The 141,207-nt window shown below is 39.6% G+C and overlaps 1 protein-coding gene across 14 annotated transcripts; it reads left to right on the top strand.

Annotated features, from left to right (window-relative positions):
- Positions 1 to 1,009: 1,009 nt before the first annotated feature.
- Positions 1,010 to 115,822, top strand: EPB41L5 (erythrocyte membrane protein band 4.1 like 5). Of its 14 annotated transcripts, none has more exons than XM_081143398.1 (25): positions 1,016 to 1,181; positions 7,148 to 7,335; positions 14,290 to 14,394; positions 25,474 to 25,516; positions 26,763 to 26,841; positions 27,940 to 27,984; positions 28,146 to 28,198; positions 31,148 to 31,268; positions 32,075 to 32,162; positions 33,229 to 33,317; positions 37,245 to 37,314; positions 42,045 to 42,214; positions 43,468 to 43,574; positions 45,112 to 45,139; positions 52,204 to 52,243; positions 52,604 to 52,770; positions 92,288 to 92,451; positions 95,604 to 95,701; positions 101,489 to 101,617; positions 103,889 to 103,953; positions 109,620 to 109,704; positions 111,700 to 111,774; positions 113,171 to 113,212; positions 113,575 to 113,705; positions 115,545 to 115,822. In XM_081143398.1, exons 2-25 carry the CDS (start codon positions 7,156 to 7,158, stop codon positions 115,609 to 115,611), a joined length of 2,241 nt encoding a protein of 746 aa, XP_080999524.1. In that variant the 5' UTR covers positions 1,016 to 1,181; positions 7,148 to 7,155; the 3' UTR covers positions 115,612 to 115,822. The 14 variants fall into 14 exon arrangements, with proteins under 14 accessions (XP_080999527.1, XP_080999524.1, XP_080999532.1 ...); XM_081143406.1 differs by having other exon boundaries at positions 113,578 to 113,705; XM_081143409.1 differs by having other exon boundaries at positions 52,655 to 52,770.
- Positions 115,823 to 141,207: the final 25,385 nt, after the last annotated feature.

Here is a 141,207-nt window from a genome sequence, read left to right on the forward strand (position 1 = left end):
CTTGACCGTTAGGACTGGGTGGCGGGGACGCGGTGCCACTCCCCGCGGAGGGCTGAGTACTTCTCTCTCCTCACTTCAGCCGCCCGCTGTCCACCTGACTCGGCTCCGCTCGGGCCCAGGCCGCGCCCACGCACCTCTCCCCCGACTTGTCACCTCGGGGCGTCTTCCTCTGCCCCTCGGCTCCGGCCACACTGGAGGCCGAGCACGTCCCGGCCTCCGCCGGCCCCTCCGCGCTGGCCCCAGATGTCCCCAGGGGCCACCCCTTCCCTCTGGCCCCAGATGTCCCCAGGGCCACCCCCTTCCCTCCGTCAGGTCTTCCTTCAAATGCCGTCTTCTGATGGCGACCTTCGGTCGGCCCAGCGAACATGGCCAGCCTCTCATCGCCTATCCCCATTCTCTGATTTAAATGTCCTCTCTTATTATTCAGTAATACCGAACACAGTGTTTAACGAATTTATCTCATTTATTTTGTCTCTCCGGCTGGCGCTTCAGCCGCAGGAGGGTTTCGCGTGTCGCCTTGCGCTCTCCGCCTGGCCGCTGCCGCGGGCCGAGAGCGGTTGCAAGGCCCCGGTCAGGCCCTCGGCCGCCGCCCTGAAGCGGGTCTCCCCGGCCCGCTCTCGGCTTTACTTTTCCTCATGATGCTTATTAGCACGGCAAGTGCACATATTTGCAGCCTTTCCCTACTGGAACGAAGGTTCCTGTAACAGCCCGGCTGTGAGTATTTATTTGCTAAATGAATGAATTTCTTGAACGAACGGACGAGTCTAGCAGCAGCGCGAAGCCGCCCGGAGCCGGGACTGCTCCGGTCAGAAGCCCGCCGGGGGCGGGGAGCTTGTGGCCCGCGCGGGGCTCCGGCAGCGCCTCTTTAAAGCAGCCGCGGCCCCGGCGGCGGTGCTGCGTCCACCCCGGAGCCGGGCATCGCCCCTTTAACCCGAGTCTCGCCCAGCCCGGGCGATTTCCGGGGCGGTGTCATTGCCCATTGAAGAGCCGCGCGCCCCGCCCCGCCCCCGGGGGCGGAGCTTAGGGGGGACTTTAAGGGGCGGGTCGGCGGGCAGCCGGGGTCCTCCGAGGGATTACGGCGGAGTGGGCTTCTGCCTCAGGCCGCCATTTCCCCGCAGCTCCCGAGGGGCGCCCCCACCTTACCCTCGCTCGCCAGCCGCTGCGCCGCCGCCCCCGCCCAGGTAAGCGCCAGGGCCAGGGGCCCCAGCCGCGCCGTCCGCGCCGGCTCGCTGCACGCTCCGCTCCCCTCGGCGCGGGGGACCCGGCCCTGCTCGCGCGGGGGCTCTGCGCTCGCGGCGGCTGCAGCGGCCTCGGCCCGGGACCCCCTGGCCGCCCGGGGCTTCCCCGCCCAGCCGGCTGCACACGAAACCCGCCGAGAGGGGAGGGGCGGCGGCGGCCAATGGGGCAGGGCCGCGGAGTTTCGGGCGACCCGGCGCCGCGCCGCGCGGCGGGAGCGGGAGCGGGGCGCCCGGGGCGAAGCGGGTTACCGTGCGGGGGCCGCCCGGCCGTGACCGCCTGGCCGGCCCGCGGAGCCTCCCGGAGCGGCCGGGCGGGGGGCAGGGGCGCGGGCGGGGAGGGAGGGAGAGAAGGAGGGCCGCCCGCGGGCGCCCTGCACCTGCGGGTCCGCCTCCTGGCCGTCGCGCTGGCGAGGTGGACGGAGCGGGTCAGGGAAAAAACCCACCTGGAGTTCTCACGGTCTCGTGACAAAAGCCCGAGCACACTTTTGAAGCTGATTTGCGTCTGACTGAAACTTCAGCTACTTGGAAGTTGCGACAGGCAGGTGTGTCCCCAGGAATGACGGGCCTGAGGACCTCCCCGCCCCCCACCGTGGCATTGGGCGTGTTAACCGTGGGTTCTTCGGCGTGCAAACACGAATTGTATTTGTCAGTGTCTTTATGGTTACCAGGGCGCATGAATTCTGCTTAAGAGCAAGAGACCCAAGTCTTAAACCATTCGACAACATTTTACATTAATATCAAAAGTATTTTTTTAAGAATTAGGGAAAAAATGACCCGTAACTCGATTTCTAACATAACGAACAGGTTGTTGAACCCTACCTAACACAGTGGGTTATTTGTACATATAAACTAGTTTGCAGGATCTTACCTCTTTTCTATAGGTAAACTTCATTGGAAAACGGTATGTATAACTCCTGTTGAATTACTCTCTTACCAATAAAAATTCTCTTACAGGGAAATATTTTGGGATTACTGGGGACAGAAGATATTAGTATCTTTATGGCTATATATTGGTATATTGTTTTATTAAAAAGCAATTGCTTACCAAAGGTTGTGGCCACCATGTATGAGAGTATACACATTTCATGACAGACTTTTCAGTTTTAGATATGTATTTTTTTAAAAGCCCTTAATTTAGTTAGTAAAGGCAATCTGCATTTTTATGATGGTAAAGAATCCCTTTTTGTTAGTTTACTGCCGAAAAATTAGAAGCATAACGTTAAAAACTAGTATTTTTAGAAAAACAACAACCTACCATCCAAAAATTCCACTATCATTCGTCAGACAAGTTTTTTATTAAGTGCCCAATATGCATATTGTTGTGCTAGCTAGGTCATGGTGTGACTGCGTCAGAGTAGGTCCCTGTCCTTGTGGGGGAAATGCCTAGTAGAGCAAGTAATTAAACAATTGGATGTTTAGTTATAGTTTCTTTAAGGGTTATAAAGAAAGGGCTAAGGGCACTAAAAGAGTGCCTAATTTTAGACTCAGGAGTCAAGAATGCTTCTCTGAGGAAAAGACATTTCAGCCAGAAATCTGAAACTAGCCATGTGAAGTGGGAGACGGTGGGGGAGTGTGAGAGGTGGGAAAAGAGCGATCCCGAAAGATGGAACAGGTGACTTGGACTGAGCAGAAGGTGCATATTAGATCCGAACGCAGCTGGCAGTGGGCTGCCAAGGTCAGGCCAGGTGTAGGAGCTGGGCCAGGGAGCAAGGACATTAAACGTTTTTAAGCAGGGATCAGATTTGTGGTTGCAGATCACTGCTGCAGCATGAAGAATGTAAGTGAATGGTGGGGGGTGGGAAAGAGTGAACATGGGATTACTTTTTTTGACCATAAAATTTTAAAAACTCTTGACATGTTCATATATTCTTACAGAAGATTTAACTACCACCACGTGACCCTCTCCAGGGATAACCTGGTTTAACAGTTTGCAAGTTCGTCTAGTCCTTTCGTGTATATAAGCTATAAGTAAATATATATGTATGTATTCCAATCCAGAGTGGGATAAAACTATATTCATCTTTCTTTTGATTTAATTTTTCATTTATAAAGTTTGTTTGTGTCTAAAATCAATTGTATCTTAACAGCTGTGTTATATGCCATTATGTACCATACTTTAACTACTTGCATGTTGATGGACATATTTAAAGTTTTCTGAAGTTAATTATGCCCTGAAAAATTCTTGTTTCTACAATTTGAAGCATGTGTGGGACTATTTCTTTAGGATATCATACCAGAAATAGAATTGCTGAGTGAAAGGTATGCACATTAAAATTATGTTAGTGTTATCAAATCATCCTCCAAAGAGGACAGTGTATTTTTCCCATATCCTTTCAACACTGGCTATCTTTAGTCTCTTAAATGACAGACAATATCTTATTTTTTAAATTTGGATTTTCTTGGTTAATGTTGAGGTTGAACATGTTTTTATTGAATATTTTCATTGCCTATCACCTTTTAGAGCTTGTTTCGTCATATCTTGCCCATTTGTTTTTTCTGTTGCGTTGTTTATCCTAATGATTTGTGGTAGTTCTTAATTGAACTGCATGTTAATCCTTCAAAATTTTTTTTCTGCAGAAAAATTTGAAAAAGCCCTTCACCTTAAAATATATACTATTTGCTTCCTTCTAGTATTCATTTCTTTCACTTTTAATCTTTAGTTCATCTGAAATTTATTTTCATGTAACTTGCTTTCATATTTTTGTAAAAAGAGCTTGTTATTTGTAGAATTGGGTTTTATAGTTCAAAATACATAGTTATTAAAATTCTAAATCTGGAAGAAGCTGGGTTTTTCCTTAGCAGGTTAATTCTCTATGGTGAGTTTTTATTTTCAAGGTATAGGATAAATGAAAGTCAGAAAACTTGTCTTATTCTAGGAATGTCAAAGTTGTAAGTGCATTTTGAACATTTTTTTTCCTTAAAAACTTTTTTGTTATGGAAAAGTTCAACATATACAGAAGTAGTCAGTAGAGTGTAATAACCCCATGTACCTATCATCCAGCTTCAACAGTTATCTGGCCAATTTGTTTCATCTCTTCCCACTTAACCCCCTTCCTTGTATTATTTTAATGCAAATACTAGACATCACATCATTTCTTCTATAAATATATCAGTATGTATCTTGAAGAGATAAAGACTCTTTAATCATTCAGGTTATTCTAAAAAATTTTATAAAATTATATTTTTATCCAGTGGGAAAATGGAACAAGATATGTCAGTACAGTTGTTTCATATTAAATGATCTACTTAAACGGTGATGTTTGTGGCATAAAATCACAGAAAATGTATCCGTATCTTTTTCCTGATGAGAGTATAACTTTGAAATAACATTTTCAGTTATTAAAAATTTAATATGTCAACCTAAATCAAAGCAATGTGTTTAAGTTATGTCTCTACTGTGTATAGTATTCTCATTAACAGTAAAGAGGACACATTTTTGGAAGTTAAAAAAAGATAAGGACATTTTTTAAACATATCTTTAATACTACCATTTTATCTAAAATAAAAATGGCAATAATTCCTTGGTTATCATAAACAATCCAGTCAATGTTCAAATGTGTGTGTGTGTAGTTTATATCCTTGGGAAGTTCCAGGGACAGCTGTCACGGCTTTGCCAGTTTACATAATTACGTAGGAGTGTGCATACTTGTAAAAGGAGAGTACAGCCCTCAACTTGTAGCTGTTGAATTATTTTTAATATGTTGGTGTTTATGTTACTATTTCAGCTTTTATATTTATCATGTTTACAAATGCATCTAGTGTAAAGCATCAACTGGTTATGCAAGATTTGTTAATTTTATATATATAAAACAACAAATGTGCGTCTTAAATTTTTTTAATTTTGAAATAATTTTAGACTTATGTAGAAGTTAAAACAGTAGTACAGAGTTCCCATATACCTTTCACCTAGCTTTTCCCAGTGATAACATCGAACAGCTTTAAGAAAAAAAAGTTTATTTGAATTAGGATCTAAAATAGATCCACCCATTGTGATTGTTAAAAAAGAAAGTTTATTTGAATTAGGATCTAAAATAGATCCACACATTGTGATTGTTTGATATGTATTTTAAGTCTCTCTTAATCTGTTCTTTCCTTTGCATCTCTTTGCTTCCTCCCTTGCTATTTGTTGAATAAGCTGAATTAATTTTTTTTGAAAAATAAATTCATCATGTATGTTTTGTTTGCATTTTCATTCAGCTTCTTTTTAACTGTGATCTTTGATGATTTCTTATATCTAAAATGAGAGTTTTACATGAATGGCACTATGATGTGGTATACAGAGAAAGACCAAGATTTGGAGTCAGAAAATCAAGAGTTTGAGCCCCTGTTTCATTATTTATTAAATAATGGACTTGGCTAATGGTTTAAGTCTCTGACCCTTAGGTTACTCATGGAAATAAGGCATTACTTTGGGGAGTTTTTCTGAGGACCAAGTAAGATTATTTACTAAACATATGTTTTACTTGATGAAATGTGCTGGGTGGTGGCTAGCTATTCAAAGTAGGAATTACTTCATCAGGGAGCTTACTGTAAAGACAGACATGCAAATGAATAATTAAAATCTGATTAGTGAGGCAGTAAAATATTTTGAGGGTTCAGAACTGTTTCTCGGAGGAGATATAGGTAGAGTTGTTGAATTAATAGGAGTAAGGAGCGATTCTCTGACAGCAGTCTGGGATAACAAGTACGACCTTTCACAGGCAGCGGAAATGAGACTGGATAGCAAGGTGCAAAGGGAACTGCCTGAAAAAACACCCGGAGATAGAGACTGGAGCCAGGTGTTATGTATGAATGCTTTGTAAACTTAAAAGCTATTTAAAATTTTAGTTATTTCCTTGGGATCTAAGAAGATGAACGTACAAATGACAAGTACCATGGCTTTTCCAGTTTACCTAATTATGTAGGAATATCCATACATGTATGCATGTATGATAACCTTTAATTTATAGACACTTATTTTTTAATGTAATAGTATTTATTTAAAGTTAGCTTTTATTTTTATAAAGTTTATAAATGTAGCTAGTTGAAAAAGTCATCTAATGGGAAGGCTTCTTTTGAAAATTCGCACTTTCCTGTATTCGCTCCCTCTTCAAGGTAACCACCGGCACCTTTTAAATAACATACTCTTATTGCTGCTTCTTGATTTTTGGTTTTAGAATTACCTGTTGAATTCCTACTCGGGAAGATGAGGAATTAGCTCTCTGTCCACACCTACCTCTATTATATCCTTCATTCAGTTATGGTTAGGTCAATACTTAGTGTTTATGTATTATACTAAACTATTAGCTGAGGTGTGTAGTATACTGTGATTACTTTCCCTTTTCTGCACAACTTCTTGTTTTCTCTGGAATGAATAGTTGTCAAGTAACATTAATTTGATACAAATAATTGTTTATATTAAGTAGCAGTTTAAAATCTGTAAGTAATAGAATATTTGACAAAACCTTATACTTGAAATATACTTGTATTTTAGTTGAAATAGGTGATTTTTTAAAATTTTTATTGTGAAAGCTCAGAAGATAAATGGAACTTCTTAGGATTATTATCATCAAAGGATATCTTAGTGTATGGCATTGTCTCCTAATGTTTGTGGGGATATGGCTATTAGACATGTAATTTATTGACCCAAAATACCTGATGAACTTTAAAAATGTTTGCCCTTTCCTACAAAATCAGCTTCTTATAAAGTAGTCCACAGTGCTTAGAAATGCTGTAAGCCATAGTTCTATTTTATATAAAATCTTTAAAAACTTTGAAGTGGCCAGCTCTGTTTTTTTCAAATTTACTCGACCAGGAGCCCTTTTAAATAACATATTTACTAATGTCCACAAGACTTTACTAAATAACATCATTTTTCTAACTGCAAATTCTTGAGTCTTCTGATAATCTTTTTCTCTCCTGTTTTATAGTGACAAAAATGCTGAGATTCTTCCGGAGAACGCTTGGGCGGCGGTCAATGCGTAAACATGCTGAGAAAGAAAGACTCCGAGAAGCTCAACGAGCTGCCACACACATTCCTGCAGCTGGAGATTCTAAGTCTATCATCACATGTCGAGTGTCCCTTCTGGATGGTACTGATGTTAGTGTGGACTTGCCGGTATGTAAGTCTCGCTGACCTGCAAATTCTGTGTGAGATCACTTTCTTCATTTGAGCTTTCTACTTATTAACTTCCTGGGGGAATAGGTACTAAGGGTTAGTGTGGATCAGGCACTGTAACAGACAGGTACTGTACATGTATCAGGTAACCTTAGGAACCTGGCCTGATAGTATTTTTGTGGAATTAGTGGCCGTTACCTAAACATTTAAATGATAGGGCAGTTATTGGTGGGAGTCATTTGTGTGTGTGTTCTTTACAATGACAGTACATAGTGTACTCCAGTGGATTTCTCACAATACTTGTTGAGCAATTATTAAAGCAATGAGAATCTTTGGGAATCAGAACAATACTTATATGTATATTGTAAGACTTTCATTTCTCTATATGTATATGCAGTTTTCAGGACATTCCTAACCTTCCTCAAAACAAATACTTCATCCATAGTTTGGAATGCTTGCAGAAATTTTAATGAAATGAAGTGAGAAAAAGGACTTTCTTTATATTTCTCAGCTCTGACTGCCTATCTCTCATACACTGTGATCGTTATTTCAAGACAAGGTCTTGTTATTATGTTCAAATTTTGGGTAGATTTTTTTTTTACCGTTTGAATAATCCTAACTCACAGTGTGAAATAGTCCAATATATTTGAAAAGGGTTAACTTATTCCTTACAGGCAGTTTTTTACTAAAGCCAAATCTCTTCTGTCTTTGTTCTGTATTAAAAGATTTACATAATTAAGCTGTAAAATGTGTGATTTGATGAGAGCATCATTGGATGTTCTGCAGTGTCTTCCCTCCCCACAAACTTTTTAGTACACACTCATTTACCCAAAATAGAATTTTTTTTAAAAAGTCTTTTTGTGAGACATGATAGTTGGTTGCTGCAGTGATACATTAGTTGAATAAGCTCTGGAAGTCCATAAGCTCACAGACTGAGAGAGTAAGGAATTGGATGGTTGGTTTAAATGAATATTGTGATTATTGAATAATTTAGAATGTACTTAGTATATACCTTATACATTTTAAAAATAATGGAATATAAAATTAAAGACACAGGATTTCTTAAAGTGTTTTCAGGTCATTGTAATAAATAATATCTTTTTACATTAGAGTGGACATTTTTAGGGTTTTTGATTTTAGACTTTAAGGCATTTAAATTTTCTTTCTGTAAGCGCTTCTTGAAGATTTGCCAGACATTCCAATATGTGATACTTCATGAGGATAGTTTTCATAGTCATTTCTTATTTGATAAGTATCTTGAGATTTTTGTGTATTCTATTAAAATATCATTAGGTATGTGGTGAAAAGCCTGAGATTGCTGTGTAAGAGACTGGAAAGAAGTTTCTTATTACGTAATGTTTGAAGTATGAAGTCTCAGGGTTGTTAATGGAGAGGCTGATACTAGGAAAGTAGAATTTGTAGGAGCTTTTTAAAAAGGCAGTGTATTGTGGAGGAGAAAGAGCACTAGGTTTTAAAGTAGTGGAACAAATGGCTAGTGACTGGTATAGAATGGTTTCCTATGCTTGGTATGCTCAGGAGGGTGTATGTGATGTTTGACCAAGCCCAGAAATGCAAGCTGGCCTCTCATGCAGACAATTGCAGTGAAAAAGCCAAGAGTTTTAGATTTGCCTCTTCGCGGAACTAGAACAATTGCCTTTTCAGCTCTGCAGGTGAAATCCTAGAGTTAGTAAACTAACTCTCAATGCTTGCATGGGTATAAAATGGGCGTTGGATTGCCAGCTAAACTGCTTTACTAAAGAAAAAAATAGGTGAAAGGAATATTAATTTCTGAGAAGAAAAGTCTTCCCTTTTTCTGATTTAGCTTCTCAATCAGTGTAGTATGATTCTGAAAGATGATTTAGAATTGATTTTGGAAATTGAAGGAAGCACATACTCACTTCCTATTAGGATTAGGGTCACTAGTGATTGTTGAAAGCCAGCATGGAACTATGATGATTGACCAGGCAATATGTAAGGGATTATATGTGATTAAATACAGTAATTTAAGTCTGTAGACTTCAAATTAGTATGTACAAGTAGTAATGGTCATTTTCTTCTTTCTGCTCTCCTATTGTCTCAGAATTGGAGTTGGGGGATTTAAATACCTTCTACTTTTTTTTTTTCCTTCTTTTTTTTTTCAAGGAACTAATACAGTGTTAATGCCTTTCAGTGAATGAAAAAGGCATCAGGTAGAAATTTCTATCTTATTTTAACATTTTATCTTCGGAAATGCCACAGTAACTCCTTTGACTTATGAGTTTAATATTGTTTAGTAAATAGGCTGTCTTTTAAAACACTGTATCTCCTAAGTTTTAAATTAATAGGAAATATTTGATTAACCAGTAGATAATTTTATATACTGCTTTGCTGATATAGATACTCAAGTCTTTAAATTATATAGACCATGTATTATTATTCCTTTAAATAAAAGAGAAAACATCTCATGCACAAATTGGAAGACTTAACATTAAGATGGAAGTATACCCAAAACTGATCTACAGATTCTACATAATTTCTATAAGAATATCAGCTGACTTATTGGTAGAAATTATGATTATTTGATATTTGATGGGTGCAAGAACCAATCAGTGGGGACAAGAATAGCTTTTTCAACAAGTGGTGCTGCTGGGAGAACTGGATAGCCGGATGCAAAATAATGAAGTTGGAACTTTACCTCACACCACATATAAAAAATAACTCAAAATGGGTCAAAGACTTAAACATAAGAGTTAAAACTATAAAACTCTTAGAAGAAAATATAGGGATAAATCTTCATGTCCTTGGATTTGACACCAGTTCCTTAGATATGTCACCAAAAACATGAACAACAAAAGGAAAAATAAATTGGGCTTTGTCAAAATTAAAATCTTTTGCACCTCAAAGGATACCATCAAGAAAGTAAAGAGAATCACAAAATGGGAGAAAGTATTTGCATAATTTTAGATCTGACAAGCACTTGTATCCAGAATTGTAAAGAATTGTTGCCTGGCCAGGCATGGCTCAGCGGTTGAGCATCAGCCTAGGATCCAGGAGATCACGGTTCAATTCCCCAGTAGGGCACATGCCTGCATGCTGGAGGCAGCCAGTCAATGATGACTCCCTCATCATTGATGTTTCCATCTCTCTCTCCCTTCCTCTCTCTGAAATCAATAAAGACACATTTAAAAAAAATAAAATAAAGAATTGTTAACAACACAATAATAAAAAGATAAATTACCCAGTTTAAAATGGGGAAAGGAATTGAATGGACATTTCTCCAAATATACAAATGACCAATAAGCACATGAAAAGATGCTTGACATCATTAGTCATCAGGAAAATTAAAACCACAATGATATACTACACACCAACTAGGAAGGCTAAAATTAAAATGTCAGATAATAGTAAGTGTTGGTGAGGGTGTGGAGAAACCTGAACCCTATTCCCATTTTTTGGCAGGAATGTAAAGTAGCGCAGCTGCTTTGGAAAAGTCTGGCAGTTCCTTAAGATGTTTTGACATCTTTTGAGATGTCAGATTTCTTTTAGATTGAGTATTAATATTATTGTTTTTAAAATATGTTTGTTTTTATTTAAGGGAGAGGGAGAGAGAGAGAAACATTATTGTGGAAGAGAAACATCCAGCAGCTGCCTCTTGCTCGCCCCCTACTGGGGATTGAGCCTGCAACTTGGGCATGTGCCCTGACCTGAAATTGAATCAGAGACCTCTTGGTGCATGGGACAGACACCCAACCAGCTGGTCCACAATGGCCAGGGCAGATTGAGCATTATTAACATTAGGAATTTGCAGATGCCTTGTGTTCACTATTGGTTGGCCTTCAATTAGTCTCTATTAGGGGTCAATGCATACCCTTGAGAAGTTTTTATTCTGAGGAGGCAGCTATCCAGTTGACAGAAGTCCATTCTTTGTTTTCTCAGAACACAACTGTCATGTTTCAAGAGGCAGGCAAATGATGCTCTGGCAGAATAAGGATGAGAGTATTTTTCTTAGTTGTGTTTCCTTTTAGTCTTTGAAGCAAGTAAAGAATGTTGATGGAATATGAAATTGATTCTAGCAATGTACCTTGGAATTAAGGTAATGGAAGCATGTAAGTTTGGTACCAGATAAATGAATCCTGCAGATGATTTCTGTGGCTTTCTGCTATAGTTTAGAAATACTCTGTGTTCCTTTTAGGGTCATTGCCATTTGCAGAGTTGTGCATAATTGGTATTTGCTGTTTAAGTTAACAGTGCTTTGTGACTTAGTTATTATGTATGATTTAAAATCAAAAGTTTTCTTTGTCATTTCCAGTAACGATGATCTGTCTCTTCCCTTCCTTAGCCAATAGTTCTCTTTTTCATCATGTTAATAGAACAAATATGCTCAGATATTGAATTAGTTTGTCTTATTTGCCTATGTTGGTTTAAAATTTCATGGTCTTCTGTTGATTTCTGTCACATTGTTGACCATTTTTTCTCTTGTTCACTTTGTTTTAGCCACTGAACTTGATGCTCTTGTAATAAGCCAGCTGCTGGCTTTCTCTCCCAAGAGTTACCCTCAAAGGAAAGGTCATAAAATCTAAGAAATCAAAAGAATAATTAGCCCAGCCAGTGCGTGGCTCAGCAGTTGAGCATCCACCTAGGATCCAGGAGATCGCGGTTCGATTCCTGGTCAGGGCCTATTCCCAGGTTGCAGGCTCGATCCCCAGTAGGGAGTGTGCAGGAGGCAGCCGGTCAATGACACTCTCATCATTGATGTTTCTATCTCTCTCTCCTTCTCCCTTCCTCTCTCTGAAATCAATAAAGATATATTTATAAAAAACACCAAAAAACAAACAGAACAAACACACTAGAAGTGCCAGCACTTAAGTAGGAAACTTAAAATGACAAAAATAGAGGCGAAATATTTGAGGAAATAATAGAGATTGATTTCCCAGAATTAAAAAGAGATGAAAGATCTCAGATTTATATATATATATATGTTTTTTTTAAATATGTCTTTATTTCAGAGAGAGGAAGGGAGGGAGGAGAGAGAGATAGAAACATCAATGATGAGAGAGTCATTGATCAGCTGCCTCCTGCATACCCCCTGCTGGGGATCGAGCCTACAACCCGGGCATAGGCCCTGACTAGGAATCGAACCTTGATCTCCTGGCTCCTAGGTTGATACTGAACCGCTGAACCACACTAGCCGGGCAGAAAGATCTCAGATTTAAAAGGCCCAATAGAATACCAAGTAAAGAAAAAAACCTGCACCTAGACACATTATAGTGGATTCCAAGACTATTAGAGATAGAAAAAGTCTAAAGCTTACCCAAGAGAGTAAGTAATGTTATTAGGGAACAAAATTCAAATTGATATCACACTTTTCAACAGCAACATAGATTATAAGAAATGATAGAGTAATATATTTTGAGTATTGAAGAGATAATTGAAAGAAAATAACTTTGAACCTTGAATCCAGCCAACTGTCATTCAGATAGAAGAGCATGATTAAAATACTCTCAAACATAGAAGACTATTGAAGATCAGGAATACAGAATCCAACATGGGGAACATTTCTGAGGAAGAACTCAGATGAATAGAGAAATGAATCTGGCAGATGCTACTCTATGTGTAATGTACACATGTCAGATGTGTAAAGAATGATCAAGTAACAAAGTAAAGATTATTGTCTTTAAGAAATTAGCCGTGACCAAAGGAAAGATACAGAGGAAGTATATCCATAAAACATGAAGATTGGGTGGAAGGGAAATCAGGGACATGAGGGCATGGTAAAGTTCTTGGCTTAATAAAGGGATAACATTTTTTTATCAAAAAGAAAGAATGTAAAAAGAAGTGCAGAAAAAGCAATGGACAAATTGAAATAACAAAGTCAGTTAAAAGGCAGAGATTGATGACTCAATAAAAAAATTCCAACTATATGTTTGTTTACAAGAAATACCCTAAGTCGTAATTTAAAATTATATAGGGGGAGGAGCATGGATCAGATGTACATGAAAATATTTGAGAATTGAGGATCCTAACAAAGCATTTGCTTACGAGGGTTGTATCTACCAATAGTATTACCATATTAGAAATTAAAACTGAAAATAAATTGGTTAATTAAAAAAAGTAATAATATACCCCTTCTATGTTAACATAAGTAACATTTTAATGAAAAATAACTATTGTACTAAACAACAAAGAAATTTAGTGAGGAAAGTGGCATTATTTTATGCATTTTTATAAATTTCTTTAAACATCTGATTTAATAAAACATAGCATCTGTTATCTGCTTCTGCATTGATTGAGATACATGAGGAGAATCCTAGGGCCTTGTGGATCTTTTGAAGCAATCTGGGGAACCCTCGGAGGGGTCACACTTTGAGAACTACTTTTTCTATACAATTTTCTCATTTTCCCATATTCCCTCCCACCTTCCAGTTTTGCTTTTTGTTATTTCCTACCTTATTTGTTGTTATTCTCCAGTTTCAGATTGATCTTCTCGAAGTTTTCACTGATAATTCTCGTCTCTGTGACTATCTCTTCTCCAAAATTTATTGGCAAATATAGTTGGTTCCTCATGATATATATTTAAGTGTTCTCAGTTTTCTTATGTGTTTTCTCTTTCCAGTTATATTACAAAGCTCCTTTTAAAAGTAGGGACTCTTAAGAATTGACAAGACAAAACAAGAATTTCTCCTTACACACAGTGTAGGTACAAAATAATATTTCTTGGTTGATAGAAAGTGACCTTCAGGAGAGCACATAGAGATCACAAATTCTCTTTTGGCTTTAAATGGTTTATTGGAAAATTATAGTATCTTACCCTTTATCTGCTACATGGTAATACTTTTGGTATTGTAAGTGGTGACTTTGTTTTTTATTGTTGACATTATTACAGATGTCCCTCATTTCTCTCCCCCTTTGCCCCCTTCCACTCAAAGTCCTCCTTGCAAGCCACTTATTGATTCATTTATTTTCTTGCCATTTCAGAAAAAAGCCAAAGGTCAAGAACTGTTTGATCAGATTACATACCACTTGGACCTTATTGAAAGCGACTATTTTGGACTGAGATTTATGGATTCGGCACAAGTAGCAGTGAGTAGCTGTTTTTTGGAGGTTCCAATATGGCGGGCAGAAATGGAAAATTTCAGATAACATGCTAAGTGCTACAAGGCTACATATTCTTTTTTTTTCTTTTTTAAGGCTACATAGTCTTAATGTGTTCTTTTTCCCTTTGATTTTTATTATTATGATGCTCTTGTTTAAAAAAAAGTGAGTTCTAGCCCTAACCCAAATTATTAAAGGATGATCTTTGTGGATGAGGCTTGAAAATCTGTGGGGTTTTTAATAACAGTAGGGTTTGTTCTTGGGCATATTAGAATTGGAGAAGCACTGCGTAATGGAAAGAATGTCAGAGTTTTGTAGGTAAGTGACAGAAGTTTCCACCTTGTAAATTAAGGTGAGCTGACTAGGATATTTCTAAGATCCCTTCCAGATCTGTGATTATGGATCTATAGTTATAGATGTTCTTTGTGCATTTCAGATAAGAAAACAGTATATGTAATAGGGTAGGAAGTTGGAGGCTTTTCAAACAACTGTGTATTATACTAGGATTTAACTGGAGGATATTTGAAAGAAAGTGTTAGATAAGATTGGGAGATGAAATAGTGGTGGTATCACCCAAACTGAATACCAAAAATGTTAAATGTAGTCGTGTGCCACATAATGACATGTCAGTCAATGATGGACCACATATACGACACTGGTTCCATAAGATTATAATGGAGCTGAAAAATTTTTATTGCCTAGTGATGTAGTAGTGCAGTGCTATGCTATTTTAAATAAATTTAGTGTAGCTTAAGTGTACAGTGTTTATACAGCAGTGTACAGTAATATCCTAGGCCTTCCTGTTCAGTCACCACTCATTCCTTCACTGACTCACCTAGAGCAGCTTCCAGTCCTCCAGGCTCCATTCATAGTAATTGCCTGTACAGGTGTACCATTTTTAACCTTTTATGCTGTGCTTTTACTGTACCTTTTCTATATTTGGATATGGTCAGGCACACAAAACATTTATTGAATTCAATTCTAGTCTGCTACTTAGCCTGATAAAGGCTTAGTTGACTGTTTAGTTTATATCATTCAACTCTCATCTCTAGAATAAGGGATTAAAGTCTTGAAGTCAGATGAAAAAATAAATGATTTTAGGGGTAGACAGTTCATAGTTCACTGTTTTTTGAGGGGTTGAGGGAAAGAGGTAGAAGTATGCCAGTGTTAGGTTTCAGGTACTTAAAATATTTAAGTAATTGTGGAAAGAAATAGACATACAATCATTGCTAAGTTGTATTATTCACTCTTTGCGAATATCAGCAATTACTGAATTATTAAATCCCCAAATGATTATTTTTCCTTTTACTTGATACATATAGTACCTTTCTTGCTTTAATCTCTATTCTTTTTATTTCTAGTTTATCCCTTCCAATACCCAGAAATCTAGGCATTAAGATTAAATTTATATAGGCTTACTTTTTTTCTGTTTTTGCTGTCACTAAAATACTCTAAACCAGCAATTTTCAACCTTTTTCATCTCATGCCACATGTAAACTAATTACTAAAATCCTGGGACACACCAAAAAATATATTTTTTGCCATTCAGACAAAAAATAAAAAAGGTATACAGTAATTTTGATTCATTCACACTGGATGGCTATTGTTGTGTTGGCTGTTGTCATTTTTTTATATGACAGTCTGAGGGAAAAAGAAGTCAGTGCTCCTGACTTAAATAGTCAAGTATTGCATGTTTTAAAAATTCTTGTGGCACAATGGTTGAAAGTCACTGCTCTAAACTATGTGAATTGAGCCAAAAGAACAACAATTAGTAGATGAAAACTATTAAAAATAAACTCTAGATAGCACTTTAAGTATTCTTAAAGTGCTAACTCACTTGATTCCGTAACAGTCTTATGACATTAAGTAAACATAGAGAAGACTTTCAGTTATTTGTTGTGTGGCCAGATTTAAGGCCAGAATGAAACAAAATTAATATTTACAAAACACTTCAATTTATTGGTGAAGATAGTGAACATGAAAGATTAATGGATTATTTGGCCAGGATCACCTATGTAAACTATGTTAACCCAATTATTTGCATATTTCTTTGTTATATTTACTGTGTTGACAAAACTGTAGAATCTAAAGGGGTTAGGCATGATAAAGAAATGACCAAGGCATTAACATGCTACTGTTTAACCTTGAATATATGGCATGTCCCTATATGTAAAATTAGTTTGTTAAACTTCCATTTATTGGTCTTTTTAGATCAGTCTAACATATGTATGACTAGAATTATGCATCCATCATAAGGTAACCAAAAATCAGTAAGTTGATGAAGCCATAGTTTACTGTTCTTCCTTTGAATAACATAATCTAGGTTTGCTCTGATTAATATGTGTATAATCTTATACATGATTTTTCTTTGCTGTTTTTTAAAGTTATTTACCTTTGCTAATACTGGCCTATTTTATGTGAAAATGTGAATATGCGTTCATATTTAACTTTATAGTTTAAACAATCTCATGTTTACAGCAAAGTTACATGACACTATAAATATTTTTCTGGAATCATCTAAGAGAGTTGGAGATGTTCCATCACCCCTGAATTCTTCAGCGTATGTTTCCCAAACAAGCATATTCTATTGGATAACTAAATACAACCAACAAAACCGGGAAGCTAATTTAACATTCTGACATTACTACCATCCGTTGAAGTTAGGCTGATTGCCCCTTGAGTGTTCTTTAGAGCCACAGGATCTAGTTCAGAATCAGACTTTACATTCAGTTGTCATGTCTTTTTAGTGGTCTTCAGTCTTTTCTTGACTTTCATGACTTTTACACTTTCAAAGATATAGGGCAGTTATTTTGTAGGTTGTCTCTTGATTTGGGTTTGTCTGATGTTTCCTCATGAAGTAGGTTAATCTTAGACTCCTTTGTCAGGAAATAACAGAAGTGATCCTGTGTTCTCATTCTGTCCTATCAGGTGACATTTAATTTCATTGTATCCCATTACTGTTAATATTAACTTTGATCCCCTGATCAAAGGTGGTGTCTGCCACGTCCTTTCCTAGTTATTTTACTCTTCGTAATTAATAATTTTTTTTGTGGACAGTTACTTTGAGACTTTCTCATCAAACTTTGTATTTATTTATTTATGAGCTAATGGATTCTTGTTTTATTCAGTGGATCATAATCTGTCACTATCATTTATTTTGATGCTCCAATTTTCCCAGATTTGGCCAGTGGGAGCTGCTTCAAGATGGCTTCTATATCCACGTAAGATGCACACATCATTCTTGGAGCACTTCCTGACTTTCTGGCCCAAGAAGATGTTCATCTTGTATTTCCCTTTTCCGGCCCTAGAATTTGCCAGTTCTCTGATGAGCTTGGCTTTGTGGCTAAATTTAGGGACTGTATACATTTCTCTCTATTCTCTCTCTCTCTCATTATGTATATCTCTCTCTCACCACGACTTCACACCCATAACTCCGATTTTAGCCCAGTACCACAGGACTACTTCTCTTCTACAGAAACTAGTTCTCTTCTATGGAAACTAGACTTTATCATCAGTATATTTACTTGACTTATTGCTTACTCGGTGTGGGATTCATCTCCAGCCTTTCCTTGCACAGATGCTGGCCTTGCTCAGACCACCTTATTACTTCTGGACTGAATTATTTGGGAAGAGGAAGGGCTTATGAAACTCCTGATTTTCCAGTTGCCTTATTAATACAGATATGTACTTCTTTGCTGATAGTGTTGTGGAGTTGTCTCCTCTAGAGATTTGTAGGATTAGAGGATATACAGATGGCAAATAAACACATGAAAAGATGTTAAACATCACTAGACGAAAGGGAAAGGCAAATTAAGACCTAGATGAAACATCACTACACATCTATTAGATCAGCTGAAATAAAAAATAGTGACAATTCAATGCTGGTGAGGATGTGGAGAAACTGGATCTCATATAGGTTTTGGGAATATGAAAATGGTACAGCCACTATGGAAAATAGTCAAGCAGTTTCTTTAAAAACTTACCATATGACAGCAATTATATGCCTGGCCATTTATCCTAGAGAAGTAAAGACTTATTTTCTCACAAAAACCTGTGCATGATTGTTCATAGCAACTTTATTTGTAATAGCAAAAAACTTGAAAAAACCAATATATCTTACAGTAGGTTAATAATTAAACCAATTGACACATTTATAACATGGGACACTATTCATCAATAGAAAAGAAAAATCTAATGATACACAACTTGGATGGATTTCAAGGGCGTTGTGCTGAGTGAAAACAGCCAATCTCAAAAGTTCACATACTGTATGATTCCATTTATATTACATTCTTGAAATGACAAAATTATAGCAACAGATCAAATTAATGGTTACCAAGGTTTAAGGATGTTAGAGATAGGAGGGGTGAGTATGGCTCTAAAGGAGTAGTGTGGGAGAACTCTTTGTGTTAATGGGATATTTCTTTATCTTGATGGTGGCATTGGTTATAGGAATCTAAATGTGTGATAAAATGATGTGGAACTATATACAGTAGGTCCTTGAATAATGTCATTTTGTTCATTGTTGTTTTGTTCTAACATTGATGAGAAAAGAAAAAAACACCACCAACAATTACTGGCCAGGGCCACTGTCTGTGTAGAGTTTGCATGTTGTCCCCATGTCTGCATGGGTTTTCTCCGGGGACTCTCGTTACCTCCCACAGCCCACAGATGTGCAAGTTGGGTGAATTGGTGTTGGGTGAATTGGTGTGTTTACATTGTCCCAGTCTGAGTGAGTGTGGGGGTGTGTATGAGCACCTTCTGTCCAGGTGGGGTCCCACCTTGAGCAGCCAGGCCAGCTCCAGTCACCCATGACCCTGAACTGAAATAAGCATGTTGAAAAATAATTATGTGTTTTATTTATCTTTCTTAAATGTATATATAGCTCACATTTACTTCAGTGTTTAATATTAGAAGTGTTTCGGGTTTTTATTTACAAGTTTGGTGTTGCTTTTATGACCAGAAATATGCGTGGAAACTTTTATTTATATGTCAGCCTGGGGTAAAATTGGTTTCATTATACGTCATTTTGCTTAAAGTCACAGTTTCCAAGAACCTGTTGACAGTGTTAAATGGGGACTTACTGTATGTATACACATTGTACCAATGTCAGTTTCTTGATTTTAATACTGTACTATAGTTATGTAAGATGTAAGCATTGGGGGAAGGTGGAAGAAGGGTACACAGGACCTCTTGTTATTGCAACTTTCTGTGAATATTTCATAATAAAATTATTTTTAAAGAAATAAGAAAAATATAGTGTGGGCCAAGTAAAACATGTCTCTGGGCCAAGATTCAACACTCTGACCTATACGTTTGTGACCTGTGCTTGGTGAAGTTTTTCAAACTTCACATTTAGAGATTAGAATTTTAACTGCTCCAATCAGGTTTTTAAATTAGCATTTTTCCTAATACTTGGAAAAGAAGGAAAAAGAACTTAACATGTCAGTAGTAATTATATTTTGCCTTTTTCTCAGTCTGACTTGATAGCTTGTATTGGTTTGTATATGTGTATTTTAAACTTCCCTTGTTTTCTATGTAAAAATCCTAAATGTCAACAGCCTATTGAAAGTATAAATAATACATTATAATCGGGTGAAGTTTATTCTCAGAAATGCAAAGATGATTGAGTATCATCTTTTGATGTAATTTATTTTACATGATAGGTATATCATGGGATTGGATTGTTTCTTGCCTTTGCTGATAAGGGGATTATAGTTTCTTGTTCAGTTGATAGCAGGTTTGGCCATGTGACTTGCTTTTGGCCATGGAATGTGAGTTGATGTGCTATGTGCTAGTTCTGAACAGGTTAACTAACCCTTTATTTATGCTGTTATTTTATTTTTCAATCCTCACCCAAGGATATTTTTTCCATTGCTTTTTAGAGAGTGTGTAAGCAGGGGAGAGGGAGGATGAGAGAGAAAGAAACATCGATGTGGAGAGACGCATCGATTGGTTGCCTCCTGCACTGGCCCTGACTAGGGCCAGGGATCGAACCTGCAACCCAGGTACGTGTCCTTGGCTGAGAATCAAACCCGAGACCCTTCAGTGCACTGCTCAATGCTCTAGCCACTTAGCCACATTGGCCAGGGCTATGCTGTTATTGCTTTATTGATACTTAAGTGAAACTACATTCAACAAGATTGAAACTAAAATCTTTAGAAAGTAAGATGAATAACTTGATTAGTTGAAGTTTATGGCATTTAGTTTAAAGACAAAATTCAACACAAATAGAAATGGAGATGTCTGATCCAAAGCTGAGGGCTAGAAAACACTTAATCGTCTAGTGGAACACTGGGTAAATGTTTTGTAAGTGCACACCTGGAGGCTACAACAGTGGATCCCCTCCATAGCAAAACCAAGACCATTTTCTTGTAACAATTTAGAATTCAGCTATTTCAGGCACTGTAGCCATGATGTGGTGAGCTGCAGGTTTGGCTTGCTGACCTTGCTCATCTAAGGTTGGGTAGATAGTAAAACCCTATTCTAGAATTCTGATCATGTGTTTTTTTGGTGGCCCTTTCTTCTAGCCCCGTAACACCTTGTATAAACCTAATGGACTTTGGCCTGTATGGAATCAATATTTCTGTCTGTGTACGTCTAGCCAACCTTTGGAAGGTGTGCCCATATTCAGGGGTGGTGTAGGTGCGGGCCAAACCTGCTGGTTGCTCAGTGGTTCTGCTCTCTTTCTATACTCATTTTTTTTTAATCCTCACCTGAGGATATTTTTTCCATTGCTTTTCAGGAAGAGTGGAAGGGAGACAGAGAGAGAAACATCGATGTGAGAGAGACATCGATTTGTTGCCTCCTGCATGTGCCCCGGTTGGGGTGCCTGGGTTCGAGCCTGCAACCAAGGTACATGCCCTTGGGCAGAATAGAACCTGGGACCTTTCAGTCCTTGGGCTGACGCTCTAACAACTGAGCCAAACCGGCTAGGGCTCTGTACTCATTTTTAATTATTAAAAAACACACACATAATTGTAGATTAATAGAGAAATAATAAAAGCATTCATACTAAAAACAGAAATGTGACAGAGATGCCCATTATTACCACTGTTGTTTAATTTCATAATAGTAGTACCAGCAAATGCAGTTATTGAAGTTATAAAGGTTAGAAAGGAGGAGGTAAAATTATCACTGTTAGGAGGTAATAGGATTGGATTGTAACTGAGAACTTAATAGAATTCAGTAAAGTAGTGGGAAGGGAAAATATACAGAAATAAATATGTATTATGTTAAATATGTATGTATAAATTGTAACACACACATTTGTTAAATAAGGAGGAGCTGTAAAAAAAAGGTATTTCCAAAGTAGATTATGTGCTCTATTTCTGGAGAGTGACTATATGTCCTATGTAACTTGCCTACGTTTCCACAAGAATCTGAAGAGAGTATACTAGTAATACACAGAAAGGCACAGTGGAAAATATATTTTAATGGCTCATCTAAGTCTTCATTTGGAATGTCTTACAACACAGACTGTTAATGCCAAAAAAGTAATTACCCAGAAAGAATTTATAATGGAATTTAGACTAAATTGAAGTGCGTTCAGTTAGATTACAGTAATGCAGTGTATTGGTCCGCTATTTTCATAGCATCGATTTTTAAAAACATTTTTTAATTGTTTAAAATGTTAAAATTTGCTTTAAGCTAATCCTTTAATTCAAAACATAAGCCTCTACTCACAGGAGAAAATATTTTTTGCGGAGGCAATTGTTTTGAAAGGTAACTAACATTTTTCTGCCTTAAGGTCTTGGCTCTTTGAGCAAAAATGGCCCTTGTCTTTAGCAGAGTAATGTAGGCAGTTAGAAGTCAGATGTTCATTTGAAGAGCTGTTTACAGACTATTTGGCAATAGAGCCTGGGATGAAGGTGTGTGTATGTTAGTGTTTTGGAAGCTCCCTAGGTGATTCTTTGTTTGGTTTAGTTATGTCTGTTGTGTATGTGATTATATGTTGTTTATCTTTTAAGACATACAAGAAATAATTGTTCTTTCGTGCCCAGCTTACTAGCATTGAAAGAAATGTGGCTTTCCACATCCTTTGGTGTAGAAGAAAGTTACCAACCAAACTTTAAAAGATGGAAATAAGGAAGTTTGTTTCCTTTTTAACGTACCATAAGGAAAGAGAACCATATTGGTTTCACACGAAACATCCAAGGCTCCATATGTCTATGCTCTCACCTTTATCTTCTAATGTAATTTAAACTCAACTCCTAAAGATCCTGAATCAAGGGAAAAGTCTACCAGTGCCTGTCTCTGAGCTCTGAATTTTCCAGCCCCTGGGCTTGGAATGTGGAGGAGATGAAAGAAAACAGACTTGAGAATATACAAACATGAGCTCAGACCTTCCCCAGAAGAGCGTCACCCAGAACTCCCCCAGTTCCTAAATTTCACTTTAAAATGTGCTTGGTGCTTTATCTGAATTTTGGGTTGCCTTAAGGATGTGCCAGATATTAGAAAGTTATTACATACAGGTAGAAAAGAGACTAAAATGCCTGCTTGGGGAAAAGAACTCTCATCCTTTATCTCACTGAGGTGATTTTATGTTAAATGTGCTGCTTAGAATAGTCAGGAACAAAGTAGAGATTTAAGGAGTACTTATGAGATTGGCCCTAAATTTCTTAAACTGGATGAAATTTAAGTTGTAACTGTCTAAGAAGACTAGGTTGTTCTTGACATTCCTCAAAGTTTATTTTGTCAAAATTTGTATTTAGCCTATTGATTTTCAATCTGTTGTTAATGTTCTTTACTCTTTACCAGCACAAATACACAGAGTTTTTTTCTTTCTTCCCTGTTTGAAGAAACTCTGGAAGGAATCAGAAACCAGTAACACCTTGGGGGTTATGTTTGTGAGTGTGATGATAGAAATTAGGAATATGGAGGGATGGCCTATTGTAGAGGTTGGAGGGACTGTTGACCGTATACCTTTAATATTACCAAAAAATTAAACTATATGAATATATTGGTTATATAAAATATTAAAACAAAGGAGTCCATGATTATTGTTTCAAGTAATATGTACTCTTGGCACAATAAGTTGAAAATATAGGCAACAACAAAGAAAAAATATTATCACCAGTAATCTCAACCACGTAGGTAACATCTGTTACTGTTTTGTTATAGATTGTCTCAGCCCAAAAGAAAAATGTCTATATATACAAATTGCAGTTTACTATTGTTGGATGTATAGATTGTCTTAATTTTCTCTGATGTAATTCCTTGTAGGGAAATCAGCACACATCCATAATAATTAAAAAAAAAAAGTTTTTATTGATTTTTAGAGAGAGAGGACGGGGGAGGGATAGAGAGATAGAAATATCGATGAGAGAGAAACATCATTGATCACTGCCTCCTGCACTCCCCCTACTGGGGATCGAGCTCGCAACCTGGGCATGCGCCCTCACCAGGAATCAAACTGTGATCTCCCAGTTCATAGGTCGACGCTGAGCCACACCACTGAGCAACACTGGCTGGGTAACAATGATTTTTTTTTTTATGGCATTGTCAGATTACCTCCTAGAAGGGTTGTGCTAATTGGCACTCATTAGGGTGTGTGATAGTCTCCCTACAAAAGCACGGCTACAGAAGACTGCCCAGGTGACTAGCTATAAAATTGTTAATTCATTGTAGTATAATAGGTAAAACCTGAAGATAGGACAATTCCTAGAGCTATGGTGGTGGGGAGAAAACAATCTGGGGCATGGAAACTAATTTTATTTCACACTTTAATTGACAGACTCTAGTAGATATTTTGCACAGTTAAATCTGGATTTTTTGGATATTGGATTGTTTGGCTTGGCCATGATGAATGGAATTTTTGCAGTCCTAGACTGAAATCTTTTCTGCTTACTGGCTGGCCTAGCATTTTATTAATGGAGGTCTATATAAACTGAACATTTGTTAGATTGAAATATGCTTAAATGTGGATGTCTAACTGAATTTATTAAAAAATGAGAAACCGCTACTAAGTAGCCTACACACTTGGAATCCAGAGGAAATATTGCACAGTATTTAATTGCCTTTGAAAATATTTACTGACCATCTTATTACAGAGGTACTTTGCTGGCATGCGGGCAGTTCTGTAGATCTTACTTCTGGATCTTGGGAGAGATTGAGAAGAGGCTAGAGCAATAATTGGCAAGAAAAGCAAATGGTTACAAGTCTATTTACAATGCAGCCTTGTTTACCCACGCGTTGTCTATCTGGATTTCTGAAACTGGATTCCTTAGCTCTGTGAACCAGTTAGCACAAGAGCAGCAGTCTTTTCCTTTAGGGGGTTGGAATTGTAAGCATGCTGGAGAGAACACTATTATGTATATCTGAGTTGGATGAGTGCATCTTGTCACTGTTAGGGCTTGGTGGTGTAAAAGGATTAATAAAAAAAAGTACACTGGGAATGGTCTATCAGTGGAATTCTCTGGAATTGGTTCTTAGGTCTGTTTGTATTATGGACATTTCGGAGTGAGGAGGTTACAGAAATCAAAAGGCTGTTACTCATGACACCAGAAGTATGCTAGTCACAATGTTAACATTTTTTTATTTGTTAAACAAAGGTCAAAGGCTGCTTTGTTTAATAGATATGGCCTCAGTTATGAGAAAAATCTAATTTTCTTGTGCGGGCTCTTCTGAGTAGTATCTATTTTGTAAAATATAAGTGGCATTGTTATTTCACCTAATTTGGGGTTGTGATCTTTTAATCAATCTTACATTTTTATTATAAGAATATGGAATATGAACTTTTATTCTGTCTAATTTTAACAGTTGTGAGTCTTTTTTTTTTTTTTTTGAGAAAAAAGCAAAATTTGGAATATCCTTGTTTCTGAGAGAGTAAAGGTAATGTTTTAAGAAGTCATAGATTTGGTTTTCAGTGTGTTTTTGCTCGTCTCTATTCATGAGCTTGCTGTGGATATTGGGTAGATAACCCTCCTTCTCATTTTCCCTCTTTTTTCTTTTGTGAAATATTTCCTTGTGGTTATCAGTGAAAGCATGATGAAAATGAACTTTTAGTAATTAAAATCTTAAGTTCTGTCATCTGCTTAACAACTGAATTTTTCTTTTTGTTTTCAGCATTGGTTGGATGGTACAAAGAGTATCAAAAAGCAAGTAAAAAGTAAGTGTGGAACAAATTGTGAAAAAATAGAAATTGAATTATATGATTTTATATTAGTAACTGATTTTTAATAGTAAGGACCTAAGAAATCATGTTTCGGATGAATTTCTTAGTATCTCTACTTTCTAAAAATAATTTCAATCTGACATAATGGTCCTAAATTATATAGGGCTGATGGTTAATTAGATCCTTGTGCTTTACAGTTTGTTTCCAGGAGAAAGCCTTGCAGCTTGCAAATGAGATTGAGTTGCCACAAGATGCTTAACTTTTATTTAGTAATTTCTTACATTAGAATTTTCTTGTTTGGCATCTGCCCAGCTCTGGAAAATATTTTGAGACTTTAAGGCTGTAACTTAAAAAAAAATTAAGAACAGCGAAAAGAAGCAATTCACAATGTCAGTATTATTTCTATCAGTAGTCAGGAAAATACCAGTGTTCAATCCATAGTGCACCTTATCCTGGGTAGTAACAGATTTCAGAGCCTTCAGCTCTTGTCTATATAAAATAATGGAATCACTGAGAATATAGAGGTTAACAAAGTAGGCAGAGTGAATTGGAAAGTGTGTAGGAGGACTTGCCATGAACAATTTATAAGATAGGTGTTCCTCTGTGCTCTCAAGAAATAATAGCTCCGCAGATTGTTAGGGCTGTTAGATTGCAAAGTCAGAAATCTTTTTGTTTTGTTAATCCTCACCTGAGGTTATTTTTTCCATCGATTTTTAGAGAGAGTAGGAGGGAGAGAAGAATCGGAAGAGAGAGGAAGAGAAAGAAAAATATTAATGTGAGAGAGCGACATCGATTGGTTGCCTCCCGCATGCACCCTACTGGGGCTGGGGATCGAACCTGCAACCCAGATATGTGCCCTTGATTGGGATCGAACCTGAGCCCCTTTGATGTGCAGGCCGACACTGACCACGTAGCCACACTGGCTGAGGCTCAGTCAGAACTTTTTAATTTGATATATTGGCCCTGAACTGTTAGAACTTACTTAGAGCTTTCTATTCCTAGGAGAACAGATGAAAATGATAGTACTATATGGTGGTTGGTATAGTTAAAAAACCGTGTTGATTGATCTTTTTGTGTTAGGTTTAATCAAGCAAGCCTACAGTGTAAACTGAAGTATTGCCACAATAGCCTGTTATCTTTTGTCCCCAGTTCAGTGGATTTTTGCCTATTTACTGACTATAAATTTTTACTATTTAAATAGTTATAAAAAAATTAAAGCTTTTTTTTCTTTTAATGGCAGTTGGTTCACCCTATTGTCTGCATTTTCGAGTTAAGTTTTATTCTTCAGAACCAAATAATCTTCGTGAAGAGCTAACCCGGTAAGACCACTATCCATAGTTGTACATGGGTGAAGTTTGGTCAGGCTTGCTAAAACGTTGGAAGATTGTCCGTAATGCCTTCCAGTTTATAGACACCTAATGAAATGGATTCCTTGCCCCTCGTATCAGGACCTCAGACAATAGAATTTCATTTTGAGACAGTGCTTTTTAAGTGTAGGATTCTTTTCCTTTATCAGTTTTCAAAATAAAGAGTTGATTCTCTGGCATCCTACATCAACGCATGGATTTTAAATGGGGTTGATGTGTTTAAATACATTTCTTTACCTATTGAAATGCCATTGATTAATTTAAAAAGTTAGATTTTGATTTGGTTTGAATAGTTTTGAATAAACTTTAAGTGGGTTATATATACCTCTTTTTACTTTTTCCTGCCCTCCTGGTATTTATTAATGGATAATATTGCAAATCTATAACTCATTCCACATACTATGTAAAATATGGGGTTTTTTTATTGCTTTCAAAGAGAGGAAGGGAGAGGGAGAGAGAGATTGAAACATCAGTGATGAGAGTCACTGATCCGTTGCCTCCCATGCCCCCCACCCCCCCACTGGGGATTGAGCCTAAAACCTGAGCATGTGCCCTGACCCAAAGTTGAACTGTGACCTCCTAGTTCATAGGTTGACGGTCAACCACTGAGCCACACCGGCTGGCCTCCACATACTATTTATTAAGTAAAAGATTGAGTTGCTGAGTCCCTTCAGAAGGGCTTTGCTCTTGACTACTCTGCCAGTGAGACTGTAGCTATTATCCACAGTTATATGTTTGTGTCCCTTCACCTATGAGGTGGCTGCGTTGTCAGAGTAAAGTTAAATCAGCTCACAGAGCTCATTCTCAGTAATTCGCCTTGAACCTTTTCTCTCTACTGTATGTGCTCTGTGCCTGTTATTTCTTGTTGTTATCTTGCAGACATGCTACCGCCCTCCTGATGATTATTGCCCCTTTCCTTATTTTTTTCTTTTATAGACTTTATTGTGGGTAAAGTTCTATAATTAAGAATGGTTCTTCTCAGATGGGTAAGATTATTTTTTACAGTAGATTGTTCTCTTTAGTTCAATTTGTGCCTTTTATTTTTCTTAGGTATTTATTTGTTCTTCAGCTAAAACAAGATATTCTCAGTGGAAAGTGAGTATTAGTTGCTTAAGGTAAATCACATTTTCTTGAGTAGTTGAAAAATATTTTTGAAAAATAAGTTCATAGTTAATTATGAAAAAGAAATGGTCAACCTAAAGTATATATTTCCATTTATCTTAAACTGAAGGTTGGGAAATTGTGTTTGGTTTCAGGTTGGAGTGTCCCTTTGATACAGCAGTTCAGTTGGCAGCTTATAATCTGCAAGGTAAGCAATTCTCATGTTGATTATTGGGAGTAAAGCGTAATTCTTTCAGTGTGTGTTTAAAGAATTTCAAAAGATTCAAAGTGATAGGCAAAAAGAGAAAGAGCATTGTTTTTGTGTAAATTTGTATCAGTATCCAACTCTGACTTCACTTTCACTTGTTTCAGAACATTGCCTTCTTTTCTGTTCTGTTCATTTCATTTGCTCTTTTTCTGTCTATAGTGTTTTCAAACAAATATTGCAGTCTGTTTGATAATTAAGTATATGTTATAATTGACCCTCAGCTAACTTTTTCCTTAAAAAGAATACAGTTATATATTAGTAAGTTGCTATAGCTGCATGGTTTACTTTTAGTAGTATTCTTAAAAACAAATCCCTGAAAGAAACACTTAGGGTGTATTTAAAAGTTCCTGATGGTATTTTAAAGATAAAAAAGTGTTTTCTCAGTAAATGAGAGTAATGAAAACCTCAGATCTTGTACCTTATTACATTGATCACATACTGTTAAACATAGGAATTTTCTTCTAAAAAATCAAAATTTTAATAAAACATTCATTTCAGTCCTTGTTCACAAAATGGAAAGAAATGTATATATTCTTTGTTAATCCACACCCAAGGCTATTTTTTCCATTGATTTTTAGAGAGTGGAAGTGTGGAGAGAGAGAGAGAGGAGAGAGAGAGAGAAACATCCATGTGAGAGAGAGACAGTGATTGGTTGCCTCCTGCACGAGTCCCGACTAGGGCCAGGAATTGAACCTGCAACCCAGGTACATGCCCTTGACAAGGAATAGAACCCGCAACCCTCAGGTGCTCAAGCCAATGCTCTATGTTCTAACCACTGAGCATTGCCAGCCAGGGCGGAAAGAAATATTTTTACTATAATTTTATGCTTTTGGAAGGGGGGCTGATTCCATATTTATCCCCAATTCCTCTAAGATCAATAGTATTTAATTTGCCACTGTATAGATAATAAGACTAAAATTTTAACATTTTATGGTAAATGTAATATTTTGCTTATTTTGTGCTTCTACTATTTTTTGTTGTTGTTGTTAATCCTCACTGGAGGATATTTTTTTCCATTGATTCTAGAGAGAATAGAAGGGAGGAGGGAGGGGAGAGGAGAGAGACATCGATGTGAGAGAGCCACATCAATTGGTTGCCTCCCACAGGCACCCCGACTTGTGGTGGGGAACATGCAACCCAGGTTTGTGCCCTTGACAGAGAATCGAACCTGTGACTCTTTGGTGCACAGGCCGGTGCTCTAACCACTGGACTATGCTGGCCAGGACATGTGCTTCCACTATTTAAGAAAGCATATTTTCCTGTTGATAGAGGGATTGGTGAATGGATGAAATTTTTGTACTTCAGGAATTTGCCACTAGTATAAATTGTTTTCTATCTGTCTCCATCTACTATCCTAGTCTGTCTACAAATTAAAACTTCTCTCATCTGCAAAATATGGACTTAATACTAGTTTGGAAATGCTATACCTCTAGCACTGTAAGGATCAGAAGTATATAACTGCATGCATCTTTCTTGAAAGCACATTTTTTACGTTTTATGAATTCCTATATGAAGTTGTTAATTCTAAAGTTTTTTGATCTACTGAAAAGCTGTCATTTTCAATATCTGTTATACCATATATTGTGTCATTTAGTCTCTGTCTCATTATGTAATTTTCATGACAGGCAAAGTATATGCTTCTTGAAAATATGTTTTTTATACATTTTTGTGTATTTAGCAAAACAGAGTAGTGCTCACTAAATACTTAATAAATAAAATTTCTTTATTTCTTGATCTTTTCATCCATGGCACCATTATGTTAGATGCCTCCAAGTTTCATGTTTTGTCCTATGCTTTTCTTTGTCCGCTAATAGTTTACCAAATCCTATTAATTCTTAAGAATAAATTTGCTGAAGTATTACATCGATCTTCATAAAAAGAGCTTCTTGTTTCTCATTCATGATTTTATATTTATTAGAATAGTTTTTATTAACTTTTTCTCATACTCTCAAGTTCACTTTTCTGAACCATTTTAGTACATATCCTGAACAACATTATGTAGCAGATTTGGTTTGGAGCTTCTTAAGGTCACTGTGGTCCAGACAAAAGAGCAGTTTCTTCCTCATTATAGGGTGTGATAACATTCTTCAAGGTTGTTGTGAAGTTAATTGACAATATATCTGTCATATGTCCAGTGTGTACAGCAGGTGTTCAATAAATGTTATCATTTTTATGATTATTTCAGTGTAGTTCTCATGTATTTTTTCTCTCCATAGCTAAATTTTTTTAAGTAAAAATAGAAATATTTTAATTTTTTAATGAGTAAAATATTCTTTTAAAGGAAAACATTTTTAAGTATAGAAAATTAGAATGTTTCCCTTCTTCCCCAGACCCACAATTCAGATCTTAGCACAGATGAGTACATAAATGTGCATTGTTCAGTTCTTCTCCCACTGTCTTCCTTCCTGAAATACTTTTTAGCATTTTTTCTGTGTTATTTCTTTAGGATTAATAATTTAAAATTCCAGGACATCTTATAGTGTTATATGATGTCACATTCTTTGCATATTAGATTCTTAACAGGTGCCAGCTAAGTGTTAAGGATTGCAAAATATTCTTGTTTATTCATTATAAGATCAAAGGTATTTCTCTGTGGAAGTCTAGAGAGAGGTTTTTAAAAGCTAAGCATTATAAGGTATGAATAAATGAAAGACATTTAATTGGAAATATACCGCCAGCCACAAATAGGTGATTTGTGTGTATAGACAGATAAGTCATAAGTGTAAGCTACATTTACTTTTGGGAGTGGTTTGATTGTTATGAATTCCTGGTAGTTTAAGAAAGATTCTAATTCTAGCAGTATTTATTAATAAAATTATTTTTGAAGAAAGATTCATCAGGAAATAAACTTATTAACAATATATAACTTTGTGAAACTTACGTTTGTAGCTGAACTTGGTGACTATGATCTTGCTGAGCATAGCCCTGAACTTGTATCTGAGTTCAGGTTCATGCCCATTCAAACTGAAGAGATGGAGCTGGCTATATTTGAGAAGTGGAAGGAATACAGGTACTTGATTGACATTTGATCATACTTTCTTTAACATCACCATAATAGTAATATTATTTTTCTTAAATGTTAAGGACTTTTATTATTATTGGCCAACCAGAGGAGAGAGCGGGACCATCAGGGAACATTGTCTGGACTGGGCCTTAAGTAGTGAGAAGAGAGGTGTGGTAGAAAGAGGGAATGCCTTCACCAAACCGCGGTGTGACCCCGTATGGTGTGTGCTGCGAACTGTGCCGCTTAATGGCTAATAAGAGTGCGGAATCCCAAGTCAGGTGGCTCCATCGGCATGTGTCTCCGCTTCTGAGGCTCAGTTCCAGCGCTTGCTGAAATCCCTTTTTACTGCAGTTTCGTGCAAGGGGATCGCTTGGAACTCAGTAAATGCCCATTTCCCTTAGGCATCTTCATTTCACCTCAGAACCTCGCTCAGTGCCAGACAGGCAGGAGTAAAGGAGGGGGAGGTAACAATAACAATAATAATAGCAAACACACAGAGGGCTTTCTAAGTGTTCCAGACGGCGATCTGATCCTCAATCCTCACAACAGTCTTAAGGGCCAGTCTTAATGTACCTTTTTCAGATGGGAAGATGAGGAACAGAGTGGCTAAGTAATTTATGAAGCGCTAATCACGTTTCTTGTAAACGAAGAGAAACTCATTAACCCTAAGCAGGGAGCTGGCAGCCGAAACTCCGCAACCTTGACGGCCATGTTTGCCGGACTCTTATATTTGTTTTCTTCTATTTCTATGCTTGGTATAGAATTCATTTAAAATTTATTACTATTATTTAAAAAATTATTTTTAATTTCAGAGGTCAGACACCAGCACAAGCTGAAACCAATTACCTGAATAAAGCCAAATGGTTAGAAATGTATGGGGTTGATATGCATGTGGTCAAGGTAAGCACTGTGTTGTGGTGCTATTTATTTTTTATTTGTTAATTTTCACCTGAGGATATTTTTTGCATTGAATTTTTTAGAGGGTGGAAGGGAGTTGGGGGAGGGGGAGAGAGAGAGAGAGAGTGAGAGAGAGAGAGAGAAAGAAACATTGATGTGAGAGAGAGACTTGATTGGTTGCCTCCCACATGTGCCTGCTAGGGTGGGGATCCTGCAACCGAGGTACATGCCCTTGACTGGGAATCGAACCCTTGACCCTCTGGTGCATGGGCCAATGCTCTAACCATTGAACCACACCAGCCAGGGCTATGATGCTCTTTAAAAAATTTATTTCTTCAAAATACAGGGTGACTATGAAATTTTTCAGTGTGAGAGAGAGGCCATGGAGTTTGCATGGGCTAACAGTGGGAACTTTAGATGTGTGGTTATGAAGGCTGAGATTAAATACTGAATGATAAGAATCTCACAGAAAGGTTAATATAAGAAAGAAGAGAAACCATCAAAATTTCCCAAAAGTATGTCTGTTCTTTGAAGGTGTTACTTTTTAAAGATTTTAAACCACTTTTTATTCTTTTACTTCATTTCATACCATCTTATATCATGTAAGCTAAGCAGGCTCTATAAAAATTGAAGTAATTTAGGAAGCAAAGTTAATAATCTGTAACTTGAGAGGTCTTTGATAGGCTGTAGGATAGCTTGTGTAGTGATTTAAGTTGTTTATAGTTTAAGTAGCTAAATTTTCCCAGAAAGGTAGTTTCAAAATTTGTGACTGAAGTGGTGAATAGAATATGGGAAGAATCTGGAAAGAGCTTTTGTTTTAGTGGGAGTGTAAATATTTTTAATGAAGACATACTTTAAAACTACAGTGTTTCAGTGAACTAAATGTACTCATTAATTTTCCTGAGAATGTTGTTTTGGATACTCTAATTGTTGAAAACACCTTGCGTATTAATATTACTTGTATATAATTAATACAATTCTATGTGAAAATAAAATTAAACAGTTGTGTGAAAATGTGAAACCTGTTTTATGCAAATAAAGCTAACACATTTTGATTTCCTTAAATTAGGCTAGAGATGGGAATGACTATAGCTTGGGACTAACCCCAACAGGAGTTCTTGTTTTTGAAGGCGAGACCAAAATTGGCTTATTTTTTTGGTAAGTAGAGTTAATGTCAAAGATATTTATTGTTGTTTTTTATTTTAATGTGTAAAAACATTTAATTGAAATTAATACACAAAACAGAGTTTGGAAATCATATGAAAAGGTTATAAATCAATTGAAACTGTCTCCCATAATAGTCCTACCCATCTTTAGTCCCACGCCCCAGAGGCAATTTTTAAAATACTTTTATCTGTATTTTCCATTAGTTTCAAGGTATGTCAAAGTACATGTTTTAATATAAATGTTAATATATTTCTATATATATTAAATGTTCACATGTAGTTACGTTCTTACTGGAAAGGGCCTTATCAGGTCTGCTACTGGCCACCTGCAGTGTGTGGGTTCTTGACTTCATGCAGGAAAGATTTTATGAGTCCAGGTGATCTTGAAAATATGTTTATTAAAGCTGAGGACAGTGAAACAAGAAAGGGCTTAGGACAGACGAAGCAACAGGAGAGAGCCTAGGCAGGGCTGCTGTAGCTTTTTAAAAATGTTACAGGAAAGAAATGAGCCAAGGTGGGGCTACTTTGGCTCACTGAGAAATCAGAGAAAGGGGGGCTTTGGAGACAGGTTCAGGGGGTAAGCCCAGGATGAGCTACCGCTGCCCATTGGTCCCCTGATTGCAAGTCTCATGGGGAACAGAGTTTGGGAGATACATGCCTGTGAGGGAAGAAGAGGGAAGGGAAAGGCCCAGGCATGCTTCAGGGCGGGAGAGCGCATGCTGGGAACTTTGTTTTGAGGATATTTATTTATTTATTTATTAACTTATCTTTATTGTTGAAAGACAGATGTCCCCTTTTTCCCCCCATTGATCCCCTCCACCCCGCCCCAGGCCTTCACCACACTACTGCCTCTGTTCTTGGGTTATGTATGTAAGTTCTTGGGTTAACCCATGCCCCCCCCCCCCCCAAGCCGTCCTTCTGAGATTCATCAGTCTGTTCTCTGCTTCTATGTCTCTGGATCTATTTTGTTCATTAATTTATTTTGTTCTTTAGATTCCACATATGAGTGTTTTGAAGATTATTTTAAAATCTGGGAGTTTAGGGGAGGCCTTAGGGGAGATTTTCCATAGAATAGTCATCAGCTTTTTTAGGTGTGCCCTTTAAGGGTCTCCACTGATTGGTCAGTGCCAGGGCAGGGGACCGGACTGTTGGTCTTTGCAGCTGGTCCTGGCAAGCCCTCTTGGTTTTGGTGCTTTTCTGGGCCTGGAGCTGAAATACAGCTGAGGCCTAGATGTTATCTGTAGGGAGGTGACCTGTATCTGTCTGTAAATTGCTCGGGCAGTTTGTTCAGCTACCTCTCTCAGTTTCCCCATTCTATTTGCCAAGGAATTTTCCTAGCTGCTTACTATTCTGCCTCAGTGTCACTGTTTTTAGTATTTCTTGTTCTACAGACAGTCTTTTTACTCCCTACTCCTTATTGTGTGAGAGGAAGATATTAATACTTTTGTGTCTTCTTTTAAGCTATGCTCTTTCTGTATCCTAACTTCTATCATCCAGACTTTTAAATTATATTTGTGTTTTACATCACAGATAGATATAACTTTGATTTCATAATCATAATTAAGTTCTTCAGGTTTTGATTGGTTCTAAAAGCTGAAAATCAGGAAATAGTGTTTACATTACTACGTCTGTATCAAAAGTGTCAGACTTCAGCAGTGTGCTGGTGGTGTGAGCGGGGGCTGACAGTGGCCCTGCGCTGGCCCTTATGTTGTTTACTTTTTCACAGCATGTGAGGACTGTTAGCTCAAAGCCTACCCGCACCAAATTCAAATTCTTACACATCCATTTGCTTTACATATAGCCAATAATTACATTTTTAGCCATTTAGAGCCCATCTTGTTTGCATATCCCACTAAAAACTGCTAGCCATAGATGAGACAAATGTCTCTATCTTGTAGCTATAAATGCCCCCAAACCCATACTACCCTTCAGAACTCTCTGACCCAGAGATTCCTCCCTTGCTGCTGAGTACCATTGCCTTGATACATAAACCCCCTCTCTGATTCCTCTCTCTTCCAGCAGTTCCCATGTCCTTTTCCCCTTCTTGGTGGAGCTTCTGTGCCATTTGTCTCTGGTTATTCTCCTGCTGTGAGGGACTTCATCTCATGAAACCCTGTTCAAACACCTCTCAATACAGCTCATTGTGCAATACTTCTCTCTGTCTTTTTCCTGATCAACCCCAAAATCTGAAATCCTTGAACTCACAACTGGGGTTACATTTCCTTTCCATATCGTCTTTTGTTTTTCCTAGAGCTCTTGGCTCCCCCTCCTCCAGTGTCTTGCACAGCACCACACACATCCCTTTAAATTACCTGCCTTTGTGTTCTCCTTAAGTTCTTTCAAATTCTCAAGGGTTATATGAAATGATTCTTCTATTTCAATGGGAACTGTTTGCTCTCCAAGCTGCTGTACAGCTTTTATTTTGGGACTTCCATTATTCTGTTGCTTGCCAGGATTCTGTGTCTTCTTCCCATATTTTCCTTTCTTTGCTTTTGTTTTTTTCTGATATATACTCAAGTAACTGCCTGAAAAAAGGGTATGGGAGGTAAATTACTTGAATCCTTGGATGCCTTAAAATGGTATACTCTTCTCTTATGTTTTCTTGATAATTGAGCCGAGAATAGAATTTTAGGTTGAAAATTACTTCCCCTTAAGTTGAAGATAGTAATTCATTTGTTTTTGCATCCAGGTGTCCCTGCTAGGGACTCTCTGAGAGACGAGTGGAACACTTTTATATTTGCCCATTGCTGGATGAGGGAGCTCTGGGGTATTTATTTACTCAGTCCTTCAGTTTTAATTCTCTGACACTTCCAGCTTGCCCTGTGGGCTAATGGGATAGCTTCATAGCCAGAAAATGCTCTAGGTGGAGAGATAAAGAAAGCATCTTTTGTACCACCTCATAGATTGCTGTGAGAATGAATTGCATTAATACATGTAAAACATTTAGAAGAGTGCCTGATACTTAGTAGGCATTATGTAAGTATTGGTTACACTTAAATAAGTGCCAGATCCTCCCCTTCCTTGGCCTAGTACAATTACTTAACAGGTCTTATAAACAAGCTATGTTTTACAATTATATTTTACTTAAGTTATATTTAAAAATTAGTGAGAGTTGCATTGTTTTGACATTTACAGTTCATAGAGGTAGCATTCAAATGTGGTAGGTTGTTTAGGATTTTAGTACAAATGGGAGAGTTGGAAAGTGGGTCATAAAATGAGGTTTAAAAAACTTTTTTTTTAAATTGAAGATGTATTTTCTCAAACCAAAATTGCTATAGAAAATAGAGTTGAAGACCCTAATCAATAATTTGTTTTTCTTTATGCCTTTTAAAAGTATAGTCTTTCCTCTATCCAGTTCCTGTGTTGCTGCCTTGACACTAGGCCTAGAGAATCATTTACACCATAGTTGGGGGCCTATGAAATATTTAAATGGATTTTTTCAATTTTTTTCCTTAATATTTTAAAAAAATCTTCACCTGAGGATATGTTTTTATTGATTTTAGAGAGAGGAAGTGAAAGAGTGAGTGAAAGAGAGAAAGATGGATGAGAGAGAAACATCGATCAGTTGTCTCCCGTCGCACCCAGACTGGGGGTTGAACCCCCAACCTTTTGGTGGACGGGATGACACTCCAACCATCTTAACCACCCAGCCAGGGCTCCTTAACATTTGTAATGCCTGATAAATGTGCAGCATCAATTTTGCTAGAGGTGATTGCTTTTGAAATTTTTTTCCTGTTATCTTAACTATTTTTTAAATTGGAGGCCTTTTTGATGGGCAGTGCAGGTTGTGTTTATTTTACCCTTACCAGTTTTCAGTTCACAAGTTAGATGATTAATGTGCTTGAAGTAACAACATTTTTTTTTTTTAATTTAGAGGACATTTTTTTGAAATCTGGCTGCTGTTCTCATATTGTTACAGGCCCAAGATAACCAGACTGGATTTTAAGAAGACCAAATTAACCCTGGTGGTGGTGGAAGATGATGACCAGGTGGGAGCTGAACTGCGGTACTTACTTAACAGTGGCTGCTATGCAGTAACTCAAATCTCTGAACGGGAGAAATGCGCCTTGTTGTTTTATAGAGCCACAGAACTTAGTGTAACTGATAATTTAATTAAATAATTTTTCACTTCAGGTTGTACCATTCTCAAAATATGGTTGTTCTGCCCTTAAGATTAAAGACAAAATAAAAGACTATTCTTGTTCATTGATGCTATGTCTCATGTGCACTCATATTACATTTAAATGACTTTATCCCTTTAGTACCTGATCAAAAAGATTAATCAAAAAGCTCTACCTAGTAATATTTTAAAATAAAGCCTTCTAAATTGACAATTACCTTTTTTCCCCTCCCAGTTAAATCTGGTTCCTAATTGATACACACAGTAACTTGGGTACAACTCAAATGCTGAGTGAAAGAGGCCAGGCTCAAAAGATCATGACTATATGAGTATGTTTATTTTTAAATGTATCTTTATTGTTGAAAGTATTACAGAGGTCCCCTGTTTTCCCCCCTTGATCCCCTCCACCTCGAATCCACCTCCCCCCCTCCCCAGGCCTTCTCCACACTATTGTCTGTGTCCATGGGTTATGCATATATGCAGATATTAGTTTATTTTATATGGCAACCTGATTGTTTGAGACTAGGTATAGTGAGGAGGCTTTACTACAAAGGAATAGCATAGGGGATTTTGTGGAATGAGAAATCTATTCTGTATCCTGATTTTGGTGGTGATTGCTATACCTGTGCCAGTCGTTTTCAACCTTTTCCATCTCACGGCACATAAGCTAATTACTAAAATTCTGCGGCACACCAGAAAATACATCCTTTGCCAATCTGACCCAGAAAAATAGGTGTAATTCTGATTCATTCTCACTGGATAGCTATTGTTGTATTGGCTGTTGTCATTTTTTTTTTTTTTTTATAGTCTAAGGAAAAAGAGATCAGTGCCCCTGACTGACTAAATAGTCGGGTATTGAATGTTTTAAAAATTCTGTGGCACACCAGTTGAAAATTGCTGCTCTATGCATTTGTCAAAACTTACAGAATTGTGAATAAGTAAAAGTAATTTTAATGCATACAAAGAAATTTGAAAAACACATATACATATAGGTAGGTATAGATAAAAACAAATTGGACAGAATGTTAAAAGGATTTGTATATACAATGAAGTGTGAGAAGGACTACTTAGTAGGACCTAAAAAGAGAAGATTCTGAAAATTAGATGAAAGAGTGCTAAATTTTGAAAGTTTTATTACTGAAATACATGCAAAGGATTGCCCTGTCACACAACCTGGAAGAAAATCATAGAGACAATAATAATAGATCATTTAAAAAAGAAATCTCTTGATGGCACAGAGGGTGATTCTTTTATCATCAACAAATGTGCTGAAAATGATTCAGAAGAGGCGGATATTGCATTTAAAAAGAATGTTTTACCAGTATTTTCCTTTTTATGGAAGCATATGTGTGATTAAATGATATTTGAATGTAAATCTAAAGGTAGTCCTTCAAAAATTAAATACAATTCTATGTGATAAGAAAATATGGTCATAATTTAATTGGTGACACACTTGTCACACATCTTACAGTTGATGGCATTTTAGATTTGATCTGATACGTAATACAGCATTAGCTTCTTGGATATCTTTTTTAAGGTATTTTGTACATATATGCAAGCAAACGTGTGTATCAGTTGTTCTTTTTTTTTTTTTTTTTTTTAAAAGGGCATGTGCCCTGACTGGGAATTGAACCAGTGACCTCTTGGTGCATGGGACAACTCTCAATCCACTTAGCCACACTGGCCAGGCTCAGTTCTTTTTCATATAAGTCTGCATGCTTATATACTATTCTTTACTTATCCTTTTTAAACTGTACATTATAACTTGGAATCTTTTTCATGTCAGTAGATTAAGTGCTTCTTCGTTCTTATTAAGAAACACAAACTAAAACTGCATAGTATTCTAGGACGTACCCTAATTATTTAATCAGTTCTTAATTAGTGGACATTTATTCACTCTGTAGACATTAATTTGTACAGTGGCATGCATCTGTAGGGTAATTTTCTGGAGGTGGACTTGCTGGTCCAAACAGTTAGGTGCATTTGTCATGGATATGGAGAGAGCCTATTAAGTTGAGCTATTTATCTGTGTACAGACTTTTTTTCTGGGAGTTATCACATTTTTATCTAAAAGGTAAAAAACAATTTCATTGTAGGTTTAATTTTTATTTTTTATGAGTGATAGTGAACATCTTTTCATACGTCTGAGTTATTTGTATTTCCTTTTCTCCGAATGTCTATTTATATCATTTGCCCATTTTTCTTTTGGGTTTTTGGCCTTTTGGCCTTTTTTCTTACAGGTTTTGCCCTTTGTCATAGAAATTGTAAATACTTTATCTAATTGTTGTTTGTCTTTTAGCACTGCTTATTGTGATTTTTGCCATTTATTTAAAAAAATTTAAATAGGTGAATTTGTCAGTCATTTATGGCTTATGGGTTTTGTGTCATAGAAAGGTTCTCCTACTCTGAGTTTATACATTTTCCCTTTTTTTTTTCCTGTGTGTAGTTTTTGTTGGTAAATTTCATTGACATATAACATACATTCAGATAAGTGCAAATATAAATGTACAGTTTTTTGAATTTTCACATATAACTGTATGACCAGCATCCAGATGAGGAAATAGAATAGTACCAGAATAGAATCTTCTTTGTGCCCCATACCAGGTACAGTCCCTCAAGGATAACCACTCTCCTGACTCTAACCCCACAGATTAGTTTTTGCTTATATTTTCAGTTTATGAAACGTGACTCAATGTTTTCTTTGTGACTGGCTTCTTTATTTCAACATTGTATTTGTGAGCCTTAGCCCTGTTGCAGTGAGTAGTTTTAGCTGGCTTATTGTTATATTGTATATAATATATATTGTTATATAGTATGTAGTATTCCATTTTATGAGTAGACCACACTTATTTATCCACCATAGACATTTGAATTGTTTTTCATTTTCGGCTGTTAAGGAGAGTGCTGCTCTGAACACCAGGCTCTGTGTGTGTTCGGTTTTGGTGGATACTGCCAAACCGTTTTCCAAAGTGTTGATTGATATGTTTACACTCCCACCTGCAGTGTTACAAGAGCTTTGTTTCATTTTGCTGATGTTTGTTATTTTTTTTTCATTTTAGCCATTCTGATAGTAGAATCATTTTTAATTTGCATTTTCCTGATGACTGTATATATAGAACTTATTTACATATTTATTGGATATTCTCTTTCATGAAGTGCCTGTTCAAGTGTTTTGTTCATTTTCTGTTAGGTCATTGAAGAAGCTCTTTATATATATTCTAGATGTTAGTTCTTTGTCATACGTATGTTGCAAGTATCTTCTGCTCCCTGGCTTGCCTTTTCTCTCCGTAGTACTATCTTTTGGATTAATAGAGGGTTTCAATTTTAATGTGATACAATTTCTAAATTTTTTCCTTTGTGGTCAGTACTTTTTGTGTCTTAAAATTTAAGAATCTTTGCCTGTACCAAGGTCATGAAGAACCTACATATAGAGTTTATAAAATATTTTAAATGACAAAATAGTTTAAGTTACAAAATATTTGAATATACTGAAAAGTACAAAGAAATTATAAAATTGATATCCAGTTCACTCATTTAGATTTAACATTTTTGGCATTTTTTCTTCAGAATTATCATTTAGAAATAGATAAATTAAAAAGTATATTTGATACAGCTAAGGCCTAACCCCCCAGCATGCCCTTTCCTTTCCCGTAGCTGGTCACCATTCTTGGAGGGCATCATCCTCTTCTAACTTTTTCCAAACATAAACACATGGTAGAATTGTTTTTAAAATTTACATAAATCATACATATCTATGTTTTTTTTTGGCAGCTTGCTTATTTTACCCAAACAGGTGTAGCCATGTAGATCTAGTTCATTTTAATCTCTATATAGTATTCTGTAATATGAATAAGCAATAGTACATTCATCATTTATTCATAAATATTTCTTTTGTTTTGGACAGTTAGGGGTTTTTTTTTTTGGCCAGTTTTTACTCTTATAAATGAGACTGAAGAAAATATTTGGGTACGAATTTTGTTGTTTAGAAAATCTGGAGAGACAGTATAGCTTAGATACTACAAACGGGCTGTGGAACCTGAATGGCTAGGTTCAAATTCTAATTTCCTCTCTTACTAGCGTTGTGACCTTGGACTTAATTTTTTGAGTCTCAGTTTTCTTATCTGTGAAATAGGGCTAATGGTAATATCTGCTCATTGAAGTAATTCACATAAAATTCATAGGAAAGTGCCTATGAATGTTAACTATTATAATTACATTCCTGCAAGTATGGTTACTATAACAAAGAATGTGGACATTTTTAAGTCTGTTGATAAATATTGCCAGGTTTTGTCTGATCCTTTAAATTATATTACACATTTATCCCAAAGTATGGCAGATAAACCCTCATTTTATATACCTGTGAGAAATGAGATCACATAGTAGAGAGGACCCTCTTAGGAATAATTTTATATTGGCTGAGAAAATGGACAGCTTGATTTCAGCTCTTCCTTTTTATATAGGTAGCTATAAAGAGTTTCTGAGCTTCAGGGAGCAAACTGGATCCTTTATTTGATTCTTGGTATTGCTGGGGTTGTATTCATAGCTGACAGGAATGTTTGACCTAATAATTAACTCTCTTTGCATCCTTTTGTTTTTCAGGGCAAAGAGCAGGAACATACATTTGTCTTTAGACTGGAACATCCAAAAGCATGCAAACATTTATGGAAGTGTGCTGTGGAGCACCACGCCTTCTTCCGCCTCCGTGGCCCTGTCCAGAAGGGTTCTCAGCGATCAGGATTTATTCGACTAGGATCACGATTTAGATATAGGTCGGTGTTAATAGCTGCCTGCTATAGCTTTCATAGAGGCCAAAAAATTTAGGCCAACCCCTTATTTTACAGATGTGGTAATTAGGGCACAGAGAAATAAAGTGGCTTGCCAGTGTTTTCCATTAGTTACAATAAAAGTGGTATTGTTATTGATTGTAATTTCCAGAATAGACAGGGAACATAATGGTGTAATGGATTTTTATATTCCTGTTGACATTTACTTTATATCTTTTTTGTTGTAGTAGTTTTGTTAACCCTCACCCGAGGATATTTTTTTCCATTGCTTTTCAGAGAGAGTGGAAGGGAGGGAGAGGGAGGGGGAGAGAGAGACACATCAACTGGCTGCCTCCCACACTCACCCCAAGTGGAGGTGGGGAGCAAACCACAACCCAGGTACCTCCCCTTTACCGGGAATCGAACCCATGACCCTTTGGTGCACAGGCTGATGCTCCAGTCACTGAGCCACACAGCCAGAGCTACTTTATATCTTAATTAGCCCCCGATGTAAATCCGTATAACAAGAGCTTTAAGGCATCTTCATCTAGCAGCTGAATACCATATAGAGAAAAGAAATTAATTTGGATAACATTTCTTGTCCTTTATAAACTGGAAGTTTCCTTATTCTTAGAGATTGCTTGCTTGTTGCTTGTAGGTAGGAATGTTTTGGTTTACCTGAGAGTAGATTATTGATTGTGAGTTTTCAACATGCCATGAAAATCAGTCATTGTGATTTGGAGAAGGAATGTAAATTGTGGCAAGATAATTTTGTGAGATTCATTAAGAGAGCTTCTATCTATATTAAAAGTGGGGAGGCATTTTCTTAATTTAAATGGAAATCTAGAGTGGGATAATAGTTTTAAATATTTCTGGAAAATTATTCTGAAAACTATATCACAATTAGAAAAAGTAACTGAAAATCTCGAGTTAATTGCACATTTTTCATTGAGTATGAATGGGGAGGGGAAGGGAGTTCTGTAAAAGCACAGGTATCTCTAACTTACTATGTTCTTAGGGATGTGCCCGCTTAAGAAAAGAGAGTATAATTTGTGTATTGCATATTTTACACAAGCGTCAGAGAAAAAGAATGACGTGGTAAAGAGACATCAAGGCTGTTACCAGAAGCAGTTTCCTCAGGATGAAATTGAGGGTGGCTAAAGAAGAACCCCAGTGTAGACTTTCTCTCCTTCATGTGTATCTGATTCCTGCAGGTCTTTCATTCTCTTATTCCTGTTAATGTGTCTTACTTATTTTAGTGGGAAAACTGAGTATCAGACCACAAAAACCAATAAGGCAAGAAGATCGACATCCTTTGAAAGAAGGCCCAGCAAACGGTATTCTCGACGAACTCTCCAGATGAAAGGTGAAATGCAGCCCTGTTTCAAAGGACTGTTGTTTTTTTCCCTAATGCTCACCCTGGGATATTTTTCCATTGCTTTTCAGAGAGAGTGGAAGAGAGAGAGAAACATTACTGAGAGAGAGACACATGTCGATTGGTTGCCTCCCACACGCACCCCAACTGGGACCAGGGGTCGAGCCCACAACTCAGGTACGTGCCCTTGACCAGAATCGAACCTGAGACCCTTCAGTTCATGGTCGACGCTCTACCCACTGGGCCACACTGCTAGGGCAGAGCTGTTCATTCTTGACGGTTCACCATTTTGCTGCACTCGCTCAAAAGGGTCAAGTCTGACTCCTAGGTTTGTTGGGTCAGCTGAAGTACTCTTATTTGTTGAATTTGGTGCAGGCACAGTTGGTTAATAAAATTACAAAGGGAAAAGCGCACATGTGATTGCTGAGGTTAAACTTTATGTTAATCCCAACTTAAACACCATGCTGAGTTTGTGTTCAGTTTTTGTTCATATTAACTATTTTAGTTATTCTGCAGAGCAACATTTTCCCTTCCCTTTTTGACTTTTAGATCTCACTCATAATAATCTTTAAAATCCCCTTAGGAACTTTTAAAAGCATTGATAAATGATGAATAATTTTTAAGTAAAAATTACTTAATGTGGTATTATAATATTATTAAGGATTCTGTGAAATAACAGTTTTTAAATTTAATCATCAGTGTATATACATAGACATTTGCAAATTCATAAATGTTACTTCCTGTAAGTTACTTTAATTATATAATAAAAAGCATGGTTTACTTTGACAAATCAACTAAAACTCATGTTTGGTTTCAAATCTAAGTTTGTATTAAAGTACAGATTGAGCCCTGGCTGGTGTGGCTCAGTTGGTTGAGTGTTGCCCTGTGCACCAAGAGGTGACCAGTTTGATTCCCCATCGGCACATACCCAGGTTGCAGGCTCGATCCCCAGTGGGAGATGTGCAAGGGGCAGCTGATCAATGTTTCTCTCTCAAATCGATAAAAACATACTTAAAAAATAAAATAAAATACAGATTGAATTTTACTTATGTTCAGTATCAGGGGCATCACCAATTGTCCAGAAACAACCACCATGACTTAATGTTTGGCAGTGTCAGTTTTTTAAAAATTGACTTATATTCTTAATGTTTGGAATGGCTATACATTAATATATAGTTATTAATGAAGGCATTTCAACTTGTGATGGTGTAAAACTCTAAGTTACCTTTTATTTTGAACTGACAACACTCCATTGTCACTCAGCTCACTCTAGGAGGCTTGCTGATGGTATTGTTTTAAAAGAAGAGATGTATGCTTATTTTATTACTTTATTTTTAAAAATGGAAGTAATTGTCATGTTGACTTTAATGATGTGAACCCTAGACCACTTTTATGAAATGAAGGTTTTTAAATCTATGGTTGGAAACATGGCTTACAGAGCAATTAGTCTAGTTTTACTTTTATGAGTAGTGTTGCAGTTTATCGTGTAAGAGGAAACTCATGGGACTTTTTTTTTTTTTCCTGTCAGCAGCTACAGCAAAACCTGAAGAACTCAGGTGGGTAATATCTTGCAACTAAGGAATTGACATAGAATTTTTAAGAATTTATGTAGTTGCTGTCATTAACTGAACAAGTTATTTGTTGACGACCTGTCAGTGTTGTCTCTAAGCATTTGGGAACAAACACACACACAATGCCAGATAAAATTGACACAAAAAATAAATCAGTTCAAAGAAATGAAGAGTGGGATGGGTATGGATATGCTGTCTTTGAGAATGACATATGTTTGTTATTGGCTTGTGACTGAGGATTTAAAGATGAATAAATTGTGGTCCTTGCAATAGACTCAAAGAAGAAAGGTTGATTTGCAGATAATCATTTTATTCGTGGACTAAATTCCACTTTGTCAGGGTGTATAATTCTTTATATTACATGTTGCTGAATCTGATCCACTCATATTTTGTTGTGGGTGTGTGTGTCTCTATATTCATCCAAGATACTGGTCTGTGGTTTTCTTGTAATGTCTTCATCTGGTTTTGGTATCAGGGTAATACTGGCTTCACAGAATGAGTTGGGAAATGTTTCCTCCTCTCTTCTTTTAGGGAAGAGTTTGTAAAGAGTTGGTATTCTTTAAAATGAGGTAGAATCACCATTAAAGCCACCTTGCCTGGACTTTCTCTTTGTGTGAAGTTTTAAGATTTCTAATTCAATCTCTTGTTATTGGTCTGTTCAGATTTCATTTTGAGGCAGTTTGGAAGTTTTTCTAGAATTTGTCCATTTCATTTAAGTTAAGTAATTTGTGGCATACAGTTGTTCATATTATTCCTTTTTCCTTTTTATTACTATAAGGGTGGTAGTGTTAACCCCCTTCATTCATTTTTTTAAATCGTCACCTGAGGATATGTTTTTATTGATTCTTAGAGAGAAGAAGGAGGGGGAGGGAGAGAGAAATATCGTTGTGAGAGGGAAACATCAATTGCTTGCCTCCCATACACGCCCCAACTGGGGATTGAATCCATAACCTAGGAGTGTGCTCTGATTGGGAGTTGAACCCGAAACCTTTTGGTGTGCGGGACGATGTTCCAACCATCGGAGCCACCCAGCCAGGGTGCTCTTACTCATTTTTAATTTTAGTAATTTGAGTTTCTCTTTTTTTAAATTCATTAGCATTTGTAAAGTTTGCCAATTTTGTTGGCCTTTTCGAAGAACAGCTTTTGGTTTCATCAATTTGTCTCATAAATTTTCACTCTGATACATTATTTCATTTCCTCTGCTTGCTTTAGGTTTAATTGGCTCCTCTTTTTCTGATATCTTTAAGGCAGAAGATTAGATTTTTGATAGGGAATATTATCCTTTTTTGTTGTTGTTAATCCTCACCCAAGGATATTTTTCCATTGATTTTTAGAAAGAGTGGAAGAGAGAGAGGGTGGGGGGAAAATGTCGACACGAGAGAAACACAGTGATTGGTTACTTCCCAAAGGAGCCCCAACCAGGGCCTGCATCCTAGATACATGCCCTTGACCAGGAATCGAACCTGCAAACTTCCAGTGTGTGGGCTGATGCTCAGACCACTGACGCAACCAGCCAGGGCAAGATCTTTATTCTTTTTTTTAATTTTTATAATTTTTATTTTTGTTTAAAGTATTACAGATGTCCCTTTTTCTCCCCAGTGACCCATTCCCCCCCGTTCCTTCCCCCTCCCCAGTCACTCTCCCCACCATTGACCATGTCCTTGGGTTGTGCATATATGCATATAAATTCTTTGGTTACTCTCTCCCCCTCCACCCCCTCTCCCCCTTCCCTCTGACATTTCGTCAATCTCAACTGTGCTTCCATGTCATTGAATCTATTCTGCTCGTTAGTTTATTAAGTTCTTTAGATTCCACGTATAAGCGAGATCATGTGATATTTTTCTTTCGCTGCCTGCCTTATTTCACTTAGCATAATATTCTCCAGGACCATCCATACTGTCCCAAAGGGCATGAGATTCTTCTTCTTTACAGCTACATAGTATTCCATGGTGTAAATGTCCCACAGCTTTTTATTCCACTCATCTACTGATGGGCACTTGGGCTGTTTCCAGATCTTAGCTATTGTAAACTGTGCTGCTATGAACATCGGGGTGCATATATCCTTTCTGATGAATGCTTCAGGATTCTTAGGATACATTCCTAGGAGTGGGATCACTGGGTCAAATCGGCAGCTCCATTTTTAATTTTTTGAGGAACCTCCATACTGTTTTCCATAGTGGCTGCACCAGTCTGCATTCCCACCAGCAGTGTACTAGGGTTCCCCTTTCTCCACACCCTCGCCATATTCTTTTTTTAATATAACATTTATAGCTGTAAATTTTCCTACAGGCACTGCTTTAATCACATTCCATAAGTTTTTGTATGTTATAGTTTCATTTTTATTTGTCCCAAATTATTTTCTAATTTCGGTTGTGATTTCTTCTTTGATACATTGGTTATTTGAGAGGTGTTACTTGATTTCTACATATTTGTGAATATCTTAATTTTTTTTTTTTTGGTAATTTTATTCCATTCTGGTTAGAGAATATGATTTATATATATGATTTTGATCCCTTTAAATTTATTGGGACTTGTTTTATGGCCTAGCATATGATTTTTTTTAGAAAATGGTCCATCTGAACTTGAGAAGAATATAGATTTTGCTGTTGTTGAGTATATAATGTTCTCTGATGTCTGTTAGGTCTAGTGGGTTTATACTGTTGATCAAGATTTCTACTTCATTGTTGATCTTTTGCCTAGTTCTATTCAGTATTAAGACTAGGGTATTGAAGTATTTATTATTGTTTTCAATTCTCTATTCCTCTCTCCAGTTCTTTCAGTTTTTGCTTCATGTATTTTGGGGCTTTTTGTTAGGTGCATATATATTTATAATTGTTTGATTCTTTTATGATGATAAAATGCCCCTCTTTTTCTTGAGTAACTTTTTTGTTTTAAAGTCTATTTTGTCTGATATAAGTATTCCCAGTCCAGTTCTCTTCTGGTTGCTTTCTATGATATATTGTTTTCATCAAATTTGGGAAGTTTTCAGTCATTATTTCTTCAAATTATTATTTTGCTCTTTCCTCCTGAGTCTCCCATTATACATATGTTGCTACACTTGACGGTGTTCTACAGGTCTTCAAGTCTTTGTTCATTTTCCTTCATTCTTTTTCTTTCTGTAGCTCAGACTAGATAATCTTACTTGACCTATATTCAAGTTACTTATTCTTCCACCTGCTCAAATCTGTTGTTGTTTTCCTAGTGAATTTTCTTTTTAGTTATTGTGCATTTCAACTCCAGAATTCGTTTGGTTCTTTTTCTAATTTTTCCTTTTAATGATATTCTCTTATTTGTGGAGACATTGTTCTCATACTTTCCTTTATTTTTTTAGTTCTTGAACGTATTTGAAATAACTGATTTAAAGTCTGCATTGCTGGGAGAGAGTTCATTTTCTTGGCTGCACCAACCTGGAGTAGAGCCTCCACAACACTGAACTTGGGAGAATAGGGAAGGGGAGCAAATTGTGGCTCAAATGCCAGACTTGGCTCTTGAGAAATGGAAGATTTTCGTGAATAAATGTTTCTCCACTTGATGTATGCCTTTTGATGATTAAAAAAAAAAAAATAACTGTCACCAGCTAAATCTTTGTTTTCCTGGGGAGAGGGTCCTCAGACCACCATTCCGGAAGTCCTACATCTGATGAAGCAATAAATTTTAATAGTATATATTACATTGTATAGTTTCATAACAATGCTTCTCAACCTTGGTATGTATCAAAGTTTCTTGGAATGCCTGTTACGTATCAGATTTTGGACATTAAAATTTCTTCCTTTTTAAAATTTGTCTATACTGAGTATGTTCAGACTCACCTTGAGATGTCCTATTTAAGTTTTGTTTTGTTTTTTTACCTAGAAAGCCATTAAAGCCAGGCTATGATTAGTGGTTCACCACAAAAGCATCTGCTTTTTGAAAGGTACCCCTGAAGTTTCTTTAGCTGTTGGTTATTTTATTTTTCTTGGAGTTATATATAACCTCTGTTGTTGAGATAATGGTGGAGAAATGTTAGAGGTGTTCTGTATTTTTTTAACTGTTTTGTTTGTTTGATGGATCATGTCTTGCTTTCCTGAAAGGGACACTAGGACAGGATATTAGATCTTAACACAATCTGGTGAAGTTAGCAGAAATATAAACAAAGTATTTAAGCAGTGATATGTAGCTGAAAAATTAAGACTTTTATTATGTAAGAATTTGTCATCCTTTAAAAAACGTTTGAAATACACATTTCTGACTGAAAAGTAAGTGACTATATAGTCTCTTTCCTAAAGTTAAAATTAATTTAACGTTAATTAATTTTTTTTCTCTTCTTGAGTAATGCTTTGGCTTTGGAAAATACATTAGAAATGGGATATTTAAGTGATGATACTTTATTATTTTTTTATTAGAATAAACTTTTAGAAATAAAATGAAATTGGATGAGAGGGACGAAAACCCAGCTCTCCTCACTGAAGGTTATTGAGCATTACTCATAATGGTGCTTGAGAGCCTGAGCTGGGATTGGCATGAATGCCCTTTCAGTCTTGCCCTTTCGTTCTGTTTGCATGAACAGTTTTGCTCCATTGAACCATGGAAAACAGTACTGTTTGAAAAAGCACAACTATTTGATCTGAAAAGCTTCTTGACCTTGTACTGTGCCAGTTTGAATAACAAGTTTTTAAATTGGCTGATGTCAGTCATTTTCCTTGTACTATTTTGTCTCCTCCTAACTATTTTCTTGTGAGTCTTGACTGATAATATAAAGTATCTTAAGAAGAGGTGACATTTCAAAGGATAGTTCACATTTTTGTACAGGCTAAGCAGATAGAATTTTGCAGACGGAAAAGACAGGAAAAGAAGAAATGGAGGAAATGATGAGTAGAAGTGGAATAAAAGCAAAAGAGGTCAGTTATTGCAGGTAACCCCTTAAAAGGGGAAGTGTCCCTTCCTACTTTCATATTAGTGGAGGTGAAAGAATATGTGTAATTATGAGGAAATAGTACTTTGTACATTTCAGATTGTTTGAAAACAAGGAGCTCTGATCCAGTTAACATCATTTAAGTACTTTTTTTCTCATGTCATTATTCGTCTTTTATCCATCACTTTCTGGGGTCATTCCCAGTGTAAGGAGAAGCTCCAGTAACCTAGGGGATCATAGAGTAGTGAGTCTAATTTCTATACCAAGAAGGTTGAATCAGATTTCATTAATATTTGGGATTATGAGTTACTTAAACCAGCATGTAATGTACTCTGAGAAGAGCAACATTATTAGTAAAAAGAACTCGTGTTTGACAGGTATATTTTTTACATTTGCCTTGGCAATAAATCTACACTAAACTATATATATATACAAATATATATATATATATACATACATATATTTGTGTATATACACACAGACACACACATACATACATATTTTGGGGGGGTCATTTTTATTTATCATTGTTCTTTGTACTTTGTTAGGAATATTAATTAATATTAGCAGTCTCATGCAAACGAGGAACCTAAGGTTCTGTGAGCAGAGCCAGTGCCACAGCTTGGATTTGAACCCAGGCAATGGTAGTGCAAGTTCTGGTGACTTGTAATAGAGATGTAGTTAATTTAAAAATAGCATGAAATAGCCCTGGCTGAGTGGCTCAGCTGGTCAAAGCATTGTTCCATACACCAGAAGGTTGCGGGTTCAGTTCCAGGTCAGGGCATATGCCTAGGTTGTGGGTTCAATCCCCGGTCAGGATGCATACGGGAGCAACCAATGGATGCTTTTTTCTCTCTCTCCCTCCCCTTTCCTCTCTCTAAAATTAATAAAAACGTATCCTCAGGTGATGATTTTTAAAAAAATAACATAAAATGGTTTCCCTCACTGCCCAGCCTTTTAGCAAAACTTCATCATTTGTGAGTCCTTTTTTAATTGGTTGTCTTTCATCATCATACAGTTTTTGTTTTGCTCTTACTCTTCTAAGAAAGTCTCCTGGATATTGCATTCAGAGTTTGTTTGTTTTTGAGAAGCTTTGCCTATTTCCTTTTATTAGAATGATGTCTTGGTTGGGTATAATATTCTTTAGTATTGCTATGGAAAAATCTGTGCCCACTTGATACTAACAATAATTGACTTTTAACTCTCCTTGGAGTACCTGAAATATTCTTTACTTGTCCTTGGAGGTCAATAATTTAACAATAAGGGGCTGAATGTATTTAATTCTATATCTCATTTTTCTGGAACACAGTGCTCTCATTAAATCTTTACATTAGTTTCTCACTTTCAAGAAACTGTTAAAATAACTTAGAATAAATTTTTTAGTTGAATTCTTTATTTCCGAATACTAATTATGCTTATGTTAGAAGATCTGAAGTCAGTATACTCTTTTCCGCTCATTTTATTGTGGTATTATTTCCTCTTTGAGTTCTTATTTCATTGAATATTTATTGGTGTTCTTTTTTTTTTTTTAGCCATCCTGAGGTTTTTTTAATATTTATTTTGTTGTACTACAGATTCCAGGTTTTTTTAAGTGCTTTGTGAGAGGCAGGGAAGAAAATGAGTGACATTAAAAATTTAAAAACACAGTCATTTGGAGGGGAAGGAATACAGAGAAGTTTCTAACTTTAAGTTTATACTAAGGCCTTTTGAGTTATAAAATGCTGAGCTGTTGCTGACACTGGAAAATCTTGAGAGGGTAGGAATATACAAAAAAAGTGACAGACAGTAAGTTTATATAGGTGTTTGTGGAATGCCTTGAGTTTAAGGCATCATTTGTGCTGCTATCATTATCTTGTCATCTTTGACAAATATTGTCCAATGAATAAACAAGATTGGTAGTACATCTAAAACACATCTAGTACATCTAAAGCACAATTAAAATATATGGAAATAGAAAATAAGCAGACTATGGAAGAGCCAGGTGTGTGTCTATAAAAGCAAATGTTCTCTGCGCGTTTTACGTTCTTAGTTTTAAGCAACAGTAATTTTTTTATTTGAAAGAAAATTAATGTTTTTAAAAATAAAGCTACTTTCATTGTCATCTGGCAATATGAAGCTGTATATATGGTTTTTAATAGATTTTTTTCCCCCCTTACAGTGTTCGCACTGTTTCAACTCAGAGTAATGGCTCCCAACAGGTAAGACTTCTTAATATTAAGCTTCTAAAGCACTAGAACACTGTAGATAATTATGACAAAAACTAGTAGTATTAATTAAATTTTCATAGTGATGTAACTGGGAGAGTTTTGTGCGTTTTCCATAAAGTGGCTCAGTCATGTGAAACCCTGTGTTATTTTATTCTGTAAGATGTAGTGACTATGCAGGCACTCTATAAAACTTTCTGTTCTTGTAAATCCTGTAAAATGAATAAAACATTAATATTCAGTTAGATTATTATCTATCTTTAAGGTGATATATAGCATTCAAGCATTTGTTTACATTATATTTGTTAACTATGTAGATAGTATTCCATTTTAATGTTCTTTTTATTGGTGAAGAGATTTTTTTATCTAGGCAAAACAGATGATTTTTATAACTTGCGTCCAAAGGCTTGGGGTGTGAGATCTACTCTGCTTGTGACGCCACCCATTCCCTCTGGTCCCATGCTGGTGGAGATAGAGAATCTTCCAAGGAGTCCTGGAACAGACCAGCATGACAGGAAATGGTTCGTTAACTCCTTAAACCAAGATAAAATATTGCTTGCTTAATGGTATTCTAAATTCCCAGCAATAATTGTAGAGTACTTTAAATATGATTGAAAGCAAATTATTCATATTTGTAAGCTGAAAAGAGGCATATTATTAAGCAGCTATTGGGGTGGAGAAAATAAGAGAGATGGTTGCAGAAGCTCTGGAGTGCAGGTGTCTGATTGAAGAACATCAGACAGCTCTCCTTATTTTGGTTAGCGTGACCTGGGAGTGTGGCAGGGGCAGTTCTCTGTTAAAAAAGATTTCACTGATAGTCAATAGAACCTTTTCCCAGGTCCATAAGGAAAATATGTTTGTTACATGTTTTTCCATACAACATGGTGCTACATCTTTGGATGTGTTTTCTTCATTAAAGACTGAAGATAAAGCCAAAAGGGAAACATCATTATAGTCCAATAAATCAAATAATGCAATACTCCTGATGACAGGGAAGAGATTGCTTTTGTGTAGATTTCCAGAGTGGTGGGTTTTTTTTAGATTGATAGTAAGTATACAAATATGGATACTTTGTGGCTTACTGGGGTTAATCAGTGGGGTTCATTTTCCCAATTAATTGTGTGTGGCTTGGGGGCACTTCTTGGGAATTATGTGATTGGTCATGTCAATTGCATCATCTGTTCAAGTTTTGTGTCTATTTATGAAATGAACTTTGATAATTCATAGGATTTTTCTTTTTTTCTTGCTCTTAGTTTGTTTACTACCTGAAATCTATTGAGTTTCTGTGGTGATCTCAAGGTTTTGGTCAGCTTTCTGTGCAACCAGTTCTTCCTTCATGGTGGTGGGTCAACAGTGGTTGGTGATCATTTTCAGTCTTTCCTATGTAATTGTGTTTCATTGTTATTGGCTTAACTAACTGCAAGGTGCTTTGCTCTGAATGGTTGGGCATATTTTTACTTCAGTTCCAAATAACTTGATTAGTTTCTGAAATTGAGGGGATCTGCCTTGTTTTTTTGTTTTCTCCTTGAGAGTGTGATGGGGATTGTGTGCATGTGCATGTTGGCACAGCACACTTAAAGTATGAATAGTGAAGCTTCTGAATGCCAAATTTTAGTCTTTATTTTTTTAAGCCATTAAAAAGAGTTTCTTCAATTTCTTACCAAAAACACAGCTCCAATAAGCAGCTATGTTTTATCTCCTTGATGTTACCACCAAGTCCTCTTGGCAAGGAAATGTGGTACTTCTGGGACTTCAACTATACAAGAACTTTTTTTTTTTTTTTAATATATCTTTATTGATTTCAGAGAGAGGAAGGTAAAGGGAGAGAGTTGAAACATCAGTGATGAGAGAGTTGTCATTGATTGGCTGCCTCCTACACGCCCTACCAGGGATCAAGCCTGCAACCCGGGCCTGTGCCTGGACTGGGAATTGAACTGCGATCTCCTGGATCCTAGGTCAATGCTCGGCTGCTGAGCCATGCCTGTCCGGGCACAAGAACTTTCTTAATACATGCTTTCCTTTTATATTAATATGGAACGAGAGTCTGATTTGTTTGCATCCTGTATTATGACACTAAATCTTTATTGAGGTTTTCAACTTTTATGGGTATATATTTAAATCTGTTTAATTTGATTTGTTAGGCACTGCTTATTTCCTTTGGTGCAACCTTTATAAAGAGAGAAAATTGAATCTGAGCATATTGACTTAGAAGAAAAATGAAAAATTTGGAGCTGTGTGTCCTTCCTTTATGTAATTGTGCTGAGACCTCCCTTGCTGAAATGGAGTAAAGTGGTGATGTTTAACACTTATTGAGCCTCAGTGTATGTCAACAGTGGCATGGAACTGAACACAGAACTTACATGTCTTAGAGTTAATGGATTCCCCAGCCTCAATTTAAAATGCTTTCTGCATTTCGTTCTTTGTTTCTGCATGCTTTGATTCTTACTAATACCTTTAAGTGAATAGAAAAGTCCTCCTTTAGAAAGAGATACATTAACAAAATTTGGAAATGCTCCCTAGGTTTGAACAGTTGGGCAAAATAATGGACTATTCTGTTTCTGGCAGATAACTTTTAACTAATTTAATCTAAACCTACTCCCTGTTCAAGCTCTTTAGCTTTTTCTCTCTAGTGTCTTCTAAATGACACCATTATTGCAGTGAATGATTTGGTATATCAGTAACTTAGAATTATACAGTAAGTATCACCTTTTGAGAAACAAGTTATTTAAAATCTTTAAACCATTTATAAAAACAACAAAATTGAATAATATTTGGAAAACCTTACATATACAGGGGAGAACATAAACCTAATTTAATGTCCTAAATTTTCAGAGACCCTATATTGAGGGTCATGAATTTTATAGGTTAGATCTGATGAACAAATTGTATTTCAGTTGAAGGAAAGATGGTTTTATTGTAAAAAAAACTTTCAAGTTCTGAGAAAATCTTTTAGCCATTTTTTTTCAGTTTTCCTAAGGAAAAATGGTGAATATTCATGTTTTGGTTGAGTTAGAAAAATACTGTATTTCATTATTCTTAGATATCTTTCATAATTGGAGTGATTTTTTTTCCCTTTGTAGTTATCCTAAATATATGCTGCCATTTTTACTGTCATAAAACCTTGATTTTCTGAACCTTGGCATATGTTTTCTTTCTACTGGAGGACTCTGATAATGTCTAACCGGGAACTGCTTGTATGCATGTTTTACTCATAGATTTGTAGGCCTGTTCTATAGTGCTGTGTGTAAAAGGCATCTAATATGCTTATTAAACTATTTCTAGGAGGGGTCTTACAATCTCATTACATTATCTGTACCTGTTGAATTTCATTCTGCGCTCCTGTGAACTTTGATTATAGAAGGAGTAATGGTTCTCTATTGTTAATTGGGGAGCATGGGTGTAAAATTACATGGCCTCTGGGCATAGATTAAAAAAAAAAAAAAAGCTCTTTCTGAATTTTGTTTCCTGGATTTCAGCTTTGTGAAATCACTTAATTTGGGGAATAATTTCCACAATTGCCCTTTTTTATATGTGTCTTTGTCCTTATGTAGAATTGTCCTATTAATTGTCCCATTAAGTTGATTATAAATATTTTTTCTTCTCATTAGAACCTCAAACAGCATTTCTGCCTTGATTTTGGTAGCAACATCAAGGACAGATGCAGCATTTCTTGCTCTCTTTGAAATTTCCTCTTTATTTAATTTACTTAACAGACTGATTACTGATACATATTTTCATATTGACATTTTCCATTATGTGTAACTTTGTGGGATTTCCTCACCTTTGTTATTCTTGAATGTGCTTGCATGGAGATGTCGGTAACTGCTGTACAGTGGTGCATGCCAGTCATTCTGCTTTATTACCTCTTACACATCAGTTTTCTCCTATTCTGTTGACTAACTGTGCTCCCCTCCCACTCCCCAACCATCCAGGCTCTCTGCTGCCAGTGACTGCTGTCAATGTGGTGGAAACCAGTGGAACACAAGGGCCTTGTCCCCGCCCCAGCCTGTACATAGAAACTACACTGAGTTTGTCCATGAGCACAATGTGAAGAGTGCAGGAGTCCATCATGATGTTCATTTTCCTGGCCATGCAGCCGTGACTGATATATGAGTGTTAAGCCTCTTAGACATTGGGACTCTCTGTCCTGCAGGATGATGGTGTCTGTTCTCTAGTGTTTATAGAGGATTGGTCACATTAGGAGAATTTGGGAGAAGTTATTTTATATTGAGTCACTAGTCATGTGGTGGTGTTTGTAATGGAATTCTGTGAAAGGGGAAAGGATCTGAAGAAGTTAATGCCATCAGTGATAATGACAAATGTTTTTGTGTTGAAAGGGTATGTATATCACTGTAATTTGGGGAAGGTGTTTCATGATTTTAACATGTTAACATATTACTCATAAGATGTCCAGGATGTTTGTGTTTATGAACATGCTACCCATTTCTACTCCACCCCATGCCATCCAAATAGATTAAGGTTAAAAGAATTGGACACATTAAAAACACACAGAAGGAAGCTTGTCCTGGCACAATATATCAGTCTTTAGTGATATTTTTTCTAAAGTGACTGTGACCCATGTCTTAATTTCAGTTAAGTGCCCAAGATTTTATACTTTTAATTAATATAATGTTTTTATTAAAAACATTTATTTTCAAATAAATACAAGTATTTTAATTTACCAAAAGTTCTAGAAATCACAATAATGTGACGCGTGTAGAGAGATAAATCTGAATGGTTACTTTTGCATGATTAGTTAACCAGTGGTTAACTGAATGGTTCCATTACTACTGAATGGTTGTACAAAATGAAAAATGTATTTACTTTTGTCTTTTCAGTTCTCTCTTTTATCTCATGCATCTGAGAGGTTTCCCAGGTTTGCAACAGCTTCATAATCTGGCCCTCTGCAACCTTTAAAATAAAATCCTGAAGCCAAAATTATATCACTTTTAAGTGGATTGGATATATTACTATTTTTGGCCCTTATGAACTTCAAAATGTAATTATTCAAGCTCTTTGGTATAATTCATAGAGGCATATTAGCAGAAAAAAGTACATTTCTAATGTAATGGAAACTGATGTAAGGGAAACATTTTTGGTTTTTTACAGTTTTTAAAAAATTTAACAAAATTTTCAAACTTTTAAACTATGTATATAGTAATTTGAAGATATATTATAATTTGAGAATTTATAATGCCTCAAGACAATAAAGCTTCATTATAAACAGTTTACCATCCTGCTCACCTCAGAGGTCAGTCTTACTCCTCTCTGCTAGATAAAAATAAAGGTGTCAGAGGCTTTATTAGTGGACTGTTAGTTGCAAATATATCTTATTAATAGAAGACATAAGTTAGCAGAACTAAATAATATTTAGGTAATGAAAGTTTTAGGCAGGTTTCAATCTGTGAGTTTATCATGATTATATATATCGCTTGGATGCTCAAAGTATTCTTTTTTAAAAAAATATGTCTTTATTGATTTCAGAGAGAGGAAGGGAGATGGAGAGAGAGATAGAAACATCAATGATGGGAGAGTCATTGATCAGCTGCCTCCTGCCAGGGGTCAAGCCCGTAACCCAGGCATGTGCCCTGACTAGGAATTGAACCTTGATCTCCTGGATCATAGGTAGATGCTCAACCGCTGAGCCATGCTGGCTGGGCTGTTCTTTTTTAAAAAAAAATGTTTTTATTGATTTCAGAGAGAGGAAGGGAGAGGGAGAGAGAGATAGAAACATCCATGATGAGAGAGAATCATTGATCAGTTGCCTCCTGCGTTGCCCCCTGCTGGGGATCGAGCCCACATTTTGGGCATGTGCTCTGACCAGAGTCAAATGGTGACCTCCTGCTTATTAGGTCAACACTCAACCACTGAGCCACCCTGGCCGGGCAAAGTATTCTTTAGAGCATCCTGTAAATATGAATAGACATATGTCTTAAATAGCCCAGCTCCCTGCTGCATAGTCCTGTTGTCATTGGGTGTACTTAAAAATAGCCAGTAATGTATGTCCCTCCTATTTTAGACTTTACATAGCTCAGATTATAATTGTCAAGTATTGATGATGGTAATTTCTTCCTTAAAAGAAAGGAATCTGAATCATAACATTTTAAGCACAGAAACCTTGGTTTATACCATTCAAGAAAAGACTTCATGGGTATGAATATGATTAAGAACCTACCATTTCTATAATAGAAACCAAAGAGATATGATAACAAAGATTTTCTGGTCTTTTAGAAAGTCCCAAGGCTTGACTTCTCTCACGTTAAAATTAATCTTGAAATCTGAAGGTCAGCCTTGTAGGATTCTTAGCAGAATCCTAACTTTGGGAAATATAAGAGGATTGTGATTGAAGAGTAAGATCTTCAGTTTAAATTAAAAGTGGTCACTTCTATACTTACAATTTGAGTTAATATTGTTATATTTAAGTGATTGAAAAAATCACATCATTTTTTTCTTTCTTTGAAAACCATATTATATAATAATTCATTTGTAAATTCCTGATAATAGAAACTGGGTTGGAGGGATGTTGGGGAGAGAAGGCAGCAAAGGGGAGTGGGAGGAAGTAAAGGGCTAAGACAGGGCAGTAGGAGAATCGAGTTTATGTTACGGAAGTTCCCATATGCTCCAGGACTTCATAGCAAATACTGTAAATTCTTTTTTGCTACTGATAGTTTCAAGATGGATATTTGTGTTTCTAGAGCTATGAAGAATTACAGATAGCTCAACCTAGATTAAATATTCATAAAACTATTTATACTCTGCATTTCATCGTGCTTCAGAGGTCAGTGAGTCGTGCATCCTAGATTAGGGAACTGATATTGCCAGAAGCGCCTCACTAGGTCATTATCCGTTTGATCAGAGGGAGCCATCGCTGCAGAATTTCAGGATCATGTGATTCAACTTCCGGGCCTTAGCTAATTTTATCTAATATAATTAATTTTCACGTCTTAAATTAGGTTGGTTATGTTTCAGCCTAATGGTTATAGAGAGGAAAACTTATAGAAACACAGCAAAACTAGTGACTTTCACACATGAAAATAAGCTTTTCAAAAAAGATTATTTTTTTTGCTAGTAAAAACACTTCAAAAGAGTTTATTTCTGATTATAATCTAACCTTTCTGACCTTGATAAGGTAATCATAGATATATTTTTAAATTAATTTACAGAGAAGAACAGACTGTTTGCCCTACTATGTATATAATATGTCTATATTTTAGAAAGCAGCTATTATACAAACATTCTTTTTTTAATTGAATTTATTGGGGTGACATTAGTTGATAAAATTATACAGGTTTCAGGTATACAATTCTATACTACATCATCTGTATATTGTACTGTGTTGACCACCCCAAGTCAAGTCTCTTTCTGTCACCATTTATTCCCCCTTTACCCTCTTCTACCTCCCCACCCCCTTCTCCTTCCCTCTGACAGTCACCACACTGTTGTCTGTGTCCATGAGTCTTTCTTTTTTTTCTCTTTGCTTAATCTCTTCCCCTCTCCCCCAGCCCCCAACCCCCTTCCCTCTGTTAAACATTATAATATTGTAATATCAGTTTAATGCAAATCATCTTTTCGGAGGGGGGCTTTTTAATTTTTTAAAATACTGACCCAGAAAAGTGTTATACACTTGAGTGAATCTTTTTTTTAAAAAGGTGTCTTTATTGTTGAGGGAGAGAGAGAGAGAGAAACATCAATGATGAGTCATTGATCGGCTGCCTCCTGCACACTCCCTCCTGGGGATCGAGCCCGCAACCTGGGCATGTGCCCTGACCGGGAATTGAACTTCGATCTCCAGGATCCTAGGTCGACGCTCAAATGTCCATGATGTAACAGGTACCATGTAAATATGTCAAGATATAAAACTGAAGTGTCTCCTGAGTGGAGGATGGGGAGGCAGCTTGTTTCATAGGATAAAACAATGAGCTGAGCCTTAATTATGGTAGTTTCTCTTATTTACTAGACTTTTGCATATTTACTTGGCTGGGACTCTAACAGTTTTTTTGATTATCAGCATTGGTTTGTCACTTTTATGTGTCCTTATGTCATGCATTTCATCTTTCCATATTGCCAAAACAGGAAAATAGATGAAGGGAGTAAGAAGTGGAGGAGTATGGTGTCCTTGGGTTTCAGGAAGAAGAATGTTGTGGAGATGATTGGCTTCACAGGCATAAGAAGACGAATCCTCAACTTTCATTTCTTTCACTTTCATTTTCACTCACGGATATAAACTGAAAAAGTTGGAGATGATTGATTGCCCACTTTAGTGCAACATTCTTTGATGGTGAAGCAGTGATCCTTTGAACCATGGCACTTTAACTGTTTTGGTTGGGACATACCGTTTATTTCTAAACATACTTCATTGTTTTGAAGGGCCATTATTTTTTTGTCTTAGGCTTTGAATAGTGGCTTTGAAAATAATATCAAGTTCATTAATTTATTTTCTATCCTTTGTATGTGGGGCTTTGCAGTATATATGTATTTGCAAAAATAAAAGCATCTTGCACCAGTAACACTTAATCTCTTTACCACCACAAACTTCCTATATTTTAATACAAATTATATCACAATTTAATATAAATTATTCTTCTCTTTTGGAATTTTTGTGAATGCTTTCATATGAGATGCTTTTGCATAAGAGGTAGAATTTGAAGATACTTCTGAGGTGGGGAAACCTCTGTCTCAGTCCCTCTTTCTGTGTGTGTCTGACTGCCTCTGTCTCATGTATGAAATGTGATTTGTCATATCCTTTCTAGATAATCTGGATCATGTGAATTTAGGTATAGTATTCTTCCTCAGCTCCCTGTTTTGAAGGACATAAAAATTTCTCATCCTCTGTTTACATAAATTAACTTTTACTTTAGTCACATGAAATCATTGTGAGAATTTTGTCTTGCTCAGTTGACATTAACCTTGGTGGTACAGACAGACACTAGGACATGAAGCATGTCACTTTCAATAGAAAGTGTGTTATGTAACTGATTTTTTTCCTTCAATTTTTTTTTATTTAATATATCTTTATTGATTTCAAAGAGAGGAAGAAAGGGTAGGGGAGAGAGATAGAAACATGAATGATGAGAGAGTCATTGATTGGCTGCCTGCTGCACGCCCCCGACTGGGGATCGAGCCTGCAACCCAGGCATGCGCCCTGACTTGGACTCGAACTGTGATCTCCTGGATCCTAGGCCAACGCTCAACCACTGAGCCACACCCGGCCAGTCTCCTTCAGTTCTTGACCCCTGCTTATGTGTAATACATTTCGGCTGCTTTGAGCTATTTGGGCTGGTGGGAAGGATCGTAATCCTAGCCTTCTTACAGAATTAGTGAAATTTTCGAAAGAAACTGGCAAAAGGGAAAAAAAACTGTGGCTCTCTTAGTGGTACATTTTTATTTTTATACCGAAGCAGGAAAACAAGTGTTCCTGTTTTTCCTGAAGGAATTGTTCTCACAAATTTTTTGTTAGATATTACCTAAGCCTCTGTGTTCCTAACAACAAGCTGTGGCCTTAATTTTAGGTGATGGTGCTTGAGTGAGCTTTTTACATTTTGTTCCTGAAAACTGGCCAACACTTTGTTTATACTGGCATGGAGAGGAGATGTCTGACTCGGAGAACAGCTTTCTCCAGGGAGTGTGACTGAAGACTCCCCTAATGGTGTAATAAACCCATACTTCCTCCTCTTAAAAACAGGTTCAGCAGCTGCAGATCTTATTTTTTGTTGTGGAAGAAATTCTTATTTGTTTTATTTTTAACTGATTTAATAAAGAAATCCTAACCAATAAATGGTTAGGATTTGTAAGAAGTTGCAGGTTTCTTAATAAAGTTGTGGTTTACTGACTGACACTATTGTTAATATTAAGTGAATAATATTTTAAATTATTAGGGGTGGAGTAAAAAAAATAATGAAAGATAAGAGATGATAATTGGGAGATAATTGCTGGCCTGATTTGCCTTGCAGAGCTAGTCAGAGAAGTTATGGAAAACATCCCAGGATTTAAATTACCATGCGAATATATACCATTATACAAAAGAATTTCTTATAATAAAGCTATGTTTGTAGCCCAGCCATTAGCTTTAGGGATTATTTAATTATAAACTCTCCAGGAGTTTGAAGATAAGGCCTATGTTTAACAATTTACATTAATTCTTTCTAGGGGACACCATCAACAAAACCTTTGAAAGTCTTTATAAAGAGCTGGGAAACATGAGTACTCAAGAGTATCCAGGTTATCCCTTATTGAAACTTCACAGATTTGTGGGAGCATTAGCAGTTAAAGGCATTTAAGTACATTGGAAAAGCATTAAATATCAGTCTGGGGAATTTGGATTTGGTAAGGAGTCCTGGATCTATCTGTGCAAGTTTTTAGAGAAAAGATTTTGGGCATCTTGTACTGATACTCTTTTTTGATTCATCTCATTATTTGTTGAATGCCTACCAGAGTACCTCCTTGTCCTTCACTTCCTTACACATAATCACTTGTAATTACTTTTTTTTAGGTACCCTCAAACTTCTTGACCGTTCCGCTGTTGTACACATCTGGTTAAGTCCACCTTTGTACTGTGTGTGTAGTGTAGATCTGAATGTGAAATGTAACATTGTTGAATTGTGTCATTTTAAATTTAGGCCTCTGAGCTCAAGCAGGGCTTCAGTGCTGCCTGAAATCCTGTCACATTTCCTTAATCTATTCACTCTTCTGCTATGTTGGCAGCTATTTCTCATATTTCAAACCTCCACCACCTCCTCACTTCTTACTCTTTACTCCTCACTCTCAGCTAATGACCTTGCTTCCAATATTGAGGAAATAAGCAACCAGAAGAGATCTTCTGTACACACCCACCATCTTCTTAATTAACTTATTTCCATTTGGTCACACATGCTCTGTTTTTGCTTCTGCTGCTCTGGGTGAACTGTCCATGCTCCTGTTAAAGGCCCACCTCTCTACCTGTATACTAGATCCTGACTCTTAGCTGCTCAAGAACGTCATTCAGCAGTTCTGCCTTCTTGGTCTATAGCATGTTTTCCCCTCTCCTAGAATAGTCTCATCAGCACAGAAACAGCCTATGACATCCCACATCATTGAAAACAAAAACAAAACCCTTCCCTGAGTCCACCTCCTCTTTTGGCCGTTGCCCCATTTCTGTGTTCTCCTGATAGCAAAACTCCTTGTAATGAGAGAATTGTCTATACTTAACGGCCTTCTCTCTCTCTCCTCATTCTGTTTTGAAGCCATTCTAATCAGACTTTGTTTCTGTTAACTAAGCTAATAAATATGATTGTGCATGCTGTGCACAGTCAAGAGTGTCCCATTCAAGACAGTGATCACATTTATGGCAGCTGTTTCCAGCAGATGGCACTAATTTCATGGTCTCAGAATCAGTATATGACAATTTTGCAAGAGATGGAAGTAAAGTGTCTTCAGGAGGGGCGTTGCTTAAATCCATACAGAGGCTCTGCATGGTCCAGTGGTGTTATGCTCTCACGCCACCAAAATAGCCTTTGTTAGTTCACAAAAGGCCTCCACATTTCTAATCGCACAGTCTTCAGTGAAGTTAACTGGCATGCAGAACAGTTGCTCACTTCCTTTGTCATGAAATGCTTCTTTCACTTAGCGGAGGGGCACTATTCTCTTAGTGGCTAACCTCACTGGCCATCATTTTTAGTCCCCTTTGTAGTTTTTCCTGTGTGTCTAACCCCCTGTACTTCGTCTGAGGACCTTTTCTGTAATAACTTTTCTTGGTAATCTCATCTAGGGTTATGATCGTGTATACACTGGCAGTTTCCCATGTTATGTCATCAGCCTGGACCTTTTTGTTTCAAAACTTACATATCCAACTGCCTATATGATGTTTAATCATAGGAATCTGTAAGGTGTTAGGCCGGGGAAGGAAGTAAGGCACAATGGGTGTGTACTTGTCCAGAGCTGCATTCCTAGTACATGGTAAGGCCGAGTTCCAAGCTCAGCTTGTCCCGCAGCCCAGACTGACCCGCTGCACTGGTTCGTGCGGGTAATGGGTGGTGGGGCCTGGGTTGTGCAGAATGGGTAGGAATGTGATAGCTCTGCTTCAGAATGATAACTTGAGGCCATGTGAAGTGTGAACGTTAATTGGTGGAAGACTGGATAATTAAAATGCGCTGCATCTATGTTATGTAATTGTTAATGAGGAAAATCCTACGTGTCATGTTCCTGGAGTACGTCAGTGACACTGTTGAGTTACAAACTCGAGAAGTGTCTGAAGTATGCTCCCATTTTTGTAAAAGCCATCAAACCATGTATATATTTGTAAGTGTACAGCAAATGGACCTTGATAAACAATTTTCAGAGGGGGGTGCTGACATTGCTTTTCTTAGCTAGCATGCCCTACTGTAAATAAGTAAAAACAAAGTGTCCCAAAATGTAGTGAGAAGCAGGACAGACTGCTTCAGTTTATACAGAGAAGTGTCAGTGAGAAGGAAGGAGATGGGTGGATGAGAGAATGACCTTACATACTGCCTTGTACATTCTTTTTCAAATCCTCACCTGAGGATTTTTCTTCCATTGCTTTACAGAGAGCGGGGGGAGGGGGGGAACACATCGATGTGAGAGAGAGGCATCAATTGGTTGCCTCCCCTACACACCTGACTAGGACCGGGGATTGAGCCTGCAACTGAGGTACGTGCCCTTGGCCGGAATTGAACCCGGGACCCTTCAGTCCATGGGCCAACGCTCTAACCACTGAGCCAAACCCTAGGGCTGCCTTGTACATTCGTGAGTATGGATGTGCACTGGACATCGCCTAAAACCTCTGATTGAAAAATAACGTCTATGCTTTAGTATTTCACAAAGGTGTACAGCCAGCACCACTACGATTCCAGAGCTTTCATCCCCTAAAGAAATACCTTAGCCGTCAGCAGTTCCTGTCTGTCCTCCCTTTCTCCCAGCCCTGGCAAACGCTAATCTACTTTGGTCTCTATGGACTCGCTCATTTTGGAAATTTCCTACAAAGAGAATCATACAATATATGACCTTTTGTGTGCTACTTCTTTTAGCATAGTGTTTTAAGGCTCATCGGTTTTGTAGCATGGATCGATATTTGATTCCTTTTAATGGCTTAATATATTCCCACACATGATACACAGCATTTTATTTGTTCATCGGATGAGGGACATTTGGGCTTCTTTTTTGCTGTTGTGAATGATGCCACTAAGAACATTCATGTAAGTAAGTGCTCACTTAACATGGTAGACAGGTTCTTGGGAACTGTGACTTTTAAGCAAAACAGCGTATAATGAAACCAGTTTTATCATAGACTAGATATAAATAAGAGTTAAGTTTCTATGGCATATTTCTGGTCACAGGACTATCAGCAAACTTCTAACTACCCAGACACTTCCAGTATTGAACATCGCCCTGTATGTGAGCTGTACATATGTTCCAGGAAGATAAACAAAAACAAGATCATTGTTTTCCAACACTCCAGCTGAGGGCTGCGGGTGGCTGGAGCCCGTCCCCGCAGCTCAGGTTGGGGCACACCCTGGACAGGACGCCCTCCCACTGCAGGGCGCGCGCGCACCGGGACGCGGAGACGCGCGCGCTCACCCAGTGCCAGGTCACCCAACTGCGCATCTTTGGGGTGTGGGAGGAAACCCACGCAGAGCATGGAGACCGTGCAAACTGCAGACAGGCCCTGGTCGGGAGTGGATTTTTCCCATCAGTGTTAATGAGATGACGTTGAGTGAAGCAATGTTATTTGAGGAACTGCTGTACAGTTTTGTTTTTATGAACGTGTGTTTTCAATTCTTTTGGGTATATACATAGAATTGCTGGGTCATATGCTAACTCTTTTTAACATCTTGAACTAGCAGATTGTTTTCCAAAGTGTCTGCGCCATTGTCTGTCTCCACCAGCAGTTTTATCTGTCTTTTTCATGATAGCCGTCCTAATTGTGATGTAGTTTTGAGTTGCATTGTTGGGGTTAATGATGTTGGATATTTTTTATATGCTCATTGGCCACTTGGACATGTTCTTTGGAGAAATGTTTATTCTCATTCTTTGCCCATTTAAAAAATTGGATGCAATAATCTTTATTTCTTTATATGTGGCATTTGAAATTCTGTCTCCTTTTTTTGTTTATGTGTGCTTTTTTTTATAATACATTGTCCCTACCTATGTCATTTAGATTGTATAGAATGACAGCAAAGCACAGTGACAGTTCAATAACTCTTCAGTTTGTGTGCAGCCTTGTACCAGGATGATTAGTTGTTTCTGTTTCGGAGAGTGAGGGTAAAAGGTAAACATTATTTAAGTGTTTGTTAGGTAGGATGCTCAGGGAGAACTATGTACTTGCTTTTACCAAATCTGACTTTTTAAAATTCTCTTTCACCTATTGCTTATTTGTAGATTGTAATCTCATATCTGTTGACAAGTTTCAATGGGCAGTTAAACAGATATTTCTGGATGAAGGGGCAGTAAGAATGTGCCACTTAAATTACATACATATTTCCCTAGGGAAGGGAAGAGTGGGTGCAGTACTTCTACTTAGTTATTGAGCACTGTGTGCCAGCCAGGTTCATTGGTGTTTCGTTTTCTACACTGAACAAATTACCAAAAAATGCAGAGATAAATCCTAAAGTGGTTTTGCAGACAAGCTTCAGTCAGGAGAGGCATTGTATCTGATGTTACCTGTGAAAATTCCAGTAACAGCAGCACACAGGAATGTGGCATAAGCAGGCAAGGGTGCGAGTGAGCCAGGGAAGAGTGTCCACACTAGAGTCTTTGTTACTTGAACGTTTCAACTGGTTTGAATGGAAGACAGGAAATAAATGAATCCTGTTATTTTTTTCTTCTGGCTTTGTTTTGAGATAGAGGTTGGAAGGGAAAACCTTGCTGATACCCTCCACAATAGATACACTCCTTTTAATACCACTCCCCTTGCTTACACTTTCTGTACTCGTGTCCACCCCGCACCCCCCCCCGTTTTGTTTAGTTTGAAAAGGAATACATAGATTGAGAGTCAGAGGGAGTGAATGAAATAAGTTGTTTTCATGTGTCTCCTGAGGATAGTGTTTTTACACTAAAATAGTTGCCTTTTCCCCCCTCCCACAATACGTAGCATTTAAAGTTGTACCGTTTTGAATAGCTTCTAAATGAACATTTTGAGATTAAGATTTTATCATGCTTAAATGATAGACTTCATATTGGATACATATCAAAATTAGTAACTCAGTAATTCCATAATGAGTAAAGTGCTTACTGTGTACAGGCACTGTCCTACATTCTGGAAATAAAAGTGAGCAAAATACAGGTTTCTGCTCTCATGGCACATACAGTCTAGTGGAGACAAATATGCAAACAGATCAGGATTCCGTGGTTTCAAATAGTAATAGATGCTGTGGATGAGATATGAATGGCATATGTACCAGCCATACAAAAGAGGAGTATTTCAGGCAGAAATAACTGCTAATACAGAGGCTGTTGAGTTGATTTTGAGGTGTAGAAAGAAAACTAGTGTTGATGGACCTAATTAGGAAAATGTTGGTCTGATAAGGGCTCTGTGGGCACTAGGCGGGGGCGCAGTCATATAGGGCCTTGTATGCTAGGGAGAAGAATTTAAATTTTATTACAAATGCAGTAAGCCTGTAGTGGATTTTAAGTAAGGGAGGGACGTGTCCTCAAGCAATCCTTTAAAAGATATCTTTGTTGTGTGGGAAAGACAAAACAAGAGGGAGTTGTTTTTTTCCTGACCCTCTGAGAGTAATTCACAGAGATAGTGAGCCATTTACATCCAAATTCTTCAGCAGGTATTTTTGAAGAAAAATAACATCATCATACATATTCACAAAGCAGTGACCACATGCATTCAGGGAATCAAACATTGTTACCTGTTCTATGCTGTCCGCGTTCACATTTCCTGGTGTCCTCACCCTGTCTTTTATAGCAACTTTTGTGATCGAGTTCAGGATTGTGCATTAGTGTTTCATTGTTTAAGTGTCTTCATCTGCTGCAGCTCCCAGCCTCTCTTTATGTTTCATAACATTTGCATTCTTACATATTACAAGTTCACTGTTTCATAGAATGAATTTAATTGATTGTTTCCTCATGATTCAATTCAGGTTATGCATTTTGGGCAACAAAAACCTGATATGTCTGTATCCATCTGTACGGACGTGATGTATCTATGGTGCTTCACCTCAGAGGGCACTTGGTGTCACCTTGTCTGTTACTGGTAGTGCTGACTTGACTTGGTGAAGCTCATGTCTATTATATTTTTCCTTTATGTAAGTTAGCTTTTTGTAATTAAAAATTTATTAAATACTTGTGTAAATATCCTTTCTCCCAACAAACTTTCACCTAATGATAAAAATTAGTGTGATTATTGCACAGTGATGATTTGCTAACTATCATTCTACACTGATTAGTTGGTATTCTGCAAAAAGAACTTTTTCTTATGTATACATGGATTCATGGATTTTTTTTTTTTTAATCCTCACCAGAGGATATTTTTTCCATTGCTTTTTGGAGAGAAGGGAAGGGAGAGGGAGAGAGAGACATATCAATTGATTGCTTCCTGCCTGCACCCTGGCCAGGGCCAAGGACGAGCCTGCAACCAAGGTACATGCCCTTGGCCAGAATTGAACCCGGGACCCTTTAGTCTGCAGGCCAGTGCTCTAACCACTAAGCCAAACCGGCCAGGGCTGTAGATTCTTTTATTCAGTGTGTTATATATTCCATGACTATTGTTAAGTCTTTTTCCCCCCCAAGATTTTATTACTTTTAAAAAAAAGATTTTTAAAAATGCTTTTATTGATTTTTTGAGAGAGAGAGAAAGAAACATCATTGTGAAAGCAAAATATCGATTGGCTGCCTCCTGCACCGCCCCCCCCTCAGGGTATCGAGCCCAAAACCCGGGCATGTGCCTTGACCTGGAATCGAACTGGCGACCTTTCAGTACACGAGGTGATGCCCCAACCTACTGAGCTGCACAGGCCAGGCCTGTTTTTCCTTTTGATAGTCACATCATCCCAGATTCCGCCAGTGAGAACCCTGTCAAATTCCTTCTGCATCACTTACCATGTGCCACTCACTTTTTGAGCACTTTCTTTTTGGCATAGGAGGTTCATACTTGTACTTGCCTTAGCCCTGAAATCACCCATTTCTTTAAGAGCCTTGATTCCTTTTAGTTAAGATGGTAGTTAGGAACCAAGATCTGGGCTCTAGGTATGTTCATTGCTACTGTGAGTGTTCTTGCTTCTAGAATCAGTGAATAGAGTTAAAAAAGAGATGTGTGTGTTTAAATCACAAATTCATACTGATACTCCAATTTCAGTCCAGTACCTAGGGTTCTTCTCTGGCTCCCCAATTTCTTATTTTTATTTCCCTTCTCTCCTAGTGAGAAACCTAACTCCTGCAGTATCAGTATGTCCGTATTTGCCCACTGGTACAATATATGCTAAGCAGTTTCAGAATTGCTGTACCTGTACCACTATGAACAAATCTATTGAGTTTAGTATTTCTTCACAGTTCTTTCTCTTTAGACTGAGAGTAAAATACTGTACTTAAAATTTACTTAGATTAGTTCCTTTTTTAATGTAATTATGTTAGTAATTTGATAGTAAATGCATTGAAAATTTTTCTAGATATTGCCAGATTGCCTTTTATTGAAGATGAAGTGTATTTTTTTCTTACAGCTTTATTGAGGTACACAAATATATTTACTTAAAGTGCTTGATACATTTTGGCATGTATACACCTGTGACACCAATTCCATAATTAAGATTAATGAGGGAAATGTTCAGTGGAGTTTTCATTTAAATTCCTCTTATTATGAGCATATTTTTAAATGTTTAAGAGCCATTTACATTTTTTTCCTGTGACTTGACTATTGTTATCTGTAACATCTCCCCACTTTTGTAAACAGGACTGTTTTCCTTTATCTTTTCTATTTTTATGAAGTTTCTAATGTGTATTAGGGATATTAACTCTTATGTAATATCAGTAACTCATAATAATATCAGTAATCTTAGGTATACTTAGAATTACCTCGGTATAAGGTGTGATTAATGGATCTTTATTTGTTTTCAGATAGCTTTCTAGTTATGTCAATACTACTTTTAAAAAGTCTATTATGGTGCTGGGTCAACTGGATATTCACATATAAAAGAATGAAATTGGACCCCTACCTCATACCATATGAATCATGAGACCTAAAATTAGTAGTTAGAACTATAGAAGACTTAGGGAAAACATAGGGGTAAATCTTTATGACCTTGGCCCTGGCAGTGGTTTTCTAGATACAACATCAAAAGCATATACAACAAAAGAAAAAAAAAATAGATAAATTGGAATTCATCAAACATTAAAATAAAACTTTGGGGTTTCAAAGGATACCATTAAGAAAGTGAAAAGACAACCCATGGAGGGCAAAAATATTTGCAACTTGAGTTCTGTGGAGTGATTTTTTTCTAGGCTTTTCCCTACTCCTAGGTTCAGTTTTAGCTTTCTACAGCCTTTCTAATCAATGGCCACTTGTTCTACTACCTTCAGATTTCTCTCTCTCTTTTTTTTTTTCTCCTTATAAGTGAATGTGAGTTTGTGTCCAGTCTCTTTAGAGTGGTTTTATGAGAAAGCAGGAATAAAACTTCTGTGTTCAATATGTAATGTTTAATCCCTCATGAATGTCTTTTCTTTTTGGAAAACTTGTAGGCATTATCCCCTCTGTTATTGCCCCTTTTTAAGTTGTGTTTTTCTGTCTGCATTTCTGTTAAATGTATATGCCAGCTTTTAAGCTACATTGGTCTTTGTATCTCCTGTCTTTCATATTTGCCATGTCTTTTTCTCTGTTGCCTTCTCGCTGATTTTCCTAATTATTATCTTTTAATTCAATAATTCTTTTTTTTTACTCTTGTCTTGTTTACTGTGTCCCTTCTATTGAATGTTTAATGACTCATTTAATGTCTCATTTCTCGGATTCTACTGTTACGGTATTATAAGCTCCTGTTTTATTAATAATACTGTTCCTCCTTTGTATTTTCAGCACATTTGATACACTCATTTTAAATTCCTTTTCAGATTGTATTACCCTTTCTACTTCCTCAGTTGTAAATGCCCCCATTTGGGGGTTTGTTGGTTGTGTGTCGGCACAGGATTTCTTTGCATGCCTTGTAATTTCTTTGTTGGTGAGCTAACCTGCCTTGTTTTAAACAGGGTTGTCTTCCTTCCTTCTTCCCGTGCTCGCTCTTTCCCGTGTGGCGGTTTTGAAGTGGCCCCGGCCTGCCGCTTTGAAGTCTCACCCCGAAGAGGCCTTGCGAGAGGGCCTTGCAGAGAGCTTTCCAGCCCTGCGCCAGGATCTGGTGTCCGATTGCCGGCTGCACAGATATTTTAAATTCTTCCCTTCGTTGCGGGCGCGCACTTCCTTTTGACTTGAAACTGGGCTTGTGAATTGCGCTTTTTCTGGCTCATGTTCTTATCGAGACGATACATTCCCCTGGTTTCAAGTAATGAGTGTGACTCTTGTTCAGGGCCTCACCTGAGGTATCTTGGGTTTCGTTTCCCCCCGGGAGTTGGATTTTTGACTTCTGGTCCTAGTTCCACGCTCAGTTCTCTGAGTTTCTCCTGGAGTGAGCCCCAATTTATTACTGGGACTTTATTGTTTTTGGAAAGAGCGGGACCTTCTGCTTTATTTTTCTCTTAATTGCTGTCATCATCTCTACAGCTCAACTCTTTCATTTCCCTTTCCAGCCCATTTATACATACAAGAACCATCTCGTTTTTAGTAATTGAAACATTTTAAGCTACAGTAAGTCCACTTCTAATCTTACACCCAATTCAGTGATTTCCCCGGCCCTCATTCTCATTCTCATTCTCATTCTCATGGGGAGGCTGGTTCTTCTAACCCTCACGGTGTCCCTCTTGCTTATGGTGCGTACTTTCAGGTTTGCGACGTAAGGGGGAGAAAGGGGACAAGTCGTACTTGACTGATGCTGTTGTAACCCAGCAAGGTGTCATGGCACGTGTGTATCTCTACCGAGGTGGTAGCTCTTACGCGCTGTACGTTAGTGTTTTCTCAGAGGCCCTCATGGAACTTGGCGCTCACCCCAAATTGGTGATGTACTTCATATCTCTCCGTTTGCAGTGCTCTTCTCCCCGTTTCCCAGCTCAGCCCTGCTCACGAGTACTCTTCCATTGCTTGGGTCATTTTACCCTTGCACCTTTGTCTCATGGCTGAATTTCCTTGATTGGGCTTCAAGCTGGACTTACATACACCTGGCTTGAGAAGCACATGCATTTTGGAAAACTTCGAAACCCCAGGAGGTTGAAAGAATGGTGGATGGATAGCCATGTGCCCTTCCCTGGATTCCCCACCTGTTAGTATTTTGCCTATTTGCTAGCATTTATTTATTTACTTGGCTGAACTAATTGAGGATCATAATGTAGACATTATATTACTACATCCCTAAATACTTCTACATGTATCTCCAAAAACCAAAGACATTCTTGTATGTAATATTTCACATGCAGAAAATTTAACCTCAGCATAATACTATTATCTAGTGTATATTCAATACTCAAATGTTCCCAAATGTTTCACTACATGCTCCTTTTAGCTGTTTTTCTTTCTGGACCAGGATCCAATCAAGATTTCAATTAATTTTATATGTCTTTTAATCATGAAAAGTTTCCCAGCCTTTTTGCCTTTTGTGACATTGACATTTTTTAAAGTCTCTGCCAGTTCCTTTGCAGAATACCTCAACTTCGGCTTGTGTGATTTCTCTTGATTAGATTGAAGTTAAACATTCTTACTAATGTTTTGGTTAAGGTGATGTCCACCAGATTTCTCTGTAAACGTACCCTTTTCCCCTAATATGTGGGGTGTCATTGTGAGAGTGAGTGAATATCCTATTTCCTAACAGTCACCCAGTGGTTTTTAGCATCAATTGATAATTTTTGCCTGAATCAGTAGTTATTGCTTCGGTATTTACACTGTGATGACCTTCCAATGATGTCATTCTCTGCAAATGTGTGTTGGCACCTTCTGTATTGTTTTTTTAAATATCGTTATTGGTTTCAGAGAGAGGAAGGGAGAGGGAGAGAGAGAGATAGAAACATCAGTGATGAGGGAGTCATTGATTGGCTGCCTCCTGCATGCCCCCGACCGGGGATCGAGCCCATAACCCGGGCATGTGCCCTGACTGGGAATTGAACCCCGATCGCCTGGATCCTAGGTCGACGCTGAGCCACGCCGGGCCGGGCGGCACCTTCTGTAAAAGAGCGCTTTCCTCTTTCCTTTCACTTACAAAATAATTTCTTATTGGACTCATAGATTTTTAAAAAATGTATCATCATCCATTCCTATAATTTATTTTAATGTGTGACTTGTTCCAAATTTGGCCTCTGGGAATCTCTGCATTCTTGCTCTACCAAACAGAGGACATGTAGCCTGTCCTGCTACTGGCCTTTTCCCCATGTTACTAAGGTTGGCTCTAGTCAGCTCATGGAGGTTGGACCTCTCCATGCTGAAGGATGCACTTCCCTGCATGGGAACTATATTTACATGTGCTCCCAAGCTTATAGATTCATACATTAGACTTTCCTAAGGCCTCTCCCAGGCCACCCCTGACAGAGCCGTAGTAGTTGCTGATGCTCAGCAGTCCCCTACCAAAAAGTAAGGTGCCACTCTCCCCTTTCGCAGGTTCTTTTAGCTTCCATTTACTTGATGTGATTTTGCAATTCCCTACTTTCTTGGGGCAGAAAGGAGAAAAGCCTGAGTGCTCTCTTTCCTTTATATTCTCTTGCAGAATGTCCTCTTGCATTTCTTGTCTTTTATGGCCTGGATAATGTGGTGCTCTCAGGTTCTCTCTCACTAAGTCCTGTTGAGATCTTTAGCATGTGAGAAGTATTGGTTTGCTGGGACTGCCAGTACAACTAGGTGGCAACACAAGTTTTGTCTCCCAGTTCTAGAGGCTGAAGTCGGAGAGAGGAAGGAGTAGGCAGCACTGCTTCCCTCTGAGGGCAAGAGAAGGAATCTGCCCCGTGCCTCTCGCCTCGCTTCTGGCGGTTTGCCCACAGTCTGGATTGTAGAAGCATCACCCGATCTCTGCCTTTGCCGTCACATGGTGTTCTCCTTGTGTGTGCATGTGTCCAAATTTCCCCCCTTTTTAAGGACGACAGTTATGCTGAAGTAAGTGTCTACCCTATTTCCCTATGAACTTATCCCAAGTTAACTACAGTTGCAAGCATCCTATTTCCAAGTAAGATCACATTCTTGAGGTACTGTGTATTAGGCCTTCAGCATACGAAATTTGGGGGAGCACACAGTTCACCCATAACATGGATACTTTTTAATCATCATCTTCAGCGTGAATTCTGAGAAAAGTCAACATTCTTTTATATATGGGCTTCTGTCATTTCTGATTTATGAAGTTTTTATCTTATTTTTGAGTGCTATGAACTGAATATTTGTGTCCCCCCCCCCCCCCAAATTCAAATGCTGAGACCTAATCCTCAATGTGATAGTGTTTGGAGGTCAGGCCTTTGGGAGGTGATTAGATCTGAAGACAGAAGTCCTCATGAATGGACTTAGCACCCTTATTAAAGAGATTTCGGTAAGATCCCTCACTCCTGCCAAGTCAGGACACAGCTAAAAGATAGTCGTCTATGAACTAGAAAGCAGGCTCTTACCAGGCACCAAATCTTCCTGCGGCTGATCCTGAACTTCCCAGCCTGCAGAACTGTGAAAAATAAATCTGTTGTTAATAAGCCACCCATGGTATTTCTGTTATAGCAGCCTGAACACAGTAACATGGTGTATAGTTAAAAAAACTGTTTTCGGTCATGTGTTCATGTTAGGACCACGGGAGATGTACTCCAGTGTTCACACTGTTTTGTCCAAAAATACTGGTATTTACTATTTTTTAAATTTATGATGAAAAATTCAAAACTATAGAGAGAACATAGGATGAACTGCATTGTGCTCATCAACCCACTCCAACAAATTCCAGTGTTCTGCCGTTTTTGTCTCATCTGTTTGCCCCATCACCACCACCTCTTCTTTTTATTTAAAAAATATATCTTTATTGATTTCAGGGAGAGGAAGGGGGAGAGAGAGAAACATCAATGATGAGAGTCACTGATCAGCTGCCTCCTGCATACTCCCAACCTGGGATTGAGCCCAAAACCCAGGCACGTGCCCTGACCGGGAATCGAACTGCAGTCTCCTGGATCCTAGGTTGAAGCTCAGCCGCTGAGCCACGCCCTGGAGTCGGGCCACCTCTTCTTTTGATGTTGTTATCCTAAAACAACAACAACAACAGGGCCCCACAAGTAACACTGATTCACACTAAGGGTGAAAATGAGTTGAGATGGTTTCACGTTAGATTTTTATGGTGTTAAAAAGTGCTTGAAGTGCCTTTATTCCAGTGGTTTCCAAATGAGTTTTTGCCAAGAAACCATCTGCCCATTTTTAAATTGGATTGTTTGTTTTGTTGAGTTGTATAAGTTCTTTATATATTTTGGATATTAGTCCCTTATTGGAAGTATTGTTTGCAAATATCTCCTCCTGTTTGGTTGATTGCCTTTTTGTTTGTTGATGGTTTCTTTTGCTGTACAGAAGCTTTTTAATTTGATATAATCCCATTCATATATTTTTGCTTTTATTTTCCTTGCCTTTGAGGTCAAATTAATAAAATCCTCTCTGAGACCAAGGTTTAATACTTATGTTTTCTTCTAAGTATTTAATTGCTTCAGGACATATATTTAGGTCTTTGATTCATTTTAAGTTAATTTCCATATATGATGTCAAATAGCAGTCTTGTTTCATTCTTTTGCATGTAGCTTTCCAGTTTTCCCAGCCCCGTTTATTGAAGATGCTTTCTTTTCTCCATTGTATGTTTTTGGCTCCTTTATCAAAAATTAGTTGCTCATATACATGTGGTTTTATTTCTGGTCTCTCAGTTGTGTTCCATTGGTGTGTCTGCCTTTTTTCTGCCAATACCATACTGTTTTGATTATTGCAGCTTTGTAGTATAGTTTGAAGTCAGGGTGTGTGATACCTCCAGCTTTGTTCTTTTTTTCTCAGGGTGGCTTTGGCTATTCAGGATCTTTTGTTGTTCCATACAAATCTGATGATTTTTTTTGTTTTATTTCTGAGTAATGCCATTGGGGTTTTTATGGGGATTGCATTAAATCTCTATATTGCCTTGGGTAATATGGCCATTTTAATTATGTTGATTCATCCAGTCCATGAACATGGACTATCTTTCCATTTCTTTGTGTCGTCTTCAATTTCTTTCAATAATGTCTTACAGTTTTCAGTATATAGGTTCTTCATATTCTTTGTTAAGTTTATTCCTAGGTATTTTATTCTTTTTGTTGCAATTGTAAAAGGAATTGTTTTTTATTTCTTTTTCTGAATTTTCATTGCTAGTGTACATGAACGCAGTGGATTTTATACATTGATTTTGTATCCTGCAACTTTACTGCATTTGTTTATTGTTCCTGATAGTTTTCGGTGGTCTTTAGGGTTTTCTATATAAAGCATCATGTCATCTGCAAAAAGTGACAGTTTTACTTCTTTATTCCTGATTTGGATGCCTTTTATTTTTTTTCTCTTGCCTAATCGCCCTGGCTAGGCCTTCCAGCGCTGTGCTGAGTAGCAGCAGTGACAGGGGCATCCCACAGGAAAAGCTGTCAGCTCTTCCCCATTCCCTATGATAATAGCGGAGGATTTGTCATCTATGGTCTTTATTATGTTGAAGTACTTTTCTTCTCATTTTATTGAGTACCTTAGTCATAAATGGACGTTGTATCTTGTCAAACGCTTTTTCTGCATCTATTGATACGATCATATGGTTTTATACTTTATTTTGTTAATCTGTAATCTGTATCTCATTCATCAATTTGCGCATGTTGAACCTCCTGTGCCCCTGGAATGAACCCCACTCGATTGTAATGTATTTGATTTGCTAGTGTTTTGTTTAGGATTTTTGCTTGTATATTACTTTCCCTTTTTTGTGGTGTCCTTGCCAAGTTTTGGTAACAGGGTAATTTGGCCTCATAAAATGAGTTAGGTAGTATTGCCCCTTCAATTTTTTGGTAAAGTTTGAGAAGGATAGGTATTAAATCTTCTTTGAATGTTTGGTAGAATTTAGTAGTGAAGCCATCTGGTCCTGGACTTTTAGTTTTTGGAAGGATATTTTGATGTCTGTTTCAATTTCCTTACTGTTGGTCGGTCTATTTAGATTTTCCAGTACTTTGTGATTTAGTCTAGGAAGGTTATATATTTCTAAGAACTTGTCTATTTCTCCTAAATTATCAAATTTGGTGGCACATAAGCCTTTCATAGTATTCTTGTATAGTCCTTTGCATTTCTGTGGTGTTCCTTGTAACTTCTATTTCGTTTCTGATTTCGTTTGAGTCTTTTCTCTGTTTTCCTTAGTGAGTCTAGCCAGAGGTTTGTCAATTTTATTACTGTTTTCAAAGAATCAGCTCTTTGTTGTGTTTTTTCTGTTGTCTTTTTCTTCTCTATTTCATTTAATTCTGCTCTTATTTTTATTATTTCCTTCCTTCTACTGACTTTGGTCTTTGTTCTTTTAACACTTCTTTAAGTTGGTATGTTAGGTTATTTATTTGAGAGTCTTCTTGTTTCTTTTTCTTTTTTTTTTTTTAAATATATTTTTATTGATTTCAGAGAGAGGAAGGGAGAGGGGGAGAGAGAGATAGAAACATCAATGATGAGAGAGTCATCATTGATGGGCTGCCTCCTGCACACCCCTGACTGAGGATCGAGTCCACAACTCAGGCATGTGCCCTGACTGGGAATAGAACTGTGATCCCCTGGATCCTAGGCCGATGCTCAACAGCTGAGCCATACCCAGCCAGGCGATCTTGTTTCTTGAGGTAGGCCTGTAATGATAAAAACTTCTATCACTTTTGATGTATCCCCCAAATTATTATTCTCATTTGTCTTTATGTATCTTTTGATCTCTTATTTCTTCTTTCATCCAGTTATTATTTAGTAGCATGTTGTTTATTTAGTCTCCACATATTTGTAATTTTTCCTCTTTTGCAGTTGATTTTTAACTTCAAAGCATTGTGGTAGGAGACTATGCTTGGTATAATTTCAGTTTCCTTAAATTTGTCGAGGCTAGTTTTGTGCCCAGGGTATGGACTATCCTTGAGAATGTTCCACGTGCTCTAGAGAAGAATGTTTATTCTGGTTTTCTGGGGTGAAAAACTGTAAATATTGATTATGTCAATTTGGTCTAATGTGTCATTTAAAGTCAATATTTCCTTATTAATTTTCTGTTTAGATGGTCTATCTGGATCTGTCAATGGGGTATAATTGTGTTTTTGTCCATTTTTCCCTTACGTTCTGTTAGGAGTTGCTTTATATATTTTCATGCTTCCAGGTTGGGTGCATAGATATTGATAAGTGTATATCTTCGTGATATATTGTCCCCTTTATCATTATAAAATGTCTATCTTTGTTTTTTGTTACCTTTTTAAAATCTTGAAATCTATTTTATCAACTATTAATACAACTACACCTGCTTTTCTCTGGATACCATTTGCTTGGAGTATCATTTTCCACCCTTTCATTTTAGTCTGTGTTTGTCCTTGCAGATGAGATGTGTCTCCTGAAGGCAGCATGTAGTCAGGTTTTGTTTTTTTGATCCAACACTCTACTCTGTGCCTTTTAATTGTTGAGTTCAGTCCATTTACATTTAGCGTGATTATTGATATATGAGGATTTCCTATAGCCATTTAATCGTTAGTTTTCTGGAAGCTCTGCGTCTCCATTGTTTCCCCCCCCCGTGTTTCTGTCCCCCCCCCCTTTTGTTTCTGCCTGGTGTGGGGCTGAGACATTTCATTCCTCCGGGGACCTCTGCAGCCAAGATATCTCTCCCAATTTTAAATCGTCACACGTGGGCAGCCTATTCTACATCTCCGCCTCTCCTATCAGGCTCAGTGTGGCGGCTTCTTGTAGGACTTCCATTCAGCTAGATTTCAGGTGACTTTGAATGATGGTTGTTCTGTAGTTTAGTTGTAATTTTGATGTGGTTGTGGGAGGATTCAAGTACTATGTTTACCGTTGCTGCCATCTTAACTGGAAGTCAGGATCTATTATTATTGTGATTTTTCTCTTTCAATAATTTGAATAATTAATTTCACACTCTCCTAGCTTGTAGTTTCTGCTGAAAAAATCTGATGATAACCTAATGGGATTTCTTTTTATTGGTTACCATCTTTTCCCTGGCTGCTTTGAGAATTCTTTCTTGGTAATTTTTGACAGTTTTGCCTTGGAGAAGGCCTTTTTGGATTTAGATAATTATTCTGTTAGCTTCTTGTATCTGAGGATCCATTTTTTTCCAAAGGTTTGGGAAGTTTTCGTCAGTTATTTGTTTAAATAGGCCCTCTTTTCCCTTCTCCTGCTCTTCATCTTCTGGTATACTCATTATCCTCATATTGCTCTTTATAACGATGTCACATAATTCTCGTAGAGATTTTTCCTTTTTACTGTTGATTTTCTCTCTTCTTCCACCTGAGTCATATCTAGATTTCTATCTTCTTTGTCACTAATTCTTTCCTCCATCTGGTTTGCTCTATTTCCTAAGCTCACTAGTTTATCATCTCTCTTACTGAGTTTTTCAGCTCCAGAATTTCTGTTTGGTTCTTTTTCATAGTTTCAGTCTCTTTTGTTCATTGATTTTATTTCTTAGTTCATTGAATTGCCTTTCTGAATTTTCTTGTATCTCATTGAGTTTTTTCAGAATTGCAATCTTGAAAATCTGTCATTTAAATAACATATTTCCATTTCTTTCCGTTTATTTTATGGAGATTTTAATTTTCTTTCTGAATTCCCTTGTTATCTTGGTTATTCATTGTGCTTGATGGATTTTTTTCTCTGCCTGTCATTTGTGGGAAAACTGCTTTTTAAAAAGAAGTTTAATTGATAAGTAGAGGTCTTACTCTTGTTTTCCAGAAGGTGGAGCTTCAAGGATCTCTCACCCCAGGAGGTGGGCATACCTGGTCACCTCTGTCTCAGGGCACCCCCTCCCATGGACTGGAAGGGGAGGGCTATTTGCTATGCATTTCCTGTGTTTTCCTGGCACCGCTTTCCTGTAACCAGAAGCCACAGCCTGGTTGCTCTGAGTTGACCCACCTGCTACTACTAGGCTAGGCAGCAGTAGGTGGGGGTGGGGGAAGTGTGTTCAGGTGTCCCTGGTTCTACCCTTCCTCATGGGTTTAGCTGCAATGAGCACAGATCACTTAGGCTGGAAACTTTTACCTACCCAGAGAGGATTTTGCTTCCCGGAGTGCCACATGGGGATGGAGTGGGCAGATTCCCCAAATGCAGAATCCTTTGTTCGATGCTGTTAGGGCTTTGGAGTGCTGCAATTGTGTTTTTAAATCCTCACCTGAGGATATGTTTATCGATATTTTTAGAGCGAGGGGAAGAGGAAAGGGGGGGAGAGAAACATCAATATGAGATAGAAACATCAACTGGTAGCCTTCTGTGCATGCCCCCACTAGGGATTGAACCCTCAACCTAGGTATGTGCCCTGACTGAGAATCAAACCTGCAACTTTTTTGGTGAATCAGATGATGCTCCAACCAGCTGAGGCACCCTGCCGGTGCAAATTTTTTGCATGTTTCTCTGCTCCTGAACCTGGGCCCAACCTCAATGTGTGCCAGCCATCCAGGCTGCATTGCTGTGTCTTGCCCTCCAATCTGGTCTGCCCAGTGGGGGCTGCACCCCAGCCTTTCATTACTGTTACATCTGCTGGGGCTGCAGCGAGTGGGGCTGTTTGTGGCTTCTGCATCTGTCCTCTCTCCCTGTCCCATCTGGCTCAGATACACCCATCTTCAGATGTCTTTGCATGTCTCAGATGTGTTTGTGTGTTGAAAAGGGGACCCTTTGTTGAATTATAGCTTTCTGACTTATAACTTCAAGGGGAGAAACTTGGGGGTTCTCTCATGCTGCCATGCTGCTGATATCACTCTCTAAGATTTTTCTTTAAACAACTTTATTGACACATTTTTACATGTTATAAAATTTATTGTTAGTGTATAATTCCATGATTTTTAGAAATGTACAGAAGTATACAGTCATTACCACCACCCAGTTTTAGAACATTTTCATCATCCTAAAAGGCTTCCCTATGCTGCTGAAGTCATGCCCCTGCCCTCCATCGCCTCCAGCAACCACAGGTCTGCATTCAGTCTATACATTTGCCTTTTCTAGTTGTTTCATATTAATGGACTCATACAATATACAGGGTTTTATATCTGGCTTCTTTCATCTAGAAAAATGTTTTCATGTTCATTTATGTGTCCTAGTTTATTTATATTAATTGCCTAATTAGCAGCCCATTGTGTGGATATATCACATTGTTTTTACCCATTCACAGGTTGGTGGAAATTTGGATTGTTTCTGTTTTGGCTACTATGAGTAATGTGAACATTCCTGTATGTGTGTGGACATAGGTATCATTTCTTTTGGATAGACTCCTAGGAGAAAAATTGCTGAGTAGTATGGTAAATATATATTTTCACTTTTAAGACATTGACAGAGTATTTTCTAGAGTGGAAATGCAGGAGGGTTCCAATGTCTTCAGATCCTCTCCAACACTTGTTATTTTCTGTCTTTTTTATTATAGCCATTGTAGTGAGTGAATAGTGGTGTCTTATTGTGGTTTTGATTTACATTTTCCTAAGGGCTAGTGATGTCGAGCATCTTTATGTGTGCTTATCAGCTATTTACATATTGTCTCTAAGAAATGTCTATTCAAACCTTTTGTCCATTTTTATGTGGGTTATTTGTCTTTTTATTATTATTTTAAGAGTACTTTGTATACGTTGAATACTAGTCCCTTATTAGATACATGATTTGCAAAAATTTTCTCCTAATCTGTTACTTCTCTTTTCATTTTCATAATGGTATCTCTTTTTTAAAAAAAAATATGTCTTGATTGATTTCAGAGAGAGGAAGGGAGAGGGAGACAGAGAGATAGAAACATCAATAATGAGTCATTGATCAGCTGCCTCCTGCACGCCCCCTACTGGAGATTGAACATGCAACCCAGGCCTGTGCCCTGACCAGGAATCGAGCCACGATCTCCTGGATAATAGGTTGATGCACTACAGCAGGGCATAATGGTATCTCTTAATACTATTTGGTGTCATATCTAAGAACATTTTGCCAACCCAAAATCACAGAGGTGGGTTTTTTTTTCTTATATTTTCTTAAAATATTTACAAGTTTAGCTCTTAATCCTTAGGTCTATTATCCATTTTTTAAAAATCCTCACCTGAGGATATTTCTTCCATTGCTTTTCAGAGAAAGTGAAGGGAGAAAGAGAGAAACATTGATGTGAGAGAGACATGGATTGGTTGCCTCCCACACACGCCTGACCAAGGCCAGGGATTGAGCCTACAACTGAGGTACATGCCCTTGACTGGAATTCAACCCAAGACCTGTGGGCTGATGCTCTAACCACTGAGAAAAATAGTCTAGGGTTCTATACTCAATTTAATTTTTATGTATGGTGTGAAGTAGGATATAAATTCATATTTTTGCATGTATAGCTAATTGTCTTGGCACCATTTCTTGAAAAGACTATTCCCCTCCCCCCCATTGATTTATGTTGGTAAAAATCAACCATAAATGTAAGGAATTCTGGACTCAATTCTGTTCTGTTGATTTATGTGCCCATCTCTAAGCCAATACCACACTGTCTTGGTTACTTCAGCTTCACAGTAAGTTTTGAAATTAACTAGTGTACGTCTTCCAACTTTGTTCTTTTTAAAAATGGTTTTGGATATTCTAGCTCCTTTGGATTTTCATATAAATGTTAGGATTGGCTTGTTAATGTCTACAAAAAAAAAAGCCTGGTGGGAATTTGATAGTGAATGCATTGTATTACAGATCAGTTTGCAGAAAATTGTCCTCTTGACAGTACTAAATATTCGAGTCATTGAACATGAAATATATTTACATTTATTTAGATCTCCTTTAATTTGTTACTGTTTTAAGTGTACAAGTCCTGCCTATCCTTTAATAACTTTATTTCTAAGTTTTTAATGAAATAGTTTTAATTTCACTTTCCCATTGTTCATTGCTAGTGTATAAATGTCATTGGTTTTTGCATCTTGATCTTGTATACTGCTTGGTGAACCTGGCTGAACTCATTTGTTATTCTCAAGTAACATTTTGTGGATTCCATTGGATTTTCTACATTACTTCTATCATCTGCACACCAAAAAACTCATCTTTTTACCTTTTCCTTTCCAGTATGGATACCCTTGATTTTCTTTCCTACTGCAATAGCTAGAACGTCCAGTAAAATGTTGAATAGAAGTGGTAAGAGTCGACATCCTTGTCCTGTTTCTGACTTAAGGGGGAAGGCATCCAGCCATTTATTATTAAATGGGATGTTAGCTGTTGGTGTCTTATAGATGCCCTTTAGCAGATTAAAGATGTTCTTGTCTCTTCCTAGTTTATTGAGAGTTTTTACCATGAATGGTGTTGGATTTGTCAAATGCTTCCTCTACATCTGTTGAGATGATCAGAAGGGTTTTTTCTTTTAATATGGTATGTTACATTAATTTATTTTCGAATGTTAAACCAACTTTGCATTTGGGGATAAATCCACTTGTTCATGGCGGGCAATCCTTTTTATTTCTTGCTTGGTTTCTTGTTATGCCTTTCGTCTGACTCCAGTATCAGGAGAGGGATGGCATCAGAGAATGATTCGGGGAGTGTTGCCCCCTCTTCTACTTCTGAAATAGTTTGTTGAAGGTTGGCAGTATTTCTTCTTTTAAATTTGATAGAATTTAAAGTCACCTGGGCCTGAGCTTCTGTTTGTGAGAAGATTTTTAATTCCTCTCAATTTATTTCCTCTTTGGATCTATTCAGATTTTTGTTTATTCTGGAGTGAGCTTTGGTAGTTCCTGTCTTTGAAGGAATTTTTTCTTATCTAAGCTGTTGAATTTGTTGGCGTAAAGTTCATAATATTCCCTTAAACGATTTTAGTATCTGTGGGGTCTTATTCCTCTTATTGGTAAATACGTATTCTCTCTTTTTTCCTTATCAGCCTAGTTGGAAGTTGTCAATTATATGGAGCTCTTGGTTTAATTCATTTTCTTTATTGTTTTTCCCCTTTGATCTTTATTTCTTATCTTTCTCTTTTTTGCATTTAATTTTCTCTTTTTCTTGTTTATCAAGGCATAGGCTTAGGTCATTGATTTGAGAACTTTCTTCTTTTCTAATATAGATGTTTAGTGCTTTAAATATTCCTCTAAATATTACATTAGAGGCTTCCTACAAATTTGGCTATGTTGTGCTTTAATTTTCATGTAGTTAAAAATACTTTTCTAGTTTCCTTTCGATATCTTTTTTGATCCATGGTCTATTTATAAGTGCCTGATATAGTTTCCAGATATTTGAGGATTTTCCCAAGGTTCTTTCTGTTTTGGATTTCTAACTTAATTCTGTTCTGGTCAAAGAACATACATACATTGTACGACTTGAGTACTTTTGAATTTATCAAGTTTTGTTTTATGGCCCACAACACGCTCTATGTTAGTGATTATTCTGAGTGCACTTGAAGAGAAAATGTATTTTGCTGTTTTTGGTGTAGTGTTCTGTAACTGTCAGGTAAAGTGATGGTTAGTGTTGTTCAAGCCTAATATATCCTTAGTGATTTTCTGCCTACTTGTTCTATTAATTACTGAGAAAGGAGTATTGAAATCATCAACTATAATTACTGATTTGCCTGTTGCTCTTTGCAGTTCTTTTCAGTTTCGGCTTCATGTATTTTAAAGCTCTGTCTTTTAAGTTCATAAATATTGGAGATTGTTTTCTTCTCTTGAATAAGTGACCCCTTTATTCTTATGAAATGATTATCTTCATCTTAAGTACCATTTTTTGTTTTGAACTCTGCTTTGATATCAATATATTCACGCTAGCTTTTTTTGACTAGTGTTAGCATGGTATATCTTTTCTATCCTTTATTTCTAATCTCTGTTACTTTATATTTAAATCATGTTTTATGTAGGCAGTATGTAATGGTTTTTCATTTTAATTTTTTTTTATAATTTTTAGTTTTGTTTAAAGTATTACAGATGTCCCTTTTTCTCCCCAATGAACCATTCCCCCCCCGTTCCTTCCCCCTCCCCAGTCATTCTCCCCACCATTGTCCGTGTCCTTGGGTTGTGCATATATGCATATAAATTCTTTGGTTACTCTCTCCCCCTCCATCCCTCTGACATTTGGTCAGTCTCAACTATGCTTCCATGTCATTGAATCTATTCTCGTCAATTTATTAAGTTCTTTAGATTCCACGTATAAGCGAGATCATGTGATATTTTTCTTTTGCTGCCTGGCTTATTTCACTTAGCATAATATTCTCCAGGACCATCCATACTGTCCCAAAGGGTACGAGCTGCTTCTTCTTTACAGCTGCGTAGTATTCCACGGTATAAATGTCCCACAGCTTTTTAATCCACTCATCTACTGATGGGCACTTGGGCTGTTTCCAGATCTTAGCTGTTGTAAACTGTGCTGCTATGAACATCGGGGTACATATATCCTTTCTGATGAATGTTTCAGGATTCTTAGGATACATTCCTAGGAGCGGAATCACTGGGTCAAATGGCAGCTCCATTTTTAAGTTTTTGAGGAACCTCCATACTGTTTTCCATAGTGGCTGCCCCAGTCAGCATTCCCACCAGCAGTGTACTAGGGTTCCCCTTTCTCCGCACCCTCGCCAGCACATGTCGTTTGTTGATTTGTTGATGGCAGCCATTCTGACAGGTGTGAAGTGACTCCTCATTGTGGTTTTAATTTGCATCTCTCTGAGCATTTTCTCATGTGTCTCTTGGCATCCATATGTCCTCTTTGGAGAAGTGTCTATTTAAGTCCTTTGCCCATTTCTTAATTGGGTTGTTTGTCTTCCTCTTGCTGAGTGCTATGAGTTCTTTGTACACTTTGGAAATTAGCCCCTTATCAGATTCATCCTTGGCAAATACGTTTTCCCAGACCGTGGGGTTCCTTTGTATTTTGAGGCTGTTTTCTTTTGCTGTGCAGAAGCTTTTTAGTTTGATGTAGTCCCATATGTTTATTTTTTCCTTTGTTTCTCTTGCCCTAGGAGATGTATCAGTGAAAAGTCCACTACGTGGGATGTCTGTGACTTTACTGCCTATGTTTTCTTCCAGGATTTTTATGGTTTTGTGCCTTACATTTAAGTCTTTTATCCATTTAGAGTTTATTTTTGTGTATGGAGAAAGTTGGTACTCTAGTTTCATTCTTTTGCATGTATCTGTCCAGTTTTCCCAGCACCACTTATTGAAGAGACTGTCCTTACTCCATTGGATACTCTTGCCTCCTTTGTCAACTATTAACTGACCATAGTGGCGTGGGTCTATTTCTGGGGACTCTGTTCTGTTCCATTGATCTATATGCCTGTTGTGGTACCAATACCAGGCCGTTTTGATTACAGTGGCTTTGTAATACACTTTGAAGTCTGGTAATGTGATCCCTCCCACTCTGTTCTTTTTTCTCAAGATGGCTGCAACTATTCGGGGTCTTTTTTGGTTCCATATAAATTTTCGAAATGCTTGTTCTAGGTCTGTGAAATATGCTGTTGGTATTTTCATAGGAATTGCATTTAACTTATAAATTGCTTTGGGTAGTATAGACATTTTAATGATATTAATTCTTCCAATCCATGAGCATGGTATCTTCTTCCACTTGTTTAAATCTTCCTCTATTTCTTTTTTCAGTGTCCCGTAGTTTTCTGAGTACAGGTCTTTTACATCCTTGGTTAAGTTTATTCCTACGTATCTTATTTTTTTAGTTGCGATGGTAAATGGTATTGCTTTTTTATTTTCTCTCTCTGAAAGTTCATTATTGGTGTATAAGAATGCCACTGATTTCCGGATGCTGATTTTGTATCCAGCTACCTTGCCAAATTCGTTTATCAAATCTAGTAGTACTTTGATGGACTCTCTAGGGTTTTCTATGTACAGTATCATGTCATCTGCAAATAATGATAGTTTTACTTGCTGCTTTCCAATTTGGATGCCTTTTATGTTTTCTTCCTGTCTGATGGCTATGGCGAGGACTTCCAGTACTATGTTGAATAAGAGTGGTGAAAGTGGACATCCCTGTCTTGTTCTGGTTTTTAATGGAAATGGTTTTAGTTTTTGCCCATTGAGTATGATGTTGGCTGTAGGTCTGTCGTATATGGCCTTTATTATGTTGAGGTATGATCCCACTATTCCCACTTTGCTGAGAGTTTTTATCAGAAATGGGTGCTGGATTTTGTCGTATGCTTTTTCCGCGTCTATTGATATGATCATATGATTTTTGTCCTTCATTTTGTTTATGTGAGGTATCACATTTATTGATTTGCGGATGTTGTACTAGCCTTGCATCCCTGGAATAAATCCCACTTGGTCATGATGTATGATCTTTTTAATTATTGCTGGATCCGGTTTGCTAGTATCTTTGTGAGGATTTTAGTATCTATGTTCATCAGGGATATTGCCCTGTAATTTTCTTTCTTTGTAGTATCTTTATCTGGTTTTGGGATTAGGATGATGCTGGCCTCATAAAAAGAGTTTGGGAGTTTTCCCTCCTCTTGAATTTTCTGGAATAGTTTGAATAGAACAGGTATTAATTCTTCTTTGAATGTTTGGTAGAACTCGCCTGTAAATCCATCTGGTCCAGGACTTTTGTTTGCTGGGAGTTTTTTGATTACTGCTTTGATTTCATTAGTTGTTATTGGCCTATTCAGGTTTTCTGCCTCTTCTTGATTCAGCTTTGGAAAGTTGTATGCTTCTAGGAATTTGTCCATTTCCCCCATGTTGTCCAATTTTTTGGTATATAGTTGCTCATAATATTTTCTTACAGTGCTTTGTATTTCTGTTGGGTCAGTTGTTATATTGCCTCTTTCATTTCTGATTTTATTTATTTGGGTCCTCTCTCTTTGTTTCTTAGTGAGTCTGGCTAAAGGTGCATCAATCTTATTTACCTTTTCAAAGAACCAGCTCTTGGTTTCATTGATTTTTTGTATTGTTTCTTTAGTCTCTATGTCATTAATTTCTGCTCTGATTTTTATTATTTCCTTCCTTCTGCTTCCTTGGGGCTTTTCTTGCTGTTCTCGTTCTAGTTCTTTTAGTTGTTGTGTTAGATGGTTCATTAGATCTTTTTCTTGTTTCTTGAGATGTGCCTGTAATGCTATGAATTTTCCTCTCAGGACTGCTTTCGCCGTGTCCCATAGGTTTTGGGTTGTTGTCTGTTCATTTTCGTTGCTTTCCATGAAGTGTTTGATTTCTTCCTTAATCTCCTTGGTAACCCATTCATTGTTTAGTAACATGCTATTTAGCCTCCGTGTGCTTGAATATTTTTGAGTTTTTTTATAGTGGTTGATTTCTAGCTTCATGGCATTGTGATCCGAGAAGATGCTTGATATGATTTCAATCTTCTTATATTTGTAGAGACTTGCCTTGTGCCCTAACATGTGGTCTATTTTTGAGAATGTTCCATGTGCACTTGAGAAGAATGTGTATTCTGCTGCTTTGGGGTGAAATGTTCTTCATTTTAAATTTTAACTGACTGCCTTTGTATTTATAAATTGGTATGTTTAGACCATTTCCATTTACTGTGATTATTGATATAATTAAGTTTGAGTCTATCATTTTGCTATTTGTTTTCTGTTTGTCCCAAATCTTTCTTGTTCCTGTCTTCCTTGCTTTCTCTCTTCTTTTTCATTAATCAAGTGTTCTAAAAAATTCTATAGTGTCCTTTCTTCACTTCTTAGATATAATTCATTGTTTACTTTATTCTAATGGTTGCTTTAGCATATACAGCTTTATCTTATCACAGTCTACTTTCAAGGGATATTATACTATTTCATGTATAGTATGAGAACCTATAGTAGTGTACTTCCATTTCTCCTCTCTCACCTTCTTTACTGTCGCTTGTCAGAAATTTTACTTTTATATATGTTTTAACCCCATAATACATTGTTCATGTTACTTCTGCCTATAGGTCTTTTAACAATTTTTTTAGTGCATGTCTTTTGGTTATGAATTGTTTTGTATAAATGATGTTTTTATTTTGTCTTTTGTTTTCACTGCTTGAAGATATAATTCACATACCATATCATTCACCCATTTAAAGTGGACAGTACATTCATAGGATTGCGCAGCCTTTATCACAATTTTATTTTGGAATATTTTTGTTTCCCCCTAAAGGAGACCCATTAGCAGTTGTTATGATTACCTCCTATTTACCCTTTTGGTGGGGAGAGATCCTCCACCCTAAATACTATAAGATGGTTGAACACATGACACCCAACATTGGACTGATGAGATAGACAGCAATTTATTGGTCACATATATTTATAGCTTAAGGTAGGAGGAAACCTCATAACATACAGGGCCAGGAGTATTGCTTAAGGGAGCAAAGTGAACAAATGGGGTGTGAGAGACAGGCTTTATAATAACATGAGGATGAGTTAACCGCTGGTTCCCACCAAAGGATGTGACTAGCCTGTTTGAATAATATTACAGGCTGGCAGGGAAGTGAAATTTGTTAGGTTAAGAACCTGGTAGAATGCAGGTGGTACAGTTGCTAGCAGAACTAGCTAGATGGGGAACATTTTCCATTGAATTTGGGGGAGAGCATATCTGGTGAGACCAAGGAAACTCGTGGTTAGGCCTTTGGGGCCCTGTGAGGCTCAAGGATATCAAGTAGCACTTAATATTGAATCTTAATTTTAGACCTTACACTACAGCAGTTAATCTGCATTCCTCCCTGACCCCTCCCCAGCCCTTGGAAACCACAAATCTACTCTCTGTCTTTATGGGTTTGCCACGTCTGAACATTTCATATAAATGTACTCATACAATATATGGTATTTTGCATCTAGATTTCTTCCCATAACATGTTTTCAAGGGTCATCTATGTCATAGCATATGTCAGTATTCCTCTCTATTTATCATTGATTAGTATTTCACTCTATGGCATACCGCATTTTATTTATCCATTCCTCAATTGATTGGTTTTTGTGCTGTTTTCACTTTTGGCTGTTATGAATAATGCTGTTATGAACATTTATGTACACATTTTTGTGCAGGTGTATTTTTTTTTTCTTGGTATGTACCTAGGGGTTTTTTTTTTCTTCTTAAAACTTTATTTTTTGCTGGCTACAAAATTTTGGTTGATAGGTGTGTGTTTTTCTTTTAATGCTTTTTTTTTAAAATCCTCGCCTGAGAATATTTTTTTCATTACTTTGAGAGAGAGAGAGAGTGATTGATTGGTTGCCTCCCACACTCACCCTGACTGGGGCTGGGGAGCGAGCCTGCAGACAAGGTATGTGCCCTTGACTAGAATGGAAACAGACCCTTCAGTACATGGACCAACACTCTAACCACTGAGCCAAACCAGCTAAGGCTCCTTCAGTGCTTTTAAGATGTTCTTCCACTGTCCTATACTTTGCATTGTTTCCAATGAGAAATCAGCTGTCATTATTTATTTGAACATATCATATTTTGGGCTGCTTTTAAGATTTTATCATTAGTTTTAAGCAGTTTGATTATGATATGCTTTGGTGTAGTTTTCTTCATGTTCTTGTATTTAGGATTTGTTGAGATTCTTGGGTCTAGGGGCTTATAGTTTTCATTAAGTTTGGAAAAACTTCAGCAGTTATTTCTTCAAACTTTGTTCTGTCCCACCCCCTCTTTGGAACTCCAGTTATCCATACAGTAGGTTGCTTGAAGTTGTCCCACAGCTAAATGGTATTCACATTTTGGAGGATCTTTTTTCTCTGTGTGTTTTATTTTGGATAGTTTCTGTTGCTGTGTCTTTAGTATCTTATCTAACTTCTAATCTGCAATCAATCCCATCTAATATATTTTACATCTCAGATATTGTAGTTTTCATCTCTAGAAGTTTGATTTGGATCTTTTTTATATCTTCCATGTCTCTGCTCAACTTTTTTGATCATGTGGAATACAGTTACAACAACTGTTTAATGTATTTCTCTGCTAATTCTAACATCAGTTTCTATTGGATGATTATTCTCTTTAGTATAGGATGCCTTTGCATCCCTGGTAATCTTTGAATGGATGTCTGACATTCTACCAAGTTCTTCGCGTAACAAATTTAACTTTCCTGCCTGATGCTAGACAACTTTATATTCCTCTAAATTTTGAACTTTGTTTTGGGATACAGTTAAGTTACTTGGAAACAGTTTAATCCTTTCAGGTCTTTCTTTTATGATGTGCTAGGTAAGCCTGTTGCCATGCTCAGTTTGAGTTAATTATTTTCCACCACAGAGGCAAGACCTTCCTGAATACTCAATGCCTTTTGAATTTTGTGTTTTTAAAGTGTATGGAAACAGACTCTGTGGCCCAGGGTGAGTGCCACTAGTACTTTCCCCAACCAAAGGGAGGGAGGAAATCCTTCTGGATGGTTGGATGGTTCTTCCCCTAGCCTCAGAGAGTTTCACACACATTTTTTGATCAGTACTCTGCTGAATACTTGAGGGGAGGACCTTCTGCAGATCTCCAGGATTCCCTCCTTGAAGTGCTTCTCTCTCTTGTCTAGTACTCTCTCCCGTGAACTCTAGCTGCCTTGGTCTCCCTGAACTCTCAGCCTCATCTTCTTAATTGAGGAGAGACTAAGAGAGTCCTTTGTGCTGTGCCTCATTTCACCCTCTATCAGCCATGGCATGGAAATTCTCTCAAGGCAATTGTAGGGTTCACCTCCTTTGTTTCCCAAATTTCATAATTGATTGCCCTTTGTTTTCTGATGTCTGATGCCTTGAAAACAGCCCTCCTCACCCCTTTAGGTTATCTCAAATAGAAAGTTAAATCCAGTACCATTTATTCCATCTTGGCTGGAAGAAAAATCCACCCCAAATGTTTTGACAGATGAATAAATTAATTGGAATATGAACTCTTGCGTGAATTTTTTTCCAATAAAGATTTTTGTTAGTATTTTAAATTCTTCTCATGATAAGTTTCTTGGTCTAAATAAGTTTTCTGTTACCTTTACAGCTTGCCTCTGAATATTGGTTTGCTAGATAGTCCAACCTTATTGGAAACAACCATTGATGATGTCATTGGGGCTCCTGACACTGTGGAAACATCTAAATCACCAGGTGAAATTAACATAGCCCCCAGGCAGACTGGATTAGAGGAACCCGAAGTTGAAGGCAGGAGTAAGTAAATGTTCTGTATAACATCAGTGGCACCTTTTTATTTTACCTACCTTTGAAATGAGCTATTTAAGTTAGTTCCTTCAAGGATATTTTATGTAATAGTTGAATTTTAAAATTTAATGTAGAAGAGTTATGCCTTCTTGCCTCTTTTGGCTTAAGGGCCCATTGAAATATTTAAAATTGCATAATTGAGACCATTAAACATTTGTATCATTTCTAAGTCCTTAAGTATTTATGAGTTTTCAGACTTGCTTTTTCACTTTGTTTCTTGAGTGAAAATTAAGAGCAAAAGTTTTTTTAAAGATTTTTAGGGCATAGGATTGAAAATATGTTTGGACATTCCATTAGTTCCTAGAAAGTGTTTTGTTTTCAAGAGGACTGTTATTGCACAAACCCACAGAAATAAATAATTCAGGAACTTTTTAAAAGGTTAAAAGGAAACAGTAAATTTCATATTGAAAATTTCTATATACCTGTGAATTTGGTTTGATATTAAAGTATAAATTTTCTTTAAACAAAAGCTCCTTATTGAATCTCAGTGTAATATATGTTCATTTAAAAGCAGCTCTTGTTTATGTGGCTCTAGTCAGTTTTGATTTCTGTCACCGAAATTAGACACCATCTGTAAATATCACATAGGTAAATTGCCTTTGAGTGTGCTGTTGTCTCTCAAGAATATAGAATACAGCAGTAATACTTAGTAATTTAGAGATAGGAAGTGTTAATGAAAAGTTACACGGTGCTTCTGGTTAATAGAACATGCAGAAGTACTACTGGTGAGTGACATTAAAAGTTTGTTCTTTTGTTCTCTAAGTAACCACCACAGATACATAGTTAGACAAATATTCTGATATATTCAAGGTTTTATGTTCTTGTTGACATCTACCATGTTTGAATCGTGCTTATGAATCTGAGGTCAGGGAAATAAAAATTAACTTTGATTTATTATGTTGGTAGTTTCAGAATAATGTTCCAATTTTATTTTAAAGGTAGTAGTTAGTTGTTGGATTAAGAAAAGTGCTCCTTTCTCCTGTCTGGTACTCTGCCCTGTGAACTCTATCTGCCTTGGTCTCCCTGGACTCTCAGCCTCATCTTCTTAACTGATCTCCATTACCTAATCTCCATTACTGTTTATCTTGTTGTTTCTTTGCCATCATTTCTTTTGGTTAGTTTTCAGTTTTTACAGCCCTGTCCTGGACTCTACCTTCTGTTAGCAATGATCACTGTCACTAGAAAAATGTGAGACAAGAAACTAAGGCCATCAGAATTTAGATTCAAACAGAAGCAGGACTAGCTTAGTATGGAGTGTTTCCAGGGTTAAAATGAAAATAGTCTCCATTATGGAGATGGCAGTATTGATTTTATTTACATTTCATTTTATGTACATTATATGAATTGAAAAAGTTTTCTTTCAGTGCTGCGGTATTGTATTGTATTAGCAAACGTTTATTCTGTACATACTTTCTAGGAAATTTTATTGGTTTTGGTGAACATGGTAGAATGAACTAGAGATGCCTAGAAAAGAAAAGATCATATGAGATATAATAACTTCAAATATTTGAAAGCCTGATATAGCAAAGAATTTATTTTATGACAGTTTATTGGCGAATCTTGGACCAGCAATTTGAAAGTATAGGGAAGCAGGTATGCAATCAGTATAGGAAAGAATTTTTTAAATGTTTCTGCCATATGTCAGAAATAGATACCTAACAATAAGTGAGATCCTCATGACAGAAGATATTCAAGCGGAGCTTAAATGCTGTTGAAGTTGTGAAAGAAGAAATTCTTGCATAGGTGAGGGTTTCATTAATAAGAATTAGTTCAGATTTATATCATTTGCTCAAAGTCAATGAAAATTGAGTGTTTTGTTAAAAATTAAGAACTTAGAATCCTGGTATCCAATTTATTCTTTATTTTCTTTTGGTTGTAAAGTGAAAATTCTGATTCACATAGCTGAGCAGTAACTTTTAAAAGAATAGCTTATCCTACAATCTCAGGATGTTCCTCAGCCAAACAGATGTAGCAAAAGAATCTTTATTTCAACAACAACAAGAAAAAACAACCCCAAAACCCAACAGTGTTAATTTATCAGCATAAGCTAAAGCATTTGTGGGCTCAACATCATCCTGCTAAAATTGAGTATCAAATAACTTGAAGCATAAGAAAACCAGGAGATGGCAGGTAAGCAAATGAGTATGGACGATTTTGAGATCAGTGTTGAATTAGTGATTCTCATCAACTGGAGAGTTTTCAAAACTACCTGTGCCAAAAAACTACCTCCAGAAATTCTGATACTGTTCTGAGGTCAGCTCTGGGAAGCAGTATTACTTAAAAACTCTACTTCTGATTCTAATGTTCAGCCAAGGGGGAGAGCCCCTGAGTTCATTGCTGGGCACTTTCAGATGGTCCCTCTGACCAGGAGGAAGTGATTTCATGCTTTTTCTCCCCTCTTCTTCTGCCTGACCACATAGAAGTTATTAGGCATTCAATGGCTTTTTATGTCAAGTGACCATGTAAAAATTCCAACTCATACCAATTAGTCCTTGTGTAAGATTATTAGAGTGGTTAATGTAAGTAGAGTTTATTTAAAGCTGAATTGTGTTTAATGTATTATCTTTTCAGTGGTGAGAGGACTTTATTTGTAATGTATTTTACAGCTAAGATGCAACACAATGGAGATCAATTGCTTGTCCTGCATCACCCCTGATGTTACCAGTATATAATATATTGAATCAGTGAATGAATGAATGTATGTCCTTTATCATTTTGCTCCACAAAGTTAAGTTTTAGGCTGTGTATGTTTAGGGCCAAGGAAAGAAATTGGCAAAGTACTGAGGTTTGGCAGGAGGAGCTTGGGCTGTGGTTATGGAAGAAAGGATCGTGCCACAGGTGCGCTCTGCCTTTTCTTTTGACTAGTAAGCCTCCTTACAGCACGTGCTGCTGGGATTCCATATCTAGTGGCTTTTAGGAGTGGTGTAGGTACAGGCCAATGTTTCTATTAATCACATGAATGGAGAGTTACCTGGTTACAGAAAGAAAATGTATTTATTCTGTGGCCATCTGGATTCTTACCTTTAACTGGTGGTAACCCTCACACAACTATAACAGCATGGCAGACTAAGGGGCTATTTTGCCTTTGTGTTTTTTTCCAGCATTAAAAGATGTGTCAGAGAAGCTGAAACACCTTGAGATGGAAAACAGTTCATTGCCGTCCCCTCGTCCCAACATTAATGTTAACATCAACAACCAGGTATTCAGATTTCTCCTTTGTATACCTGTCGCACACCTCCAGACCCCCCAGAAACCCTTTCTTTCCAAAGCTAATACTTTTTCTTTTCTTTTGCTGGGAAATCTGTCTGAGCTGAACTCTTATAAACCTGTTTTCTCATTTTAAAAGGAGAAACTTTTTAGATGTTTAGGAGGGAAAGAAGAAACTTGGGCAGCAACATTAAGAACTGTAAGGTCATCTTCTCATTTTTTTTAGACACACAGTCAAAAGTGATATAGATGTTAAACATTTTATTTCAATTCAGCCCTTTTTCCCCATCTTAATTTTGATCAATGGGTATTGATTTAGTTGAAGAACTTGGTGACTGCCTTTTGAAATTATAGAAGGGTTTGTTTTAAAAGGAGCTGCTCTGTAGTATAAACAAAGAAGAGAATAGAACTTCAGGTACTTCAACTTCATCTTTTATACTTTTCACCACCCTGTCTTCTTGGAGTTTTTTAGGCATCAGGTGGGGGATGCATACCAATTAAACTTAATTGCAAAAATTATTTCTTATTTCTACACAAAACATCTAAAATAAATTGAATGAGATAAAAGTAATTAATTGTATTAGGTACCAGATGTCCCCACTAAATGGAAGAGTGAATTTTAGCTAATGATTTGGAGACAACCTTCTATTTAGACAGCAGATAGCAAAGATCTGTTGACTGAATCTTGTTTTAGTTTGGTTTTAAAGAGGAAAGGGGAACAGCTGATCTACAGTGCTCTTTCATGCTTGGATAGCTAACTGGAATTTTTTCAGAGGCCAGTATGAAGTAGAGAGTGATTTTTTTCTTCCTTACCTAGTCATTGTTAAAGCTGTCCTTTTGAATCCAACTCTTTTTTTTTTTTAATGTTTTTTTTCCTTGGAAATGTCTTTTAGAAGCTGATGAAATTTTAGGAAAGCTTTTATTTTCTTGACCTCCTCAGTATTTTTAATTATATTGATCTGTTTGCTTTCATATTGTCAGTTTTGTTTTGTTTTTTACTATCTTTGTAAAGTAGGGGAATGCAGGGTCAGAGACAGAAGGCTTAATTGAAAGTTTTAGACGAAAGCTTAAGATGGTTAACAGTTTGACACAGATTTAATGGAGGATTGGAATGAAACTAAAAAAGAATGAAGCCTGGTGACTCTTGGGGAGGGGAAAGAGGAGTGATTGTTTCACACTGGTTGAGAACTTAGCGCACTTTGGATTGCCGTTAACCCAGCATCAGCTCCCCACTAAGCTCATTCTGACAGCCCAGGACTGCTCTGTGGCAGAGTTTGAGTATCCACAGCCATTTCACATTAGGTCTGATTGGGGGTATTTAGGAATCAGGGTGTCCTTTTAAATCTTTTGGCCTTCTATTTGCCACATTTTGGCCATCTGAGACAGATATATCAGCAGCCTAGTAATGGGGACCATTGGAGTTATGAGCTATAAGAAAATAAAGTGAAAATATTTTAAAGCTATTACTCAACTTGTATTTCAGTAATTTTTTTCTCTCTTGTACACATACACGATAATTGTAGAAAATTAAAGCAAATTTTGAAAAGCAGAAAATTATAAATCCTCCATTATCCCACTACTAAGAGATAAGTGCAGTTAACATTTTTAAGATATATACTTTTAAACATTTAAATGTGATATACTTTTTAAAAATTAAAATGCATTAGCATTGCTTTTTTAAACTAATCAGTTATAAACATCTTCCTTTATTTCAGTGACATTACAGGCAGTAATTAAATGGCATGCATGAGTCATCAGTGTGTTTACTCAGTCCCCTATCAGACATTTAGATTGGTGCTAATTTTCACTGTCCTAATCAGCGTGGTGGCAAACAGTCTTATAAATAAATGCCTGCTATCTTTGATTTTTTCCCCTGGGAATTAGAAGTGGTAGGTCAAAGTACAGGCAGAATTTTTAAAGCCATTGGTACTTCGCAAAATTGCCTCCCAGAAAGATGGAAACAATTTATACTTTTACCTGTGATATGTTTGTTGAGTTACTGTTTTTGTTTTTAACATAGGCAGGGAAAGAAAGGTCTGCCTGTGTCAGAGGCAGGTTGCTCTGAGAACCCTATAATGTGATTAACAAGTCTACAGCATAATTGTATCTGAAAAGAAAATGTCAAAGCATTTGAACTATGATTTTTTTCTAGCTTTATTTTTTTTTTCTCATAAAACACGATGCTTTTTTCAATTTATTTATGGTTTCTGTACGAAGTAGTTTTATCAAAGCATTTGAGATATAATGTAAGTATACAATTTAATAAATTAACAACATAGCTATAAAGTAGCTGTTGCAAGCTGAAATGACTTAAGATATAAAAGCAAATAATTTGAAAATATACAGATTGGTTTTCAAAACCAGAAAATACTTGTAAACTCCCTTGTGGTTCACAAGAGCTTTTACAGTATATACTGATAGTTGGAAATGCTTATTTTCAACCAGTTTGATTTCAGACAACACAATTAGTGCAGAAGACATCATTTAAAAATTCAAGAAGACTGTGTCAAAGAACAGTAATTGTACTGAGATAAAATGAGTCAGGAATTTAAAACAAAACCCCATAAGAATTAAATGTAAGAAGCGAACTTAAAAAGACATTATATTTCAACCCATGCCAGGAATCAAAGGCTCGGAATAGTCGTTTTTTACTATTTCTTCATTCCAGTCGTTTGGTCATACTAATTATTTTCTACAGTTTCATCTGGTTCCGCTCCTTGTGTTCCTTTGCACATCCATCTCCCTTTGTGTCCCAATTCGCACGTCGCTCTATGCCGCTTCCTCTCACCTGAGCTGTGTTGTTCCCTCCCTTCCAGATACTTCCATTGTGCCCCTTTGGAGTCCCCAGTCCATGGCAAACACAGCCCCGTGCATGTTCAACTTTCTGGCTGAATGTGCACATTACTCAGACCTCCTTCTTACCTGAAGACACCATTTTTTTCTGCAATGCACTATTTTTACTACCACCTCTGATCTTTCTAGCACTTTGTTGTTTTTGTTATATTGTGGACATCAGCCCTTCTTTTTAAAAAAATTTATCTTTATTGATGAAAGTATTACAGATGTCTTTTTCCCCATTGACCCCTTGTACCCCGCCTCCACACTATTGTCTGCCCATGGGTTGTGCATCTAAGCACATAAATTCTTTGGTTAATCTCTCCCCACCAACCCACCCACCCACCCCCGTTCCCTCTGAGATTCATCAGTCTGTTTCATGCTTCTATGTCTCTGAATCTATTTTGTTCATGAGTTTATTTTGTTCTTTAGATTCCACATATGAGTGAGATCATGTGATCCAGCTTTATTGAGATAAAATTGACAAATAAAATTATAATATATTTAAAGCACACAGTGTGGTGATTTGCTATATGTGTGCACTGGGAAATGATTCCTACAGTTAACACATCCGTCACCCCACAGAGTTACCATTTTGTTTTGTTTTGTTTTTTGGTGATAATGCTTAACATTTACTCTCTTAGCAGATTTCAAGTGCACAGAGCAATATAATGAACTAGAGTCACTGTACATTAGACCCCAGAACTTATCCATGTTATAACCGAAAGCTTGTGCCCTTTACCAACCTCTCCCTACACCCCCACCCCCAGTTCCTGGCAGCAGCCATTCTACTTTGTTTCTACAAGTCGGATTTGTTTAGACTTTACGGATAAGTAATATCATGCAGTGTTTGTCGCTCCCTACCTCGGACTGACCTCGCTCAGCGTAAGGCCTTCCAGCGTCATCCCTGTTGCTGCAGATGGCAGGATTCCCTTCTTCAAGGCTGAGGGATATTCCACGCGTGCACCCAGTCACACACGCTTTCTCTAGTAGCCGTGGCTTGGCTGCTGTGCAGTGTGCAGTGAGCACGGAGTGTCTCCGAGACAGTGGCTTTGTCCCCTCGGGGCGTCTCGGAAGGGGGTTGCTGGGTCGCGCGGCGTGGCCTGGCTGATGGGAAAAGGGCGAAGGCGCCTTTCCATGGACAGGGGCCACTCTGGCGACCGGGACGCCGCAGGCGCCAGTGCCGCCGGCCAGGGCGTGATGCCAGGCTCCCGTGCACCGGGTCACGGGGGGCGCCTGTTACACATTCAGATTTGGGGTCCCACCAGAGGCAAGCGTGTGGAGACCGTGCTGGCAAACACCAAATCAAATAAGCAGGTCAGTTAAATCTTTTAAGACCTGAAATAGTGGTGCCGTGTATAACCCCATACGGGGCAGCTCTGCAGATCAAAAGCTGTGTCTGAGCCTAAGAAAATAGTTCCAGTTTGTTATTTAGACCAGTGTTAAATAGCAACTATAGTAATAATAATTGTTTTATTGATTGCCATTCAAGTTAAGTAAAATATCAGCTGTAGTGTAGATAATTTAAACTTTTTTTTTTTTACTGTTTTCTATTTTTTGTTTATTTTTGTTTAAAATATTACAGATGTCCCTTTTTCTCCCCAATGACCCGTTCCACCCCGTCCCTTCCCCCTCCCCAGTCCCTCTCCCCACCATTGTCCATGTCCTTGGGTTGTGCATAGATGCATATAAATTCTTTGGTTACTCTCTCCCCCTCCACCCACCCGCCCTCCTCCCTCCCTCTGACATTCATCAGTCTCATCTATGCTTCCATGTCATTGAATCTACTCTGTTCATCAGTTTATTAAGTTCTTTATAAACTTGTTTCTTAATTTGCTTCATCCCACTTCTTTTCATAATAGTTAATTTATATTGTTTTAATTATATCTTTATTGACTGGACTAGCATTTTCATAAGTCTGTGGCTGAGAGTGACCTGTTTGTGGCTATATAACATAATCCAAAACATAATCATCTACCTGGTGACAGCTCCGGAATTGCAGGGATTAGCCTAACTGAAAATCCAGTTGAAATTCATTACAGTAGTCCTCCCATATCTGTAGTTTCACTTCCCGTGGTTCCAGTTACTTGTGATCAGCTGCAGGCCAAAAATATTAAATGGAAAATTCCAGAAATAAAAAGTTTATAAGTTTTAAATTGCATGCCATTCTGAGTACTGTGGTGAACTCACGCTGTCCCACCCAGGACGTGAATCATGCCTTTGTCCAGTGGGCCCGCGCTGTGGACCCTACCTGACCATTAGTCACTTTGGTTATCAGATCTACTGTCACGGTCTCCTGGTGCTTGTGTTCAAAGAACATCCTTATTTATTTAATAATGGCCCCAAAGTGCAAGAGTAATGATGCTGACAATTCAAACATAACAAAGAGAAGCCTTAAAGTGCTTCCTTTACGTGAAAAGGTGAGCACAGTGCAGTAAGATATTTTGAGGCAGAAACGACGTTCACGTTACTCTTATTGTATATTGTTATAATTGTTCTACATCATTATGAGTTACTGTTTTTAACCCCTTCCTGTGCCTAGTTTATAAATTAAACCTCTTAGGCGTGTGTGTAGGAAAAGAATTGTGCATGTAAGGTGTGGCGCCGAGGGCCTGGAGCAGGGGGATGCCTGTGTGGCAGGCGGCACACATCGTTCCTCGCGTGCGGCCGACTCGGCCTTTGTCCCGGGTGATACGGTCGGTTATTCAGTGGCTTACAGACGGGAAATCGGCTAGACGATTGCTGGAGGTTCCCGTCTTCATATCGTGCCTGTGATTATTGAGCCTTAGTTTGAAGTTGCATCTAGGAGCTGACTATTCCCGGAATAGGCCATGACTGTTTAAGACGCATGATTTCCTGGTTGTCTAAATATGAACTTTCATCAGTCCCTTTTCCATTTCCATGTAACTACCAGAGTTGCTTATAGTATATTTTTAATATCTAGGAGGAAGTGGTGAAGTTGACTGAGAAATGTCTTAATAATGCCATTGAGAGCCCAGGGTTGAATGCGAGGAGGGTCCCTCCCGACTTGAAGAGTAACATCCTGAAGGCTCAAGTGGAAGCAGTGCATAAGGTAAGTGGCCTTTAACACAGAGTCTGGGCAGTGAACGGAACGTGGACCTTAGAGGCCAGGGACTCTGGGGAACAGATAAAGCACAGAGTAAAATACATGAACGTTAAGCAAGAGTGAGCCCGCTAGTGCTTAGAGATGGAGAGCAGTACCAAGAAACATGCTCGAGATGGCAGAATGCTTTCCCAGCTCTAAATACAAGCCACATTAATAGGGACAGTCACGGGATACAAAGCAAGCGTAGAGACGCTCTAGGGTTTAGAAAGTTTTTTAAAAAGGTAAAAATCCTATAGAAGTGAGTCCCTAATCTTTGTCACTTTTCTAGCCAGAAATCTAGAGACTTCGGTTCCTGTCAATATTAAATCTATGATGTTAGGGTTTTTAATCAATCTGCTATTTCTCACCACCCGCGTACCCCCAGTTTGACAAAATTATGATGTTTTAAGCAACAAGAATGAACGAGTCCACTGTGACATCGTGAGGGATACAGTGGGTTGGGCCCAGCCCCGTGAAAGTTTCGGCCTCCGTGCTCCCAGGGTCAGTGTTTCCTTGGCTCTCCCTCACTGTCAGACGTGCCCTCTGTAGTAAACCAGGACAGAAGCCTCTCTCAAGTCACCTTGGGGACCAGGAGCACAAAGCATCCTGCTGTTGAGAAGACACACTTTACCCATCCTGCCAGGCACAGCCTTGGAAAGAACTGAGAGCATGTTGTTTGTGCTGTATACCTGTCGTCTTCCTTCAGTAAAGATATAAAATATAATACTTACATATAAAAGTAAATATAAAATATGGCAATACAGGCCGTGGGATCAGACCACTGGAGTTTGAATCCTATTTCTAATCTACCGCCTACTAGCTTTGTGACTTAGCAAGTGAGTTAATTTCTTTGAACCTCAGTTTAATTATATTTGGGAAAAAAAATAGTGGTAGTGCGTACCTTAAGGTGGGTTATGAGGATGAAATGATAAAATAAAATGTAAAAGACACGGTGTAAATTACAGTGCCTGACACGTAATGAGCATTTAATAAGTGCCAGTCCCCAGTGTTGGAACTACATGTAGCTGCGGTGGTGGTGGTAGTTGTCATTACCTTACATTTCAGTTATACTTTTGGATATTTTTTTAATTTGAAGAAAAGAGAAATAACTTGAATAACCCTTAATTAAAGAGGTTTTATTTTATAGTTAAAAACCTTACCATGAAGAAAAATCCAGGACCAGATGACCTCATTGTTATAATCTACTGAACCTTTAAGGAAGAAATAATAACAGTTCTACACAAACTCTTTCAAAGAACAGAAGAGGAGGGAGCACTTTTCAACTCACTTTTTGAGACTAGTACTACCCCAGTACCAAAATCAGTAAAAGATATTACAAGAAAAGAAACTGTAGACTAACCTCTCTTGAACATAGATCCCAAAGTCCTTAGCAAAATATAAAGAAATCATACAATTCACATAAAGGATAGTACATCATGACTAAGTAGGGTTTACCTCAGTAAGGAAATTAGTTTATCATTCAAATACCAGTACAGTTCACCATATTAAAAAATAAAATTTTCTCAAGTTCTATGGAAAGTCATTTCACAGAATTCAACCCCCCTTCATGATAAAAACTAGGAATAAAATGGAACTTCTTCATCCTAATAAAGAGCATTTATGAAAAAAATCTACAGCTAGTGTCATACTTCATGGCAGAAGACATATTCACTAGACCATGGGTGAATCTCAAAAACATGCTATTTTAAAGAGATAGACACAAAAGATAGGTATAATGACTTCATGTACGTGGAACCATAGCAAGGACGGTTCCTTGTCTGCCATGTGTAAGGGTTTTGATGGGATTGCATTTTGGAGGTGGCAAAAGTGTTACCTATGTTCGCTGTAGCGTTGATCATGCACCTGTATGTATTTTTCAAAATTCATTGAGCTGTACATTAAAAATGTGTGCGTTTTACAATATATAAATGATACCTAAATAAAGTTGAGAGGGAATACTGACTTCTTTAGAAAAATTTTTAGAATTCTCTCCTAAAATATTTCTTGCATTCAGGGAAAAATAAAAAGCCAAATATATAGCTTAATATCTGTTTCTTTTTTTATCATGTAAATCCGAAAAATTCTGGCATGGAATCTTTTGGGAATCTGTATATATAGACTAGCACACCATGGTGCTTAAATAATTGCAAGCTATCTAGTATAGCGTGTGGAAAGTTTCTTGTTACTTTAGTATCCTCCACAAAGATTTAATGTTTATTTATGATTTCATTTTCTTAGGTTACAGGAGAAGATAGCCTGTTAAGTCATAAAAACGCCAGTGTTCAGGATGCTGCCACAGACAGGTACAGTTCTGGGTAAACTGGATTAAGTGATGTTTTTTTCCTCTTAATTTTTTTGGGGGCCTTTTTGCCTCTTCCCCAGTCTGTCACCACATGATTTCAGGAGAGCTGTTTGAAAGACAGCTTGAATTCACTCTTCTGTCCATTACATAACTGCTTAGTACCTAGCTGTGGATTATTTGAAGAGAGTACTAATTAATCTCTCTATGTTCTCATTCTTCTTCAACTGATTCAAACTACAGAGAAAAAAACAACCTTTACAGGTATTTTTAATTTTATAAGGTGCCGGGGACAAATGTATATTATTTCTCTTAGGTATGGTATTTAACTTTAGTGCCACCCTGTCGTCACAATGGCTTTGTTCTTATGAAACTTTCTTACTATGGGTTCTCATAGTCCAGCAAATTTCTTTGCATTTCTTTCAAAGTCCCTTCTGCCTCTCTTTTCTTTAATGTGTATTATGCCATTTATTTGTCCGCTAGGCTTTTATTCCTTGCTCTCTGCAGTTTGTTTCATCACTGTATTTAGTGCTCTGTGTTTAGTTGGTGCTAAACATTGTTGAATGAATGAATGCTGCTTTTCTTCTAATTATTCAAAACTTAGTGGAGCGTTTTCTGATTAATTATATTCAGTTCCAGGTACCGTAATCAACATAACACTTAAGAATATAGCAGGCTATGCATATAGGACTTGGCAGGTACTAATTGGTGATCAGGGTTAAACTAGAATTTCAACTTAACCTTTAATTTGACCCACAACATTTTTAATACTATTATTTTGGAGCCTTTAGAAAAACCTCATTAACTTTTTTTTTTTTGGCCAACAGGAAGATAATGGGGATGGGGCCTCCCTGTTTCATTGAATTCTTAAAGCTGGAAAGAGCATAGAATATACTCCACTTTACTTCCAGATTTATTTTTCTAAATGGCTGTTGATATCTTCAGTAATCTATTTTCCTGCCAGGATTTGAAATGAATCCTTTAAAATATACTAAGTTCTACTCATCGGGCAAAAACTAAAGTGTTTCCCTTGATTAAGATCAGGAACAAGACAGGGATGTCCACTTTCATCACTCCTATTCATCATAGTACTGGAAGTCCCAGCCACAGTGGTCAGACAAGAAGAAGAAATAAAAGGCACCGAAATTGGGAAGGAGGAAGTAAAACTGTCATTATTTGCAGATGACATGATACTCTATATAGAAAACCCTAAAGATTCCACCAATCCACTAGTAGAACTGATAAATGAATTCAGTAAAGTAGCAGGATACAAAATAAACATTCAGAAATTGGTTGCATTTTTATACACCAATTATGAACTAGCAGAAGGGAAACTTAAGAAAACAATCCCATTCACAATTGCTTCAAAAAGAATAAAATACTTAGGAATAAATTTAACCAAGGATTTAAAAGACCTGTACTCAGAAAATTATAAGACACTGAAGAAGGAAATTGAAGAAAATACAAGTGGAAGCATATACCGTGTTCATGGATAGGAAGAATTAGCATTGTTAAAATATCCATACTACCCAAAGCAATCTATACATTCAGTGCAATTCCTGTCAAGATACCAATGGCGTATTTCACAAAACTAGAATAAATATTCCAGAAATTTATATGGAACCACAAAAGACCCCAAATAGCCACAGCAATCTTGAGAAAGAAGAACAAAGCTGGAGAAATCACACAATCTGATATCAAACTATATTACAGGCCATAGTAATCAAAACAGCATGGGACTGGCATAAAAACAGACATATATCAATGGAACAGAATAGAGAGCCCAGAAGTAAACCCACACCTTTATAGTCAATTAATATTTGACAAAGAGGCAAAAACACACTGGGCTAAAGACAGTCTATTCAATAAATGGTATTGGGAATATTGGGCAGGTACATGCAAATAATTAAATCACCTTCTTATACCATACACAAGAATGAACTCAAAAAATGGATTAAAGACTTAAGTGCTAGATTTGAAACCATAAAAATCCTAGAAGAAAACATAGGCAGTAAAATCTCAGACATTTCTCGTAGCAATATTTTTTCTGTTATATCTCCTCAGGAAAGGGAAACAAAAAATAAACAAATGGGACTATATCAAACAACGAAGTTTTTACACAGCATAGGAAACCATCAACAAAATGAAAAGACAACCCACTGAGTGGGAGAACATATTCACCAATGATACATCTGATAAAGGGTTGATACCTAAAATTTATAAGGAACATATAAAACTCAACACCAGAAAAACAAACAGTCCCATTAAATAATGGACAAAGGACCTGAATAGACACTTCTCCAAAGAGGACATACAGATGGCCAGTAGGCATGAAAAGATGCTCAATGTCCCTAATCATCAGAGAGATGCAAATTAAAACCACAGTGAGGTATCACCTCACACCTGTCAGAATGGCTCCATCCACAAATCAACAAACAATAAGAGCTGGCGAGGGTGTGGAGAAAAGAGAACCTTTGTGCACTGTTGGTGGGAGTGCAGAGTGGGGCAGCCACTGTGGAAAACAGTATGGAGTTACCTCAAAAAATTACAGATGGAGCTGCCTTATGACCCTATGATTCTACTTCTGGGAATTTATCCAAGAAACCCGAAACACTAATTCAAAAGAATATATGCACCCCTATGTTCATTGCAGTGTTGTTTGCAATAGTCGAGATTTGGAGGCAGCCCAAGTGCCCATCAGTAGATGAGCAGATAAAAAAGCTCTGGCACATTCACACATGGAATACTACTCAGCCATACAAAAGAAGGAGGTCTTACCCTTTGCCACACCGTGGAGGGACCTGGAGAGCATTATGCTGAGTGAAATAAGCCAGTCAGAGAAGGACAAGGACCACATGATTTCACTCGTATGTGGAATCTAATGAACAAAATAACAAGCAAAATAGTGACAGACTTATAGATAGAGAACAGACTGACAGCTGTGCATTTGTGGGGGTGGGGGCAGGTTGAGCAAAAAAAACCACCTCATGGGCAGGGACAACAGTGTGGTGAGTGCCGGGGCTGGGGGAGGGGAGGGGTGATCAGTGGTGATGGAAGGAGACCTGACTTGGGGTGGTGAACACACAGTGCAGTACACAGATGCTGTGTTATAGAATTCTGCACCTGAAACCTGTGTAATTTTGTTAATCAGCATCACCCCAAGAAATTAAATGAAAAGGGAAAAAAAATTAATATATAGAGTTCTTGTTTGAACATGGGTCTATTTCTGGATCTTTCTCTTTTCTGTTAAACTGTGTTTTTGCTTGTGCCATAGCACACTTTAAAATAATTACTGCATCCCCTTTTTAGAAATGAAATAATTCAGGCATAGAGAAAACTATGGAGATTATATAATGCATATCAATGCACCAAATATCAATCTTTGTCACATCTTCACATTTTGCTATTATAGATTTAGACCATTTTTCTTTTATCTTTTTATTGAGTTGTAATTCCCATACCATCAAATTTAAAATTTACCCTTTTCAGGGTAAATTCAATGCATTTTAGTAAACTGACAAAGTTTTGCAACTATTACCACTATCTAACTCCACAATATTCTCATCACCCCTAAAAGAAACACTCCACCCATTTGATCTCTCCACATGCCTCCCCATCCCCACTCCTGCCCCAGCCCCTGACAGCCACTGTCCTACTTTCTGCCTCTATTGGAATTGCCTACTCTGGACAATTCATGTAAATGGATTTGTACCAGATGTGTCCTTTGTGTTTAGCTTCTTTCATTTAATATAACGTGTTCAAGGTTCATCCACGCTGTAAACTGCATTGGCGCTTCATCCTTCTTTTTGGCTGAATAATATTCCATCGTATAGCTATACCACATTTTGGTTATTCATGTATCAACTGATGGACGTTTATGATGTTTCCACTTTCTGGCTGTTATGAATGAAGCTGCTGTGAACATTCACATATAGGAATTTTTGTAGACGTGCTTTCAGTTCTCTTTAATGCGAACCGCGGAGGGGTATCGCTGTCATGTGATAACTCTGTGTTTCACTTTTTGAGGAACTGCCAAACTGTCTTCCAGTACAGCTACAGCATTTTCCATTCCCACCAGCAATGTGTGAGGGTTCCAGTTTCTCCATATCCTGGCCAATGCTTAATATTCTCCGTTTTAAAATTATGCTCATCCTAGTGAGTCTGCAGTGGGTTCTCACTGGGGTTTTGATCTTCACTTACCTAAGGACTAAAGATGTTAAACATCTTCTCTTCTTTGGAGAAATGTCAATTCAGATCATTTGTTTTTTTAGTAACTACTTTATCGAAATATAATTCAAATATCATGCAACTCACCCATTTAAAGTGTACAATTCAGTGGTTTTTGTTTTGACACATTTGTGTTTTAAAAAATTATCTAAATTATCTATGGTTCCTTCATATTAACTGCCGTCCCATGAGTCAAGCACTTAATTCATTCTTTTATTAATGGACAGGGGTTTGTTCCAGGTTAACACTGTGTGTTCCTCCGTGTACACACGTGCTGTGAGGATTTTTCAGGGTGTATGCCTGGAGGGTCCCGGTCGTGCCCGCGCCGAGCGGAGTGGATGCGGGAGCTCCCGCCTACTCCCTTCCGTTTCGGCGGCAGCGTGCACTGCGCGGGACTGATCTTGGTCGGAGGCCTGGGGGAATCGCAAAACACACTTCACTTCTTTTAATGCTGTTTCTTATAGCAGCTCCTTTGTCTGAGCTGCCTCTTCTCTCTGAAGCACTGTTATTTTTCTCGCGGTAACTTTTGGGTTTTACTGCTCATTCCTGAGGTTCTGCATCTTCATTACCGTATACCTAAGAACAGGTTTGTTTTTTATTGTTAGTATTCAAGGTGGTCTTCGAACCTGAAGACCTAGGTCCTTTTTCAGTTCTGGAAAATCAGAAGCCATTATTTTTTGAATATCCAGTATCCATTAGTTGAAATATCTTGGTCACTTCTCTCTTTCTCATAACTGCTCCTTCTTTCTTTTCGGCTCTTTGTCTCTCTTTGCCTCGCCGTTGTGGATGCACCAGTCCTAGCTTTCACTTCACAAATCCCGTCTGACTTCTGCAGCCTAGGGTTTGTCCCCGGTTTCTCAGTGTCCTGCAGCAGTGGGCACACTGCGCCTGGTGCTTGCACACTTCAGGGATGCCGGAGGGCTGGTCTCCTGCTGGAGGTGCCATCCTGGCGGAGGGTGCCCTTTGGCTGCCACTCGCCCCTTTCCTCCCGGTGCTCAGCCGTCTGCAAGGCTGCTCCTATTCTCGTTCTCGGGGTTAGACCTTCTTGTCATTCCTGCTGGGCCCGCCTGGGCTTGTAACGCCCGGCCGTTGGGGACGCCGCCGCCCTGAGCTCTCCGGCCTGTGTCCCTGCTGGCGGTCCCCGCGTGGGTCCCTGGCTGTTCTCCGCGCCCCAGCTCTCCTGTGTAATTCCTGTTCCACCGAGCTTTCTCGGGGGGGGGGGGGAGCAGAATAGCCCACAGTACTGACCCCTCTGTGAGCCAGTCTGACCTGGATTTGAACCTGTTACGTGGGGGGGAAGGGCTCCACGGAATCGGGAGTGTGACCTTGACTGGAGTCACGCTCCTCACAAGCCTCGTTTCTTCTTCTGAGCGCGTCAGGCGGCGTCCCCAAGGCCTGCCCGTGCCCCGGGCGCCGTGACGGGCCTGTGCCTTTCCTCCCCAGGGCCGCGGAGGAGAGCGCGCCGCCGCCCCGAGACGCCCTGGCTCCAGCGCGCGCCACGCCTGCGGCCGGCGGTTCTGCCCTAAAGGTAACGAGGCCTTTACCTTCGCCGAGTTTCCCAGAGACCACCCTGGGTTGACGCCCACAGAACAAGCATGAACGTCTGGGGATCTCCGATCCACCAGGACTTAAGCTACGAGAAAAGCGTTGGGCCTGCACTCTCTAGGGAGAGTCCCGGTGTCAAATCGGCCACAAGAGGATCTCAGCGATTTGTCTCGTCTTTGTGTTATTTGTTGGTATTTTGGTTTTGGGTGGCCTTTGTATTCTTGGTTTTTTGGGTGCTGGCTATGCTTCCCTTGTTCTCAAACCGTACAGGCCACATAGTAGGCACTAATTATTCATGAAATAAGCAGCCTGTCACTGTTGCAGCAGGACCAGCTCATCACAGCTCCTGCCTTTCCCGGACCCACTGCCACACCCACACCAGCTCAGAAATCAGAGAAACCCAGGTTGCCCAGTGAATGTTTTAATTTGCAAGTTGAAAAATTGTTCTCGCAAATAACATTTACCATTTATAAGCACATTCACCAAATATTTCAAAAAAGAAAAATAATCACATGCATTCCCCACTACCACAAAACAGTCTAGTTAATATTTAGGCGTATAATTTTTCAGACTTTCGGGTTAAAAAAAACAACCAACCAGGAACTTCTTTCTGCTAACTAAAATTCTAAAAAGATATATTGACGTCTTTGATCATTGAAAATTGTTAGTGGAACCTGAGATTTTTTGGAACAGAGGACATTCCAAGATTTATTGCAAGATTTTTTGGAACAGAGGACATTCCAAGTTCAAAGATTTTTTGCATATGTAATATGTACTAGAGAGCATGTTAGGCTTTGGAAATTAAAATTGATTGAAACATAGTTTCCTCTTCCAAACTGCGTGTAGTCCACTGGGGGAGAGATTTAATACCTGTGGCGGAGGTGTGCACAAGCTGTTCTGGGGCAGCACCCAGTCCAGGGTGGGACAGGCGCCGTGGGGGAGGGAGCTGTAAGGAGAGAGAGAACAGGTTTTTATGTGTGTCATTAAAATTGTCCTGAAAGCGGTAGATAGAAATAGAATTGTATAAGTGAAGGGCCTTTTTTGTTATGTACTACACATTAGATACTTATTTCTCATATTTCCAGATTGGAATTTTATCTTTTTTACTTTTAAAGTTCTTCCTATCCCCGCCCCCCGCCACACACACGCACACACACACATGCACACACACACATGCACATTCTGCAGTACAGAGGTGTGTGTTCCATAAAGTGCTCTAAATACTAATGAAACAACAAGTGTTAATTAGCATTTATGGGAGGAAGTTCATATTGTCCTCTTTTGCAAACAGTGAAGCTTCCATACATCTGGATAAAGACATATTTGATTTCAGGCATCTCCTTTACTCACCTGTCTTCTGTGCTGAATGTTTTCTCTCTTTCTTCTAGTCTAAGAGGCAGAAGAGCCCTGGCCAGTGTGGCTCAGTTGTTAGAGCATCGTCCTAAACACCAAAGGGTCTCGGGTTTGATTCCTGGTCAGGGCACATACCCAGGGTGTGGATTCAGTCCCCAGTTGGGGCACATGCGTGAGGCAACCAGTCGATGCTTCCTCTCTCTTCCCTTCCCCTTCCCCCTCCCCTTCCCCTTCCTCTCCCCTTTCCCCTTTTATCCCCCCTCCCTCCCCCTTACCCCCTTCCTCTCTCTCTCTCTCTAGAATCAATGAAAAGCATTTCCTCAGGTGAGGACTTAAAAAAGAGCCATAACAGCCTTAACCCTACTCAAGTTTTGCCTCACCAGAAGGAACAGCTCTGTGCAAATTCATACAACACCTGGCTTTTTAAAGTTCCAGTTAGTCTAGGTTCCCCTCCAAGGAAAAGTGGAACTACCAATAACCACGATTCCTGAATGTCCCTGTTTGTTTAAAGGTTAACACCAGTCAGTCCTGGGTCAGAATTATAAATTGAGAGGATATGTAAAAACATTAGTCTGATGATTGATTAGTGGGTCGTTTAACAACTACATATATTTTGTCTCCATAGGATGCTACAGATGAATTGGATGCCTTGCTTTTATCTCTAACTGAGAATCTAATTGACCACACAGCCACACCTCAGGTAAATATGCTTTAAAACAGCAAGATGAAAAGGAATTTTTGTTTTGAAAATGTTGCTGCTGGATTCCAATTTTTGCCTTTGTAACAATTTAGTAAACTTCACCTTTAATAAGAGTTCTTATTTCAGTAACACTTAGCATTGCATTCTGTACTATAAAATTCTACCAGTTTGGGTGTCACTGTACAGTGTCACTACTTTAAGCCTATTTGTAATTCAGCACCACACTATAACTAACACAGAGGAAACATGATAAACCAGCTTCAAAAGAGTTAAGACAATAAGAACATATTTAATTTTTTAAAAAATTTTACAGAAAGGTGGGAACATAATAATAGGTGGCATTGAACATATAGGTCATTATTGCAGTATGGGCGATGCTGTGTTAAGTACTATGACCTAACACAGTAGTTCCTTCCCTCCAGAGAATTACAGCCTAGTTGGGTGACAGGTATACAGGTACCTCACTCAGTGCCTTATGGGTAAGGTGACGGGGATGGCTGCAGGAGCTAGGTGTCATTCCGAAGGCCCGGGACATGGTACTGTGTGTGGTGCTGGATGCTTGCTTGGATCAGTGGTTCTCAAACTTGGGCACATAAGGGAATCACCTGCAGCTGATTAAAACAGGCGGCTAGATTCCACCCTCAGAGGTTCCGATTTGGGAAGCGTGGGGTGGGGCCTGAGAAATTTTCTGGTTTTCTCTATTAGCTATAATTTTATATCTTTCACATTTAGATTTTAACCCATTTGGACAGTTTGAGTTGGGGGAAGGGGATGTCAGCTGTGGTTTTGATATAACCCAATTATGTATTTCATCTTATAAAAAGCCAATTTTCTGAATATTATCTACTAAATAATCCATCCTTTCCCAATTGGCTTGTTACTAATCTTTCTATTCTATTTCATTGAGTTCTCTCTTTTTTGTTTTTGTTGTTTAGTTTTTTTTATTGTGGTAAAGTTGGTATACAAGATTATATATATTTTAGGAATATAACATTATAATTCAATATTTGTATACAGTAGCCCCCCCTCCTTATCTGAAGTTTCAGTTGTCCACAGTTTGGGTCCCTCACAGTCAACCATGGTCCAAAAATATTAAATGGAAAATTCCAGGAATAAACAACTCATAAGGTTTAAATCACTCGCCATCCTGAGCAGCGTGATGAAATCTTGTGCCATGGCTCTCCGTCTGCCTGGGCTGTGACTCACCTCTATCCAGCATGTTCATTCCCACTGTTGCTGTGTCGCAGTGCTTCTGTTCAGAAGTTCATGTCAGCTAAGGGGACCGTTAAGAACTGCTCCCCCAGGGCATTTCATAGTAGAAAAAGCATGATGAGTGTAATTATGAAAATAAGTCAGTGTTCACCAAAAATAAATACATATGTGACATTTATTTTAGGTACCTCCAACATCCACGATCACACCCCGGTGGATTGTGCCAGTAAGTTAATATTTGCACTCTTTCCCTTGGTTACCCTTCCAGAGTGAGGCCTAAGGGATTCCCAGGCTCTTGCTTTTCCTTATAAAACAAGGGGTCCCTATCAAAGTTCTGCTAGCCGACTTAATGGCTTCAAACTAGCAATTTAACTTTTCTGTTTGTAAATGCTTACAAATAACGAAGAAACAAAAATAAAAATCTGAAAAGAAGGATGATTACAAACCATCAAACAAACCAAAACAACCCTGATCATCAAAATCACCTTTCTTATTACCATAATCCTTAGGGAAGATGACTTAGAGCTGAAATGGTGACTGTTGGTAAGCATGTCACCTCTGCTCACACGTGTTGCATGTCTCCCTCAGCAGAGCAGTGTCCTTTCCAATGGACTCCCAGGAAACGGACGGTCCCTGGCGGGGAAGGAGGGCCCGGGTGGTAGAGACGCGATCTTGCTGATCTCTCCCCCTGCACCATTCTTGGTGGATGCTGTGACCAGGTGAGGAAATTTTGTCAGTTGCAGATTTTAGGTATCTGTTAGTAGGGGGGAAAAATTAAATATATTTAAAGCAGTAATGTTGGTTCTTCTTTAATTGAACTTAATTGAAACTGGATAAACCTTTTCTGTTTATTATTTAGACTAGTGGGATTTTTTCCTTTTTTCTTGTTAGTAGCAATTTTTACAAAATTATGAAGTAGACCTTATTATGGTTTTTTAAATGAAGTCTTTGTTAAATAAAAGTGTTACAGGCTTATCTTTTAAAATTTGCATTTGTTTTTAAGTTGATTGGCCTTTCCTTTCATGCTCTGCCATGCTGTCCGTCGGTGAGGGGAAGAGGCACAGCTCAGGGTGAGGTGGGAGAGCCCCAGGCCGGCTCTGAGGGGGCCTTTGCCGACACCTGTTGTGCACTCATTTCAACACAACACTTGTCACGAAGGAAAAATGGACTCAAAAGAGCTTCTGTTTAGCACATAGTTCAACATTTAGTTGTTAGGGCCAAAACTGCTCATTTTGCAGAAGATTTAGAATTGCCTTCCTTTTCACCTGAGACTTTTCCTGATTATGTTTGGTGCTTCTCACGTCCTCCTCATGTTGAAAACGTGGGTCAGTTGAGGTAAATGGTTTCCTAAGTAGAGAGGAAAAATTATTAGAGATGATTAACTTAAGAGAAATTTAATAGGTTATTTTTTAAACATTTACATGCCTAGTAACTGCCACTATAAAAATAGAGATTGCATACAGAGGACCAGGCAATGATGCTTTGTGGTTGAGTTTGCCCATTGTAATGTGAGTTCTTAAGGACTTCCAAATTAAAAATTACAGGTGAGAAAGAGCTTGTCTCTGCTGCATCCCACAGCAAAGGGGCCATAAAGGAATCAAAGGGATAAGAATGACAAGTAACATGCCTGAAACTAATATAATGTCACATGTCAATTATAACTCAAAAAATGACAAGGAAGGAAGTCAGTGAAACAGAACAGAGTCCAGAAACAAGTCCACACAAATAGTTACCTGGTTTATGAAAAGGCGACGATTTGGTGCTGTGGGTAAGAATGGCCTTTCAGTTAATCAGCTGGACAAGTTAAATGTCCATGTGGGCCCTCATGCAGAGCCCATCTACTTTGTTTTAATTTAATTTTTTATTAATCCTCACCTGAGGATATGTTTTTATTGATTGAGAGAGAAGGAGAGAGGGAGAAAAGCTATGTGAGAGAGAAACATTGATCGGTTGCCTGTCATACTTGCCCCAACCGGGGATCGAACCCACAACCTAGGTATGTGCCCTGCCCGGGAATCGAACCTGCAGCTTTTGGCACACCGGACGATGTTCCAACCAGCTGGGCCAGCGGGCCGGCGCCAGGGCCGTATGCTTTTATTTTGCACACGGCTCTACTAACCGGTATAGAACTTAGCCAACCACCTGAGACTGTCAGAAGCACAGAACAGCCCCCTGGGTGTTTCCTGAGCAGGTGCTGGCATGTTCAGCGCAGCACTGTTCTTGATGTTCATAATAATAACTCTGACTCTTTAAGAAATCTGATGTTGATAATAATAACTCTGACTCTTTAAGAAATGGTTAAGTGTCTGGTTGATACATTTTATTCAAGGAAGTAGGGGAAATTGATACCTTTAGATTTCATTTCAAGATGAAATATGCATCAGTTATCTAGAAAATTCCCTTTTGTGGACTACTTCATTGCTAAATTAGGTATTACAACATCGTCATTTAGGTGTGTTATTTACTCCCCACATGCTCCGTGTGGTGCTTGCGGAGAAACGTGTGCTGTTTCTGTCTCAAAGGGTTTCGCTGAACAACCCATTCTTTCTTCCTTTTAGCTCTGCTTCAACTGTGGCCGAAGAACCCATGGGGAAGCAGAAGTGTTTACTGACAACTGAGCTCTAAGGGATGCCACCTCCTCGCCTGTGACTGGAATGCCGAGCTCTCTCCAGCAGCCTGTCTTGAAATCAGTTTCCAAGTTGGGTTGGATTCAGGAGCTTGCCCTGTACTTGGGTAAAAGAGTTTGCCTAGATTTGACTTCAGTTCCATGAAAAAGCAGCTACATTTTCCCTCCAACTGGAAGAGTTTTAATTACACTGCATATTTTCTCAAATGAGGATATTTGGTCTTTTACTTTCTTTAATTTTATTGAAGTTTTAAATTCCTGGAACTAGGGAATTACTTTCCCTGTGGTGTTCCTCAAACTCTTGGCCCCACCTAGTGGTAGTAATTGTTCATGAAGCCTCAGTAACGAGGCCGTCTCTGGTAGTCAGTGTTATTTCTCTCCAGTGTCAGGTGAGTGGCCTTAACCTGTTAGAGAAATTGCACTTTTCTCTGCATAACCTGGAATTTAGGAAATTAATAGGACATTATGTAGGTAGATGAAGTGCTAGCTTTTTTTTTTTTTTTTACAATAATTACAATACTAAAGAGAAGTGTAGAACACAGAGGGTTTTCAAATGTTGCCCATACTTTTGAATTCTTACTGGACTGGCTATCTTAATACTCCAAGTTTACATCAGGGTAAGACAAGCCTGGAGAAGAGCTACAGAGAAGTCAGTTGCCTGTCGTTTTCAGTTCGGCCTTCCCACAGGAAGCAGTTGTGCACCACACACATTTTCTGCAACTGTTCAGCCTGGAAGGACAGGGGTGGGGTAAACCTGGGGCGTTGCCTGCAGGCTCTACACCTCTTCCTGGGCCTGATGGGGTGCAGCCCACAGACTCGGGTAATGAAGGAGCAGCACAGCTCTCTCGGCTGTCACTGCTCCACGCAGGTACCTGTTGGGACATAGCCCCCATTTCCTTTCAATATAAGCTGAATAAATTCAGGGCTTGTAAACTGAAGAAAACAAAGGAAAATCCCAGCACAGAAACAGGGATTCGGCGGGGGAGTTGTTTCTTGAACAAATTCCATGTCTGAAACTATATGCAACAGAGAGAGAACTCACACCCCACATTATGTTAGGAATTTCATGTTAGTTTTTAAAAGTTCTCTTGGATTTCCTCATCACTTTTGGTCTGTACAAAAATTTCTGGATGTTAAAGCAGTACATGTTCATTTAGAAAACAGAAAAACGTCTAAAAATAACCACCTGCAACTCCAACACTCAGAGCAACAGTTTAGCTTTAATCTTTGGAAGACGTAGGTTAACCTCCGGTGCTGCTGGCATGAGACGGATGTGGAAACCCTGCTGGTAAAGGCGTCATTAGTCCCGCTGTCAGGGGTGATGGTAAACTATACCTCCTGGAATTTGTTTTGTAGTTTTCTGCCCTGTGATGTGTATGTAACTAAGTGCTCATTTGTGCTGCTCTGCATGATCAGATCTTTAAAACACATGGTTGGGACTGTCCTGAGCTAAGGGAAACATACCAGCGTCTGACTGGAAAGCTCGGGAATTCTAATCTGCTGTTTCCCACCGAGCCCTAGAGACTGGAAACTGCTTTTGCACAAAACAGTTTTGCCCGAAGGAAAGAAAGTTGGCGCTTCTTGCTGGCTGCTTCCCCTTAGGCGTTGCGCTAGGCTTGTGGATTGCATTGGTGGGGCTCTTGCCAATTCTTAATTGTAAACAAGTTTTCTTGCAGCTGAAGCGACACCTAGATGGAGGGGCTTGCCCCAGGACATATTGACCTGGACTCAAAGTGTCCGCATCCTGACAGCCCTGCATGTACTCAGGTTCAAGTTGTGCCTCGGACCATGGACCAGTTAAGGCACTGCTAGCTGGGGAGGCCTGCAATTCCCATCCAGTTTGGAAAGTAGCACTGTCCTCATTTTCAACTTTCTAATATTTAAAGATTAAGTTGTTAAAAATATTCTATAGCATTTGTGTCTTCGGGTACCTGTATTCTTGCCAGTCTGAATATTGATAAGGATGTTCTTAAAATTCATGTGAATCTCAAGCTAAAAGGACATTTTGTCTCATGTCCTGACATGAAGTGTTAACATGAAATGAATACTTTAATGATGGATTCCCCTGACCGATTAGGTACCTGCCAACTAAACTTTCCTGTCACAGCTGCTGCTGGTGCCATCCCAGAGCTGCCAGAGAACGGAGGGGAAGACGGGCAGGGCTGAGGGTGCCTGTGATCTGTCAGAAGGGACTGGGGGAAGTCGACCTCTGAGGGAGAGAAGCAAGTGTGAGTCAGTGGAGGGCGCTAGCGGGGAGAGAGTGGAGACGGTGCTGGGTAAGAAGGCAGGCTGGTTCCATTGGAGTGGGAAGAGGGACAGCTGTGGTGGCCCTACGGGCTGGTGACCTCCAGGGCGCAGTACCTCATTCCAAAGGTTAAAATCCACCTGCACATCTGAATCATCTGTAAACCGAATGAAGGCCGGGTCCTCAGATGTGGAGAAGAGCCCTACGTACTGTTCAAAACGACTGCGAGTTGGCAGGAGGTCTTTCCGTATAGATAAGGCTCCCGCGCGGTGGTACAGTATAGCCGGAAAGAAGTGATGGCAACGTTTAATTTCGCCAGGAGTAATGAGAACACCTTTGAAAAGAGCAAGAAAAGAGTTTACGTGGGCGCCCAGCTAGAAAGCTCGTAGCATTCCTCCACTGGAAGGCCGCTTGGACGTGATTTAGAGCTGAGGTATCAGACCCAGGTGCAAAAAGTAACAGAAGGCTGCTCAGCTGCTCCCCGGCTACTTTCTCCCCAGAGTTTCCAGCACCAGGTTTACTCTGGTAACTCGGTAAAAATAGCTGTGGCAGAACTTGTGACTGTGAGCGGATTGAGGCGGGTGCTTGGAAGTGGTGGTACTTTGTCCCCTTGCCTTTGCCGCATTGTCTGTGAGGCGTTGCCATCGTCACCCTCTGACTGTTCGCTGTGTGCACTGTGCTGGGGACACTTACTCGGCGCCCTGCAGTAGCTGCCGGCCCTGGGGAACAGAAAGGGCTTGAACCTTACATCAGTCCTGCTTACAGCCCTGGTGGGGAGGGAGAGTGGCCTGGCGGGGTGAAGCGGGCTGACAGGGCTCAGCCTCCTGCCCTCGCTGCTGCTTCAGAGCTGAAGGGCCGACCGTCTTTCTTACTGCCCCCCCGCAATGCCGCCCTGGTGTCCACAGGAAGGGCTGGTGCTTCTTTCATTCCTGCCCTTCTGGAAACTGCTGAGCAAAGAAATGATTGGGTTCCTTTGATTCTGATAAACTTAGAGTACCCGTAGCTGCCTTCCTAAAATGTGTACGATGCTTTAAGAAACATTCATTTTAGAAATAATTCTTGCAGTCTGCTGACCTTTGGTCTTCCTTTGCACGATCACAGATGGTCCCTGGACAGTTCAGGATGACAGCCTAGGTTGCTGTGGCATCTTGATGTTTGTTCTCATGCACTTCTCAGTTCTGACTAGCACCGGTGCTCTGCCTTCCCTCCTAGGTGAGCCCCAGACGGAGCTGGGGGCCCCTCCGGGAGACCTGTTAGAGCAGAACTACTGAGCAGTCACTTCCGGACCCGTGTGTCTGTGAGTGGGTCCGGAGAAGCAAGGCTCGTCTCCTCGTTCAGAGCAGGCGCCGGCAAACTTTCTTTAGACAGAGACAGTTAATTCTTTTATATAAATGTGTTTTTATTGATTTTAGAGAGCGAGGAAGGGAGAGAGAGAAACATCAGTGATGAGAGAAGCATTGATTGGCTGCCTCCTGCATGCCCCCTGTTGGGGTTCCAACTGCAACGGGGGGCCTGTGCCCTGACCTGGAATCGAACCAGTGACCTCTCGGCTCATGGGTCAGTGCTCAACTGCTGAGCCACCCGGCAGGGCGAGAAAGTTCATTCTTTACTGCTCAACTCTGCTGTGGTTGTGCAGAAGTGGCCCAGGCAATAGCAAATGCGGGGCGTGGCTGTGCTCCCGGGACTCCTGATCTCGAGCTTCCTAGTTGGTAGAGTGGCTCCCTGGGAGGCAGGCAGGTGTTCAAGTACTTGCATCACCTGTCCCTTGGGGGCACCTGACAGTTCTAGACACTGGCATCTTCACTCCCAGTGAACAGGGTGTAGTCGTGGGCCTCCAGCTCCGAGGACCTTCGGAGGAGCCCCCAATTTCTCATTAATCTTGCCCTCGGCCTTCTAGTTCCCGAGACAGCTGGGATCTTCTGTAGACTAAAGAATGCGCGTTTCTATTTTATTTTTCCTTTTCTCAAAAATGTAAACGCTGGTTCCTGCCTGATCAGGAGGGACTTGGAGGCTTGAGAGGGAATGGCTAGGACCTCAGGCCCCCGCGAGCCGCCCGTGCGGTGCTGACCCGGCCCGGCGGCCCCTCCACCACAGGGCCAGGCGGTAACCCGTCACCCCAGGGTCTCAGACGGTCGGCGCAGGGCCCTGCCCCTCTCGCCCTCCGTCTGGGTGGACAGCCTCCTCCTAGGGCCCCGCGAACCCTTTGCTTCCTTTCCGCCTGAGGCCCCGCGGCGGCTCTGCAGGGTAATCGTTCCCCTGGCGCGTTCATTCGCGGGCGCGGTTTTGTACGTCGGGGGCACTGCGCTGAGCTCTGCGCTGGGATGCCAGCGGGAGCTGTGACCACGAATAAAGCTTTGGAGAAACGCCTGTTTGAGGAGCTCCTGTCTCCTGGAAGCGTGAGGCCCACGCGCTGGGGTTTCCCTCCCGCTGCTCCAGGGACGTGAGGGCGGGCGGGGCGGCGCCCATCTCAGCCTGTCGGTGAACTTGGGGCGGAGACACCGGGAGTTCAAGGGCCTCACTGGTCCCCAGGAGCGCGGCGCGGGAGGAGCTCGGCTCTGCGGCCTCGGCCCGAGGAAGCCGGTGTTTCCCACGCGCCCCTCGCTCCCGCAGAGCGCGCGGGGTGGGGTGGCCGGTGCCCTGTGTCCTTCCCTCGGGCCCAGCCGCCTCCATGTGGCACCTGCCCCGCCGGTGGACGGTGCTGGGAAGCCCCAGGCCCCAGAGCTCAGCCGGGCTCTGAGGAGCCTCTCCCCCCGCCCCCTCCTGCGGCGTTGGGCCTGGAGACCAAGGCGCTCTCCTTCGGCTCCGAGGTGCGCAGGGAGAGGCAGGAACCTGGCTCAGGCCCCTGTGCAGGGAGCTCTCCTAAAGGGGATGTTCGTTGTCAGTAAGCAACCAGAGCCGCTCTGACTTAAGCAAAAAGACCCATTGGAAAGATGCGGGGAGCTCTGCACCGACAGGAAGGCGGAGGATGGGCCGGGGGGGGCAGGGGGAGGTGTGGGCTGCGCCTCCGCAGGAGCAGGAGCAGCCTGGCCCCTGCCTGCCGCTCACATTGCAGGCGGGAGTTTGGCACCCTGAGTTGTGTGCCCACGCCGTGGCCTCGGGGATAGGGCGCCTGACGAGGCCACGGTTCCGAAGGGAAGGGAATGGATACCGGGTTACCAGACGACCACAGATGAACCCACCGTGCCCCACAGAAAGGACTGTGGTCAGCACCAAGACAAGGCAGGAGGGCAGAGGGTGGCTGCGGAGCTCAGATCCGTGAAGCCTGAGAAAAGGAACTCAGGTTGGTTTGATCTATGCCAGGAGACATTCAACCCAACTGTGCTTAGATTCTGACACTTGGTCTGAGACCTAGAGGGGCGTGAAGCGGCGGCGGGTGCCCTGGGCTGCTCCCCGCCTCCGTAGTCATGTGCCCCATACAGAGATAAGGCCTAGCTTGTGCTCTTGGGCTGGGAAATTAGGACATGGGGACAAGTAGATTTACAAGATGACATGGTCCTAGCTCCTGAGTGTGTAGATCAGAAAACAGGTGCAGCGAGGGAAAGGCACCGGCCCTGGGTCATAGGCCAGGGGCAGGGATTCAGGTCTAGGCTTCCAGGATACTATGTCACTGCTCTCCTTAGGCCCTTCCCCTCAGCACTGCTGATCCTGGCTCCCTGAGTCAGTCACCACAAAGCACAGTCACATTTTCTGCTACGCCCCCGAGGCCTTTCCTTCCTAGGTCCAGAATTCCCACAGGAGCGCATTCATTTCCAACCTCCATGGTTCCAAGCAAAACCTCAAAAAGAAAACCACAGCTCGGATCTGGAGAGACCCACGTACTTCTGCCATCCTTCAAGGCTCCAGAGGTCCTGGCATAAACAGCCCTCTCCTCTTCCCTGGTGGCATCAGCAGTGCCCTCTCACAGTGGTCTCCCCCCATTCACCCAGATTCCCCATCCCATCGAGAGCTGAGGAACAGCGAGCTCGTGAACAGGACGGCTGGGTGTTCGTAGGAAGTCCCACGCATGCCCAGGGACTTTAACATTTAAAAGAATCACGTTTTACATTAGATCCTCAGACTTTATTCATCTTATAGCTGGAAGTTTGTAGTATTTTACTGATCTCTTCCCGTTTTCTTGACACCCAACCCCTGGCAACCTCCATTCTACTCTTTCTCTGAGTTCAGCTTTTTCAGATTTCACATATAAATGATATCATACAGTATTTGTCTTTCTATGTCTGACTTTGCTCATTTAACATAATGCTTTCAAGATCCATTCATGTTGCCGCAAATGGCGGGATGTCCTTTCTCATGGCTGAGTAACAAACACTCCATTGCAATATCCCCGCCGCTTCACTGACGGACGCTCAGGCTGTTGCCGAGTCCTGGCTGTTGTTAGATGTACTGGTGAGTAATGCCACTGGTTCTTAATCAGGTTTTAGCTCAGGGACTCTTGCCAATCTGGGCACATGGGCAGTTTTGCACACAACTCCACATGTCGGTTGACCCCAGGAGTCCTCGGGTCAGAAGCCCCTGCTCTGTATTAATGATGGGAATGTCAGGCCAGCAGAGGCAGAGAGGAGGTGCTTCAACCACAGGGCTTCTGCTGGCACCTGTCACAGCGTCTGCAGCACTGACCAGTGCTAAAAGCTCAATAAATGTTTAACAAAGGCTGGAAGGCATACAGAGTTCTTGCCTAGAAAATGAGAGCACAACACTGTAAACCAACAGTTTTGTATGTTTTTTATTGAATTACAATAATACACAAGTCTATCCCATTGCAACCCTGTCCGTTAGGCCCTCTGTCTTGTCCTTGTAAATGGGGGTGAAACTAGCACGTGCCTCATAGTGTGAAGGTTGAATGAGTTAGAACTAAAATCCCTGTCTCCCACCCAGCTCTCTGAGACATCACACAAGCACCTCAGATTCCGCCGAACTTAAGAGCCTGTCAAAGCCCCCAGCTCCCACACATGTCCAAGTCACTGCTTCTCTGTGGTCCTGATTGCAATGGATTGTCTGCCCCCCCTTGACTCCTCTCCCCTCCTGTGTCTGATCAGTCGTTAGGCACCCCGGGGTCTGGCTCTGAAATGCCTTTTCATTTCTGCAGCTACATCCATCACCAAGTCAGCATGTGCCTCGAGCTCCTAGCTGCCTTCCTGTTGGTTTCCCTGCATCAGCTGGGTGGCTCCATTTTTCATGGTGGCCAGAAACAAGGTCATGCTCCTCCTCTGCACTGAAGCTTCCCATCGCCCTGAGTGCAGAGGCCAGTTTCCTTTGTGGCTCCCATGGCTGTTTGGCTTCCACTTCTTAGGGGGCTGGCTGGCACTGGCTCTCATGACTGGGCTTTCCCTCATTCTGCCGGGACTGGGTGGTCCCAGGCCCCTTGCCTCGGGGCTCCTTGCTGAGGACCTCTGTGGCCCTTCACTCCTCAGATGTCCCTGACTTCGGTATCAGTCCATGTCCACTGTCACCACCCTTTGTGAGGCACTTGATATGTCCTCCCTGATCATAAAAGCTAGTCCTCACTGCATCTGGGGCACCCAGCACACTGCTTGGCGTGCAGTTGGTGCTCAAATATTTGTTGAGTGACTGCTGAAATATACACGCCAAGACACGCACAGGCATAAGCACACAGCCTTACACTGTATTATCAAGCAAACGCTCCCATAACCACATCGCGGTCAAGAAAAAGAACATTGGTGACTCCAGACCTTCCCCCAGGTCCCCTCCCAGGCCCTCCACCCCCCAAAGGGAACACAATCTATACTTCCCAAACAGCGGAGTTTAGTTTTGCCTGCTTTTTAATGTCACATAAATAAAATCATACTGGATGTATTCTCTGAACTTCTCCAAGTTTGTGCTCATCAATTCATTCAACTATTTATTAAGCACCTATTTTGTGCCAGCCTCCACTAGGTGCCTAGGACACAGCACTGACACAGAGCCCTGCCTGCATGGAGATTCCATGCCAACGAAATGGTCCCTGAGGCCACACTAACCCCACAAGGCTGACAGCCCACCTCCTCTGGGTTCTACTCAGAGTTTGGGGCTCCCATCTCCCCAGGCTCAAGTAAGGCTGGTATCTATCCCCAATTCTTGTCAACTCCAGTTGTTTACAGCTGGATCCCACACTCTGCTCCCTGGACTTGGCTCCAGTGATTTGTGGTCGTTTCAAAGCATCAGTCCTCCCTCAGAGGACAGACATTTACCATCTTGAGTCTATACAGAGAATGTGCTCCAGGCAGTGCCCACAGACCCTGCAGTGCAGGGCTGGCTGGGGCATGGTTCCGGGGTATGGTGACACTTTCCTTACCTCATCGTGCACCATCTCACCCAAGTCTCACTGCCTATGGGCTGGACTCTTGGCATTCATTTGGTCGATCACCAGTGACAGACCTCAGACTTTTGCCTGCCAGAAGGTGCCCCGGCATCCTTCAGGTGCTCAGAGCATAGCCAGCACATTGAAGTGCTGTCATGACTGATGGTCAGATCCTGCCTGGAAGTCCTGAAGCCCCTGCCAGGTCTGGAAGAGGCCCTGCGTTTCGAGATCATGTGTGTGTTCTAATCTGTCTAGGGGCTACCTTAAGGACTAATGCAAGGTGCTCATTCCTATTTCACCTGACTCAGAACTCAGGATGGCATCAATAAAAAATGCTACAAGCCCAACTAACAAACCTCAGATGTCTGGGGCAAAAGACCACAGTTTAAATACAACAGACTACTCAAGTAAAAAATTTTCTTTGGGAAATTAGGACATTCGAAAGCAGCTATGTACATTGGTGAATTTAGATGGGTATACACACACGTGCTCAGAAAAGATATAAGCTTTTACCTTTGGCTGATCCCTAGACTTAGAAACCATTTTATGTGGTAAAGGAGACACCTGGCACAAAACCAATCTGTAAAGACTGGAAGAAGTTGGTTTATTTTTGTTTTTTTACTTTTTCTGTATTTTTTTTTGTTGTTTGCTTTTTGTTTTGTTTTGTTTTGCTTTGGTTCTTGGCATTCAAAAAAATTTCTGTAAAAAAACACTAACTGAACATGAGTGATTATACCCAACAAGAAATACAGTCTTTACAGGAAAAGTTAGTAAACAAATAGACAATTATAACTGTCAATAACTAAAAAAACAACAGCAAACCATGGGGAAGGGGAAAATATTTTATTTCTAGAGTTACTACATTATAATATTCAAATATCCAGTTTTCAACAAAGAATCTCAAGGCATACAAAGAAACAGAAAAGTATAGCCTATTCAAAGAAGCAAAATACATCAGCAGAAACCATATCTGAGGAAGTCTGGACATCAGAATAGTAGACAAAGATTTAAAACAATTGTCTTAAATATGCTCAAAGAACTCAAGTAAAACATGGACAGAGAACTAAATGAAGTCAGGAAAATAATGTATGAACAAAGTGGAAATATCAATACAGAGATGGAAATTATTTAAAAAAAAAATCTGGAGCTGAAAATGCAATAATTGAAGTGAAAAATTCACTAGAGTGGCTCAACAACAGATTCAGGTAGAAGAAAGAATCAGTGAACTTTAAGATACAACAATTGATACTGTGTTGGAGGAATAGAAAGGGAAAAGAATGAAGAAAAGTGAATAAATTTTAAGGGAGCTGTGGTACACTATCAAGCAAACCAACATATGCACAAGAGCCCCATAAGAAAAAGAGAAAGGGCAGAAAAAAATATATGAAGAAATAATGGCTGAAAATGCCCCAACTGTGATGAAATCATAAATCTGCAAATCCAAAAAGCTCAACAAAATCCAAGTAGGATGAATTCAAAGAGACCCAAGTCAAGACACATTGTAATCAAATGGCTGAAAGCCAAAGACAGAGAGTGTTGGATGCAGCAACAGAGGCAATTTATTACACACAAGAGAGCCTCAATAAGATTAACAGGCAATATTTCATCTGAAACCGTGGAAGCTAGAAGACTATGGGATTACATATTTAATGAGCTGAAAGAAAAACTGTTAACTAAGAACTCTATGTCTGGCAAAACTGTTCTTCAAAAATGAGGAAGAAATTAAGACATTCCGAGAAAAAAAAAAGCTGAGGGAATTCATTACCACTAGACCTCCCCTACAATAAATGCTAAAGGAGGTCTTCAGGTTAAAATGAAAAGATGCTAGACAGTAGCCCAAAGCCATTTGAAGAATTAAAGGCCTCTGGTAAAGATAAATACGTGGGTAAATATAAAAGCAAGTGTTATTATAATTTTGGTTTCTAATTTTATTTTTTATTTCCTAAAGTATTTAAAAGACAAACATATAAACAATAGTTATAAATCAATGTTATTGGGTATCCATTGTATACGCATGTAATTGTGGCAACAACAACCTAAAAGGGGTAGAATGAAGCTATGTAGAAGCAGAGGATTTATATGCCATTGAAGTTAAGTCGGTTTCCATTGAAAATAGATTATTATTTATGTTCAATAGACTGAAAATATAGGATATTAAATGTAACCTCAATGGTAACCACAAAGAAATTATCTAAAAAATATGCAAAAAAAGAGAAAGGAAATGAGAAGGAATCAAATGGTTCACTACAAATAATCAACTAAAAACAAAATAAAGGTGCAATGGAGAAAATGAGGGACAAAATACATAAGACATAATGAAAACAAATAGCAAAATGACAGAAGTAAGTCCTTCCTTATCAGTAGTTGTTTTAAATGTAAACAGCTTAAACTTTCCAATAAAAAGGCAGATTGACAGAATAAAAATGTTTTAAAAGCATGATTAAACTATGTGCTATCTACAAGAGACCCATTTTATATCCAAAAACACAAATAGATTAAAATTAACAAGATGGATACAAATTTTAGACAAATAGTTACCAAAAGAGAGTTAAAATGGCTATATTAGTATTAGACAAAAATAGACTTTTAAAGTAAAAAAGCTGGTACAAGAGACAAAGATTGACATATATTGATAAAAGGGTCATTGCATCAAGAAGCTATAGCAATTATAAACATATACATACCTAGCAACAGAGTAAAAAAAAAAGTGTGAAACATTGAAGGGAGAAATAGGCAGTTCTACATTAATAGATGCAGACTTCAATATACCAGGAAAAGAGAGAGAGAAGGGAGTCAAAAGAGTATTTAAAGAAGCAATGACTGAAAATGTAAATAATGAATAAGAACATCTGGACAGATCAATATGGAAACAGAAAACTTGAACAGCACTGTTAATCAGCTAGACCTGACAGACATCTATACAGCACCCCACCCAACAACAGCAGATGAAACCTTCTTAAGTGAACATGGAACATTCTCCTAGGTTTACCACATATTAGGCCACAAAACAAGTCTCAATAAATTTAAAAAGATTGAAAGCATACAAAGTATCTTCTCTTACCACAATAGAACAAAGCTAGAAATCAATAAAAGAAGAAAATTTGAAAAATTCACCAATATGTGGAAATTAAACAATACATTCTTAAACAACCAATAGTTGAAAAGAAATCACAAGCGAAATTTAAAAATGAAAAGAAAAATACAACCTACTAAACATATCTGATGCAGCAAAAACAGTGCTCTGAAAAACATTTATAGCTATAAATACCTACATTTTAAAAGAAGAAAGAGCTCACATCAATAATCTAACTTTACACCCTGAGACACTAGAGAAAGGAGAGAAAAATAAACCCAAAAATTGCAGAATGGAGGAAATAATAAAGATTCGAACAGATACAGATATGAGAATAGAAAAGCCATAGAATTGATGAAACTAAGAGTTTGTTCTTTGAAACACCAACAAAAATGATAACAAATTTGAGCTAGACTAAGAAAAAAAAAAGAAGACAAATAACTGAAATGAGAAATGAAAGTGGGAATATTACTGCCAATCTAACAGAAATACAGTTTATAAGAGAATGCTATGAACAACTATATGCCAACAAACTGAATAGCCTAGATAAAATTGGAAAATGCCTAGAAAATCACAATCTATCAAAAATGAATCATGAAGAAAATCATAGAACTCTGAATAGACATCACTAGTAAGAAAACAATCAACAATCAAAAACCTCCCAACAAAGAAAATCCCACAACCAAGGCTTCCCTTGTGAATTCTACCAAACGTTTAAAGAATTAACACCAATCTTTCTCAAATCTTTCAAAAAATAAAAGCAAACACCTCCTAATTCATTTTATGAGACCGATGTTACCCTGACACCAAAACCAAGTAAAGGTATCACAAGAAAAGAAAAAGACCAATACCCCTTATGAATATAGATATAAAAATTCTCATAAAAATACCAGCAAACTGAAATGAACAGCATATTAAAAAGATTATACTCCATGACCAGGTGGGTTTTATTCTGGGAATGCAAGGGTGGTTCAACATTCAAAAAATCAATGTAATTTGACACATTAATCGAATGAAAGAAAAAACACATGATCATCGAAATTGATACAAAAAGGGATTTGACAAAATCCAACATGCTTTCATGATGAAAACACTCAAAAAACTAGAAGTACAAGGGAATTTCCACAACATGATAAAGCTATATAGGAATAACCACAGCTAACATAATACTCAATGGCAAAAGACCGAAAGATTTCTTCCTAAGATCAGGAACACCACTGATATTCAACAATATACTGGAAGTTCTTGCCAGAAAAATGAGATAAGAAAAAGAAATGAATGGCATCCAAGCTGAGTTGGAAGAAGTAAAACTCTATTTTCAGATGACATAATCCTATAGATAGAAGATCTCAAGTATTCACAAGAAAGCTAACAGATGAATTCAGCAAAGTTGCAGGATACAAGATCAACACACAAAAAATGCACTGTGGTTCTATAAACTTGCATAAGCAATCCCAAATAAATATTTAAAAGGCAATTCCATTTATAATAGCCTCCAAAAGAATAAAATACCTAGGAATAAATTTAAGCAAGAAGATGAAAAATTTCTACACTGAAAACTTAAAAAATATGTTGTTGAAAAATGTTAAAGACCTAAATCAGTGGACAGGTAATATTCATGGGTAGGGAGACTTAATACTGTTAAAATATTAATGCTGACCTGGCCAGATGTAGCTCAGCGGTTGAGCGTTGACCTAGGATCCAGACCATTGGGATTCGATTCCCGGTCAGGGCACATGCCCGGGTTGCGGGCTCGATCCCCAGTTGGGGGCATGCAGGAGGCAGCTGATCAATGACTCTCATCACTGATGTCTCTCTCTCTCTCCTTTCCTCTCTCGGAAATCAATAAAGATACTTTTTTTTAAAATGTTAATGCTAGCCAAAGAGATCTACAAATTCAACATTCAACACAATCCCTAACAAAATTCCAACAGCTTTTTTTTTTTTTTTTTTCCAGAATGGAAAAATTTATAAGGAATTGCAAGATACCCCAAGTAGCCAAAACAGTCTTGGAAAAGAAAAAAACAAAGTCATAGAATTCACACTTACTAATTTCAAAACTTACTACAAAGCTACAATAATTAAAACAATATGGTATAAGATAAACATATTGACAAATCAAATAGAACTGAGAGTCCAGAAATAAACCCACACATTTATGGCCAATTGATATTTGAAAAGGATGCCAAAAACATTTAATGGGGAAGGGACAGTCTCTTAAACAAATGAGGCTGGGACAACTGGATTCTACTTGCAAAAGAGTGAAATTGAATCTCAACCTCACAGTATGCACAAAAACCAGCTCAAAATGGGTCAATGACCTAAATATAATAACTAAACCATAAAACTCTTAAGAGAAAATTTAGATATATGTCTTCATGACTTTGGATTTCGCAATGGAGTTTTAGATATGACTCCAAAAGCATGGGCAAACAAAAGAAAAATAGATGAATTAAACTTCCTCAAAATTAAAAACTTTTGTGCATCAAAGGACATTATCAACAGAGTGAAAAGTAAACCTACAAAATGGGTTGCAAATTACATACTTACACACCTGATAAGAGATTAATATTCAGAATGTATGAAGAACAAAAATTTAACAATAAAAAGGTAACCCAATTTAAAAATAAGCAAAGGGCTTGGATAGTCATTCCTCCGAAGAAACTCACAAATATCCCACGAGCACATTAAAAGATGCCCAATATCTTTATTATAAGGAAAGCAATCAAAAACTACAATACGATACCACCTACTAGGATGGCCATTTCATAAAGGGTTGAAAAGGATGTGGAGAAATGGAAATCTCATGCGTTGCTGGTGGGAATGTAAAATGGTGTAGCCACTATGGAAAATAGCTTGGCATTCCTCAAAAAGCTGATGATGGAATTAGCATATGATCCAGCAGTTCCCCTCCTAGGTATGTATGTACACAAAAGAATTGAAAACAGGGACTTGAAGAGATACCTACATGCCAGTGTTCATTGCAGCATTATTTATAATAGCTAAAAGGTAGACACAACCCGAATGTCCACTGACAGATGAATGGATAAACAAAATATGGTCTACCCATACAATGACATAAAATTTAGCCATAAAAAGGAGTGAAATTCTGTTATGCTACACCATGGATGACCCTTGAAAACATGCTAAGTGAAATAAGCCAGACACAAACGGATATTTTATGATTCCATGTATCTGAAATATCTAAAATTGGAAAATACATAGAGATGGAGAGGAGAATTGAGGTTCCTGGGGTTGGTGAGAGAAGGGAATGGGGGTGATGGTTGGATGGCTATAGTTTCTGTTTGGGACAATGAAAGGTTTTGAAAATGGATAGTGTTGACTTTCATACAACAGTGTGAGTGTAATTAATGTCCCTAAATTGCATATTTAGAAATAGTTAAAATGGAAAATTTTATGTTATATAAATATTTACCACAATTAAAAAAACACAAAAAGAATGGGTATGTCAACACAGTTTCCTCCTCGCCTGCAGGGAACCGATGGACGAGATGCTTGTGCACTTCTCTGCACCTGGCACTGCTGTGGCCCTCTCAAGACTGGGCTGGGAAGGCGGCGATAGATGGAAAGACATACATCCTTGATGATGTTATTAAGCTATTGAGTCAATAGACTATGAAGTCAGTCCTTTCTTGGGATTTATAGTTTTGTAAGATAATGCATTTTTTTTTTTTTTTAAAAAAGAAAACACCAACACTGGAGACAGTTAATAAAGAGCTAGAAAACTCCGACCGCTTACTTAAGCTTCAAATAGAGAATTTTCAGAAGGAGCTGAAAAATGAGAGCCCTAGATATTCAGACAAGTTGGGCCAATGGCTAGCCTTACCAGAAAGATCAAGAGGAAGAATGAAAATACATCACATTTCATGTAGCTGCAACCAAAACAGCCCTTAGAGCCCATCAGAAGAAAGAACAGCCATGGAGAACAAGAAGAGAGGCTGTGGAGGACAAGCCCCACCTTCAGGGAAGCAGGAAAAAAGTGGACACACTCAGGACCCAGAAAGAAGAGCGAGGGAGTGGGACCTGGGATTGGATATTACCATGGAGGCAGCAGAAGATGGACCAAAGCAGTTTTAAAGAAATGAGTCAAGAGATTCCAAGATGGCAGCAGATTGAGTGGAAGCTACACTGACACTCTCCCGGGACCAAACTGGAATTACAACTAAAATAGAGAAAAACCACCCTGAATAACCAACTGCAACTGAAGAAGAGCTGGAGAGCACCCTCATAACCAAGGAGGAAAAGTGGAGACCACACTGAGACTGGTAGAAAGTGCTGAGGCTCCAGAGGGCTGGCTGGGCTCCCACAGGCAGCAGCTGAAGGTCCAGAGGCAGATCTCAGCTGTGGGGATTCCCACTGAGAACTTCAGGGTTGAAACCCAAGCTGGGCTTCCCAGCCCAGAGCACCAGAACTGAGAAAGATGCCCACATAACGTCTGGCTGTGAAAAACAGCAGGGGTTTCTGTCTGCCAGGGAGAGAGAGCTGGAAATGCAGGCCCCCTCTTAAAGGGCCAATGCAAAAGTTTCATGTGCAGCCACTCACTTTGAGCTCCAGAGGAGGGAGGGCAGAGTGGACTGGAGCTGTGTGAGGAGAATCCAGGGGTGCTGGCAGGGGGAATAGAGTTCAGAGGGCACCCATCTGGATCCCTGGGCTGAGTCATTCCTCCGTACTGCAGAGGACATCTTTCTCAGGCAGACATTTACCTTCTAAGCACCTTTTGCTTCGGGAGGGTGGGGGGGAAGCAATTGCCCCACCCTGCTGGAAAACCTCTCACCGCACCCTGTGGAGTTTCTACAAACTGAGGCTCATTAAGAGACTGAATAACAGCCTCTGGGTGCTTTAAGTGTTTGCCTGATTTACTTCTAGACCCAAGGCTTGGAAAAGCAGAACTTAGTGTGCATCTTGGTCCTGTCCAAACACACCCAGCCCAAGCAGAGGGAACCACAAGCTGTGGAGTGTGAAAAACTTCAAACAGGGTACTCAAGGTCAGTCACAAACAGCGTCTGACATTGGCCTGTATCAGAGAGCATCCAAAAGACTGGGAGTCCTAGCAGATCTACCTAATACATGGAAACATCCAAACAGGAAGCTAAAATGGGGGGACAAAAAAACAAGCCCCAAATGAAAGAACAAAATAATTCTCCAGAAGAAGAGCTAAACGAAATGGAGATAAGCAACCTATCAGATACAGAGTTCAGAATACTGATCATAAGGACGCTCAACAGCATGAGAAAAAAAAATGGAAACTATGAAGGAAATTAAGAATGACATAGTAGAAAACAACAACAACAACACTGGAAAGAAAAAACAGCAGATTAAGGGAAGCTGAAGATCGGATCAGCAAATTAGAAAACAGGGTAGAAAAAAATCAATCAGAGAACCAAAAAGAAAAAACAATTAAAAAACAGGACAGTTTAAGGGAGCTGTGGGACAACATGAAATATAACAATATTTGCATTATAGGAGTGCCAGAAGAGGTCAAAAGTAAGCAAGGATTAGAGAGCCTGTTTGAAGAAATAATGGCAGAAAACTTCCCTAAGTTGGTCAAGGAAAAAGTCACACAAGTTCAGGAGGCACAGAGAGTCCCAAGCAAGAAGAACCCACAGAGGGCCATGCCCAGACACATCATAATTAAAATGCCAAAAATTCAGGACAGAGAATCTTAAAGGCAGCAAGAGAAAAGCAATCTGTTACCTACAAAGGAGCTCCCATAAGGTTTCCAGCTGACTTCTCATCAGAAACTCTAGGCCAGAAGGAAATGGCATGAAGTAGTCAAGGTAATGCAAAACAAGGATCTGAAACCAAGACTACTCTATCCAGCAAGGCTATCATTCAAAATAGATGGTGACATAAAGAGCTTCCCAGACAAAAAAGGCTAAAGGAGTTTATCACCACCAAACCAGCACTGCAGGAAATGTTAAAGGGACTGCTGCAATTAGAAGTAGAAATAGAACAAGAAACATAAGCATAAAGAAATAAAATGGCAATAGATAAGTACCTATCAATGATAACCTTTACTATAAGTGGATTAAACGCTCCAATCAAAGGACAAAGGGTAGCTGAATGGATAAGAAAACAAGACCCAAATATATGCTGTCACCAGAGACTCACCTCAAAGCAAAAGACTCTCAAGGCTGGAAAAACAAAAACAAAAACAAAACAGCCACCCCTGGAGGACTTTAAAGGAGAGATGGACAGCAATACAGTCACAGTAGGGAACTTTAACACCCCACTGACTTTACTGGATAGATCTTCCAGACAAAAATCAACAAGGAAACAGTAGTTGTAAATGACACACTAGATGGGATGGATTTAATTGACATTTACAGAACATTTAACCCCAAAACTGCAGAATAGGCATTCTCCCCAAGTGCACATTGGACATTCTCAAAGATAGACCACATGTTAGGACACAAAACAAGACTCTACAAGTTCAGGAAGACTGAAATCATATCAAGCATCTTCTCGGACATTTACACCATGGAATACTATGCAGCTGTAGAAACGAAGGATCCCTTACCCTAGGAGACAGCATGGCAGGACCTGGAAAGTATTATGCTAAGCAAAAGAAGCCAGTCAGAGAAAGACAAGTGTCACATGGTCTTACTCGTGTGGAATCTAATGAACAAAATAAACTGATGAACAAAATAGGTTCAGAGACATAGAAGCATGGAACAGACTGATGCGTCTGAGGGAAGGTGGGGGGGGCAGGGGAGAGATTAACATAAGAGCTTACATGCATATATGCATAACCCATGGACACCGACAATAGTGGGGTGAAGGCCTGGTGGGGGAGAGAGTGTAGGGGATCAATGGGGGAAAAGAGGGCCATTTGTATTACTTTCAATAATAAAGATAAATTTGAAAAAAGAAAAAGAAAAAAGAAAAGAAATGAGTCAATGCAGCTGGGTCAAATACTTATTTGAAATTTGTTGAGAAAAGAAACTGAACTCACACAACATTAACTGGAGAAGATGACATAATGGATCACTGCAAGGTCCTCTTTAAAATCCACAAGCTGAGAAATCCACAAACATGACAATCAGAAAAGGGAAGGGCCCTGAGACTGACGCTCCGAGAGCCACGTGTACCGGTTGCTCCAGCGACAGCCTGAGCCGGGCCCGCTGTCGGGCAGCATCCACTGCCAGCCTGCGAGTGCAGCAGCTGGGTACGCAGGCCAAGTGTGCAAATACTCAGCCCAGCCCACAGCCGCCTGTACCCGCGTGAGACTACACGAGAAGCAGCCCGCCGAAGCTTACCAAACGCCCAACTCACCAAGCATGAGCACAGTAAAATGGTCGTTTTATGCCGAAAGAAAGAAAGAGAGAGAGAGAGAGAGAGAGAGAGAGAGAGAGAGAGAGAGAGAGAGAGAGAGGAGAGAGAAAGAAAGAAAGAAAGAAAGAAAGAAAGAAAGAAAGAAAGAAAGAAAGAAAGAAAGAAAGAAAGAAGGAAGAAAGAAGAAAGAAAGAAAGAAAGAAAGAAAGAAAGAAAGAAAGAAAGAAAGAAAGAAAGAAAGAAAGAAAGAAAGAAAGAAAGAAAGAAAGAAAGAAAGAAAGAAAGAAAAAGAGGGAGGGAGGGAGGGAGGGAGGGAGGCAGAAAGCACTCTGGCAGAAGATGTGAGTCCTTCCTGAACTCGAGAGAAAGAAATGAGTTTTCCCACAGAGCCAGTCTTCCCTGAGCAGCGGCCCCTGCCCTCCCAGAGCGACTCTGGGGGAGTCAGAAATTGCACAAGCGGTTATGGGAAATGTGGGGAGTCTGAAGGGAGCTCGAGGGCACCATGGGCCCGGCGAGGGAAGACGCCTTCAGCCTCAGGCTGATTGATGCAATAATGTACTTTCCCGCCTGGCACATCAGGGGTTGTTACAGGATCTGGGCCCCTTGGTGGGACTCGAGGCTCTGAGTGTCTTGTTTCTGGAGCCTGTGGGCCACCCAGGAAACGCTGCTGGTCAGCATCCACCCAAGGGACCAACCTGCTCCGTGGCTGGAGTGGGAGGGCCGGGTGGCACGTGGCCCACGGTGAACTTGCTCAAGTGACAGCAAGTCAGTGCAGCCCCTGAGTCACAGGTGGCAGAAGGAAAGAGCTCGCTGACCCCGAGGGACTTCCTGCCCAGGCTTGTTTGCCAGGGCAGGTGTGGCCTCTCCTTCCCCTTCAAGGTCCTGGCGAGCACCACTTTCCCATGATTGTCCTGGGCTTTTCGCCTGAGCCCAAGCAGCACCTCAAAGCACAGAAGCATGTCCCTGAGCCAGAGGTGCAAAGGGTCCCCTTAGGGGCATGAGGGGGTGGCAGGGACTGCTGGGCTGCTCCAGGTCCCCAGCCCTGCACCGAGGCTGGGCGGGCACAGCACTCTGCCGATCCTGGACTCTCGGAGCCTCTGGGACAAGAGCACCACTGAGGAACCAAGGCTGAGGGCCCTCGAGGAAGGTGACTTGTGTCTGCAGAGGGGTTGGTGGGGTGTGGAGAGCAGCCGGAACCCACTACTGGGGGCAGCTGAGGAGCCTCGGCCACCTGGGCCTGGAGAGCCCTGAGGCCTCAGCGTGGCAGGCAGGTAGCCAGGGCATTGGGGAGGAGTGGGCTGCACTGTCCAGCCCGGCTCCGCGGTGGTCGGGGTCCAGCCAGGCTCGGCCCCAGCGCAGTCCCCTCTGGCTGAAAGAGCCTGTGTTCCACAGCAGAGGCCTGAGTCCAGGCAGGTGGAAAGTCCAAGACGTGCTGAGAGAGCACTGGCTTTGTTCTGTCGCTGTGGCCTGGAACCAAGCTTTCAGTCTCTGGTGGCCTCTTGGGGTAGAAGCAGCCAGCCCCCTGCTTTGGAGCCACACCTGTGGCAGCTCCACACCTCCTCCCACCCCAGGTCAAACACACGGCGGTCCCTGCTTGTGCCAGGCACAGGTGCTAATGACTCTGCTTGGCCTTTGCCCATCTCCTGTGGCATCAGAAACGTTGCCCTCCCGTTGCCACTCCCTGGGCTGCCCCGCCCTGGCTGCTGAGCCTCACTTCTCAGTAGAGGGTCTCTGGGTGCTCTCGCCACCCTTGCTCCCCTCAGTCTCCCTGGTCTCTGTGCCAGCTTCTCACGGCTTTTCTCCTCAGACAGTCCAGGAGATGCTTGGGAGCCAGCTTCTCAGAGCGGGCATACATGCTCTTCTTCAGCATCGACTCATTCCGAACCTGACCCAGGGACACAGCGGTGGCCCAGCCCCGAGGAGGTCCCTGCCCTGTAAGGAGACAGACCTGGTGACTGCAGCGGGGTAGGTGCTAGGAGATGAGGAGGCCAGAGGCTCCGCATCCATCCTAGGTGGGCAGAAGCATCAAGGAAATTTTCCTGGAGGAGGTGACGAAGCTAAAACTTCAAGAAAGAGCTGGACCTTTACTATCACCTGCAGACCGTCAGTAGGACCCAAACAGCGCATGTGCTGGGGTGAGGCCCGCAGGTCTATCCTGGGCCTCAGGGCTTGGCCTGATCCTGGAAGTTGCCATCATTAGTGAAAGGGTGAGGCTCATGATAACCTGAAGGAGGAACTTCAAGGTGGCTCCTCCCTTTGCCTGGCCCACTGGGTGTGATGGTGCATGTGACATAGGGCTCCCGCCTGGCACTTCCTCAGACATGTTGTAATTCATCCCCTGACCCATCCACCCCCTGACTCATCCACCCCCTGACCCATCCATCCCCTGACCCACCCATCCCCTGGCCCACCCATCCCCTGGCCCATCCATCCCCTGGCCCACCCATCCCCTGACCCATCCATCCCCTGACCCACCCACCCCCTGACCCATCCATCCCCTGACCCACCCATCTCCTGACCCACCCATTCCCTGGCCCATCCATCCCCTGGCCCACCCATCCCCTGACCCATCCATCCCCTGACCCACCCATCCCCTGACCCATCCATCCCCTGACCCACCCATCCCCTGACCCACCCATTCCCTGGCCCATCCATCCCCTGGTTGATCCATTCCTGACCACCTTCCCTGGCTGTAGAGTCCTGCCTCCACTTCACCAGCTTGGTAATTTGGGCAGAATTTACCTGGATGGGATTTGAAAAAGGACCTTCTGACTCAAAATAGCTCCAGTGGAGGGCAGCCTGGGGGCCTGAGGTTCCTGGTCACAGAGTGTTTCTCAGGTGAAGGCGTCCTACCCTCGGGGACCCTCAGGTAAATGTGCACGGTCTGGGAAGGGGTCAGGTGGTGCCTGGGGCCAGCAGTGACTTCCTCATCAGGCGGGCACTGCCCACTCAGAGCTGGGAGCAGATACTGTCCAGGGATTGAGGGCAGCAGGAGGGCACGCAGGGCAGCCCAGCTTGCTCACCCTGCTGCTGCTCCACGCCAGGAAGGGAGATCCTGATAGGGGACCAGGGTCCCCAGACAGGCTTGGAGAAGGTGGCTCTTCTAGCTGAGAAGGTCTCCCCACACTGGCAGAAGTCCTGCTGCTCACTCATCCCTTAGGGTGGGGCCATGTCCTGTGACCCTTGGCTGCTGGGGTCAAACTGTGTCCCCCAAACAGACCTGTTCAAGCCTTAACCCCAGTCTTGGGATTATAATGTTATTTGGAATGGGGGCCTTGCAGATGCTGTGAAGTTAAGGTGAGATCCCACCGGATTTTGGGGTTCAGACACAGCTGCAGACACATGGGGAAGGCCAGGTACTTGAGGAGGCAAAGAGGGGAGATACACCTATAAGCAAAAACATGCCCGTGACTGCTGAAGCCACCTGAAGTTAGAAGAGGGGCGACGACCATTCTCCCCTCGAGCCCTCAGAGGAGCATGGGCCTGCCGACACCTTGACCTTGGACTTCTAGCCTCCAGACTGCGAGAGAGTAAGTCTCCATGTTAAGCCACCCAGTTTGGTGCTTTGTTACGGCCACCACAAAACACTAATACACTTGCATCGAAGGTGAGCTACCTCTGGCCATGCCTCTGTCCCTTAGCCAGGCTTTGGGGGGTGTCTGTCAGTGAGTCGCTTGGCTCCCCAGGTGGGGGCTCCCACCAAAGTTTCCTTCTCTCACTCAAGAGCTGTTTGTTGAACAACTGCTGGGCTCCAGGCACAGCGGGGTATGGACGCGAACAAAGGCAGGCCAGCTGACACTCCAGCTGGGGGAGGGGAGTGAGGGAGAGCCAGTGGTCAGGGCCTAGGCCACAGCCAGCCGCAGGGGGGCTCCTGTAAGGGAGTGCAGGGGTGCTCTGCCCAGGGAGGGGGTTCTGGACTGCCAGAGACACCGCAGACCAAGGTCAGCACTGCTGGAGGGGACACCCGGGCACTGGTGGAGTGCTTCCCCGCCCCCAGCCCCGAGGTGGCTGGCACCCTGTGTCTCAGGCATCACTGCTTGCTGTGCTGACCACCGTGGTGATCTTACAGAGTTGACCCCTGAATGAAAAAGAGACTCTGTGATAAACCTGACAAGCTCAGGGGCCACCTGGCAGGCCCGATGACCTGTGACCGAAGGGAAGCACAACACGGTTAGATCACAATTCCTGCCGGGCAGGTCGCAGCAGGTAGTCACATCCCCGGCCTGCCGCTTCCCCAGCAAAGGCCCGCCTTTCCCTTAAGCGAGCCCTGACTGTCGTTTTTGGACATCTAGGGTAGCGGACCTTCTAAGCGTCAGCGTCATTTTCTCTTGTGGACCCCGGGACAGATAGGCGCCACCAGAGCGGGAGACGCAGGCCCCTCATTGCCGTCCCTTCCCACGGACCGTCTGTGCTGTAAGTGGTGACTGTGAACCGTCCCGTGCCCACCTGTGTAAGTGAAGTGTGTGCTTCTCCGTGTCGCTTTTATCCCGTCCCAGAGGTTTCCCACTTTGCTTCTCCCTCCTGCCTAACCTACCACCAAGGGACTTCATGGACCTTCCTTGCCTTCTCCTTTGGCTCACGTGTAGAAAATGAACTGCAAAACTGCCATTTTCCAGGGCGTTTCCTCAATCCATTGAGATCTTACAATCGGCATGTTCTCAAAGTTTTGGCCAACATAAACTCTTGTAAAACTTTCCTGTAGGCTGGATGCTCTTTCGTCGACACCCCTAAGGCTCAGGGGGGTCAGTGGCCCGTCCTGGGTCCCAGGGCTCCCAGGGGGATCTAAGCGCTGCTTTCCTGCCGGGACCAGAGCTCTGTCTTCCAAGACCATTCGTGCTTGGCCCTGGAGGGGTGGCTGAGTTCTGAGGGCCCCGCCTGTGTGACTCCCACTGCCAAAGTGAAAGAAGGGGCGCGGCCAGCCCTCTCCAGACCGATGCCCCCGTCCTGACACTCAGCAAGCACCCACACCCTCTGGGCCACTTTCTCCAGGGCCTGGGTGCTCCGCGACAGGAGCAGCGTGTTTGGGGCAGGGCCCACGTCAGCAAGGCTGGTGAGGACCTGGGCTGTTCAGGGTGAGCTCGGGGTTCAGAAAGTGAGGGGCGGAGTGCAGCTGCACCAGGGCTGGCTGTCTCAGGTGCAGGTGACTCGGTGGCTTTTTGTGTCAGAGGGAGGAAGCCTGAGACAGGGACCCAGGGTCGGGGCTCACGATGAGGCTGCTGCCCTCCGCCCTCCACAAGGTGGTCCCAGACTGAAGACCCTCACTTGCCCACCAGAAAGTGTTCCTGAATTGTCCCCACCTCGCCACTTGGGTCACGTCTCAAGCTCAGCCTGCGCCATGCTCTTATCAGATCTCCTCCTAAACTCTCTCACCCTTTCACTCACCGTCCCCGGCAGAGTCGTAGTTTGTCAAGATTCAGAACTGCTCACCCTTCTGAATATAAAAGTTAGATGCGCTCATTGTAGGAAAGTGGTTACAAAAAAAAAGAACAGAGCAGTGCAGCACCTGTCTCAGTGCTTTATTTCCTTCCAGTATTTTCCCTGTGAATTATTTAAACATTGTTTTTATGCAGCTTTTCCCTCCCTGCCCACCCCCAATTTAGTATCATATTGAATTTTCTTAAACAGTGAAAATTGTTTGTAAAACATCTTTGTAAAAGATTGCATAATATTCTGGCCTCTGTATGTATAATGTATTTAATCCCCAATTCTTGGGCATTTAGGTTCTTTCCAATTTTTTTGGAAATGGTAGAATGATGTTTTTTAAAAAATCCTTACCCAAGGACATTTTCATTGTTGTTTAGAGAAAAGGGAAGGGAGAGAAAGAGAGAGCAGGAGAGAGAGGAACACTGATGTGGGAAACACTGACGACTGCTTCCAGCAGCGCCCTGACCAGAAACCCAGCTATGTGGCCTTGACCCAGAATCGAACCCTCAACTTTTCCGTGTTCCCATCAACTGAGCCACACCTGCCAGGGCAGCAGGATGACCTTTTAAAACATAATTCTGCTTAAATTCTTTGGCAGTTTCTGTGGCCTTCTGGGTATTAAAGTTCAACATTCCGCGCAAGAGGCCAGCCTTGACTTGCCTCCCTGTGCTTACGCCATCTCCCACCCCGGGCAAGGAGCACGGACGGGCCCCGTGTGCCCCTCTGCCTGCCTGTGGCCCAGTCCTCTCCTGGTCCTCACTTCACCTCGAGGTTCGGGGGCCTTGCAGTCCTCCAGCCTGTCAGGGTGGGCTCAGGACAGGTCCCACGCTCCCGGGGCACCCGCCTCCCCAGTGCCAGCAGAGGAGGGAGGAGCCCCTGGGACGGGTTTGCTCCCTGATAAACAGGCCCAGGGGAGCTGCTGCTCCTCCCACTGGCCGTCACCCCTGTGTATGTGACGCTGCAGCTGTGCCTGGGGACCCTGGCTGGGGGTTTAGGATGGAACAGCAGAACCACAGAAGGCCTGCCTTCCGGGCGAATGGTTGCTCAGGGACCCTGGTTAACGATCATTCTGCTCCTGGATTTCTTGTGACATAACTTGTTCAGGCCACTACACCTTGCTGACTGGTCATGAGTATACTCCTGTTTCCGTGTCTAACGTTGCTGACTGCTTATGAGACAGCTCGCGTCTGCACTTACATTAATTTAAGTAATTTTAAACACCTTGCTGACCAAAGTAGCCGCCACACAGGGGAGTTCTG

Source organism: Miniopterus schreibersii, assembly GCF_964146895.1.
Source record: "Miniopterus schreibersii genome assembly, chromosome: 7".
NCBI classification, from domain to species: domain Eukaryota; kingdom Metazoa; phylum Chordata; class Mammalia; order Chiroptera; family Miniopteridae; genus Miniopterus; species Miniopterus schreibersii.

Coding starts and splice junctions, on each gene's coding strand:
- EPB41L5 (XM_081143398.1), top strand. CDS start 7,156: ATGCTGAGATTCTTCCGGAGAACGCTTGGGCGGCGGTCAATGCGTAAA. Junction 101,618..103,888: donor AAGTGGAAGCAGTGCATAAG/GTAAGTGGCCTT, acceptor TCATTTTCTTAG/GTTACAGGAGAAGATAGCCT. Junction 113,706..115,544: donor TTGGTGGATGCTGTGACCAG/GTGAGGAAATTT, acceptor TCTTCCTTTTAG/CTCTGCTTCAACTGTGGCCG.